Source organism: Triturus cristatus, chromosome 2_1 (genome assembly GCF_964204655.1).
Source record: "Triturus cristatus chromosome 2_1, aTriCri1.1, whole genome shotgun sequence".
NCBI lineage: Eukaryota > Metazoa > Chordata > Amphibia > Caudata > Salamandridae > Triturus > Triturus cristatus.
Genome location: NC_140581.1, coordinates 1,102,510,455 through 1,102,654,633, shown reverse-complemented (window position 1 = coordinate 1,102,654,633; position 144,179 = coordinate 1,102,510,455).

The window sequence follows — 144,179 nt, the reverse complement described above, 5'->3', positions numbered from 1 at the left end:
AGACACTTACATAGAACGATGGTCCCATTTCAGCGGTATATAACACCGCTCGGGGAATGTACCCAACCTCCATAGGTTCCTCCGCTGGTTTTCTGTGAGGACACATCCTGGCAATATGGCCCCATTCCCCGCATTCGAAACATTGGGGACCTTTTAGCGGCAAGGGCTCAGTTTTGCTAAAGCGGGTTTTTGGGACCTCCAGCAGGGGTTTTATCCCTTTTTTTTCTGGTTTGTATAGGGGAGCACCCCCTTTTCCCATCTTTTTCTCTACGTCCCATGGCATAAGTCTTGGTTGAGCACGAGAGAAATTTGCTGCTACTTCCACGGCTTGCTCCATGGACAGATTGGGTTGCTGCCTGAGCCACCTCTGTGTACCATACGGGAGGGCCTCTATGAATTGTTCCATATATATTTGATTCATTATTTCTTCCTTCGTACTGGAGGTAGGCCGAAGCCATTTGTCCGCCGCCATCTTGAGCCTAAAAAATAGAGTTTTAGGGTTTTCTCCGGGAGCCCCTTTCTCCTTTCGAAAGCGGACTCGATATGCTTCACGGTCGAGTCCTAGATGATCCAAGATTACTTCCTTCACCATGGCATACGGTGTAGTACCGGCGTTGTTGGCCACTTGATATGCGGCCTGTGCATCTCCGCTTAGGAGTGGAGCCAGAAAGAAGGGCCATTTTTCATCAGGCCAGCCACAGGCCCTGGCCACTCTTTCGAAATTAGAGAGGAATGCGTCCGGGTCCTCTCCGGGAATATACTTTTGCAAGGAGACCCCGGAGTGATGTGGATGTGCAGACCTCCCTTCAGGTGATGCGACAACAGGGGCGGCCTGCACAACTCTTTGTAAACCAGCTATCTGTGTGGTGACAGTCTCTTTAAACGCATCCCGATCTGCTTGAGCCAATGTTAGCTGTTGGTTTACAGCCCACTCTAACTTTTCCTGTCCGACTATCAGTTGTTGGACGACGGCCTCCATCATTGGCGTACTGATGGATGATGGAATTGATCCCACTTCTGACACCAGTTGTCGGGATGGGGCAGTGAGGAGTCGGAAACCAGGTCTGCAGATATACGGTTTTATTCCTTTGTATTTTGTTTTTTTCATACAAGGGTTTTTGAAGGTCTAGTTCAGGGAAAAGGGAATCCGTCTTCCTGTTTTTCCCAGAAGGACTTAGTTCTGTTCTTGACGCTGAAGGATCTTTGTTTCCCAGGTTGCGGATGGTGCTGCTCCCTTCTGTCGTCTGGGCCGGTGTGCTTCTCCGGGGTTTCGATAGATGAAAGAAAAGGAAATATAGGGAGGGGTCAGTTCTCACTATTGTCGTAATGAGGACGCTGCCCAAGGGACCGGGAGTGAAGGGATCACCAAATAATACAACAAACAAGTGCTTAAACGTGCACTGTAGGGCCGACTGTGACAGTATAGGGAGGGGGAGTGGGGATGGACAACAAGGTTGTGCAGACGGCGGTTCTCGAGGCAAAACTCCGTACCTACACCTGTGCCCGCTCCCGCCTTCCCAAAACCCTTGACATTCGCTCCCGTACCTGGAAAAGCCACGCACCCCTTGGTACGTGGCTCGGGGATTCGCCGGGACGTTGGCCTCCTGGCTCGCCTGCTCTGGCTCCCTCTTCCGAATCGGCTCCCGTATTCTTCGTCTCTGCCGCCTCCGCTTGTTCCTCTCCAACGATCACCACTTCCTCCTTCACTCTCTCGCCTGAGTTCCGTGTTCCGGCCATATATCCCGCCTCCTCTCCGAGTTCCGGGCGAGTGACCAATGAAAGGGCCATGACGTCGTGGGAGGGTTGGTTTTCCGCGAGACCCGTATTCCAGTTAAAGGGACCTTGCTGTTCCTCGGGCTGAGTCCCCGGTCCCCAGGCATCCAGGTCTTCACGCCAATCGTCCTGACAGGAAGGAAACAGAATGTTTGAAGGCGACCACCAGTCGTAAGTGTCCCTGGTCGGCGCCCCCCTGTCACATACAGTGACTAACACCTAAAAAGATATTTGAGCAGATAAATACTGACTGTTCTTCGGAGAGTACTCCATGCAAACCTCCACCGAGACGGTGGATATTACTTACGGTTGCGTCGGGTGCCGGTTCATTAAGCACCTACCCTCTGCCAGCGGCTGCCTGCACACAGTGTTTCTTGTGTCTCTGCGTTCCTTATTAGTAATCGTTTGGGCAGCGGTGTGAGGCGTCTTCTACTTCCTGTTTCGTGTACGTGCGGCGCTTAGTCATAGCCGTGACACAGCGCGCATGTTCAGGCAGTAGTGTCTCTATCGTGTGTGGGCGTGCTTCGGGGGTCTGTCACTCCCGTGCATGCGTGTAGAGTATAGTAGCCCTGGATGCAAAGTCAACAAATCCCATCTATGTTGGGAATTGTTTAGGTGAACCTGAGCGTGGTGTATAGAGTGTATAGAGTGCAAAAGCGATACCATGAAGCAGTTATCCCATGTATAAGTGCTGGTTCTATTGAGTTGTACAGTAGATACCTGAGGAAAGCAGTATGTTATTCGCTATACATGTCTTATGACCCAGGATATCAGGGGTGCTCCCAATAAGCCAGGTAGTCAGAGGTACACACATTGTGCGTGTGTTCCGTGAGTGTCATTAGATGGATCCTGACTAATGGTGTGCCCCTCGTGTGTTCTTGGGGAACATATGTTGGTGATGTCTAGGGTGAGTTAACTTCTGACTTGAGTAAAAGCAGGTGCTATTCATAATATGAGGTGTAATTACTTCATGTACAGGTGTAGGAAAGCTTGTTCTTGGTTTCAGGTTCTCAGTGCGTCCAGTGTTATAGCTCTACCTAGGGTATTTCATCATCGAGCCCTCCTACGGCAGGAACAACGCTGAGTGTTCCGATTACACACCCGAACAAGAGGGCTCAATGATGAAATACCCTAGGTATACCTATAACACTGGACGCACTGAGAACCTGAAACCAAGGACAAGCTATCCTACACCTGTACATGAAGTAATTACACCTCATATTATGAATAGCACCTGCTTTTACTTAAGTCAGAACTTAACTCACCCTAGACATCACCAACATCTGTTCCCCAAGAACACACGAGGGGCATACCATTAGTCAGGATCCATCTAATGACCCTCACGGAACACAAGCACAATGTGTGTACCTCGGCGTACCCGGGTTATTGGGAGCACCCCTGATATCCTGGGTCATGAGACATGTATAGCGAATAACATACTGCTTTCCTCAGGTATATACTGTACAACTCACTAGAACCGGCACTTATACATGGGATAACTGCTTCACAGTATCGCTTTTGCACTCTATACACTCTATACACCACGCTCAGGTTCACATAAAAAACTCCCAACATAGATGGGATTTGTTGACTTTGCATCCAGGGCTACTATACTCTACACACATGCGTAGGAGTGACAGACCCCCGGAGCATGCGCACAGACGATAGAGACACTACTGCCTGAACATGCGCGCTGTGTCACGGCTATGACTAACCGCCGCGCGTACATGAAACAGGAAGTAGAAGACGCCTCGCACTGCTGCCCAAATGATTACTAATAAGAAACGCGGAGACACAGGAAACACTGTTTGCAGGCAGCTGCTGGCAGAGGGTAGGTGCTTAATGAGCCGGCACCCGACCCAACCGTGAGTAATATCCACCGTCTCGGTGGAGGTTTGCACGGAGTACTCCCAGAAGAACAGTCAGTATTTATCTTTTTAGGTGTTAGTCACTGTAACACTGTCCTTTTGTGGACTCTCTCCTATTTTTAGCCAATAGGGTGCGGGCAGCCAGCGGACTAAAGCCTAGGGAGGACTCTCCCACACACGTGAGGGTAAGCAGGGCTGTGCCCTCCACTCCATCTAAGATGCACTGTCTTAAGTGTTCTTCCAACATGCCGGACCATTACCGATAGTGATAGTTATTTTTAAATTGAACAATCTTAGGTGGTTCTAGCACTGGTTATCTGTCGCACCCACGGAGTCCGCTCACATCCTCGATTCCTCCCGGGGTGTAACACGCACCAGACAGAACACCGGATTGTTCCCCTGGGTTCTCCTACGGCTGATGGACACAACCTTTTACAGCAATGATAGCCGGGGGTTGGGTAGGGGCCAGCAGATGCTAATCATACAACTGGAACACCGTTGATGGCATTGCGTCCTGTGGTATCTCTGAACGCCCTACCTGGTGTTTGACTGCATTTTGGTGTCGCAGCAATATGTATGAAGTTTAATCACTCAGTTCAAGTTTTCTCTGGTCACATTATGCTGTCCTGGACGCTACCTCATGTGATGCACTAAGGTTAAATGGACAGTTTTGCCATGTGACGTCAGACGCATAAGTTCTATTCTTCTTTTTTATTTTTCTCTCCTTTTTCTGTTTTGTCATCTCTGCTAGGTATCTTTGAGTCTTGGGTATATCTACATGGTCGAGATTCACACCACACATTAGGGAAATTAGCCCTGTGGTCACACCCAAGCCACCTTACACTTACGTGGGTTACCAATTTCACTCCGGAACCCCACTTTTATCGTGCACAACTATCACATCAGCTCGGTCCTGAAGGAAACGCCATTGATCTCTCAGACAAACCAGGCGAGAAAGATGTCGAGCTTTTATTAGTTACACGGGCACATTGAACCCTACAGTAACTCACCAACCTTTTGTTTTTTTAATCTACCAGGGGCACCATACTATTAAAAAGAATTTTCTTTGGATACCTCTAGGTATTTTTATTTACGCACTCCTGCACGCACTCCACTACCATCCATTTGGATCCACCCCACACACCCACACTCACCTAACGGCTTTTCTCCTTAAAGATCTCAGCGAAAGTGACCCTTTGGGGGACCGTCGGGCATTGCAGCGCTGGCCCGACGAGGAGCAAAAGCCCGATGATGAAGCATGACATCCTTCGGGGTGTGTGAGGGCAACTAAGAGGCAAGACTAGGCCCTCCGCTTCGGGACTGGATCCTTGATACCGGGAAAAACCTCTGCCTCTCTCTTTTTTATTCTTCTCTTACTTTCTATTCTACTCTTAATCTCTCTATCTCCATCCGTTGAGCAGGTGAGATTTTCCCCCCTCAATTCGGAACAATGTCCTTAATGATTTATACAGACACTCTATGCCTCAAGAGAACAAAGGATTTTGGTGTATAGAAGAGGGGCCTAGACCCCAGACTTTTAGATCACTTCTGGTAAATCAAGAGGAACCTTTGCCAAGGAGAAGAGCCAGATAAGCTGAGGAGGAATACTGCCCCTGTGCTGGTTGCTGTCTGGGTATTGCCTGCTGTGGCTGCTTGCTGCCAAGGAAAGGAGAAATTGACTTTTCAGTTTGCTCTGTCATCTTGAGGAAGATCTCCAAGGGTTTAAAACTGAGCTTGCCTTCTGTTCTAAAGTCTCAGGGACACAAAGACTTCACCACCAGCTCCCCCGAATTTCCTTACTGGGAATTCCAATCTGCAAAGAGGTGCCTGCTGTTGTTTAGGACCTCTAGAGACTGTTTGTCACTGGGAGCTGGAAAGTCAACGTAACATCGAAGAAGCGTGTCGCATCCACACCTGTTTCCGATGCAGCGCCAAAGAAACCGTCGCAGCGCCTGCCACACGATGCATCTGTTGCAACGATCTCCGAAGTCCAAGATCACCGCACCGATCCCCAAACAAGCCTGCTACGCGGCTGCCCAAAGCCATACATCTTACCTAAACGACGCATCGCATCGAGACTGTCGCATCGGTGGGGAACGCAGTAAGGAACCGACTCATCACCTCCCCTGCACTGCAGTAAGTAACCGATGCACCACCTCCTCGGAAAGCAAGGAACCGAGGCATCACCTTCCCTGCGTGTAAGGAACCGACGCATCACCTTCCCTCAAGCCATTTTGTTTGTTTTGCGTGACACATCCCAGGTACTTTGTGAGGAAAGTGTCGCATTTACAACTTGCATTGAACTGAACTATTTCTACCATTCGAAAAGCCTTATTTTTAATACTGTATTGTTGATTTTTTTGTTTGGTCTTGTTTTGGTTTAGATAAAGATTACTTATTTTTCTAAACCGGTGTGGTGTCCATTTTTTGTGTTTTCACTGAATTGCTGTATGTGTTGTTTTACCTTGTCCATGTCAATTCCCATTTCACTTGCTATTTCTGCTAGTCTGTCATGTAAATTCTTTGCTCTCCAGGTGACACTTTTGCACAAAAACAATAGTTCCTCATCTTAGTAATTTTTCAGCTTTTCTGTTTATTGTCCCTACTATCAATTCTTCTAACACCATCCGTAATTTTGCCACATCAATGGTATGGGATTCTTTCTCTTTACCCTGCAAGCCCTTCAGCCATTCGCTCAATTCGTCGGTAGTTATACCCACTTATTTTTCTACATTCCCTGGTTCCGTCAGTCTCTGTGGTTCTAATATTGATCCTCCTACCATTCTGCTTCTCTCTACAGTATCAGGACAATAAAATGGGTTATTTGACACATGTAATTCACCTTCACTCATAGTGTGTCTCCAGGAATTCTTCTTTGCTCTCATCACGGGCTGTTCTGCCTGTCTATTGTTCACATACGGGACTGTTAGACCGTGCTCACTGTCTTTCTGCTTCTCAAAAATAGGCATAACAGGACCTATGGTCACAGGGACTGTAACTGCTTCTAGATTTTTCGTCAATTCTCTTATTTTCTCTGTCAGTTCTAATGTGGTTTTTGCTAGTTCCCTGGAATTTTCACTCTCTACCCTATTTGCCTTTCCCCGTTCCCTAAGAGAATTCCTTCTCTTTACCTCCGGAGTCACATCTTCTGTCTTAATGATTCTCAGAGTCTCCCTTACTGGTGTACCTATGGTTGGCGTTTCTGATTCCTGCCTGTATGGAGGTGGACTTTTGTAAAACATGTCATCTAAGACATCATCTTCTGTGTCATTTGTTCCGTACCTTCTGGTTTCTACATTATTTTTCTTTTCTATGCATTTTCTTCCCTCACTTTCCCCTGCAGTTCTCACTGGAAACAATCCTTCAGTCATACTTGCGTCTCGCCACCTTCTCATTCGGTCACAATGAGTTTTGCGATCATTTGGCCGTCCGAACATATATCGGTATCTACTGCCATTTCTCTGTTTTTCTCGCTCATGCATCTCGTCTTCCCATTCTGTCAACGCCTCAAACTGCGTAGGCCTAGGTCGCGGATCTAAGCTCATCATCCTCTCCCGTAAGTTCCTTAATATTGCCAAATTACAGGAACCATTTTCTGGAAACGCTAAAACTCCGTCTTCCTTTGTATACTTTGCCCAATTGTCTAACCAGATGCAAGTATGGTACCCATATTTCGCAACTATGAAGGATGCAGGGGTTTTCGCTGGAGGAAGTAACTGTCCTTCCCTAGTCACAATCTCTTTGTCTTTCACAAACCAATTTCTTATTTTGCTAAACAAAGATTTTTTCTTTTTCGCGGGAGAATGATAATACATCTTCCTTTCTTTTGTGAACCCTTTAGTCTTTTCTGCAACTGTACGATCTTTAGTCCAATAGCAACGCGACTCTCACTCACGCACCAATCCTGGCGCGTCTACGTCACTGTCACAACCTCCAATCCCTGCGCGACTCACACTAACGCATCAATCCTGGAGCGTCTACGTCGCTGTCCCAATCTCCAATCCCTGCGCGACTCACACTAACGCACCAATCCTGGAGCGTCTACCTCTCTGACTAGCTGTCCAATCCCAGCGCGGTCTTCCTGACGTCATCAGTCGCTGCAACAGCTCCTGCTCCTGACTCCTGTCTCCAGTCTACCCCTCCTTTACAAAACTACTCGGTAGACTTTGTTTCAATCTTACAATACTTGTTAGTTACAACGTACAAACATCTCCATTGTCTGCTCCGCTAACCACAGAATAGCAAAAGACCTTTCCCATGAGAATCCTGTTTCTCCAAGAGCAGCGCTTACCTCTGCCCTGCTACAGAATTGTTACGTTCGTTGACAAAGTAGCACAACCCTCTACTTCACCCTTCTACCAAGCATCAATTAACTGTTTTCTCCAGAATTAAGACACATAGATGGAAACGCAATGCTCCTGAGAAATAAATCCAGAGTTCCGCAATTAATCCGAATGCTATTTCATTCACGCACTTTCACGCAAGAAATATAGTTCATTCACACAGAATCCTGCCTTTTCCGAGAACAGCGAACAGTCTGTCCTACTACAGAATTATAACATACGTTAACAAAGCAACGCTTACCTCTACTTTGTCCTTCTAACAAGCTCAGAGAACACCTGCTACCTTTTCATTGATAAGCGTTATCGGTATGCCAATTGGCTTCCTGGTACCTAAGACCAAAATTTCACAGGTAACCCTTCGCTTATCATTCACACCTTTCACACAGAGAATATCACTAATGGCAACACACAACGATGCTGCCGAATCGAACCCAGACAATGTGTCGTGCAACTTCAATTGTCACACATCTCTCCCATGTACCTACGGGCAACCACAATCCCGTCTTTCCCGAGAGCAGCACTTACCTCTGCTCTACTACGGTACTGTCACCAATTCCCGACTTCCTACCTCCCAGAAGCCTTACAGACAACATAAAACTCAATACGACTTCAACATATAGTGTTAGAACATTTATCAATACCAATCAATAATCGATAAGCTATATACATGTCAAAATCATCAAACCAAACAATAAAAACCATCCTCTGCTACCAGAAATACTGGTGCAGTTCGGATCACTAAATCTCCCCCTGCTTCCACGGACGGAATGATTTCTCAGTCACACACACATACACACATCACACGCTGGTGGGGCCAATAACACCAACATTCATTCTCTCAAACTATCCGTGCCTACAGAGGGATATCCAATCCCAAACCACAGCTGTTCGCTTGGATAGAGGAAACCACTTCTACTGAATTACCCTAACATTTCCTCCATCCGGAGGTCAATCGGATCATTTAGTTGTTATTTAGTTTAATGACGCTTTTAACTCTCAAATTAATCAATAAATATTTCAAGAAATAATCACCCGACACAGTAATTCAAATAATGATTTTCTTTATCTAATTTAAATGCTCGTTAAATCCTAATAATGCAATATTATCTTTTGTCATATTTACCTATTCTGGCTAATTGTCGTTTTCTAAGTCAGAACTGGTCCTCAGAAAATTCATCAGAGTTCTAAAGTCTCCGTCCTCTTCTGTCAGCGTAAGGATCTCTGATCATCGATTCTCCGTCAATAGCTTCGGCACAAAGTGGTCTCTAGCGAAGAGCAGCAGCCCTTCCCTCTCTAGTCTACTAATATTTATACTAAAATTTAGATATAACAGTAACATTTTCTCAATTCCCAGGCCAATGATTGGCTGAATTCAAATATATCTCAATACATTAGGAAACATTCTCAAATTTTCTCATGTGGATGAAATCTCAAAGTAGACGTATGGGAAAGACTAATCCCACGTCAAAATGTATCAGTTCGTTGGTAATAGGTGGAGTTCATAGTTCACTTTTTCCATTGGCAACAATTGCTTCACGTTCAGGGACATTGGCACCTCGCCCGGGGTAGTCTTCATGGGCATGGTCTGACAGGTCACACAAGGGACACGAACCAAGTCAGTGCAGGCGCCTTTCTCCATTGTTCAAATGATGAAGTCATGTACTTTAGTCAGGTTTCAGTCGGCGGACATCTTTTGGTAGGCCAGAATAGTCAACTTTAAGCAAAGAAACACAAAATCGTAATTAATACATAGAAATGATTAAAACAGTGTTATTCCCTTGCTAATACCCTTATGTGTATGCATTTATCTAGCCATATGCAACATCCAAAGCTGTTAATGCTGGTTTATTTAAGCGCAAATCACATTAACACTGCTCAAGCAACGTTTATCGTTTTAATATGCATACAAACTTAGTTCACCTATTATTTTAGCCATGCAAATGCATTCCCACGTGTATTCTCTTGGTTAATAAGGTTGATTTAGTACCTTCACATCATCTATTAATTATTAGAATTAATTATTAATCATTTTAATATAAACTTATACAAATGGATTGGGTATATAAAAGAAAACTTTTTACCCGCTCCATCATGTTCACAAATGCTTTGCACACTGCCTCTGAGATAAGCCTGTCTGCTGGTGTCAAGCTACCAAGGGGGTGAGCAGGGGCTATTTTAGGAGTGTATCCCTCTTACCCTGACTAGAAGCAAGGGTCCCTATTTGGACAAAGGCACCTACCACTGCCAACTAGACACCCCATTTCTAACACCCAGTAAAAGTAGGCCCCGGATTGCCGGCAGCGATAGAGGCCCAGTATCAGATCAGGCCTGCACAAAGTAACGCCCCGCTATCCATCGTGACAGCCAACGGAGCTGTGCTGCTAGGAAATATGCCTCAAATGATGGGGCTCCCAGGCCTCCTTAGTCCACCGGCAGCTGCAGAGTAGCTAATGTGACTCCCAACGACCACTTCCCCAGATAAGGGAGCAAAGCCTGGTGTCCAGCTCCTTAAAAAAAGGACGGGAGGGATGAAGAGGAGGTTCGCAAAGTAGTAAAGGAGGTGGGGTAAGAAGATTAACTTTGCCAAAGCTATTTTCCCTCTGGGAGTTAGAGAGAGGGTCCTCCAGAATCTGACCAATGATCGTATGCCCACCAGTGCTCTACGGTGGTTGCCCCAATAGAGATCACAGGAAGTGTGGTACAGTCGGACACCCAGATATCGAGGTGCCTGCTTGCGCCAATATGCACCTCCTTCAGGGGGAAGGTCGGGGCAAGGAGGATAGACAGAGGACTATGCCCAATTGGCCATCAGTCTGTTTTGTTAAGGTGGGTGAAGTCCGACAATGTGACCTCAAGAGGCTCGAGGTCAGCCGAGATGTCCCGCATGCAGGTCATCTGCATATAGGTATATACTGTGGGTCTCGCCCATCAGGGGGTTGCCCCAATTTCTTCTTCCCGCTGAGGCACACAGCCAGGGGCTCCATTGCCAAGACATAGAGCAGGAGGGACAGCGGACAACCCTGACGCATGCCCCAGGATACAGGAAAGAGGGCCGATACATAGCGGCCCAAGCAAACCCGAAATGTAGGATTCGAGTAAAATAACTTTGTGTAGGCCAAGAGGTTGTGTCCAACTCCAATGCGACGAAGTACTGCAAATAAATAGGGCCAGGACATGGTGTCAAACGCCTTCTCTAGGTCCAGAACCAGGTAAGCAGAGCAAGGAAAAAGACCCCTTGCCCAATCCTGGAAGTGGAAAAGGCAGCAAATTTTCTGGGAGGTGTTCCTGCCAGGGACAAACCCATTCTGGCTGGGGTACATGAGTGCTGGAAGTATTTTGGAATAGCGGTCTGCTAGCATCTTACCAAGAATTTTGTAATCCGCTATTAAGAGGGCAGTCAGCCTACAAGATGCCACCAGGGTTGGGTCTCTATCTGGTTTCAGAATTGAAACCAAGAGATATTCGCAAAGGGAGTGGGGGATGTTCCCCACCCTTTAATGCCGCCTTGTACACGTTTGCCATCCGGGGTGCCAGAAGAGTGGAAAAGGTATTGTAATATTCAAGAGGCAGGCCATCCATGTAAAGGGATTTATAGTGGGCTAAGTCCAGAATCCCCTGCTTTACATCAGCCGTTGTGGTTTCCGCATCCAAGGTGGTCTTCTCATGTGGAGGGATCCAGAGCAAGGTGAGGGCAGCGGGGAACTCATTTATGGATTCCAAGCAATCATTCAACTGAGCCTTGTACGCTTTGGCAGAATAGTCGTAGAAGTTATGCAGGATGTCAGTTTGGGAACGGACCGTAACTCCAGTGATGGGGCGAGCGTCGTAATCTTGATGGATAAGCAAGGCCAGAAGTCTTCCCAGTCTATCCCCTTCTTGGTGTACCCTGGCGTCATGCACCTTGAAGTTGTATCGCCGAAGGTCTGCTAACAGTGCTGAGTAAGCAGTTCTTGCCTTCGCCTACTGAGCCGCTGATGCCGGGTGGGCGTCCGCAGCCTTACTGAGGGCAGCAAGCTTGCGCTCGGCCACTTGTAGTCCTTTTTAAGTATTCTGCGGGTTCCCACTTTCTGTCCAATGCTTGCCCCTTAATGACAACTTTAAAAGTGTCCTTTTCCAGCATTCTGGTGAATGCCGTGTTGGAATTTTCAGAGAAATAGCTATGCAAGTTGGTTTCCTGTTCATGGCGAAGCACTGGATCCTCGAGACAATCGCGTGCCAACCACTAAGTGGGGACAGGGGGTGCAGGAGGCCGCCATTTAAGGGATGTGAGGTGCACATCGTGGTCAGATAGGACACGGTCTAGGTAATCTGCGCGTTGGACCAGAGGGATGATCGCAGGCGAGCATAAGAAGGGATCAAGACGAATGTTAAGGCTTTGTAGGATAGAGTTAAATGAGTATAGTTTAGTTGTAGGGTGTTGGGATCTCCAGCTATCCATAAGCGACCAATGGCTCACCCAGACACGTAAGTGATCTGCCTAAATGCAAGGTGGGAAGTGAGGAAGGGGAGGGTGAGATCTGTCTAAGGAAGGCTCAAGTACACAATTGTAGTCCCCACTGAATGACGTGAACTGGGCCAAGATGTCTGAGAGGGAGTCCCAGAATTTTCCCTGATCAGTGTTTGGTGCTCAAATACTACCTAGGAGTATAGGTTGACCATCTAGGAGTCCTTCGAGAAGTGCATACCGCCCTCCGTGTCCACTGCCCTGCGGGTTTCCTGAAAGGGGACACCAGGCCAAAGCCATATCATTGCCCTTGTGCAAATGCTGAGTGGAAAGAGGCACAAAAAGTACCTCACCATCGCTTGCGCAAAGGACCGAGCTCTCTAGTAGTAAGATGTGTCTCCTGTAAGAGGACTATCTGTGCCTGCTGGCGCTTGATGTAGGTGTAGACCGCGTATCACTTGCCGGCAGTGTGCATGTCTTGTACATTCAGAGGAGACAGGTGTCACCAGTAGGGGTCATGGCTAGACAAGAGTGGCGCAGTAAAGAAAGGGGTTGAAGGGGGAACGTACTGTGAAACTCTTCCTCGTCTGGGAAACAGCCACTCCCTGAGTTTGGTGGCACCGGCCCGCCACTGTGTTGGGGCTAGAGAGGAGGGGAGAGCTAGGATATGGGGTAATAACTGGGGAGGAACATGTTTCCAATACTGGGGACCTACCACAACTGACAGTACATCCAAACTGAACATGGTGCAAGCGCTCAAGTGTATCACACGGGCAAGCTCTGTGTGTGCCCAGAGCAAGTATTATGAGCAGCCCATGGGGGATCGGGAATTTTAGTGGGACAGGGAACAACAGGCTGCAACACTGTCAATGGCTCACTAATCCTGGGTCTACGACACAGGCAGAAGTGAAAGAGGGGCGAGGGTCAAAGCAGAGGACATTTAGATGAGAATGTTAGCCATTTGAGGCCTCACAATGGGTGGCGTCGCTGACGTGGTCCGAGAGGTGCTTCTCAGAGGTGAAAATGAGGGTGCCCCTCTCGTCGTGTGAGGGCACAGAAGTGGGTCCCAGATCCACAGCAGCCTGCAGGACCTTACTGCGTTCAGCAATAATTGACTCCAGATTAGGGGAGCTGGACATAGAGACTTGAGGCCGGGACCTCAAGTGGGATTGGGTCCCCTTCCTGAGGCGTCACCTGTTCCAGTGTCCTCGTGCTCGCAGGATACGACCAGCATCAGTGGACAGAGATTCCTTGGAGTGGTGATCAATTCAGTCCGACGCCTCAGCTGGGTCAGTGAAGAATGATTTGGTACCACCGTGAATGATCTTGAGGAGTGCCAGAAACAGTCGTAAGTACTGTATCCCCTGCTGGCAAAGATGGTGCTTCCCATCCAGGAAGGTCGAGCGCTGGTGCTATACGGCCCGAGTATAGTCGGGAAACAGCATTACGTGTTTGTCTTCGACCTGGAGAGGTCCGCTCTGTCTGGCAGTGCATAGCACAGTGTCTCTGTCTCTGAAGAGAAGAAATTTTGCCAGCAGTGGCCGAGGAGGAGAACCCGGAGGTGGGTGGCACACCTGAGACCCGATGCGCCATCTGAAGGGAGAAAAAAAACGTTAGGTATGAGGCCGGGGTAAAAGATGTGAACCAAGCTTCCAGGTGGGCGACAGGGTCTGACAACTTAGCCCCCTCCAGCAGTCCCAAGATCCGAATGTTGCTTCCCAGGGATTGGCCTTTTAAATCGTCTGCCCAGCCGTCAATCTGTGTTACGCGATTCTGGAGATTGTGCAGGGATGCCTGATGGTCTTTTGTGAGTGGCTGTAGAGCTGAGAGGGTTTTCTCTCTCTCTTTGACCCTGTCTGATATCATGCGGTGATCATCTCAGAGAAGGTTAAGGTCCGGAGCAGGGTCCCAAATTAGTTTTCCATGGTGACCCTGGAGTGTTCTATAGCAGCTAGTACGTTGTCCAATTTGTCAGACATGGTAAGGGTGACCAATGCTTCTTATTCCGCCTGTGGGACACTAGAGGCTAGGAAAGGCGCCACGCAGGAGCCTGCACCTGGGGGCCAGCGTTGGAGCAGAGCCTCCCCATAGGGTAGGAGGATGGTTCCTCAGTGCTAATTGATGACTTCCCACCAGAACCCTCTTAGCACAACAAGCAATATTATGTCCCCACCTCAGAGCGCACCAGGGCCTCAGTTCAGACGTGGGGTCTTGCCACAGACCAGACGAGGTGCTGCCCCATGGGAAGTTGGGACCAGAAGCGAGGTGGAGTCATCCTCCATAGATCCGATGGGTCTTGCAGGAAACAAGGCCAGGCAGGTGGGCTGGAGAGCAGCACTGGAGCATGGGGAGGGGGAAGGCCGGCCCCCTGGTGGGACACTCCCCCACACGCGCTTCGGTTATGGCGTCAATCAGGGGACTCAAGTATCGCCGAGGGCAGCCTTTCGAGGGGGTCAACAGAGCCCCCCCACTGTGGGAAGGATCAGGTGAAGAGGAGGCAGACAAGTGTCAGGAGGCTGTGTGGCCAGGCCCGCCCTGCAGAGATTTTTCACTCTGCACCTCAATTATGACACTGATCTGGAGTGTAGGGGGCGTGCCATGTGCCTCAATTGTAGTGCCAATGCAGGGCCCCACCTAAGTATACCTCCCTTGCTCTTTCCTGTTAGGTACAGTTCAGCAGCTCTCTGCCCCTCTGTGCCTCGCTTATGGCGCCGAGCTGGGGGCATGAGTTCAGACATTCCCAGATGCGGCACAGCGCCGTGGGTCCAACCGGGAGCAATGGCAGGTTCCCTACCGATGGTTGTTTAGGGGGCAGTCCCTCTGGATGTGGCTCAGTTCAGCAACTCCCTGCTCCCCTGCGCCTCAGTAATGGTGCTGAGCTGGGAGCGCGAGTTCAGGCTCACTTAGATGCGGCACAACGTTGCAGGCCCAACAGGTGGCGATCACAGGTTCTCCACCGGCGATTGTTTCAGGGGCTGCCCTTCTGGATTTTCCCTCGTTGTGCCTTGCTGTTTACCACAGATTTAGATGTCGGTGGTAGGGCCCAGTTCACCGCTGTGGCAACAGGATTCCCAGGCCGCACCGCCCACAGGCCTCTTAAGTAAGCTGAGTACCGCGATGGGTCGGGAGCAGCAGTACTTTCCCTCTGCCTGGAGCTCTGTTGTCAGTTCCTCACCGCACCCTGATCTGGGTGCCGAGACAATGGGGGCCCCCTGGTCGGACTCCATGCTGGTCCTCCATCGGTTGTAGGCACTAAGGAGGCCGATGGCCCGGCTATGCTCACGGACATGCCCTCCTCACACCAGATCCTGTCAGTAGACAGCACAATGCAAAAATGTTTCCAGAGCACCATGAAAAACTAGTACAAGGTCCGTCAATCCAACAGGTCCAATATTGTAAAATCCAGGACTTTGAGGTTGGTGTCGCTACTTTTTATCTTACGAACTGTGGGCTTGTCATGGACCCTGTGACAAGCTCATCGTACCAGTCCTTGTCTATGAAAGATTTATGCCTTGAACTCTGTTGGTCAAACCTTTTGGATTTTATCGAAATTGGTCCATGCTTCTAGACTTCTGTCCTTGGGGCTCCGAGGTGGAAGCTATAGACTGACTCTCTAATCACTGGATGCATTTCCAAAATAGACATACTCATTGAAGAGCATGCGAGCCAGGAAAATTGCATTGAAAATGGCAAAACACGTGTTGGCTGTTTTAAGTCTGGGTTTTACAGAGATTGAATACAAAAAGGAACATTAAAAGTGCTTTGGACATCTAAATTCGTCTGGCATTTTCATACTCTTGTTGACTTGACTTCCATCTGTATTGCTTTGAATACCATCTTTGGACCTGTTGGATTGACGGACCTTGTACTAGTTTCTCGTGGTATTCTGGAAACATTTTTGCATAGTTTGAATATCTGAAAATGTCTTTCTTATATTTTTGTACCACTATTTTGGTGAGATAGTGTTTCTTTGTATTTACTTTTTTTCCTGAATTAGTGAAGTGCTAGCAGTGAGCTTTGACCAATGTCACCTTTTCTTCTTTCTAGTAGACAGCAGTAGTCGGCTCCGAGGTTTAAGGAGCGCCGGATGCAGTGATGGTCCCTCGCCAACTCAGGCACGTCATCCATAGGGCCAAGGCCGGCCGGCTGTGGTCCTGCACTCTGCTGCCTCCCAGCTGCACTGTCTCTCGGGAGCCGGATGCCGCCATTGTTGGATGTGGTCCGGCATGGCCAGGTCTGTGTTCCCCTCAGCCGTACTGCCCCCAGTCTCTGGACCCCAGCAAAAGAAGGGGGATGTAGTCCAGCAAGTGTAACACAGGCTGTATTGCATCCGTGTTGCCCCACCGACTCGGATTAATGACGATTGTCAGGCCTGCTTTCCGAGCTCTAGACAGGCACCTCCACCATCTTGGCTGGCTCAGCCATACCCCCTTCAGTATTTGACCTTTAATGGGCAAGATATTCCACAGATTGGCAACCTACAGATACCAGCACTTGTATATGCCGACAATGCAGTACTGGTGGCTCGTACGCCAAAGACTCCATTGTACATACTCCAAGGTTTCTCAAGATTTAAGAAAGACTTGGATATGGATTTCAACTATCCCAAATCCCACAAGACGTGCAGACAGAGCCCTTTATATATGCCATTTCCTACATGTTATCCACAGTGGTAAGTACTCCCATACTTGGGAGTTATATTTGATTCATCAGGTTTGTGGCATTCCAATACATCTGCTGAAATGTATCCAATCAACTGGTGCGCTTTTCAACTTGTTCCCCATGATAGGTGATAAGCCACTGGCTGCTGTTATTTATAAAACACAATACGTTCCAGTAGCCCCGTAAGGTGCAGGAGTTGTTGGATATGCTAACATAGGTAGTGTACAGATTGAAGAAAATCGCTTCTGTAGGAGACTTTTAGCTCCATCTTCTAGTTGTCCCCACTTAGTTTGGCATGAGGAACTTGGACTTCCTTGTATTGAAGATCTAATCAAGCTTCCACCGCTATTGCTGTGGTTGTCGATATGGCGCAATCCCTGAGTAACCTTTAATCAACAGGTGATTAGGGACTGCCTTAGCTGTGATCGGAGATGAGCATTCCATTGTTTACCTATGTTAAAAATTAATTCTTTCAGTTGGGTAGGTCAGATCTTTTTATTAATCCTGAATATATCGTGAAATCCGACAAATCATGACTAAATTATGCCTTTATGAATGCCAGATGCCTCCAAAGAGACCTTAGGGAAATTACTAAGATAAGAAATAAAACTTTTACAGACTACCACAGGCAATGAACCCTACCTGCTGTATACCCGAAGCCAGTGGGAGAGGTCTCTATTGTTGAGGTTTAGAACCGGCTCCATTGTACCCTGATATGTTTGAGATCAGGATATTTGGGGAGGGACAGTCGCCCAGTTTGCCCCTGTGACCAAGCTTCGCAACAAACTTTAATGTACCTTACCTTTTTTTAGTACATTTTACATACATTATACTAGAATGTTTTTATTGCCAGTCGTAAATGCGTACAATTTTAGGCTATGTAGACTAACGCTTATTTTGTACTGACCTTAAAGAACCAAGAAATTTGTTTTGTGATTTAAAGCTTTTTAAAAAGTATTGTACGATGTCGTAAACCTATGCATTTCTAACCATTTTTTATTTTTATGTAATTGTGTAATTTGTGCTTTTATGATTAAGTTTCTTAATCAAATAAAGTATATTGACAGACTGACAAGAGACCGTACCATTCCATACAATGACAAGCCATCCCACACATGGCTCAAAAGACACTGCCGAAACCAATAGATCTGTGTCATAAGCTAGACCAATTGGCTTTGCCGGTGTAAAAAAAAAAACTGGATTTTGGCCTTGCTCGATGATACTTAGATTTTGCTATCTTTTATATAAGGACTCGCACAGATTTTAAACTGTCACAGCTCTGTAATAGAGCCAGTAATTTCTATTGAAAATATTCTTTAAGTCAACACTCTTAATCTACAAATTGTAATGTGACCCAGTTTTTTGATGCAGCTTTTCATTCCCATTGCATGTACTTTCTTTGCTTCTTTTTTTCTTTTAGATTTCTATATGGCTCGGATTTGGTTTTGGTTGATGCCACATCGCTTAACAGTATAGTTTTTTTTCTAAATAGTATAACATACAGAAGTTCCTTATTAGATGCAGTAGAGCTGCTGTGATCTTTTTCAGAACATACTGTGATATATTTAGAAACATAGGCTGTAGAATGGTATTGATTACAAGTAGTTTTTAGACGAAAGGCAGAGACGGCACTATCATGCTATGTAGAAAATGACTAATTGGAAATAAGGTTCAGAATGTGATGTAGTGAAGGACTATTAGAAGAATGTAAAGAGGTCTAGGGGTAGAAACAATAAGATGCTGAATGGTCAAGATTGGGGAGAAGTAGGGAGAAATAAATGACAGTTCAAAATGAAATTGTTGGGGGAGGATGTTAGTTTATAGGTAAAAAGCAGGAATAACCACCAAGAGGAATTATAGGAAGTAGATTAGAGCACAGGGGAGAACGCTACTCTCCTCTTACTCTTCTGGCGTCGAAGTGCAGATGTTGGAATTATGTTATTTCCAGATGCTGAAAAATCAGACTTCCAGGCTATTTTTAAAGGATGAGATTGTTAGCGGCAGTCTCATTTCCTGTAGAAGGCCATTCCATATCTTAGGTGTGTGGAAGGAGAAAGAGAACGATAAATGTACATCATTTGTAAAAAAAAAAAAAAAGAAAGCATAGAGTATCAAGTCATAGTGTTGCTCTACAATCAACATCTTTATGTCCAGATTGGCCAAACATTTTGTCAGGTAGCGTGGAATGTTCAATCTCATGGCTTTTTAGTTGATATTTGTGGTCTAGAAAGTACAATGCAATGTCATTTATGGCTTCTATCTGGATGGCTGGAAGCCATGTGAGAAGGACATTTCTGTAGTCAAGGATGGACATCATTTTTGAGACTGCCAATCTGGAAGAAATGCATAATGCTCGTAAGGATTCTGTTAATAGGACACACCTTTTTGTGACGTTCTTTACTTGTGAGTTCATATGCAAGTTCTTTTCATACGTGTTACCTGGAAATCGCACATTGGTGATGTTTCCAGAGCAGGTAACTTCAGAAAGAGACATTGATCTTGATAGGCTTTGTTGGAGCTATGGGTGATGAGTGAGAATTTCTTTTCTGGGAATTCAGTGTTGGTTTCCTGTGAGCTCATGCAGTGTTTCAGGTGTAGGGCTGACCTTGAAGAATCAATGTGTAAGTAGAGATGAACATCATCCATGCATGGATAATATGTGAAGCCCTTGGACTCCATAAGGGCACCAAAAGCCTTGAGATACCGGTTATCTGTACATTAGATAGCACCACCAGTAAAGAGAGCTTTTATATGGTCTCTAAACATGCTCCCTGACAGTACTTGTTTGAGGCAGTCATACCAAAACCTTAACTCAAAATATAGCATACCTCTGGCGAAGATTTCTCTCAGTGCCTGCTAACACGATTCTGCTTTTTTTGGTAACCATTGTACAGCAAAAAACACATAGGAAGTGGCATTCAGGGTATTCACACTTTTGTATTGTTGCTGATGGTACACCGATTTCCTCCCATTCTCTTAACAGGATATACTGTTAATTTATTATTATGAAGACTAATGTATCAGGTATAATTGTGCAGTTAATACTTAACATACTTTCTGGTGGGAAACTATTGAGTAGCTGAGGCTTCTGAGCTCATATTACAAATGTCCCTGTTTGTGCCACAGCTCACCTTTAAACAGGTGTGCTGGGTGCAAACAGTGAAAGTGTGTTGTGCCACAAACTGGGAAAGTGCGCCCTATCCTGATGAATGCACTGCCCCAGGGAAGCCCCGAAATTGCGCTGCCCTGGGGGCAGAGCGTTCAGTGAAATAAAAAGCAGCTGCTACAAAGCACTTCACTGGAGGGCTCCCCGCTGGGACCGTACTGACAGTGCTCCACCTTTTTGTGGCACACTTTCAGTGCACCTCCAAAGAGCATGTTTGCCTCAGCGTCTGTGTCTGGAATATGGCTCAGGCGCAGTGGTAAAGTGATTCCCTCATTTGTATGGGACCAGGCCCCAATGCAAATGAGGGTATGTCCGCTCACGATATTACTGGTGCTACATGTACGCCAGCCGTATCAGTATTACAGAAGGGGGTTCACAAGTGTCTGTGGCTCCTCATATAATATCAAAGTCCCCAGGGCACACAAAGAGGGTGCATATGCCCCACTGCGCCCTGTGGCACTTTCCATAATTGGGTACCTGGTAACCACTTAGCTAGCTAGCTAAATACAGTCCACAAGGACTATCCAAAGATCCAAAGCCACCAAAGATTTTTGTTCTTTCTGGGTTTAGATGTGTCTTGATACTGTGCAGCTTTTATCTGTACAGCTGTAGGACTACCTCAGCACATAACAGACTTTGTCGGGGTGTGCTTGATCGTTCTGATGGGAGATACATCTGTTTGTTTTTGGCGCAGTTGTGTATAGATTTGCATTGTCCATCTAGGGACTTCAGCATATGTCTTATGCATTACCAGATTGTGAGTACTGGCATCTTCTTCAGGCCTTGTGGAAAAGTGTGGTACACTTACAATAAATGTAAAAGATTGGATGATCTCTATAAACATCTAAAATGTGAACATTGTGTATAGGCCACAGCAAGTATATCAGGGACCGAAGCATTTGGATAGAGTTGGTGGTGTGGTTACTGGCATTCTTTTGTCCATCACTATTTGCATGAACTAAATGTAAACAATGTTTATCAAATATGAGATGTTGCTAAATTACCTTCAAATCCTACATAGTACTGGTCAATATCACACAATGTATATGCCTACCAATGCACCAATTACAATAATATTCGCCCTGACTATTTCTTCCCCGCCCTATAGTCCTACACAACCCAAAAAAGCAGCATACCTTTTGCATATAGTTTGTTTCTCATCCCTGTCATGCTGGCTAGACTCCATGGCTGGATTAAAGGCAGGGCCAACTGACTTTCATTTTTTTGCAGTTTATATAATTAAAATAATAACATCTAAATATAGGCATCTATTAACAAAATTGTAGTGTGCTATATTAATTGTAGTTATCATTACTCAAATATCTTGCTAAAATGTTTCTTCCCTCACATAACCCTTTCTTGAATATTTTCAACACTCTGCTGCTTTTTAATTGCGATTATGTTGCTAAGTACTCATTCAAGTTGCATCGCCTCACATTGCTATGCTCATTAAGTGTCAGTATTTACTTGTTTTTAAATAATGGTGTTGTAAAACTCTCATTCAACTGTATTTTCCCTCAAATTACCATGCATTGCCTATCAGGCCAAATTATTGGGTGTTCTTTTTGGTGAAATACTTTTCAAAGTTAAGTTTCACACACCGATCCAGCTTTGCTTTATGTAAATATGTCCTCTCAATCAATCATCCCTGTGAAATATGTTCCACTTCACTGCATGCTCTCAGTAAAAAAGAAGCTCCTTCTTACAGCAGCCCGCCCTCCATTTTCTGTTCAGAAGCTTCTCGGGAGGAGAAGAACGCATTTGAAGGAGGCAGCTTGACAAGCCTCTCTCCGGATTAGCTGCCCGTCAGGTGCTTCAACAATGTGAGGAGCGACCACTGGGAGAAGAGATGTTCTTGTATTTGTGTTCTAGCCTGGATGTTATCATTTCGATCTTTCACTGTGTTTCCAAAAATATTTATATCTTAACTCATTCACATGTGTTCGAAGTATAGAAGTTAGCATTATAGAGTTAGCTATCTTAAATTACATTTTAACTTTTATTAAACGGAAAACAACATCCGCCACATCATATGATTATACAATGGGGCATATTTACAAGCCACTTACGCAACCAGATCGTCACTTTTTTGACGCTCCGGTGGCGCTGTGCTGGCCCATATTTACAAGGCAACGCAAAGCCACCCTGCGTGGCTTTTCATGGCCTTGTAAATATGGTCCCCTTTCACGCTTCACTTGGCGTGAAAGGGGCATGCAAAGGGTGTTGCTGTGGATGTTCCACCGTAGCACAAGGATCTGTAAATCTGAGGCAGCGCCAAAAACTAACCTAATTGAAAAGCAGGCGTTAGAGTGGTGCAATGAGGAGAAATTATTTTATTCTCCTCGTTTTTTGCTCTTTCTATGTGTGCTGCAGTCTGCAGCACACATAGAAGGAGCAAATCGTCTTTAATGATTATTTTGCTTAATATTGATTATATCTTAGTTTACATTTAAAAAAACCTTAGAAATTCACAAAAAAGTTAAAGTAACATCATGGAAAAAACGGAATTTCACCAGTTATAATTACCTTAAGTAACTATGCCCTCTCTATCTATATAACTGGTGATGTGCAGGAAGGTGTCCCTTCCTGCACATAACACAAACATACCTGAAAAGCAGGCACCCTTGCAACATGGCGCAAGGGTGTCTCCGTTGGCGCTAGGCAGCTTTCTTAGTGCACGGGAAAACAGGGGTGCGCCGTATTCTTGTGAATATGACACATCCCTGCGTTCTTTAAATTAAGCAGTGCAGCACCGCTAAATTGCTTGCAGTGCCGCGCTGCCTCATTTCTTTATAAATGTGCGCATTTCTTTAATGTGTTCTGGCATGCCTATCATGTCAAGCATGAGAAGAAATGTGTTCTAATGGCAGTTTAAAAAGTGCTTACAAAAAAGCATATGGTCTAACATTATTCACATGTATTATTTTTTTCTCTTTATATTTCTATTCAGCCTCTTCCAAGGAGATTCATTGTCATTTTCATGACAGACAATCTACCTGGAAGGGACAGGGTAGAGAAAGAAAACAACATACAGCTCTCCTATTCACAGGCACGGGGCACCCATCAAATATTTTTAAGAAAGGTGGCCCCTGTGAGGGAGGGAAGCTGAGGCAGCTGGGCCATTGGGGCTCTCCCACGGCCCCTACCAAAATTAAACATGTGGGTGTCCTGGACATCCGGACACCCAGAAAAATAATTAGAAAAAGAAAAAGTGAATAATGAATGAGCAGTAGCCGCCGCTCATTTATTATTCACTGCTCCTTGAAGGAGAGCCCCATAATGCCCTGCAAGGACTAGGTATATATTGTATTCAGTTGATGATGTCACTAGAAGGGGCAGGGGTACCACTAAGCACTTTTCTAATATTGTGGGGGGCTGCAGGGAGTGCAGCAGCCCCCCAGAAACATTTTTAAAAAATGTAAGTCTCCTGGGTTATTAAATCCATGAGCCCCAGGAGAACGTACCATATTGTTCAAAAAGACTCCTAGCTGGATCTCTATGCTCTAAAGCTGGAGTGTAAGGCCCTCTTGTGGATGCTTGGAAAGAGATTTAAAAAAAATCTAATATTATTCAGAGTACGGCTTTTAAAATGTTTCAGTCCACAAAGTGCAATCTTAAAAAGTATGTCAGTCAGAGGTGTGTGGATTTTTTGTTTTTTATTAAAACTTTTTTATAACAATTCCTGTTATTAAACATTGCATAGTGTGAATTACTGAAAGATACATTTGATTAATACTATTTGTAATTTTTGGACTAAGATGCTAGTTCTGCTTTATATGCATTGACATACTCACCCCTTGATGAAGCCAATAATTCCACTTTCTATATTTTGGTCTTGTGACTCCTTGACTAAGTCAGTAAGTCTGCCTGACTGCAGCCGGGACCTGCGAGACCAACCGCATGTTGCAAATGCCTGAAGGTCATGTGCTGCGGGAGGTAGGGCGCTTGTGGGGGGTTGGCGCAAGGTCTGGCCACAGCCAAATAAATTTACTGAAAAAAACAATGGTTATAATGATGTTATAGTTAGGAATTGTGATTTTATCTTAGTGTAGAATGAAAAAACCTCAGAAAATCAAACAAAGTTAAAGTAAAATTAAAGTTAGGTGAAAATTTAATTGATCACGTAACGTTTTAAAATATTTATATAACACAGAATTTCACCAATTATAGTTACCTCAAGTAACTATAAGATGTGCCCTAAAGTTACTATAACTCGTGCCCTTGCCATTTACAGCTTATGACCTCACATATTGCAACACTCATGACATGTTCTGTGGCATGATTGATAACATCATTGCAATATCTGAAATGACATAATTGATTACAACACTGAGCGCGGCGGGAGGCAGCCAACCCCAGGCTGCGCAAGGCTTTTTCTCACATTCAGCTTTGGGTAGGCCACAGGCCACCAGGAGGCAGCCAACTCCATGCCACGCATGGCCTTTGGTCATGCGTGGCGTGGGGTTAGCCGCAGGGCCTGTGTTAAAGTCAGGTCCTGCTTCCAGCTCCCCACGGAGGGTTGGCTACAGGGCTTGGCCTGCCGCCAGGTCCTGTGGCCAAACACTCAGCAGGTTGTCAACCCTGCACTGTGCATGGCTTTTGGCGTGAGCAGCATAGGTTTGGCCTTCAGCACCCGGGGACCCCATCTGTGGGGCCAACACATTTATATTGAGGGGCTGGGGGCCCTTAATTAGCCCCAGGGACCCCATCCCCAGGGTCAAATACCATTAAACAGGGGAAGAGGTGTGACATCCCCTCTTCGAACCTTAATATTCCCAAGGGACCCCATCCCCCAGGGCCAAATACAATTAATAATTGGAGGAGGCCATGCTACCCCAAGCCTTCTTATACCCCAGGGACCCATCCCATGGGGCAAAAATCTAAGGGGATGGTGGAGTGCAAGTGGACTGAAGTGCTTCCTCAAGCCTTGATATGCCATGGGTACCCCATCCTCAGGAGCCATGTTTTGTTTAAAAGGGTAGGGGGATACACGGGCCCAACCCCGAGCCTCATCAGGCCCGGGGACCCCATCAGGGCTGTATTTATTTTAAAGGGGAGTGGGGAAGCATGGCTCCCTTTCTCCTTTCTCAATCCTCATTAGCTCCCAGGGACCTCATTCCTGAGGGCTGCATTTTGTTTCTAAAGGGGAGGGGCGGCGTGGTGACCCGGCCATCCCTGTCGAGCTTTAATAGTCCCTGGGGATCCCATTCCCCAGGGCCGTATATACATATATATATTATCTACTGGCGGTCGCCAGTAGATAGTTATAGTTACAACCTAGTTTCCATAGGAAATCTCAAAATTCTATTTTGAATAACTTTGGCGCCGGTTGACGAATCCTCGCGAAAGTTTCAAAACAAATGGGGCGCTCCGTTCAGCTCCTACCCTAAAAGTCTCGGGGTGATTCGTCAAGCGGGGGCCGAGAAAAAGGGGGGTCCCAAAACGCGTTTTCCCCATGCATTTTTCCATAGGACCTTTAGTCGAAGGTACAGCCCGAACGGCTGAACAGAATTACGTGAAATTTGGCAAAGAGGTAGTCCTCAGGTCAGGCATGTGCCTATTGCATATATGGTGTAAATCCGTTCAGTAGTTCCTGTGAAAATCAAAAGTAAAATCATATACATATCTGGGCGGAGCCTAACCACACATCTCATTGTGAGATCTGATTGGCTGTCAGCACTTCATTCAAGAAGTGTTGGCAGCCATCTTGGGACCAATATACATGATAACACCTCATTAAAAAGCATTGCAGTTAATAGAAGGTTTTAAGACTTTAGTTACATTATAAATCATTTGTTGGTGGTACCATACTCATTTTAGGAATTGTGGTATGTTCTAAGGTGATTTTACCATGTGAAAAAGCCTTCTGCTGGGATATCATGAATCATGTTTGAGAGAAAGCTATTTTCATATGCTTTTCCCACAGAGGTTTGGAAGGTGATCTATAAGCTAAACTGAGAGTATATTTTCTGTAAATTCACATTATCTTTCTCAGTCATGTGAGAATGAAGTCTGACATTCTCAGTAAAACATGTACATCCAACAAGGGCAGAGACTGTCAGTTGATTCCTTTGTGTTCTTCTGCAGCTTCCCAGAGTGTTCCAAAGAACAACTAGAGCGCTAACAGTCCTACTTATGACAAAGGTATGGCACACCTGAAGCCATCTTGATTGGAATAAAGTGGTAACATTTAAAACATTTAATTTAAAAAGGAACAAAATGAGAGGGTTCATTTTGCCATAGAATGTATGATTAGTGCTGCAGAAAGAAAAATTAGGGCACATTTTGAGTGACTTCTCAAATCCTCTTCTATTTCATTAAATAATTCTGACATGCACACTGAAACATGCACTTTCAATACCAGCAGCAGACTTCCCTGGTGAGCAGTAGCTTTACTTTCTTCCTCACTAATCATAATTTCTATGGCAAAATGAACCTCCTCATTGTGTTCCTTTTAAATTAAACTACTCACTCTCTACTACTCACTCGCTACTACTTTCTACTACTCACTCTCTACTACTCACTTTCTACTATTCTCTACTACTCTACTACTCTCTACTACTCACTCTCTACTACTCACTCTCTACTACTCTCTACTACTCTCTACCACTCACTCTCTACTACTCTACTACTCACTCTCTACTACTCTCTACTACTCTCTCTCTACTACTCTCTCTCTCTACTACTCCCTCTCTCCTACTCTCTCTACTTCTCACTCTCTACTACTCTCTACTACTCTCTACTACTCTCTACTACTCTCTACTACTCACTCTCAACTACTCACTCTACTACTCTCTCTACTACTCACTCTACTACTCACTCTACTACTCTCTACCACTCACACTCTACTACTCTCTCTCTCTACTACTCACTCTCTACTACTCACTCTACTACTCTCTACTACTCTCTACTACTCTCTCTGCTACTCACTTTCTACTACTCACTCTCTACTACTCACTCTCTACTACTCACTCTCCACTACTCTACTACTCTCTACTACTCTCTCTACTTCTCACTCTCTACTACTCACCCTCTACTACTCTCTCTCTACTACACACTCTCTACTACTTGCTCTCTACTACTCACTCTACTACTCACTCTACTACTCACTCTCTACTACTCTCTACTACTCACTCTCTACTTCTCCACTACTCTCTACTAATCACTCTCTACTACTCACTCTGTACTACTCTGTACTACTCTCTCTACTACTCTCTACTACTCACTCTCTCTACTACTCTCTCTCTACTACTCACTCTCTACTACTCACTCTCTACTACTCACTCTCTACTACTCTCTCTCTACTACTCTCTACTACTCACTCTCTACTACTCTCTACTACTCACTCTACTACTCATTCTCTACTACTCATTCTCTACTACTCTCTCTCTGCTACTCAGTCTCCACTACTCACTCTCTACTACTCTCTACTACTCACTCTCTAATACTCACTCTCTACTACTCCCTCTACTACTCACTCTCTACTACTCTCTACTACACCCTCTACTACTCACTCTCTACTACTCTCTACTACTCTCTACTTCTCACTCGCTACTACTCTCTACTACTCACTCTCTACTACTCATTACTACTCTCTCCTACTCACTCTCTGCTACTCTCTCTACTACTCTCTACTACTCTCTCTACTACTCTCTCTCTTCTCTCTACTCTCTATTACTCATCCTCTACTCTCTACCTCTCTACCTTTCTCTACCTCTCTCTCTACTACTCTCTACCTCTACGTCTCTACCTCTACCTCTCTACCTCTACGTCTCTACCTCTACATCTCTACCTCTCTACCTCTCTCTACATCTCTCTACACGCACACATATGCACATATATGCATTTATATATATATGTATGTGTATATATATATATATGTATTTACATACATATATAAACATATGTATAATCTGCATATCTATATAAATACAAATATAAATGCATGTATACATATACAGATATGCATGTTATTTACATGACATTTTGAAAAACACTAATAAAAGCAAAGCTAAAAAGCCACCTAATTACAAACAGAATTGTTTTAACTTAAACGAGGGCGAGACCTATTGCATTTTCAATGCTTGTTTACTTTGGTTCCATCAATAAGGCATTCAGATGTGACACATTTGCCATAAATTCTGAATGGTAGCACTCTAGTTCCTCATTAGATCGCTGTAGTAAAGCTACTGCTCACCAGGGAAGTCTGCTGCTGGTATTCAAAGTGCATGTTTCAGTCTGCATGTCAGAACTTTTTAATGAAATAGAAGAGGATTTGAGAAGTCAAAATGTGCCCTAAGTTTTCTTTCTGCAGCACTAGTCATAATTTCTATGGCAAAATGAACCCCCTCATTTTGTTCCTTTGCAAATTAAATGTTTTAAATGTTACCACTTTATTCCAATCAAGATGGCTGCAGGTGTGCCATACCTTTGTCATAAGTAAGACTGTTAGCGCTCTAGTTGTTCTTTAAAACACTCTGGGATTTCTGTCATTGGGCTATACTTGGGCTACATCTCGGTGATATTTGTGCTACATTTGGGCTCTTTTGTCTCTGGTGGCCATCTTGGGAGACTTGTTATGAAGTTTCCTAATTTCCTCATTTACTGCAGTCTCCTCAGTAGGCATCCTGTCAGTTTTTTTACTTTGATTCAATGAAGAAGGCATTCAGATGTGTCACACATTTGCCATAAATTCAGAATGTTAGCACTCTAATTGCTCATTAGATCACTGTAGAAAAGCTACTGCTCACCAGGGAAGTCTGCTGCTGGTATTGAAAGTGCATGTTTCAGTCTGCATGTCAGAATTCTTTAATGAAATAGAAGAGGATTTGAGAAGTCACTCAAAATGTGCCCTAATTTTTCTTTCTGCAGCACTAATCATACATTCTATGGCAAAATGAACCCCCTCATTGTGTTCCTTTTTAAATTAAATGTTTTAAATGTTACCACTTTATTCCAATCAAGATGGCTTCAGGTGTGCCATACCTTTGTCATAAGTAACACTGTTAGCGCTCTAGTTGTTCTTTGGAACACTCTGGGAAGCTGCAGTAGAACACAGAGGAATCAACTGACAGTCTCTGCCCCTGTTGGATGTACATGTTTTACTGAGAATGTCAGACTTCATTCTCACATGACTGAGAAAGATAATGTGAATTTACAGAAAATATGCTCTCAGTTTAGCTTATAGATCACCTTCCAAACCTCTGTGGGAAAAGCATGTGAAAATAGTTTTCTCTCAAACATGATTCATAATATCCCAGCAGAAGGCTTTTTCACATGGTAAAATCACCTTAGAACATACTACAATTCCTAAAATGAGTATGGTACCATCAACAAATGATTTATAATGTAACTAAAGTCTTAAAACCTTCTATTAACTGCAATGCTTTTTAATGAGGTGCTATCATGTATATTGGTCCCAAGATGGCTGCCAACACTTCTTGGATGAAGTGCTGACAGCCAATCAGATCTCACAATGAGATGTGTGGTTAGGCTCCGCCCAGATATGTATATGATTTTACTTTTGATTTTCTCAGGAACTACTGAACGGATTTATACCATATATGCAAAAGGCACATGCCTGACCTGAGGACTACCTCTTTGCCAAATTTCAATTAATTCTGTTTAGCCTTTCTGGCTGTAGCTGTGTCTAAAGATCCTATGCATGGGGAAAACGTGTTTTGGGACCCCCCTTTTTTCTCGGCCCCCGCTTGACGAATCACCCCGAGACTTTCAGGGTAGGAGCTGAACGGAGCGCCCCATTAGTTTTGAAAATTTCGCGAGGATTCGTCAACCGGCGCCAAAGTTATTCAAAATAGAATTTTGAGATTTCCTATGGAAACTAGGTTGTAACTATAACTATCTACTGGCGACCACCAGTAGATAATATACACATACATATATAAATGCATATGCATATATATGCATATATATATATGTGCATATGTGTGCATGTACAGACCGGTAGAGAGGTAGAGGTGTATAGGTAGAGGTCTAGAGGTAGAGAGGTAGAGGTAGAGAGGTAGAGAGTAGTAGAGAGAGAGGTAGAGAGGTAGAGAGTAGAGAGTGAGTAATAGAGAGTAGAGAGTGAGTAGTAGAGAGTAGTAGAGAGTAGTAGAGAAAGTATCAGAGAGTGAGTAGTAGAGAGTAGTAGAGTGAGTAGTAGAGAGTGAGTACTAGAGAGTGAGTATTAGAGAGTGAGTAGTAGAGAGTAGTAGAGAGTGAATAGTAGAGTGAGTAGTAGAAAGTAGTAGAGAGTAGTAGAGAGTGAGTAGTAGAGAGTAGTAGAGAGTGAGTAGTAGAGAGTAGTAGAGAGTGAGTAGCAGAGTGAGTAGTAGAGAGTAGTAGAGAGAGAGTAGTAGAGAGTGAGTAGTAGGGAGTAGTAGAGAGTGAGTAGTAGAGAGTGGTAGAGAGAGTAGTAGAGAGTGAGTAGTAGAGAGTAGTAGAGAGTGAGTAGTATAGAGTAGTAGAGAGTGAGTAGTAGAGAGTAGTAGAGAGTGAGTAGTAGAGCGTGAGTAGTAGAGAGAGTAGTAGAGAGAAGTAGAGTAGTAGAGCGTGAGTAGTAGAGAGTGAGTAGTAGAGAGTAGTGGAGTAGTAGAGAGTGAGTAGTAGAGAGTAGTAGAGAGTGAGTATTAGAGTGAGTACTAGAGAGTAGTAGAGAACGAGTAGCAGAGAGCAAGTAGTAGAGAGTGTGTAGTAGAGAGTGAGTAGTAGAGAGTGAGTAGTAGAGACAGTAGTAGAGAGTGAGAAGTAGAGAGAGTAGTAGAGTAGTAGAGAGTGAGTAGTAGAGTGAGTAGTAGAGAGTAGTTGAGAGTGAGTAGTAGAGAATCAGTAGTGGGGAGTGAGCAGTAGAGAGTAGTAGAGAGTGCGTAGTAGAGAGTGAGTAGTACAGAGTGAGTAGTAGAGAGTAGTACAGAGTGAGTAGTATAGAGTAGTAGAGAGTGAGTAGTAGAGAGTGAGTAGTAAAGAGAGAGTAGTAGAAAGTGAGTAGTAGAGTAGTAGAGAGTGAGTGGTAGAGAGTAGGAGAGAGTAGTAGAGTGAGTAGTAGAGAATAGTAGAGAGTGAGTAGTAGAGCGAGTAGTAGAGAGTAGTAGAGTAGTAGAGAGTGAGTAGTAGAGAGTGAGTAGCAGAGAGAGTAGTAGAGAGTAGTAGAGAGTGAGTAGTAGAGAGTGAGTAGTAGAGAGTAGTAGAGAGCGAGTAGTAGAGAGTGAGTAGTGGAGAGTGAGTAGTAGAGAGCGAGTAGTAGAGAGTGAGTAGTAGAGAGTGAATAGTAGAGAGTGAGTAGTAGAGAGAGAGTAGTAGAGAGTAGTAGAGTGAGTAGTAGAGAGTGAGTAGTAGAGAGTAGTAGAGAGAGAGTAGTAGAGAGTGAGTAGTAGAGAGAGAGTAGTAGAGTAGTAGAGAGTGAGTGCTAGAGAGCAGCAGAGAGTAGTAGAGTGAGTAGTAGAGAGTAGTAGAGAGTGAGTAGTAGAGAGTGAGAGTAGTAGAGAGTGTAGTAGAGAGTGAGTAGTAGAGAGTAGAAGTGAGTGAGTAGTAGAGAGTGGTAGAGAGTGAGTAGTAGAGTAGTAGAGAGTGAGTGGTAGAGAGTTGTAGAAAGTAGTAGAGTGAGTAGTAGAGAGTGAATAGTAGAGAGTAGTAGAGAGTGAGTAGTAGAGGGTAGTAGAGCGTGAGTAGTAGAGAGTGAGTAGTAGAGAGTAGTAGCGAGTGAGTAGTAGAGAGTGAGTAGTAGAGAGTAGTAGAGAGTGAGTAGTTGAGAGTGAGTAGTAGAGAGTGAGTAGTAGAGAGTAGTAGAGAGTCAGTAGTAGAGTAGTAGAGAGTCGTCAGTCAGTGTCAGTGTCAGTCAATGTCAGTCAATGTCAGTCAGTCAGTGTCAGTCAGTCTGTCAATGTCAGTCAATCAGTGTCAGTCAGTGTCAGTCAATCAGTGTCAGTCAATCAGTGTCAGTCAGTCAGTGTCAGTCAATCAGTGTCAGTCAGTGTCAATCAGTGTCAGTCAGTGTCAGTCAGTCAGTGTCAGTCAGTCAGTGTCAGTCAGTCAGTGTCAGCTAGAGCAGCTCTGCTGACCTGGTTCTCTGGCTCTAAAGCAACTCTGCTGACCTGGTTCTCTCTCTCTAAAGCAGCTCTGCTGACCTGGTTTCTCTGGCTCTACAGCAGGTCTGCTGACCTGGTTCTCTGGCTCTAGAGCAGCTCTGCTGACCTAGTTCTTATGCTACAGAGCAGCTCTGCTGATCTAGTTCTCTGGCTCTACAACAGCTCTGCAGACCTGGTTCTCTGGCTCTAAAGCAGCTTCGTTGGCCCAGTTCTATGGCTCTGAAGCAGTTCTGCTGACATGGTTCTCTGGCTCTATAGAAGCTCTGCTGACCTGGTTCTCTCCCTCAAAGCAGCTCTACTGACCTGGTTTCTCTGGCTCTGCAGCAGCTCTGCTGACCTGGTTCTCTGGCTCTAGAGAAGCTCTGTTGACCTGGTTCTTAGGCTCTAGAGCAGCTCTACTGACCTGATTCTCTGGCTCTAAAGCAGCTCTGCTGACCTAGTTCTATGACTCTAAAGCAGCTCTGCTGATTTGGTTCTCTGGCTCTAGAGTAGCTCTGCTGACCTGGTTCTCTGGCTCTAAAGCATCTCTGCTAACCTGGTTCTCTGGCTCTAAAGCAGCTCTGCTGGCCTGGTTCTCTGGCTCTAAAGCAGCTCTGCTGACCTGGTTCTCTCCCTCTAAAGCAGCTCTGCTGACCTGGTTTCTCTGGCTCTACAGCAGCACTGCTGACCTGGTTCTCTGACTCTAGAGCAGCTCTGCTGACCTAGTTCTTAGGCTCTAGAGCAGCTCTGCTGACCTGGTCCTCTGGCTCTACAGCATCTCTGCTGACCTGGTTTTCTGCACTCACGACGCACGCACCCGACTTCGCGAAAATATATTTAAAAATAATATAAGTTTCTTATAAGTACAAATATATTATTTTGATGAATATCTTACATAATCTCTTGCCTTAATATGTATATTAAAGACACATACATATCATTTTGGAACATAATTTTTTTTTGCGGGAGTCGCGCACCCAGCGCGCCCCAGCACGTATATGATGTCACGCGGGACCCGCAAGCGCGCAAACATCTTGTACCGTAATGCGCATGTGTTGCGAATGCGCTGGAGCAGGAGTCGCAGACTGGTCGCATACCAATCGCGCATATCACGTGATATTAAATGTATATGATGTAACTGAAAAACACGCAGCCGTCGCACACCATACGCGGATCCTTCATGACTTTTCTAAAATGGCGGCTAGAATGCGCACACCTACCGTGATGTGTACACTTTGAGTGCGCGACTGCGAAAAAAAATTGATTTTTTTTTAAAGAAAATGATATAAATGTATTAAAATTAAAAATGAAAACAAGAAAATTAATCAATATTTCAGTTTTAATTAAAAAATGTTTTTTTGTAATTTTCAGAAAAATATGTTATTTGATGAATAAAATATTTATAAATAAACAATTAAAAAACTGTAGAAGATCAGTACAAAAAAATAGATATAACTATCACACTTACAAGTTAGCATTTAAAAAACCTTTGAAATTCAGTGGAAAAAAACATAGGTTTCAGAGACGTTATAGTTAGAAATTAGCATTTAAAAAACCTTAGAAATTCACAGAAAAAAACATAGGTTTCAGGGGTGTTATAGTTAGCTGCCCATTTCACTCGTACAAAACCATAGAAATTCCTCCGTTATAGTTAGTTCTGCTAACTATAACTCATGCGCCCGCAATGTACTGCTGATGATGTCACATATTGCATCATTCATGACATGGTCAGTGACATCACTGATGACATCACTGATGACATCTCAAATGACATCACTGATGACATCATCAACTTGACAATCCGATATACCACATCATACACTATTATAACCTTTCATCACTCACTGTAAAATACAGAGTACCATATTTGAAACCATTGACACACCAATACCAGTTACTACATACCCACTCACTGATTCCTAAGTCTACACACACAACTACCCATTCAACAACAGAATCATCTATACATGCAGTCATTAATTAATAGAACACTATCAAATGCACTTATACACATATATAGACATTGACACATCAGCAGTCATCTTAGTCAGTTATGCAGTCATCCTACTCACTCATGAAAAAAATGTATCACACTTAAATTTACTCACTTACACAATTATCCAACGACACCTCATTTATTCAAACGCATAGTAACTCATCGTTAATATGTTAAAAAAGCACCATTACAAGTCAAGTCAAGAAAGCTTTATTCGACGATTGTCATAAAAGCATACAGATTCCATACATTTAAAAGACAATACATTTTAAAATATTTTGGAATAGTTTAAAACAATAAATAAATAGAGATATTTACAGAATAATTAAGCAATTCAAGGGAAGGGAAATTAATCAGGACACCATTTTGCTCCTAATCACCCATGCCCTTCCAAGAAACTTTGCAACAGATATGTAAACAAGTGAAATTTCAGCAGACCGTAAAATACGAACTGCCACCTTGGTATTTCTAGTACCCAAGGTCCGGCACATTGGTTTAAGCCAGGTCTGTCGAGGAATTACATAGGAAGGGCATTGGAACAGAAAGTGATTAACAGATTCGATAGGTGCAGTACAACCGGGACAATTAAGCACATTTTCTGTGGACCATCTAGATGTAAACTCTCTTACTGTGAGACTACCAACTCTGAACTGAAAATAAAGCTTCCTGTCCAAAGGATTGGTAATATCGTCCCAAAAAGGTGCCAAGGAAATAGTGTCCTTAAAGTCCAAGAAGATGCCAGATAGTGAAAGCGGTGCTGTAGATCTGAAAACTCGGGAAGCTACCATTTCCCAGTACAAAGCCTTCAGGACTTGTTTAGTGGGGAAGCAAGCATTTTGAGGATCCTCCCACAGGTTTTTTAGGCCCAGGTCCCGAAGCGACTCATAGATCCTGCGGAGCCACTTGACCTTTCGGCAGATGTCCAATTTGATAATGTCCATGAGGCCAAGAGCAAAAAGCCTAAGTTCGGGGGTGACCCATAAACGCCGCCAGTATAGAATAGGGCGGAATGAGGCAATTAATGCTATTGGTCTCATACCAAGGTCATAAAACAGGGGACAAAGGGGAGTACTCTGAGGTAGTTTAGTTAGATTTCGAAAGAAATTATTTTCAGTGGAAGATAGTTTATGTACATTTTCAAATCCCCACAGCTCAACTCCATAAAGTGCAGCTCCAACCACTTTGGCATCATACACCCGAAGTGCAGGATCAATAGGTTTAGTCAAAGATTTAGCATGTTCTTTGCTTAAAGCACCAGAGAGTTGGGAGTGCTTGAGAGATGCCAGGTTTACCTGCTTTTTCCAACCCAGATCATGCTGAATACAAATGCCCAGATAGGTAAAATCTTGGACCTGGTCCAGTAACAAATTATTCATAAATATCTTACATTTAGTAGATTTTGGCTGATTAAAAGACATAAATTTGGATTTTAAAACATTAATTTCGAGCCCACGGGCTAGACAGAACTCCTTGAACAAACCTAAGGACCTCTGTCGGCCGCTCGGGGTTTTAGAAATTATAAGGCAATCGTCGGCGAACATTAAAATAGGGATTTTCGCACCTGCCAGGGAGGGGGCATCCACATTCGCGTCTATTAATAGTTTTGCTACGTCATTGATATACAGAGAAAATAAGGTTGGCGCAAGGACGCAGCCCTGCCTGACCCCCTTTTGAATAGGGAACTGCCTGGTCACTTGTCCAACACCACCCCATCTAATCAGCGCAAAATTGTCTACATGGAGTCTAGCAATTAGAGAAACTAGAACAGCTGGCATCCCCAAGTTATCTAGGACAACCCATAGGGTTTTCCGAGGGACTAGATCAAAGGCTGCCCTAAGATCAATAAAGGCAGCATATAGGCTGCCTCCCCCCAAGTAAACCACCTTCCAATAGAGCATAGCAAAATGCAGCACCTGATCGATGGTGCTTATTCTTGCTCTAAAGCCAGCTTGTAGGTGGGAAAGGATTGCATTGTCTAGGGCCCAATCCAGCACTTTGTTCAAGATCAACCTGCCTAAGATCTTTTGTGTGGTATCAATCAGGCTGATTGGACGATAGTTTACAGGGAGAGACTTGTCCCCCTTCTTGAACACTGGGATAATTTCTGCTCCTTTCCAGGACGTGGGAACCGGGGCGCCTCTAGCAATCAAGTTGGCTAAAATTAAGATATAGTTACCCCATGACTCACTGTTACACAAGAAAATATCAACAGGAACTCCATCCATCCCAGGAGCCCTCCCAGGAACCAATGACTTGAGGGCAGTCACAACATCACCCAAAGTAAAGGCGTCTTCATTGTAGAAAATGCATTGATAATTTGAAGATGGGCACATGTTTTCGTCAATGGCATATAGAGATTCAAAATGCTTGACCCAATCGTCTTGTGAAACCCAGTTTTGTGGTTTATCAGGGTTGCCTCCAACCCCCCATTTAAAAACAGACCAGAATCGTCTCATGTCCTTATGGGCACCTGCTTCCCTAAGTTCCTGCCATCTTTGAAAGTCCCACGCTCTCTTGGCTTTAAAGATAGCTTGCTTATAAGCATATCTAGCAGGACGAACTAAGGAGATATCACCAGATTTCAGTGCGGTGCCCAGATTAACACGATCATCTCTACAATCAGTAGAATACCACCGTGGTGAGGAGTCGTAATTGGGTTTAGTTTTTTTACGGGGTCTTACAAAGATATCTTTAAGTTCTGTGAAGAAGGATTCGTGGATCGATGTTCCGAGTTTACAATGCGATGCCAAGGGGCACAGGTTAAGTACGGCCCCTATATCCTGAGTGGCAAGCACTAATCTGTTAAAAATATAAGTAAGACATTCTTGACTTTGAGCAACCTTTGCCCACTTTACATGACGCATATCATTAGAAATAGCTGCATCTTGATGGAGCTGAAGAGAAAAATTACTATGGGCAATGGGAGTCACCCAAAACGAGGAAGTTAGAGAGAGAGGGTTGTGATCACTCTCCAATCTGGCTATAACTTCCATGCCCTTCAGGGATTCCCATAGGTCTAAGGATAATAGGATATAATCTATCCTGCTGGTACGGGAGCCACTCTTAAAGGTGATTGATCCGGATTTATCTTGTTCAGTCCTGCCGTTAGTGGCACGAAGCCCCTTGCTCAAACAAAGGGCGTTGATCTGGATTGCCAGTTCAGACCAACGAGTGACAGGTTCAAGATCTAAACATGGGACACCCCATAAACCATCCTCAACCTCCGAGATACTCCAATCTATACCAGAAAGGGGTTCAAAGGTTACATTAAAATCACCACCTAGAATTACATGAGAGTGCTGGGAGTAAAGAAGCAACAGTTCATCCAAACGTGCTATGATATCAGACTTCTTGCCCCCAGTACTTCTAGCGTAGATATTATAAATATCCAGCAGTTTGCCATCTCTAAACTTAAGCTTAAGTAGCTGGATATCTGGGTGTGAAGTGGGGAGCTCCTTAACAACAATACCTAGGTCCTGTCTAATCCAGATGGTGAGACCACCTGAGGGACGCCCCTTTTTGCCCTTTACGGCCAAAACGTTAAAATTCAAAAATCCCGCTAAGAACTGAGCCTCAGGTAGCCAGGTCTCCTGGAATAAGCAAATGTCATAAGAATTGATAAATAGTACCCAGTTTGGATCATTCAACTTAGATTTCAATCCTGCGATATTCCAGGACAAGAGTGTACCAAACTCAGGGAGGGTTACACTGTCTTCTTGGATGATTTCCGGGATGCTATTCAGTGGAGTGATCCTTATCGGATCTACGGAGAGACATTGCTTATCCATACTACCCAAGGTATCCATGTTAGGGACTTTGTTGATCTCCGGGATGCTATTCAGTGAGGTAATCCTTGCAGGGTCTATGGAAGCGTATTGTTTATCCATACTAGCCGGAGTACCGATATTAGGGACTTTATTAGGCAAAAAAGAGGAAACAGAGGAAACCACTAGGCTATCCTCTTTACAAAGTCAATCATTTAGTTCTAGGCAGGACTCTCCCAAGGGCTGCGGCCAAACACCACCTGGGCAAGAAGGATGAATAGGGGAAGACTTGATTTGGATTGTGGAATAGTCGGGAGGACAACTTCTGAACTCCAGATTGATTAGGTTATCTGCTATGGTGGGATCATGAAAAATGACCTCTATATGGTCCATCCCTTTACTATGCTGAGAAATCCTGCTGGCTCCCGCTATGTCAGCTCTGATTACAGAGCAGCAACCCCTTACATGTCTGAACCAGTGTATAACCTTATTAATCAGAGATTCACTGGTTTCATAATCGGACCCAGAGGACAATCTAGGGACATTTATCATAAAGACCTTTCGTGGATGAAAAATACGACTGTATGACCCATGTGTTTGGGTTTGATGGTAAGGATTACCTCTAGGATTGATTCCAGTTCTCTCATTAATAAGGGAAGGTCTTCCAGCACGTGTCAAAACCTGACGCGTACCAGGAGAGGCTCTAGTAGGATGTCTAACGAGAGGTGGGGTGCAGGCAGCGGCATAGTCAACCCTTGATGGAGCTAGGAGACGAGACTGAATATTCAGGGGGTAAGAAACATGGGACGGAATCATAGCATTAACATTAGATGGCACAGGCGGCCTATCAGGCACCTCTGAAGGGGCCTTGGCCAAAGCCCCCTCCGAGCTGACAGAGTTTAGCTTAGAATGAGTATCAGTAACCATCTTAGATTCACCCAACTTCATGACAGTGGTTGATAATATATCAATCTTAGATTGCATAGTCTCAATCAAGGAGCACAAGTTTTTCACTAATACCAACAGAGATTTTATATCATGGTTGCAAGATTCAGTCCCTTTAAATCCCTCGAGCAGGTTAATGGTAGAGCTATCTTGGGATAGAAGAGGACCTATATTTGCATCCAAATGTGCAGGAGAAGGCAGAGCTGGACAACTAACATCAGTATCAACTTCGCTCAGAATTGAAAACCTGTTGCTACAAGCAATACCCGGAGAACAATTAAAATCGGAAAGGGATTTACCAGAGTGATCTTGACTCGCAGCCATTGATACTGTAGGGGTAGTAGGCACTGAGGCTTTGTCCCTTACCCCTTTTATTTGTTCCTCCCCACCCTTTTTCGAGAGGAACATATCCGGAACTGTGACAGCACCTTTGGTAGACACACTTCTCCCACCAATAGCCGGCAAGGGGGTGGCTTTAAGTAGTTCCCCGCATTCATCGACTATAACATCAATGCGGTCCATTACACAGTTACTGGCTGCATGTTGACGAGCTTTCTTTGGTTTAGTCTTCCTTATCTTGGATTTCACAGGCAGGGAACGTGAAGAGTCAGATTCTCCCTCAGGATTTTTCCTTTTACCCATAGCTGTAAGAGTTGATGACAAATATAAGGACCTTGATGAACCGGGCACACGTTGTCAAGGACCAGGCCGACCCGACCCTGGTCGACCCCGGACGGCCACAGACGGCCCGCCCTCTGCCCGGGCTCAGCCCGGCGCCGCCCGCGCGCGTCCCGCGTGCGTCCCGCGCGCGGGACCACGCGGAGGGAGCCTCGCTCTATGTGGCGCCTCCGGGCGCGATGTCCGGCGGATGTGGGCGTGGCGGGGAGGGATGCTGGGTCCTGTAGTTTTCTCCCAACTGCGGCCTCGGGTGGTGGGAGGCGGCGGAGAAAGCTTGCGACCAGGAGAATGTGCGGGCTGCTGTCGTGAGCCCAGGTAGGAGCAACGCTGTGTCCGTGGTGTATGTTGTCTCTGGAATGACCCCCCGCTCCACCGAGGGAGCCTCGCTCTATGTGGCGCCTCCGGGCGCGATTTCCGGCGGATGTGGGCGTGGCGGGGAGGGATGCTGGGTCCTGTAGTTTTCTCCCAACTGCGGCCTCGGGTGGTGGGAGGTGGCGGGGAAAGCTAGCGACCAGGAGAATGTGCGGGCTGCTGTCGTGAGCCCAGGTAGGAGCAACGCTGTGTCCGTGGTGTATGTTGTCTCTGGAATGACCCCCCGCTCCACCGAGGGAGCCTCGCTCTATGTGGCGCCTCCGGGCGCGATGTCCGGCGGATGTGGGCGTGGCGGGGAGGGATGCTGGGTCCTGTAGTTTTCTCCCAACTGCGGCCTCGGGTGGTGGGAGGCGGCGGGGAAAGCTTGCGACCAGGAGAATGTGCGGGCTGCTGTCGTGAGCCCAGGTAGGAGCAACACTGTGTCCGTGGTGTATGTTGTCTCTGGAATGACCATTACAATTATACACTCATTTATATATTTACTCTCACAATCACTGACTCTTACACAAACTTATTTATATACACCAATTCTCACATACAATGCCTTTTATTTTTTTACTTTGTTGAAGATGTACAACTAAACATATATTCGCTCACCAACACACAAATAAATACACTCAGTCACCAAAACAACTGTTTCCACATGCACTCTTAAACCCATACACCTAGTCAATCAACCATTCACACATCTATGCATAGAGTTACACACACCCCATCCAACCACACACAAACTCAGTGTCCCATACAAATACTCACCCAACTAATCAATAACTAATATACACACTCATGTAGTTAGTGACCAACTGAGGCAGCATGTTATACAACAACAGAGACAGTGCTGCACACATTCACATAGTTTCGTTACTAATCCATGTATTAAGTGAGACACTTTTAATTACTCACTTAAAAAGACAGTCAGACAGCTACTAAATCCTCCATCCAGACAGTTATATATCCACTCAATCTTCAATACAGATTGGTATATATATAATACATATTTAAATTTCAAACTAAACCACATTCAGTGGATGATGTCATCAGTGATGTCATTTGAGATGTCATCAGTGATGTCATCAGTGATGTCACTGACCATGTCATGAATGATGCAATATGTGACATCACCAGCAGTGCATTGCGGGCGCGTGAGTTATAGTTAGCAGAACTAACTATAACGGAGGAATTTCTATGGTTTTGTACGAGTGAAATGGGCAGCTAACTATAACACCCCTGAAACCTATGGTTTTTTCTGTGAATATATATATATATATATATTTTTTTTAAACGTTATTTCTATCATTTTGCAATAACAAAAACAAATTGTCAATGATACAGCATATAGGGACATACCTTTGATGTGATTGGCAATACTTGGTACAGGTAGTAGCAGCAGAGGTAGAAAGGCACAAATAGGGGTACATATTAATCCGTGAGTATAACACAGTGAGGTATAAGCATGGGACACACCAATAACACCCAGGCCGCTGGTTGCTGGGATCAATTCTCTCGCCCCCATCATGATCAGGGTGGTCTTCCACATACGACCCGCTTTCCCCACTTTATATCATATCGTGAGCAGAGGGCTCTCCCTCCGCCAACCCAGAAGTACACTTCTCGCGCCAGATCATCAGGTCCTCTTGTAGCTTCTCATCCCTATGGGTAAGTCTCATATGTGCTTCTTCAGCTAGAGACCACTCTCGTACATCCCTGAGCAGACCGGCACTTCTGAGCCCCTCTGTCCCATCCATGTTATGGCCACCCTACGCCTAGCTAGCACAAGCATTAATTGTAGCAGTTTATATGGGAGTTTCCTTTTCTTGGGCTTACTGACATTCGCAAGCAGGCAACTCAAGGGTTCCGGTCTTACCCGAAGACCCGTGGCTGAACTAATCCTGTCAACCACCCCGCCCAAAACTGCCAGACCACTGAGCACTCCCAGGCCAAGTGCAGAAAGCCCGCTTTCTCTATGGCGCATCTTGTGCATCTATCATCCCTGTCACATGAAATGCGTTTATTGATACCGGAGGTAGGTAGGTGCGAAGAAATTGAAGTGCGTCAGTTTAAATCTGACATTACAGGAGACAGTGTGTGTGAGGGTGCCTATGTATGACCACTGTTTCTCCTCCAACTGGACGCCTAAATCCCTCTCCCAGGCAGCCCTGGACTGGGGCCTTGGGGTGTGGAGTCCTGTTTCATAGCTTTATAGAGGAGAGAGATCAGTTTGCGGCCAGCACCACCCGTAAGGAGGATATCTAAAGTTTGTGTCGGATGTGGAATGTCCGGGAATTGTGGCCAGGTGACCTTTACCACCTCCTGAATACCTCTATGGTGTCGGAATTGGCCCTGCCCGAGGTCAAAGCTCTCCTCCGCCTGTTCATAAGTGATAAATGTCTCATTGGGAAAAAGGTTGGCATGGACTGCGCAGCCACCCTCCTTCCAGGGTTGAAACAACATATGCCTTCCCATGTCTGTAAAGGGTGCCAGTATCCAGATCTGCGGCTCCCTGTGAAATGGCGCTTTCCTTAAAACCTTCTCGACAAACCGCTGCCACATGTCAGCCGTATATCTCACCACATAGGGGAGAGCTGCTTCCGCTCCCCTGCCCTGCATCAGTGCCTCCTGAAGTGTCAGGGTATCCAGTCTGCCCCACAGAAGGCGTTTCTCCCAGTTGTCCACGTCAGTCAGCCAATGTGCCGCAGGTTGTAATTGAGCGGCATAATAATATAAATCAAAACGTGGAGCCTCCAAGCCACCCTCCTCATAGCTGCGTATGATAGTGTTTAGGGCTACCCTACGCGCTGTCCTGCCCAGAGCAGGGACGTGAGAATCATATTCAGCGTTTTGAAAACGCGTGTCGGTAATGGGCATAGTTAATTCTTGAGGACATATAATGTCCTGGGAAGCATCACCATCTTAGTGATGGCCAGCCAACCCATCAATGACAGTGGAAGGGTGTTCCAAAATGTCACCGACCTCTGTAGAGATGTGATTACCCGGTCTATGTTACTGGCCAGTGCCTGTGTGTCTGTCGGTGCAACCTGTATCCCCAGGTATCGGAAACCCTCCAGCTCCCAGCGCAGCCCCAGGTCCGGAATATCCTCCAGGGGCACTGAGGCTAATTCCGCCAATGGAAAGATCAGTGACTTGTTTCGATTGAGCCGCAATCCAGATGCCTCTCCAAATCTATCCAATTGATGCAAAAGTTCAGGTAGTGCGTCCCGGGGAGAAGCTAAATAAAGTAGGGCATCATCGGCATACAGGGAGATAATGTGGCTCGTGTTGCCCACTCTAATTCCCACTGATGCATTTCTGCCCTGACCCGGACCGCAAATGGTTCTATGGCCAGGGCGAACAGTAGAGGCGAAAGGGGGCACCCCTGGCGAGAGCCCCTACCCAGCTGCCATTCTTCTGAGCGTGCGCCCCTGAGCTTAACCCTTGCGCGAGGTTCAGTGTACAGTATGTAAATCCAGCAACAGAATTTGGGTCACAGCCCCACAACCCGTAGGACCTCCAAAAGATATCCCCAATCTACCGTATCAAATGCCTTGGTGAGGTCGATGGAAACCAGTACCATCTGGTCCTCCCGACCACGTACTTCATGCATTTCATGATTAAGCCGGCTCAGATTCATAGCCGTGTTTTGGCCTGGTATAAAACCACATTGGTCCTCGTGCACCAAATGCAGCATGTATGGCCCTAAACGTGAGGCCAAAAGCTTACACAGAGTTTTAGCATCTGTGTTAATCATTGTAATTGGTCGGGATGATGAGGGCTCATGCGCATCCCCTCACGGCTTCAGAATCATACATATCTTCCCCTGCTTCATGGTGGGCTGGAGATCACCTTGTTCAAAGGCCTCAAGATACACCTGTAATAAGAGACGGGGAAGCATGCCAGCAAATGCCTGATAAAACTCAGGAGGATACCCGTCACTCCACGGGGACTTAGCTCTTGGTAAGTGCTGCAGCGCGGAGTGCACCTCCCCCAGTGTTAGGGGCTCATCGAGCTCTTTCTGTGCCAATTTAGGGATAGACTGTAGGGTCAGTTCATGAAGGTAAGGGAGAAAAGCTGTCCCGCTGACTGCTGGGTCAGCGGCATATACTATCTGCAAGTGGGATTTCAGGACTCGCTGTAGTCCCACCTCTGAGTGGATCAGGACACCAGTGGGCTCCCGCAGAGCCACGATTGCGGCAGGGGCTTGTTCTCATTGGAGAATCCAGGTCAACAAACGACTCGATTTATCCCCTTCCCTATGGAGGCATTGTCTGTATTGTGTGAGGGTGTATTTGTTGAGCCTGCCCAAATGTCATAAATGTCTTCCCGGATGCCGCGCTTCCTAGCCCTATCCGCTGCGTCCGGAGCGTCTCGGGTCTGTGCCTCTAGGAGGTGTCGTTCCACTTCATGTAGCTCTTGTTGGAGCTGCTTGCGGACCCCACATGTTAGACTCAAGCAGCACCCTCTCACCACCGCTTTCAAGGCTTTCCATTTCCTGGCCCTTGTCAAGTCGGGCCCCTCCCAGTTAATTTTGATATAGTCAGTTATGGCAGATTCTATGTATTGCTTCCCTACCAGGTCCTGGAGTACCTCCGGCGGTAACCTCCAAGTCTGTGGGCGGCGAACCGGGGCCCCCCAATCAACCACGCAAGCAACAGGGGAGTGATCAGATAGGGAAACGCACCTGATGTGTCACCGTGAAGGACATGACAGCTTCTGGGTTTGCCACTAAAATCCTGTCTAGCCGACTGTGAGTGTTATGAGTGGGGGAGAAACAGGTATACGCTTTCTGGATTGGGTGTCTCTGACACCATACATCCTGGGCCCCTATATTCCTCATAACTTCTTGGAGCTTCACTGTCATCCTGGGTTTCGTGCCCTTGCGAGGTGGGAACCTGTCGAGGTCAGGATCTAGTACACAATTAAAAACCCCCACCCAGATCAATGGGACTTGTAGTTCTGACACCAGGACCTCCTGCAGGGCCTGAAAAAAGTCTGGATCATCTGTGTTCGAGGCATAAGTGTTCATTATGGCAATGTCTCTTCCATCTAACTTAGCTCTGAGGAGTAGGTATCTCCCATGGACGTCAGCTTCCACATACTGAAGGGCAAATGGGGACCCCGGGGCCACCCACACAAGGACTCCCCTGGCATAAGTAGGGAGTGAGGAGTGCAAAACCTGCCCCCGCCATTTCTTTGTCAGCTTCTGAGCCCCTTCTTCATTAAGGTGGGTTTCTTGGAGGCATGCTATCGAAACCTGATGTCTCCGGGGAAAGGACAGCACCCTATAACTCTTGGTACATGTACCCAGCCCTCTCACATTCCAGCTTAAAAATGTAAACCTCATTGATGGTATAGCAACCGGTCTCTGTGCGTTCCCCTTCCTGAATAGCACATATAACCTGTTCCCCACATGCTTCACAAACAATACATAAAAAAACCAAGAAACGACCCCCCAGGAACCCCCTCCCTCCCTCCCACGAGCAATATGCTGACAACTATACATACATACATGCAGAAATGCTCTTCCCATGCTGGTGCCTGGATGTGCACCGTTGCCCCATCAGCCCAACAGAGGCCGAAAACTACCCATAAAGAAAAAAGACGAATTCTAACTTCCTACCCAGCCAAGTCACCACATAGCGGACATCAATGCCCCGAACCGCCCGATTTTATGTTCCTGGTACAACAGAACCAGTTCGATCCGCAAACCCCACAGAATGCATATGGTATCTAAGCATTAATGTATTCCATCCCGGTCCTCCCTTCAAGACACTTCCCCAGAGGTACACACCTAGGAAGCGCAGCACCAGAGTCCCTGTGAGTCAATTGCTACCAGGCTACTAATCTAGAACCCCCATACCTCAAAAAAAGGAAAAGAAAATACATTGCTTTCATGGCAGGTCTGGAGTGGGTGTAGGAGGGTCCATAACAGTTTCCGGAACCGCATGATTGGTCAGTGGCAGAGTCTCTGGCACTAGTCCCACATCTGGAGTGTCCGTCACAGTTCGCGGAGGAGTGTCGCTGGAGTCCGAAGATTCCACTCGCAGGGCTCAGTCATCCCCCACCGTGATTTTCTGTCTTTCCGCTTGGGAATCGCTGGCGTACCGGTTCCTGCGTCTGCCCCTCCGATTCCGTGGACGCCCGACCCCCCCATGTGCTCCAGGAGCCCCTCTGTTGCCGCTCGGGGAGTGCCTCTCCCATGATTTCAAGCCACTCCCACACCTCTTCTGGAGAGTCGAAGAAGTGAGATTTTCCCTGAGATACCACCTTGAGTTTCGCGAGGTACAGTAACATGTACTGTAGGTGTAGGTCACAGAGCTTTTGCTTGACCCCGAGGAAAGATTTTTTCTGTTCCTGCACCTGGTGGGTATAGTCCAGGTCTATTGAGACTTTGGTGTTGCCATAGGTAAGATCTTGCGCCTCCCTTGCAGCTTTCAAAATGCAGTCCCTGTCCTGGTAGTTCAGGATTTTGGAGATGAGGTCCCTGGGAGGGGCCCCCAGCGGCGGCGGAGTGACCAAGACCCCACTGATATTGCTGCGACGGGCCCTTCCCTCTGCTTCCTCCGCTCGGCGCTCCAACCCTCCGGTGGTGTTAGTTAGCTGAGAGACCTGCTGCTTCAGAGATGCCACTTCTTCCTGAAGCTGTACGATGTCTCCTTCCGCCGCTGAGACCTTGTCCGCCTCTTTCTGCAGGTCCGCCCTCAGCAGATTTACATCAATGGAGACCGTTTCAATCTGCTTTTCCAAGGCGGTGCGGGACCCCTGTATCGCTTCCAGGAGCTCTGCTCGGGATGGTTCATTAGTGGCGTCGCCACCCCCCTCCAGGCCTGTTTGACGAGTGATCTGTTGCGTGGGGAGGCATTGTGTGGTATACTGCGTGATTGTGTTGTGGTTGGAGGCATGAGGCAGTCTGTCTTTACCCATGGTGCAGGGCTGGCAGAGGCCCTCAGGGGTCCCCAAAGTGCCGGCGCTGCACAACTTAATCCCAACCTGTAGAGTCCATCCGCAAGTGTCGAAAGAGCATGGCGGTCCTAGTCTCTGGCCAGAGGGCAGCTGTCCTCACTCAGTGTAGTTGGGGATCTCAGCCCAGTCATACCCCAAAACAGGAGCAGACGTAAGGGTCCCACAAAGTACCTGGGGCTGCTCACCTCGGTATGTCCGCTGCTCCAGCGACTGCAGGGCGGCAATCCGTCCACTCCGCCCGCCAGCAGCAGTACCCGCAGCTCACTCCGACGCAGCCCCCGCCTCAGAAGCAGTCCTCGGGCGTGCGGTGGATACAGTCACGGCGCTGCAGGAAAGCCTCACGTCCCAGGCGCACCTTCAGTTAGAAAGCTTGAGGTTCCCTACAGAAATTAGGCACCCCCGGGGCATCCAAGCAGGCAGAGGCAGGCAATACAAGCAGTCCGTCTCAACGGGCGTCCCAGTAGTCGGTCGCCACCGGCACAATTTCTCCAAGCCCAGGTCAAGCCCAGATCTTCAGCGTCTCACCAGCATTGCCCCAGCGAGGCTTCAGATGTACCACACAAGGGGCCCCCAATGCCCAGGGGACCACTCACCGCCGGCACCAGGTTCAGCAGGAGCTCCACAGGGAGAGATCTCCGGTCCCTCAACTGCGTTACACCTCATTTACGGGCGGGCCACGGCAGGGCGCGGCCTGCGGCAGGGTGTCATGCTTGATTATTGTGTTCCGCCCCCACAGGATAGTCCTCCACGACAGGGAGTGGGCCATGTCCGCCCGATGCTTCTAGGCGGCCGCTGCAAAAACAAAGCCCCTCTGGCACTCCGACACTGAGACGCCTCGCGGTGCGCCTTTCGGTCCGGGTCTCACCCAGGCGCTGGTGCGACGATGTAGGGACCCAACGCACTCCGGGAGGCCCCTTATGGCAATGGGTACCTCCTCCGGCTCAGTGAGGGTCCCCGGAGCAGTCAAGAGCGGGATCGCCGTCTCCGGGCGCCAGCGACAGGTACAGGCCGATCCCCAGCCTCTCGTATTCCTCACTCGTCAGGCAGTCACCAGGGCGTTCGGTCCCAGTGGTCGGTACCAGGCCGTGGATCGGGCCCACCCCCACACAGGGGGCTCCCACCGCCTGCAGGGCCCCAGCTGCAACCACAGAGCAGCCGTGGGCATCCGGATGAAAGATATTTCAGGATTTTAGTGGCAAGCCGGTCAGGAGCCGAAGGAGCTCACATCCTTTCGGCCATGCTGCTTGGCCACGCCCCCCATATTTACATATATTTAAAGGGGAGTGGGCCACCCTCCCCAAGCATATTATGGCCCGGGGGCCTCATTCCCGGGGGCCTGAATAATTGAAAGGTGGGAGCCACGAGCCCCCACGGCCCCAGCCGACTCCCCGCATGCTGCTTAAAAAGGAGAAGTCAGGTATAACTTACAAAGTTGCTAACATTACTGCAACTGCACACGTTGAAATATAATATTACATCCTAATGAAATTCTTTTTTAATGAAAAAATTATGAAATAAAATGCAAGAGATATGAAGTATCCATTCCTTGAAAGAGGAAAGAAAGCTAAATCCTTGTTCATCGCATTGAAAATAAGCAGACGGGGTCAAGACTTCAGACAGCACTGAGAAACTTAATCCAATGTTAAAAGTTTAGAATGTGAATGAAAAAGACAAGTTATGATAGTTTATTGCCAGGTCCTGCTGTTCACATATGGCATATTGCTGCATATAACAAGTAATTTAAGGGCATTTTTATCGTACCCTAATATTGCCATTTATGGGTTACAGAAAGGTCTGCCTTTCCTTCTAGCTTACTCAATATCTATCCCAGCCCTTTATGCGATCTAAGGCAAAAATGTAAAGTCGGAGTTCATTCTTATTCTGAAGACATTCATTTTTTTTTTTTATATACCCGGAGAGAACAGCAATACAGATTATGAAATACATTTCAATTAAATAAGCAATAAATATCAAATAAATAAATTACATATGGATATTTTTGCGAGCAAAAATAATTATACCGATTAAAAAACATTAGGGTAGATTTAAGATCTGTTAAAAGAGAAGACATTTGTTTACAAACTGAAGATGGTCAGCTCCTACAGAATTACTTGCTAAAACCATAAAAGGATATAATCCCGGGCATCTCCCCCTTCAGGAGTCCGAGGCAAACCAATCCCTGTTCACCCGATCCCTGATAGGCCACTTTGTCATTGGGTGCCAGATCTTACGGCCCCTATTCTTGGGGCGCCTACCCTTGCAGTTGTGTAGAGCCCTTTCAAGATTATATCTACCAAGTAGGCGGCCCAGCCAGGCTTGATTGGGTGCTCTGCATCATTCCACATTGTAGCTATAAGCAGCCGGCTATAGCTACCAAAATAAAGATGAAGTTGGTCTGAGTTGTATCAAGTAACTCTCTAGTATCATACCCAAAAGCATAAGTGGAGTAATGCAGACCTTTTTCCCTATCGCTCCCTGCAGAAAGTCCTTCATCCCTTCCTTTAGGGGTTGACATTTTTTTGCAATTAAAAAACATATGTATCAAGTCAGCTGGACCTTCTGCACAGCTGGGGCACTTATCATCCTTCATTTTACCCCAGTCAAACAACTTTGCTGGAGTAAAATAAAGATTAAAAACAGTTTTATAATGTTGGGCTTTCAAGTTGGCTGATAAAAAAATCTCACTGCCCAGTGCAATGGACCTATATAGATACGTATCACGATCCCCCACGTTCCTAGCCCAATTGGCTGAATTTTATCTAGGTTCGATTTTTAGTTGATTTAGAAATTTCATTATCTGTTTATACTTAAAATAAGATCCAGCAGTTACTCCATCACCATGCTGTAGATGTAGGAATTAACACATTTGTTTAGCCGAATATAGATCGCCTATCTTAATTATACCAGATTGTTCCCATTACCTACCTACTACATTGTAGAGCAGCGCTGGAAGCAATAGAGATCGCCACAAAGGTGTATACCTATTAGATCTCTGTATCTTCTTTATCCCAAACTTTCCAGGTCACTATTACGCACTTAAAACACTTTTTTTTATAATTGCTGGCCTCAACCTGGTAAAGAAAAACACCTTGTGCCACTCTTCCCATAGCAAGCTCATATATAGTGGGGATGGCAAACCCAAACTCCTTGTCCCCAATACTTATATTAGTATTTTTAGGTGTGAACAAAACAGCCATCTGTTGTAGAAAGGCTGAACAGCAATAAAATCCTAAATTGTCGCCCCCCCCCCCACCCTCCCCATTCCTGAGGTAGGATTAACAGTTTTAAAGGTTGTCGGATTTTCTCATATTGCTAAATAAAATGTATAAAGATGTAATCTAAGGGGCATATGTATCAAACCCTTTTCCCGTTCCCAAACAGGCCGATTCTCAGAATCAGCCCGTTTGCGAACGGGAAAGGCCCATATCATCGTATCATCCCAAAAGGACATCGCAAATTAGAGAATCGCAAAATGTGCGATTCTCTATTTTGCGATTGCATTTAAGGAATCGCAAATTCCGATTCCTTAAATGCAATGTATGAAGCCTAGAAAAATTGCTATTTGGCCGTAAGAAATCGCAAATTACCACCAACTTCAAGTTGGTGTTAATTTGCGATTTCATTGAAAAATGCACTTTTTGGCATTTTTCAAAGTGCCATGTGATGCACAGACATGCCCTTAGGGCGTGTATGTGCACCACATGTGCATACATACATATTTCAGGGGTGCAACAGGGTGTCCTTTTGACACCCTAGCACCCTTGAAATTGCATACTCATTTTGAGATTCTCAAATTGCGAATCACAAAATGAGAATGTCTTCCCATTCATTCTTATGGGCCTCCTAGCCCTTAGGAATGAATGGGAAGGTTTTCCTTAATTGCGATTAGCAATTTGCTAATCGCAATTAAGGAATGCCAAGGAATCGCTAAACATTTGCGAATATTTTATTACATCCTGTTTTGCAATTCTCAAATAGCGATTCCCTAAAGATCGCTATTTGAGAATTGCAAAAACGGAACTTGATACATATGCCCCCATGTTCTTAAAAAAAGGACCCTTCAATCTCCAAGGGAATAGAGCAAAATAAATAAAGTATCTTGGGCAGTATGACCATTTTAAGGATATTGCATCTGCCTGTCCATACGTCTTAGATCCCTGCTGATCTTATTTAGCAAGGGGCTGAAATTAATCGACCATATAGAATTGATCCTACTACTTATCCTAAACCCAAGATACATCGCTACATCCTTCCTACGGGGATCCAAAAAGGCAATGTTCGTGTTTCAGGCAATCTGTGTTTTCTCTTTATTCAGGAGATATCCTGACTTCCCCCATATTCTCCGGCCAAACTTTCTATTTCTTCCATCGCACCCTTTGGGTCCTAAGTCATTATGTCAATGTCATCTGCATGTACCAATACTTTTGTATCATAGCCATAGACACACATTGGCTTCATTATTTGATCTTGCAAAATATGCTTAATAAATGGGTTGATATATAAAGTAAGCAAAATTGGGGAACAAGGGCAACCCTGCCTTGTCCACCTAGCGACTTTGATACTACGTGATTCCTTAACCATTATTTGAAACCTGGCACATTAATTAAAATACATTGCACAAATGGCTGTAAGAAAAATAGACCAAACCCCTTTTGTGCCAAAATTCCCGCTATGACACTCGGGCAAAAGCTTTTTCTGCATCCAGGAGGATCATAGCCATCTTCTTTCTTGTTACTTCTTCTATATCAAACAAAGCTATGGCACGCCTGAGATGGTCGGTGGTGCCCCTGCCTAGTATAAATCCATGTTGCCATGGAGTAACTAAATGAGCTATGATTCTCCCTAAGCACATGCGATATTTTTAAGATAGAGTTTGGCATATGAGTTAATAAGGGATATCGGCCGATAGGACGCAGGATTGTCCAGGGATTTGTCTTTCTTTGGAAAGACAACTATATCTGTTCCTTGCCAGGATTCAGAGGGGGGGGGGGGGGCTTTTGCTGTAAACCTAAGAACAAATCCAAAAGTAGGGGGGATACCTCCACCTGAAGTACTTTATATACCTCAAGAGGAATTCTATCGGGGCTTGCCACTTTTCCTGAAGCCATTAAGTGTAGGGCATTTATAACTTCCTCAAGTGTGATGTTTGCCTCCATCTCCTGCCTTGTATCAACATCAACCCTTTCAGAGTTCCCCCTGGGTCTTTCGTCCTCCCCAGGAAAAGGAGGAGCTAAGGTTGTCCTGTTGATATAATTGCTTATAAAAAAAATCAAATATATTGAGGATATCCTTTTGCTCTGTGACATATCGCCCATCCTTCACTTTTAGTACAGCAATGTTATTCATGGCAAGCTTCTGTCTTGTGTGGAGCGCTTAAAGCTTTCCTGCGGACTCCCCATATTAATAATTTACATTTTTATACGCCTGAAATCCTTCAGCGATCCTTTTACTATAATGGCTACTGATTTCTGCTTTTACCATCACTAATTTCTTTTGCAGCTGTAATTCAGTCTCTTCTTGTCTATGACTTATTGCTAAGGTATGATCTCTTTCTAAAGGGCAATTCTTTCAGTCAGGTTATTGATATCATCCTTTTACTGCTTCCGGCTCCATCCCGAAAAGCTGATGACCTCCCTCCCTCAAACCAGCTTTGGAGCTATCCCAAACCACTCTACGAGAGGTGCTATACCGATTTGTATCAAATTAATCTACCACCCAGTGCCTAATATGTTGAACAAACAAATTATTAGAGAGCAGTTTTCTATCAAAAGTCCACTTGGGCTGGGCCTTAAGAATGCCTTTAGCTACAATTTTCAAAATTAAGGGTTTATGGTCAGACAGAAGTTTAGGTAATTTCTTAATTCCCACATTACTAAGCCTAGTAGAAGAAACCAGGAAGTAGTCTAGTCTAGCATACTTCTTATGTGGAAATGAGAAATAAGTATACCCAGGATCGGCAGGTTTCTTAGTCGCCCAAACATCGGTCAAATCGTACCTTGCTTTTAGTGCAGCCAAGGCCTTGTAAACTTGTGGTTTCCTGCCTTGATATTTATAGATTTGAGCCCCGTTCACCTCCAGGTTATTAAGGGATCTGGCCAGGATGCCAGTTCCACCTCAAGGTTGTTAAATACCTTTGGGTCATCCTGGTTCTACCCATAAATGGTGCAAACCATCAATCCCATGGGCAGCGCGACAACAGCCCACCTACCGCACTTATCATCCAAAGCACATTTTACTGGTCCCATGTTGTTTCTACTTTGAATAGCAACCCCCCTTATAGTGGAGGTTTTGGTGGAACAAGTCGCTAAAGTGCAGCCTTTAATTATCAAACTTTCCCTCTTGCTGGATGGAATATGTGTATCCTGCTGACATATTATGTCAGCGCCTTGGGATCTTAAAAACTCAGCCACCCTTAATCGTTTTGTCTTTTCATTTTAAACTCCCCACTTTGATTGAAAATATATGTATTTTACCCATTTAAAGAATAGAAACGTATTACCATTCTTTGTAACCTTTGTTGCTTGCCCAAACCTTCCAGGTTTAAACCTTTCAAATAGCCTACTTTGCTCTCTCGCCAGTTTTTCCACCCCTTTTTGTGCCCTACACCCTGCCACCCCATCCCTCCAAATTCAACCAACCTATCACCTCCCTACCCTTGCCCTTCTCTCTAAACTACCCCCCCGACCCCCCCACCCATCCAATTCTGATAAACAACCAGATCGATCGTCGGTCTGTGACAGATGAAAGCAAGCTCCCTGACCAGTGACCAACCAGTTACTAAACCACCCTTATTTAGATCCAAAAAAAGCAACAACAACGAAAAAGAAACCTCAAATGAATCTCAACTTAAAGGTGAAATTTAAAAATAAGAATATTCCGCCCCCCATACATCCCCTTGGTAGCGCTGGAATCCGCACCAACCCCCTATTCACTGATACCTCTGATAGCATTTAAATACCTGACGTCTCTAGAAATTCCTTTGCTTTGATCTCCGATGTAAAGAACCAATTCTGGTCCCCCAAATCACTTTTAGGCAGGCAGGATTTAGCAAATAAGCTTGAGCCTCCTTATCTTGAAATGGTTTGATCAGCTGTCGCAATCATCACCGCCTCTCAGCTGTATAATGGCAAAAGTCTGACCTGACGAAAAATGAGGAGTCTCCCCTATTCCGTTTAACTCCAGGTCTGGCATATTCAAAGATGAATTGCCGCAGAAGAAAATTACCAAAATAGACTAAAATTGCATGGGACTTCGTCTGATCTAGCTGGTTGTTTTGATTTAAATGGCACCCGATGAGCCCTGTGTTTCCAGAGACAAACTCCAGCCTTCCAAATCTGGAAAAGCTATAGTCAACATGTCCACCACAAATGTGCAGGCGTCAGACCCTTCCTTGCTCTCTGGGACACCTAAAATCAGTAGATTAATGCGCAGATTGTGATTTTTTTTGGTCCTCAAATTTCCACTGTATATTCACCAACTGTGCCTCTTGAGAAAACGTCTGCTCTTCGGTACCAGGCAAGTCACTCCTAAAAGCCAATGTTCTGGTCTCAAGATTAGTGAAACGTGCACCAATGGCACTCATGTCTTTGCCACTTTTCCGACTGTTCCTTGTAGTTGAAGCATAGCTGCTTGTGATCGGTGACTGTCCTGTCGGGTTTCCTCGCGATGCGAGAGTATGGATTGTGGAATAGTATCCAAGGTCGAAGGTATTGGGCAAGGTGAAGGGGAGTTATTGAATTATCAAGCAGCTGCTCTGTGGGGAAGAGTCCCATTTGAGATCTTTTTTGTGTGGATTGGATCGAACAGGATTCCTAGCAACTTCATCTTTTAGCTGTATTTTGAGCCTCCCCCTTCTCCAGCCCTGCAGGTTGACCTCCTGCTAGGCTTGCCAAGCCAGCACCTTCCCCTGCTGCATCAAACTCTATAATCTGCGGTTAGGTCTGAGCATGATATTTTACTGAACCTCCTACATTGCCCTCTTGTAAATATAGAAGTGAAGACTGCTACCATCTCGGTACCTTCTCTCTGTCAGCCTTCTCATTCTGCTCACTATGGCATAGTATTTCGACTTGATTACTGACACCCTTTGCTTACAATGGATTCTCCTCCTCTAAGTTCAATGCCTTCGGAATGGTTAGAATCTTCTCATGGTTGTGAGGGTTGGAAGGAGTAACTCTCCCCCAAGTGGAGGCTGGTAACATCACCAGTACTGATGAGCAGGGCAAGCGTTGCTGAGGCACAGTCCTGCCTTTCCCCTTCCTCTCTCCCGCAGTCTCCATCCGGGTAACCGAGACAGCAGGGGCAAGCTTTCGCCCGTTCTTCCGCATCTGTGCCGTCACCTTCATTGCATACTCTGGTCCGGGATGCAGGTCCACCGATGTCCCACATGTTCGGGGGGGGGCGGCAGCAGCTGCAGCGGCAACCTTTCCTGTTGGATTACCCCCGCCAGCAGCCTTCGGACCGAGTTCCAGAACAGGAAAAAGCAACAGCCTCCGCAGTCTCTGCAATCTCCGTGGTCCAGCACCTTGAGCAGCAGCCACCTCAGAGCACAGAGCAACTCGGCCCGGTGCAGGGCAATCCAATGGTGATTTGCACAAAACGGTAAGGTTTGTGCTACAAGTATCTGCGCTAAGGTGGCTTCCAATAGCATCTCTGGGGCTATACAGGAAGATTCTCATAACTTAATTTGTGTTGCTGACCTTTCCACATTTGGTCAGGGAGCCACAGCACGGCCGACTCAAGCAACAGCCATCTTGCCTATCCACTCCATTCAGAAGACATTCAGATCTACATTAGGTTCTCTCAAGATCCCAAACCGTATGTCGCTCTAATCCACCTGCAGCATGATATCCAAAACTGAATGATAATGACTATTTCCTAATAACAGACACCAAAGGCAGGACTACACTTCTGGGTCTTGAGTTGCCTGACATTGCTGGGTTAAAATTGGTTCCCACAGATAACATTTAAAACCTGGTATTCCTGTGTGATGCAGAGCCACCTGTTAATTCTCAATTTGCAGTACTCAAGAGATGCTTTTGTCAGCTTCAACACACTCAAAAGGTTGCAGAAATTCCTACTCCTGATGAACCGAGGCTTTGTGCTAGAAGTTGTAGTGAATACTCTGTTGGACTATTGCAATGCTCTCTACGCTTACCGCCACAAAAAACCTGTGGTCATACTTAAACTACTCAACCCGCAACAATCCCCACCCTTGTCAGGCTGCCAAAAAAAGAGATCGATCAGGGTGTGGGAGATGGATTTAGAGTCTGGCAGGTGCGGTGCATCTGAGAAAAGTGGCAAATGTCTCTTCTGCCTCGTTTAGAGTGCACCAATGTCTGTACCCTTTAGATGAGGCAGGCAGGACATCTGTCACTATTTGGCAGATGTGCTGCATCCAACAAACTCCAACTGAGGGCCCATATCTTGCTGGCACATATAATTCTGCAATGGCTCCCAACCCAGATGCACATAAAATGTAAGCTCCTATGCATTGTATTTAAATGACCACATAAACTGGCTCATGAATACTTCTCAAATTATATGGACGGTGCCAAATCAACCTACCAGTTGTAAATATACTCTAAGCTCTTCGATTGTGGTAGGCAGGGATTGTTCATTCTTTTCTGCTCAGGAATTTTTGCTATGGAACACATTACTGCTAGACATTTAACTCCCTACTAAATTTATAAGCTTCCAGGGAAAGCTGAGGTATTTCTCACTTGAATAGGCAGACATTTAGAATAGTATCAAGAAAACCTTACAGGTTTGGGGAACACTATGTTAAATGCTGTCAGTCAGTCAGTCACTCACTCACTCACTCACTCATATGCTGCGACCGACAGAGACGTGGGAGCACTTATTAGTGAAGTGATACTATGTGTAGGTGTGAGAGTGAAAGGGTCAGGATCTAATGTGGTGAGTTAAAAAATACCTGGCTGCTTGGAAACTAAATTTTAATACTCCCTGTAGCTGGTATTAATAAAGATTGGGGGAAAATTTTTATTAGCTCCAGGGAGTATTAAAATTTAGTTTCCAAGCAGCCAGGTATTGTTTCACTCAATACATTAGATCCTGACCCTTCCACTCTCACACCTACACATAGTGTTACTTCACTAATAAGTGCTTCCACGTCTCCGTTGGTCGCAGAACGCCCCGTCTCGCAGCGGGGCGGGATGAACCCAATGATGAAGCATGCCACCAAGGAACCTTTTGGTGGGTTATGGTTATTTTAGAACAACATTGTTTTCCTATAAATCCTTAGGAAAACAGACTCCACTGAGTGTAGAACAACCTTTGGAAGGTTAGTATTTTCTATATATTGAGGGTGGACTTTTTATGTTGTTTTAATAGAATGTTTAAATGCATTACATGACAAGCAGGGCGGATGAGTGGAAAGGGTGAGGAATGTGGATTGGTAGGAGTACTAAGTGAGAGAAACAGAATATTCTGTAAAATAACATTTTTTAGGACTTTCAAAACGGAGATGAGAGAGTGTGCATGCAACACCTCACTATACCTAACTGAAAGCACCTGTACATAACTATTCATCAGAAAATACATTTATTAGGGGGGTTGTACCAACCCAAGCACACCCCCTGAAGCTACTCCCATGGGTGTTGGCTGCCGAGACGTGTTAAAAATTCAGCACTTCCATAGAGAGCATTCTTACAAATGTTGAACCTTCAACAGACTTATTTTGATTGGAGCTGAGAGTGTGACCTCCATTTATTAATTGTTCATGCAATGCAGCACAGCTATAAATTTACAATGTTTAGCCTACTGCTGGTGTCTTTTGTTCTGCCACTCAAACAATACAGACTTGCTGGATGCACAACCTCGCCCATGGTGCAGAGATGAATGTACACAGTCTTGCACAGCATACCCTTCCATCACAATTTCCTATGCATAAACAAACTCAAAAAGGCATTGGACGTGTTCTGTGCACATCAGTCAGTCAGTCAAAGGCTTTATTTCAATAAAAACATATCATAAAAGCGTAACAGTTAAAAATGGAATAAGTTAATTTCATTTAAAAAAGAAGAAACCTATTTTTACAATAAAGTGCAAGAACAGATCATAAATAATTATTTAAGAATGAATTAAACAATTTCCTTAAGCCTTTTACTTCTGATACGCCATGCCCAAGATAAGAATTTTGCAAGGGCACAAACGTATAATGGGCGAGCATCTGACATTAAAATACGGAGTGCCACAATATAGTGTCTAGTTCCCAAGGAGCGGCACAGTTGCTTAAGCCATCTTTTCCTTGGGAGGGCGTACTCATGGCATTCGAATAAAAAGTGAGCCACAGACTCACGTCTGGATGTGCAAAAAGGGCAAAGATCGGAGGTCTGAGGGAGGGAATTCCATCGTGATGTAAAGCTATAAAGTAGGAGGGTCCCAGTCCTAAACTTAAAATACAAAGCTCTATCAAAGGGGCTCTCGATGATGTCGAGATATAATTCCCGGATTGGGTGATCCTTAAAATTCAGGAAGTCCTCAGTAAGTCTCCCCAATGATGTGTTCGAGATCCGTTGGGTCGCAATCCAGTTCCAATATAAGAGCTTAAGCGTGGCTTTCGGAGGGGAAGATTTATTTTCCCATGAAGCATTTAGCCCCAGATTATGCAAAAGGGCCTTCATGTCACGCCACCATTTTATCCTATGCCATCCTGGGAGTGACATGATTTCCGAGAGACCTTTGGCATATTTGGCTAGTTCCGGGACCCGCCACAAGCGGGCCCATAGCAATAAAGGACGAAGTTTCGCCAGATCACCGATGGGGCGACAACCAAGATCGAGCATTAATGGGATCGTGGGGGTGCCTTGGGGAAGTGACATAATGACCCTGAAAAACTTCCTCTCTGCTCGTGATAAGTCACCAGTATCACAAAAGCCCCAGAGCTCGGCACCATAAAGGGCAGAACTGACTGCTCTTGCTGCATAAATGTCAATAACGGGGGCTATCGGTCTTATAGCACAGGAGCGCTGCTCCTTCACGAGAGCCCCTGTAACTCTTTTATGAGATAACAGCATCTTGCATAAATGGGGGCCCCACTGCATATTATGGGATAAACGAATCCCTAAATAGTCAAACACATCCACCCTCCCCAAAAGTTCATCATTCAATTTTGGGGGGCGTATGGGTTTTTTAGGGGGATTTAACACAAGATACTTTGTTTTATCTCTATTAATTACCAAACCCCGCTCTATACAGAAGAGCTGGAAATTATTTAAGAGTTTTTGGAGGCCCATTGGGGTTTTGGAGAGCAAGAGTGTATCATCCGCGAAGAGGAGGGTCGGGATACGTTCCCCCGCCAGGGATGGTTCATCTGAAGGGTCTTTCAATAGATGCTCAACCACACCGTTGATATATAGCGAGAAGAGGGTGGGAGCTAGAACACATCCCTGGCGTACCCCTCTCTCTACCGGAATTCTGTTAGTTTTCTCACCATTCCTCCCCCACCTCACCTGGGCAAAAGTGTTTACATGCAGCCTTACCAATAACAGGAGCAAGTAGTTGGGCACCCCCATGGCAGCAAGGACTTTCCAAAGAGCCTCCCTAGGTACTAGGTCAAAGGCAGTCTTCAAGTCGATAAAGGCAAGGTAAAGACTGCCTTTGCCCAAGACCACCACCTTCCAATACACAAGCAACAATCTAAACGCTTGCTCGATTGTGCCGGTGCCTGCTCTGAAGCCAGCCTGGTAGTCGGAGAGGATGCCGTTTTCGTCGATCCATTGTAGTAATCTGACCAACAACACCTTCCCGACCACCTTTTGTGTTATATCTAGCAGGCTTATGGGTCTGTAATTTGATGGGTCGTCCCTGGCCCCCTTTTTGAAGATGGGGACGACCTCCGCCCCTTTCCAGGATGCCGGAATTGGCACTCCCCCACTGATGGCATTAAGCAGGCAGTTAATAAATTTACCCCATTTCGGGATGTCCGCTCGCAACAGGTCCCCGGGTAAGCCGTCTGGGCCAGCTGCTTTTTGGGGCCTGATGGTAGTAATTGCATACTCCACTTCTTTGATCGAGAAGATGGAGTCAGCCACCCTGTTGTTTACTGGCAAAGCTATACATAATGTTCCAGTTGCTAGAGCATCACTCCTTGTTAGCAAATCCGGGGTTGCTGATGCCCCCTCCCTTGTGTGTTTTTCATTAGAAATGTCCATGGAGAGAGCATTAGAAGTAGCACCTGATTGATTTGCATAAAGTTTAGAGAAGTGATTGACCCAAACTTGGCTGGTGATATTGCATGTAATAAAATCAGTATCGGGTCTATTTTTGGCTCTAATCCTGTCCCAAAAACGCCTTGCGTCTTTCCCCAAGCTTGCCTCTTTTAAAGAGCGCCAACATTCGATTTCCCACTCTTTTTTAGCACTTGCCAGGGTTTTCTTATAATTTAGCCTAGCTCCCTGAATATCTCCTTGTGTTTTGCTTTTGACGGCCTTAATCAAGAGCGATTTGGCGTGCCTACAAGCAGGTGTGTACCAATCGTGCTTTCCCTTTGGGAGCCCCATTACTGCATTTTTTCCCACTTGATTCATTTTTAGGAATACATTCCCAATAGACTTAATGGTCTCCTCAAAAATAGGGGTAACACGGCCGGGATTTAGCTCACCCTTGTCTGACCTATCCAATTCCAATTCTAACTGTGCATCTATGAGAACAGTATTAATTATATTTAGTTTAGCTTCATCCTTCGCAACCATGTTCCATTTTAGTCGTTTCCCACACGAAGATACAGAAATTTTGTGGGCTGGGTTAAGGGATTTTGCGGTCTTTTCGTAAGGCCATGGGTTCCAGAGGGACAATGAAAGCGAATTATGATCGCTTTCAACTGTAGGCAGGACTACCATGTCCTGAACAAAGCTCCAAAGAATGAAATCTAGCATGATGTAATCGATCCTAGAGGTGTGGTTGACTCTATTGAACGTGGCCGCACCCAAAGGATCAGAACGCGTGCGACCATTAACTGCTCTTAGCCCAAATTCCAGCGTTAGGGCATTGAGCTGAATAGCGGTTTTAGTCCATTTTTTGATCGGAGGGATGGTTAAAGATGGGATACCCCATCTAACATCATCCTCACTTGGGTCATGGATGTCGTCCTGTATAAGGGGCTCATAGGTGCAGTTGAGATCACCCGCAACCAATACTTGGGATCTAGTTAAATTTTCATTCAGTGCCATTTCAAGGATAGATACTGTCGGGGATAGAGAGCCATATTTGGTACCTCTGGCGTATACATTATATAAGTCAAGGATGGGTCCTCTTTGTGAGCCTCTCAGAGAGATTTTTAGAATATCTGGGGAATTAATTAGCTTTGACTCAATCTGTAGATTTAAGGCAATGCTTACCCAGGTGAGTAGGCCTCCCGACGGACGACCTGACCCATTTCTTGGAGGTACTGCAGGAACGAAATGGGTAATATAGCCTACCCGATACACGGGTTCCATGCTCCAAGTCTCTTGGAAAAGGCAAATCGTATGCGCCTCTACTAGGGTATTCCACTCAGGCAGTTGAAGTTTCCTGTGGATGCCAGCTACATTCCAGCTTAAGATCTTGATAGTGTCGCCCTGTTTAATGGGAGTGTTTTTATTTGGAATACTGTGGCATTCAGGTTGCGGCTGAAAGACATCATGGCTCACAGGCTCGATGCAGGGCACAAATGGTGCCTTCCCAGACCCTAGTACAAGGGTGGAGCGTAGGCAGTGGGAGGGGGTCTGCAAATCTTTTTGAGGAGTAGGGTCAAGGGAGGAAGTAGGCTGAATAGGGGGTAAGCAGTTTATGGGTAGGAAGCAGTCTACGAGTTGGACTGGGTTGGGGCTAGTGCATTCATTGTCCTCAGGGACAAATCCAGAACCCAATAATGGTCAATCTACTTCTTCCAAACAGCTGAATCTGTTGGCAAGTGGTATGCCACTCCAGCCTTCAGAAAGAGCTGTATCTCTACCCTCATAGACTAGCCAAGCCTCCCTCTCCCTTCTATTGTTCCAAGATCTTACTTTGGACGTGCCCCTGTCGGGAGTGTCGTCACAACAATTTATAGGAGGATAAAAGGAAGAGAGTCTCCTCACCTTTATTCCGTCAATTTTGGGCCATGTATTACGACGGCAGATATAATCAGCCGTTCGAGAATTATCAAAATTGACAATAATGCAATCTCCCTGAATCTTTTTCTTCTCACTCCCTATCCAGGGAACCCTACGCACCATAAGGATCCTGCTACTACAAGAGTGAGGGAGTGGTCTATTAACATTTAGCCAATGCTGTACCTTGTTTTTTAAGGACCGCGTTGGTTCTTCTTTGAGAGGCCTTAACTCAGGAACACCAGTCATGATCACGACGTATGGGTCACTTTCTGGAGGTAAGTGTATAGGATGACCAACCTCACCCCTGAATTTGTCTTTTTGTTCTACTGACCCCATGGATTTAGGTAAATGGTTGTGGTGAACTGGCCCCGGTGTTTTTACTGCAGTGTTTTGATGTACTAACCCCAGGCATTTAGGTAACGTGTTTTCTAAGATTGCACCAGAGGTAGGGGGTTTGGTGGGTTCACCAGCTATCCTAGAGGCAGCTAACAAAGATTTTGCTGGCAACGATTTTGGTGGCAGATTTAAATCAATCGGGGGAGCACTCACCACTACTTGCTCCATCCTCACGGTCGAGGGAGTAGCCCGCAACTCCTGGTGGTTGGCCAATCCATCGCTCTTAAGTGCATTCAAAGATAGATTCATGGAAAGTAGGTGCTTTTCGATATTAGACAGAGAAAGTGCAATAGGATGCACATATTCTCTGAAGAGTTCACCTAGTACATTTAAAAGTTGGTTGTCAGCCTCACAAACTTTGCAACCCTTGCCCAAACTACTTGGATCGCTAGGGGCCAGTGGAATCATACGAGGGTCTGCTGTATCTATGGCTGTTTTATCTGGGGCACTCTGGACAGGATTACTTTTGGTTTTCCTTGACATCTGAGTAGTCAGAGTTTTATTCGGGGCTTTGGAGTTACATTTTATCGGAACCCTAGGCTTCTTCCGTTTGGGGATGGCACCCTCCCTTGCCCCCCTTGGGAGATTTGGACTGGGCCCCTCCTGCCTTGGGCTTAAAAACAGGTTAGGCGTCCTCTCAAGATCTTTGCTAGAGTGCATATCTGAGAGGGCTAAGGAAGCTGACAGATCAACCGTATTAGGTACACCGTGAGTTTCAACCTGGACTTCAATGAGAGGCCTAATGGTGTTTGAGCTTGTAGGTGTCTTAGCTAAAGCCATAGGGCCTAACGAGGAGCGTCTTGCTAGTGCTAAATCTTGTGAAACTCTTCGCTCCAAGAGTGATATACCTTGATTAATGGCTTCATTTGCCCTAGTTATAAATTGGTCAATCGGGCCAGATGTATGTGCTACCCCCTGAGCGTTTTTACTCCTAGAACCCCTCGTCATCCTTTCAGACATGTACTGATATGTGGGGCCTTCACACAATTTAAGTTAAACAGTTGGCAATTTGCCAGAGGAATATCGGACTGTAAATAACTAGGTGGAATAACCAACTACAATGCCACATCAAGATTTAAATGTCAATGGGGTGGCCCAGTCCAGTCTTACCCGGTCTTTAACGGGCTTAAACGGGCCCGCCCTTGGCCCGGGCTTCGCCCGGGCGCGGCCCGCGCGCGGTTCCCGCGAGGCGGTCGCCTATCAGGTCTTTTATGCGCCTCCAGGCGCGAGATTGATGGAGGCGGCTTCCTCTTCCGCCGCACAGGATGCTGGGGAATGAAGTCCCCCTCCTAACGGCGGCCGCTTTGGAATGGCGGCGGCAGGAGGGAGACAAGCAGCGAACACGGACCCCCAGAGGAGAATGCCACGGGAAGATGCAGGTAGGTTTTCAATTCAGTAGTCGCCCCTGCATATATTGCATGTGTGCACATCAGCACACATGCAATATATGCTTTGTTTAGAAAATGAACACATTTTCTCTTGCACTCGCCTACTTTCATATGGGTGTTAGTTTTTTGCCCAAAGCTCAGTCTGTGCATCTTAGTAGACTGAAGTCAAAACATATGGTTGCTTTTGCACCGACTTGCCCAGTAAGCCATATGATGCCCAGGAGTGCAAAGTGATGCAAAGCATGTTTTGTGTTGTAAAAAGTTTTGTGCTTGATAGTAAATAGCGTGACTTTGAGTCCTATTATCGCCGCCACGAAGCCTTACTAAATCTGCACTCTAGTCTTGCATTATCACATCCAGAGCTCACTTTTTGGGAGGCAAAAGTCAGGTTGAGAATTGGTCTGCGCAACATATGCATCTAAAAACAACAGATGTTAGTGACAGCTGCTATTTGTGGTCTCCTGGTTGACAAGGCACCAGTAAGGACACTGTTTAATATCTGTATATCAGATGTGGGGCAGGAAACTATCATTTCCAGACATGCTGAAGACATTTTGGCCAAGGGTGAGGACTTAGAAATCTGAATTTTGATTAATATAATTCTTGGGCTTGAGTTATACGTTGGCAGGTGGTCTGGCAGCAGTCAGTGCGATGGAGGATTTGACTGGATTTAAATAGGTAGTGATAACTGATAATACAATTCCTAAGGTGCTTGCCAGTTTACTCTGGGTTTCCAACTACGTGGAGGAGGATCATCACGGTATCTATCATATGTCTACAAACAGAATACAAACCTGAACTTTCTGATATGTCTTTGAATGTCTTCAAGTAACTCTGAAAAACAAGTGACACAGGGTACTCTCTACGTCTTGGGGCTGAAGTCAAACAGTAGCAACACCATCAATTAAGTTCTTCCTGTTAGGTGTGATTGAAACCCTACTTGTCGTATATTTGTTAAGCACTATATCAGCAAACAGAGTGCCATATTTGTTTGTAAAAATAGGCATTCTAACTAAAAACAGTTCTTTTGTATAATTCCAGATTTATTATAATTTGTTCAATTGTGTAAAAATGTGAATAGCTTATTGTTTATAGCATGGTACTAGGATATCATTTACTAAATGGCAAAAAAATTGAGCCATTAGAGTTAATAATAGAAAATCTACTCGCAGTGGGACAATATGTTTTAAATGATGTTTAGGACACAATATTTCTGACAGATTATCTTTTTGTCAAAGATATTCGGCAGTAGCGGCTGCTTGACCCGGGTGGTGGGTTGAGGGCGGGGCTGAAAAAAGTTTTTAAAAAACACTTACCTGTGACGGCCGGCTGGCCGCCGCCTCTCCTCCCTCTTCTTCTTCCTGACTCGAGTCCCGCATCAGAATGAAGGAAGCAGGAGGAAGAACCAGGCTCCCAGCCTCCCGATATCTAATCACAATGCTGCAATGTGATTGGTCTCAGCACCGTGAATCGCCACTCAGCCAGGGAATAGGGGCCTGGGCATGTTCTCCAAGCAGGCTGTAATGCAGCCTGCACAGAGAAGATGCGAAGTGTGCTCGGGCCGGCCAAACAGTCATGTGCACTTAGGAGTGGGCAAACCACTCCTCCTCTGCTCCTCTGTTGTCAGAGCAGCCCCGCCCCAAAATGCAAAGTTGCAGCAGAAGGAAACATGAAATGATAATAACTTGAGTGTTTATCATTTTTATGTTTCCTTTACTTCACTGCTAAAAAGCAGAGGGGCGACACCACACATCCAACCTTGTTCATATAGTGCTTTTCTCATTGCACTATAAATTACAAATGTTGCTATTACCCAATTTAACAGAACAATTTACCAAACTAAGAAGGAAGGCTGGCTGAAATGGTATTGTGAGAGTTATAACACATAACCTGTGGATCTGTCACCTGTTGGTTTCTCACCCCATATGGGAGAGTTCTGTGCTGGGACAAAAGCAGATAAGTAAACAGAGGTTCGCAAGCACTGACTTCTCTGCGGTAACTGACACAGCAAGGTTGAGTGTGGTCTGAGGTCTTGCTAAGAGTAGGGGTGATGGTCAGTATCTCCAAGGGAGTTTATATAGGGCTCCCCACTTTGCTGATGGATAAATGGGGGGGGCGAGTGTGCAGGGGCTCACCTCTCTGGGTAAATAGGATGGAAGAAGGACTTAGGGTAGCCGTCCATAAAAGCTAGTGGCAATACTGCCAACGCAATGCACTGTGAACATCACTTTTTATAATACATGGGATTCTGCAATCCTGTATAAAATCCTGCCTCCAATTTCTTTGTAATTGAATCCCTGTGAAGCACCCAGTCGGCCTAATAGAAGAAAATGAGGTCCGAACTCAACAGTAATAGCTTGTAACTGTAATGGCTTATTACAGTTGAGTTCTGATGTCACAATGAATGCTAGAGACAGCAGCCCAGGAGAAAGGCAGGTCACAGAGTTTAATTGCAGAAGCTGTTTCTAGAACGAAAACGAAACATTGTTTTTCTTCTTCTGCTATTTTTTCTAGCTGCACGATGACAACCAGAAAGGAGATATTTGTGGCAACGGTTTATGTTTTGCACTCCTTAGGTAAATACAGAAACATTAGAAACTGGCTAGTATTAAACTGATTCTATCATCTTTTTGAAACAGATATTTCACAGCTTTTTTGATGTGTTTAATTTTAACAGATTCTATTTTATTGTTCATATTTTTAAACCTGCTCTCTCCTTCATATGAAAGTGCTACGCACCAAGGATATAAGTGATTTGTTGGAAAGGTGATTTTGTGATCATCTATTATAATCAATAAAGTACCCTCTGCCGTACATGATAAGGATATTGAAAGTCACCTCAGAGTTCCATAACCTTATAAAGGTACTCGGCCTTTGGCCTGATTCCTCTATATGGCTATGGAACTCCTTGGTGATTTGCAGTACCCTTATAATGAACCGCAGGGGGTACTTTATCCCATGTATCCTGTAGCCGAAACGCAGTAATCATTTATACCCTGTTCCTAAAGGATGAAAGGTTAAACACAATATAACAGGGCATAATGCCTGCCTCTCAAAGCAAAAAATGAATAGGCTGAGAAAAACTAGCGGACTAACTGTTAGCTGCTAAGGCCAAGGATAACCGCTCCTTCTGGCACATTTTTTCGCACGGAAGGTTAGATAGTATTAGTACCCCTTGGTACCACATCCAGCTCTTCCCCATGATACATCTACTGATGTTGATCTGGCTTTCAGTAATGAAGATTCATGCACAGCCATGAACTAATTGAAATCAGCAAAAGCTCCCAGCCCAGGTCATTTTTCTGGTGACCTGTTTAAGTCAGAGCCCCATATCTGGGCACCGTATACTAAGTTCATATCAAATGCAGTAGCTACGGGGTGAGAAATTCCTGATTCTTGGAGGGGCGTGGAGATAATTGCAATGTACAAGAAAGGTGATACTTCTAGCCCAATGAATTACAGGCTCATTAGCTTAATCGGCAATTTGCTAAAAATAAATTCAAGACAAGTATTGGATAAATTGCAGGTCTGGATGGATGCAAACTGTATTCTTTCACCTCTTCAGGCAGGCTTCTGTGCCATAACAAGTACTTGTGATCAAGTTTTTTGGTTCACATTATTCAAATGGAAACGTGTTTTTAAACAACCAGAAAATGTATATTGCTTTAGTAGGCTAAAATTCAGCTTTTGATCTTGTGCCTCGAGAAAGCTTATGGAATGTACTGTTAAGCACGGGAGCCCCTATTAAGGGGGTAACTCGCATAGCCAGGATGCACAAAGCCAATTACGCTCAGGTCAGATGGGGGAAATTTGGAGAGCTAACTGAAAGACTACCCATACAGCATGGAGTACACCAGGGGTGCGTTTTGGCACCAACATTATTTAGCCTGTATATAAATGGGGTGGTAAATGATCTAGCTGATTGCAGGAATGATTTGCCATGTCTCAATTGAAGGAAAATACCAATTCTGTTGTTTGCTGATGATTCCTTATTGATATCTGAGGCCCCTGCCCGCCTCCAAATACTACTAGATACATTCTTGCACTTTGTGCATGTAGGGGACTGGAACCTTAACACAGCAGACACACTTTATGGAGTTTGGAAAGGGTAGATCTATACACTCTATAATTAAAGGTGATGGAAAGCCCCTTGAGCAGGTTCACAGTTTTGAATACTTGGGTGTTAAGAAGTCGGATAAGTTAAGTTGGGAGCCACAACTCAGCAAAAGTCACCTGCTTGTAGTAAAGAGATCAAATGCTGTCCTCCATTTTTTTAAGCAGACGAAGCTGCGTGCATTAAGCTCCTGGAGGTTTATCATGCTAAAGCCCAAGGTGCTGCGCTCTTTGAAGCTGAGATATAGGGATGCGCTGACATTAATAAATTGGTAGTAGGGGAGAATCATTTTTTAAGGTCTCTTGTTCCGTTCCCAGTTGCAGTTGGTACAGGTAAGAGTAGTGGGGTGGGTGTTGGGGGAGTCGACAGACAACGAAGAGAGAAAATAAAAAATAAAAAGAAAACCATTGACCTTGAGCTCGCTGCATCGCTGACTCTGCAATGGGGCAAGAGTAAGGTAAGTGGTTTTCTTTTTTTTCCCTAGTCATCTGTTGACTCCTCCCTCACCCTGCCCCACTGCCCCACCACTCTTACCTGCACCGGCCTCAACTGACTAGTACCCAAATTTCACCCCGTTTTATGATGTATGCATTCAAATAATTGATGATGTTTCTGCACTGAAGCCAGTGATGTACTGGTTACGACTGGGGCCCTTTCCTGAGCTATTAGATAATCGAGAGGCTCTGAACGAGCTGTTGAGGATGAATAGTGCAAAAAGATTCCCTGGTGGAAGCATGTGGCAACTTGGTTTAAGTTACTTGACCAGTCCAATCTATGGGATCACCCCTAGGGAAAAAGTAAGGCAGTGATACCTACTGTAAAAACTAAATAATGGGAATATGTGATTGACCAATATACCTTGAGTACAAAGGCAGTATGTTTGACAAGTCAATATCCAAGTTTTAAGTCCAATCCCAAATTTGAACTACTTTTAGATATGGTTCCTACGCCATTAGCAAAGAGTTTATCTATGAGATTTTGTTTGGACTGCTTGCCACTAAGGACCTTTGGTGATTGGGTTAGAGAGCAAGCTTCAGATAAGTGTCCAGCATGTGGTCTAGTGCCAGAAACAGAAGAACATGTCCTCTTTTTCTGTGCTGTGTATTATCATTGTCTCAAGTGCTACATACACGTTATTTGATTGCACATAGAATCCTAAAAACAGATATCTCTGGCCCAATTGTCTTTGCAGTAAGTCGTTTTTGCTGAATGTTGGAGATTATGTCTTGAAAGTACAGCAATATGTATGCCTTTGTAACTTGAATAATAGACTATGACTTGGTCTTATTTTTTACATATCTGTCGGTATTCTTTTTATGATAATCAATATGAACTCATATGCAATCCTATTCTTGTATTTTAAATACTGGTTCTTTTAATGTATGACGTTATTTGATATTTCTACTTATCCAGTGATTGCAGTTTTGAGTAGTTTTAATCTCGTATGTTTTTATTAGATGTGTGTCTTTTACCTGTGTTCATTTTTGCTAGAATCTATTTATTTAAACCAAATTATATGTCCAAAGCTGTTGTGTACTAATGTCAAATGTAATAATCTAATATGAGAATTCTGAATGCTTTGATGGTTCTATTGAATTGATTTGAATGCCTCCCTCTCTATTCTGGAGCGCAATGAGGGGAGTTGTAGAGTTTTAGGCCCAGCACTGACAAGGGTCAGATAGCAAAGACTTCACATTGGATGCTGGCAGTAGTGAGACAGGCCTGGGTCCAATCAAGTAAGAGGTGGAACCGCTTAAAGCCAGAGATTAAGGATTGGCAGGAAAGCAACCAGAGGTTGAAAAGGAAATTCTGGTAAAAGGTGCATTGGTGTTGTAGTGCAGTAATTAGACAGATAACAACTCAGCAAATAATGTGGTCTAAAAGAACAAGATCAGCATTGTCAGGAGTCTACTTCGTGTTTAAAGGGTTGATGACCTCTATCCTTTGGGTGAGATGACCAATGAGTGAATTCTAGGCCCTTCATGAATAATGGAAGGAAACTGGATTAAATTTACAGGGGAAGCATGCCCAGTGGCATACATGGGAAGAAAAAGTCTGGGCTTCCAGGGATAAATCGGTTCCATGGTATCGGACCACAGTGTAAGGGAGGTCGGTCTAAGGGAAATCAGTCCTCCCTAGCGATCATTCAGGGTTCTGGTTTAATAGAAAGATGCATGCCTCGCACTAACAACTATCACACTTTACCTCAATATACCAGAACATAGAGAAAGCCCATGGCTAAATAGCTTGACATAACTTTCTGACCTGCGGCTATTGTCAGCAGTGACTGCCAAACCCCAGGCAAGGTGAGCATCCTTCCCCCTCTCTGACTAGAGTGTGTTGCATCTTTCCCATTCTGTAAGGGGGCATCTGACATCACGAGGCATTCAGGGCTGCCTATACGACTTACTTACATTGTCTTTTTTTCACTCCGGTCAAGAGGCTACGTGAGTTCATATCGACCCCCATTAAAACTAACACCAGGATTAACGTGATCTTTACACCCAGGGTACCCTTTAAGATGTTCCCAATATTCTTCCAGAATGCCATTACATCGGGGCAAATGACGAAGACATGTTCCTTATTGTCTCTCAAGAGGCCACACCTTCTTCATCTAGGAGCCGGCTTCTGAACAAACTGTGCGATCTTTTGGAGGGTCCAGTATAGTCTATTTATGGTAAAAAAAATGATTTAGCCTCAGATTAGCTGGTTTGGCCACTGAATACAACAATTCAAAGGAAGTTTGCCATACTAACTGCAACTCAGTCCCATGTATGATGCCTTTCCATATTAAGTTGGCACCGTCATTTTTCTATCCTCTGCATACAGGAACTTCCACAACCAATGGCAACCTCTTTACATTTAGGCCACACATCCTGGCATGTTGACTCAAATTCCCAGCCCCCCCCCATTCTCCTGAACCGCACTTGTGAGCCAGGAAGACGGCTGAATATATTTAAACCTTGATATGGAGCCCCCAGGCTTGGTCCTTAAAGCTTCCCAGGGTAGGACCCCCTGTACTGCCATCAGCTCCCCCCAGGTGACCATCCCTGCCCTTCTTAATGGAGGACTCAACCCGTCCCTCAAGCATTCTGGGCTACCCAGGGAATCCCAGATAAGAGCGAAGTCTGATTAATAGCCGATGCCCATAATCTTCCTGACTTGACACCAAACACTTAGCTTGGCCTTTAAAACCTTCAATTGTGCTTTAAAAAAAACATTTGGGGCGTCAAACTTATATAGGAAACCTGAGGCCCCTAAAGCATTGGTCATTCTGCCAGTAATAACCCCCAGGTTGTGCTATCTAGCTTACCCAGATACATTCTGCAGTTCTTGAACTGAAAAGCCATACAATGCAAGTTCAAATCCAGCAGGGCAAGACCACCCTTCTCTAACCTGCCCATATAAAGGTAATTATTTTCCCTGGATCTTATCAATTACCGATCTTGGGAATGTAAGAGGGATACATGAAGAGATATGTCAATTTAGTAATAATCGACATCTTCATCAAATTCACTCGCCCATATGTTGTGAGCGGAAGATTCTTCCATCTAGCGAGTAAGAAATCCACCTCCTTTGCCACCCTACTCAGATTATGCAATGGAATTACAATCAGGGGATTGACAATGACAACACCCAAATATTTCATCACTGCCCTAACTTTCCCCACCCAGCCTTCCACATTCCAGCACATTACCTCCGACTTCGAATTATTCACTACATCCTGATAGAGCCTCAAACTCAGCCGCCAAACACTCCACCCTGGGAATAGTCTGATTAGGATTTGAAGTAAATATAACCAGGTCATCTGCATACAGCGCGATCTTATTAGAAAAGTGTGTAGAGCTAAACGGGATTACCTGACCATCCCTTATAAGTAGCTTTGTGAATGGCTCAATATGGATGTTGAACAAAAGGGAAGACAAGGGGCAGCCCTGCACAGTGCCTTCATGAATGCCAAAGCTCCTAGTCAATATCCTATTAAACAAGATTGTAGTCAACGCATTCTCATAGAACCTCAGAATCATGGAAATAAAACAGGGACTAAAACCCAGGACTGCCAAGACCTCCCACAAAGATGCCCAACATACTTGGTTGAAAACCTTGGGGGCATCATCATAACCATAGCCAAGGGAATTGCATAGGCAGTGGCTAAATCAATGGATAGAATCAGCTGCTGAGTGAGCTCCTGTATTTGTCACATTGGTACAAAACCCTTCTGATCTGAATGGATTAGCTGTGGAGCTAGCTTCACCAAACTTACCATCAAAATGCTGGTGAAAACCTTATAATCTATGTTGAAAAAGGATATTGGGTGGTACAAATTGGCCTTCCTGGAATCCTTGGCCAGCTTGAATATTAAAGCTACTGCAGCTTCCTTCCATGATTCAGGAATCTGCTCCTCACCATGGTATATTGTGTTAAACAGTATCTCCCACTCTGGGACTACCTCCTCTATTAGAAGCTTATACATTTCTGATGGAATAGCATCCCAACTGGCCACCTTTCTGTTCTTAATATGCGTCAGGTGCTCCCTAATTTCCTTCTGAATGATTTGTGACTCTAAGTACTCTTTACCCTCCACCGTCAGCTCTGGAAACTCTATGCCCCCAACCATCCTCTAAGCCTATCTAAAATCCAGAAAACATTATTCAGCATAGAGTGTAGAAAATAAGGACAGCAGATGTCCCTGCATTTCCTCAACTTTATTCAAAACATCCCCCTGGGAACTCACAACCAGCTCCTTAATGGTATTCCTACATCTCTCAGCCCTTGCCTTCCATGCCAACAGTGCACTCACTTTCTCCCCATACCCAAATTACCTCATACACCCTGTATACCACAGTTCCCTACACGTAGCCTTCACCTTGATTTTATAATTTAGCTCATCCTCATCCAGCTGTTTTTGGACCATTCCCCTATCAGACCACCTATTTTGCCTCTGCAATCTCGACTCCAGGGCCCCCACCTTTTGCTCCAGCCCACACAGATCTCCCCTTTCTGCCTTATGCTTGAACTGTGACTGACTGCACAACACCCCATGATTGGAAGCTTTCTAGGTGTCTCATATTACCCCAGGAGAAGCTGAGCTGGCATTATCACTAAAAAAAACACACTAGCTCTTTTCAGAGTGGGAACCACCTCTCCATCCAAAAAATGGATCATTTCAAAGTCCACCTAAAGTTTTGTTTATCCCCCCATACATTGAATGAACATATGAACAGCCGAATAATCTGATACATGGCCAGGAGAATGGCTTACCTCATTTATTTTAGCTGCCAAAGCTCTATCAACAAAAAATTAATCCAGCATAGAAAAATGACCATACTTTTTACTATAGAATGTATATCCTCTCATTGGACCCTTTCCATGCCACCATACATCCAGGAGCCCATGTTTCAGTAGCATATTTGTAAGGGCCTGTCTCATCCTGTGAGTTTTGCACAATCTCTCTGGGTAGATCTATCTAAAATGAGGTCCAATAGAGTGTTAAAATCTCCCCCTATCCAATGGTGTAGTTACTTCAACTAAATCCCACTCCAAATTTGCAATATAATAAGGATCATCCAAATTCAGACTATAAAATCCAACACGCAAACTCGAAGCCAACACACCGCATGACTACCAGGACCCTCCTATCTGAACAATCTATTTTTGAAGATATAAGCTTCACCCCGGCACCCCTCTTTACCAAGATAGCCACAGCAATGTTCTGCCTGATCTGAAGCCACATAACTCTCTACCTGTCTAACTTTGGAAAAGAAAACTCTCCTCTTACTAACAATCAAATGAGTCTCTTGAAAATAATAATGTGGACTTGACTTTCTTCTAAATAGAGCATCACCAACCTCTGTCTACCTCGAGTTCTAAGACCATTCACATCCCAAGTTATAAATGCTAGCTCCTTACTGCCACCCCTTATCTCCGACTACATTTGGGCAGCTCTGCCAGTGCATATCACCGGCCTATTGACATATTAACAACTGCTTTCTATACGCGAGGACTTCCTCCCCTCTGCTCCCCACCTGTGCCCTGTACCACACCCACTCTCCCCCCTGCTGCCCAGCCTGGGGGAGCCCTCTCACTACTACAAGGCATACTGATGCCCAATGAGCTTAGCTTGAGAGACACTACAACGATAAAAAATAGAAAGTAATATACCTAACCACTATGCGACCCCCACCCCGTGGCCTGACCCCGCAACCTGGTGATCAAAAAACTTCTAAAGACTCATGATGCTGTCCCCTTTTTGATGGTCTCAATCAATGCATCTACATCCTCCACAGCTCGATAATTAAACATCTGGTTATTACACATGAGACGAAGCATTGATGGGAACTTTAATTGCACTTTTGCCCTAATTTAAGCAGTTCCTCTATTCTCCTGCCAAGCTCTCACAGCCGCTGATCCGTAGCCCTAAACACATATGATCTGATGGAAAAGGTGAACCCTCTGACTGTATAAGGGCTATTCCTCAAAGCTGCGCTCAATACTACCTCCTTCACTGCATATGAAAGAAAATTTACCAAGATCTTCCTTGGTTTCTGTCTGTGAGTGTTCCTTTTCACGGGATCCCCATGCACTCATTGTATCCACAGCAATAGATATATAGCTGGTCTTTCTTTTAAGACAGCGTCCTGCAGTAAATTAATTATATAGGACTTCACATCAGCTCTCTCCTCAGCCTCCAGAACATTAAGGAGTATAAGATTATTCCTCCAGGACTGATTGTTCAGCCACTTTATTAGGTTTCTGGGCTAAAGTAGAATAGGAGGCCTGAATGCTCCCCTGATTAGCCTCCAATACCTCAAATCTGCTTTTCATCTCCTCTTGGAGGCACAGAAGAAATGCTGGCAGCGAATCCCCAGATGATACGCTGACTTTCCACCTGTCCTCCTTCTCCTTTGCCTTCTGGTCGTGCACTTCCACCAATCCTGGCTCTTCTACTACCATAAGCACCTTAAATCTATTACTAGTAGGATACTGAGATACAGCCCCCAGGCTTATATCTGGCATTTTTCCTACTTAAACAGGTCTGGGTATACCAGAAGAAACACCTGCACCAATATCGACAACAACAACTGAGTTCCCATTCCCAGAGCCCTGCCGGTTCCCATCTACTACAGGGCACCCCTCCATGTTCTGTAATGCTGGTGAGGCCAAAACGTTCAAAAAGTATTTAGCGAAGGAGTTATCTTGATCTGGGGAGCCTGGGCCTTTCTACTTCTTCCACCTGAGCTCTAACCGGTTGGTTTTATAGATTTCCCAATTTTTGGAGTAATGGTCTCAATATTTGCTGCCTTTCCAGTGTGACATTGCTTCCCCTTTACCATGGCTTTTAAGACTGCAGAAGCAGATTCCGACCCAGAACTTACCCGGGGCGCCACTATAGTCCTATTACTCAGTGTATATCTTGAGGGCTTAACACCATACTTACCAGTCTTCCCATGTAACTGACCGGTCCTATTCATGTGCTTGGAGCACTGCATCTGCAGGTCTTCTCGTGCAGCCTCCTGGTCCTTCCACCTACTCACCCGCTGGTACTGGGAGCTGCACCATTCTCCTGTATGTGCTCCCAAACACTCTGCTGCAGCTGACGAGGAAAATTCCCAGGCAGCAAGCCGACTTGTGCTGACTCTACCAAAGCGGCCCGAGCCTGTATTCAAGCCGCTCTGCCGTGCTGCAACTCACAGGCGGCTAACTCCCAGCGCAAACCTCCCGTGCTAGCCGCTGCCTGGGGAGAGCATGCAGCCGTCTCAAATAGCCCTGACATCAGAACCATCAGGGACAAACAATTCCACAGAGGGCACAGCTAGTCATCCCACCAAGCACCTGCTCACTTCCATAACACAAAGAGCATGAGGAGGGGGTCCAAGGGAGATAATTTTAAAGACCTGCGAGAAGAGGCTCCCCTTTCACTATAATCATAACACAAAAACTACTCAGTCTGTGCTAGAATGAAACCAGTTTAGAAGGAAAGAAAGTGTGAATCAGTGTCTCACAACAAAGCCCCAAAGGGGAACAATCCCTTTCAGGATGAATGCCCTATCCCACCATAGGTGGCATGCTTCATCATATGGGCTTCGCCTCCCAGTGGGAAAACCTAGTCCCACTGAGGGCTACAACTCCCTCACTGTGAGGTAGGAGCTCTGGGATTTTTTTGTGAGATTATCCTATACTGTTTACTTCCAACATCGATGAGTTCATTGTGGTGATACCTACCCTTTATCTAAGTCTCCCCCAGACAATGGAACAATGGATTCAGATAGTCAGACAACCTTTGTCGTAATCGATGGAGCTACCTTGACAGATGACTGGATCCTCTCCTCAGCAGATGCCAACAGGAGTACAGCCAGAGTTCATGCATTCACTCTCTAGTACATGGAGAGGCTCCCCTGACCTACCTATGGAGAAAAGGAGAGACAGAACTAAATGAAGCACTCCAGTTGGCTTGTAAAACTGAGAGATCCCTGAGTCCAGGTGAAGACCTCGACAGCTGTAGGAGAAATACCAGCAGAGGTGCCGAGCAGGGCAAGTGGAGGCTGTACACTAAAATGTATGAACTCTCTTGGAGACACTTGTGGGGCCCAGTACAGCTCTAAGATGAATGATCCACTGATTAAAGATCATTGGTGAATAAAGCAACAACAATTCCCCAGTTTCTCTCATGTCGTCCAAAACTCACAAATCATATGAAGAATAAGAAGATTCCTATCCCTCTATGACTCAAAACTACTTGGTTATTGTCTAAGAATTTGTCTTCTTCCTCAAATCGATGCAGTTCAGCATTCCACATTATGTCAATTAGTTTGGCAACAAACAGTGATTATGATAACTGCCTAAAATCCAAAGGATCTTTACTGTCCCGCAAAGGTCTTTTTAATAAAGGATAGATCTCTTTGTGTTCTAGTGGTGCAGAAATCATACTACCGTTGAAAGTGGAACTTGCATTATGCCATAGCCTCTCAATTAATTGCTTGACTGACTGTCATAAGGGATGTGGTCTTTTGTCTGTTTTTTTTCTCCCCCCTTAAAAATCACATTAGACTCCTCTGTCAGTGGTAAAAACTGATAACTTGCTACTTTGCCTGGTTTCACTGACATTGAGTCCAGAGTGTTTGCATTAAGGTAATACGCCTATTATTTTTATCTTGTCGTAGACTGCCATGTTTTCACAGAGTTCTTTTGAGGGGTATGTTGTATGCCAGAATCCTGATAATAAATATTTCATTGAACATAAATATAGCTTCCTAAATATAATTTACAAAAAAAGTTTTCTATGGATGTGTAGATTTTCTATTAAATTTTTTTTGTGAAAGTTATTTAGTATACAATATTTATGCCAGATGATATTTTGACTACGACATCCTGGTTCAAGATTAAGGCTGCAACTGGGAGGTACGGCAAGGGGATATTGCAAAATTATTTATCACACAAGGATCTTATTGGTCACATTAGAAGCCTTAAGAGTAAGATCCAAAAATGTGCTTTAAAAAAATTGTACTTAGTAGGCAAGATTTATTTTCCTGATTTATTATGACTTGACATTCTCAATTCAACCCCGTATGTCCGTCTCCCCACCCATGACAAAGGGCACACACTGGACCAGGTTTTTTCATCGAACCGGTTTGAATTAGATGCCCCCCTTGCTCTAACCGGGTCGGACCACAATTTGATAGGCTTTGAAATATGTAGGGAACCAGACAAGCCTCAATTACAGGGTAAAACTCTCGCTAGCAGCAGTTTTAGGCCCTTCCATTTGATGTCGCCAGAGGCAATACAGTGCGCTCTAAGCTGCCTCCCTATCCACCTCAGTGGCAATCTCAAGCGGGATGTGTATTACCTAGAGCATTGGTTACAACTCCGGGTCCTTGAACTTGCCCCCTCCACCACGAAGGCAGCTAAATCTACGCAAGTTTCTGCCCCTTGGTTTACGGAAGCACTAAAAAAAGTAGAAGTGCGTGTAAACACCTTGAAAGAGTGTGGTGGAGGAATTATAGACCCACTGACAAATCCATTTATAATCATGCGTTGAAAGACCATTACAAGAAAGTCTGCGAGGGAAAGAAACGTTTCTTTTCTACAAAAATTGATCAGGCGGCCAATAAAAGTAGAGAACTTTTTAATATTGTAAAGAGTTTCTCCTCTCCTTCGACTATTAGTCGCCCATTTGTTCCCATGAGCGACTGGACCAGGCGTATGGCCTGTTTTTTCCATGATAAAATTCAAAACATCCAGGACTCTTTCGAAGCTCAGATGCCAGAGCAAGAAGCAGCTATTGGTCCACCCCCTGACGTATGCTGCAACACCGATTTCTCCCTCATGCAGTTCCCTGTGATTACCCTGGAGAAACCCCTGGCACTCATGAAAACTCTTAAGTCTGGCTCAACATCAGATCCATGTCCAGCAAAAGTGTTGTCTTTTATTGCAGAAGTGATCAACCCTGTAGTCAACCTGATTCTGAACACTGCACAGTGGGAGGGGCACATGCCGCAAACTTGGAAACATGCCCAAATTCTACCGCTCCTAAAGAAACCTGCGGCCGACCCTGACGTCGCCAGTACCTACAGGCTGATATCCCTCCTGCCTTTTTTCTCCAAGGTCTTGGAGAAATATGTTAATGAAGTCACCACGAAGTACGTGGAGGCCAATCATCTCCTGCACCCGAGCCATTTAGGTTTCAGAGCCAATTTCAGCACGGAAATGGCCCTGTTAGAAGTTGCTGAAACAATAAAAGCCACGTTGGATACAGGTGGCAATGCGGTTTTGTTGCACCTCTCCGCTGCCTTCGATACCGTGCCCCACAATAGATTACTGCAAAGTCTCAAGGAGGGCGGGATCAGAGGCACGGTATTGAGAGGGTTTACGTCCTTCTTAAATAACCTCTTACAAGTAATCTGGTCACCACCTTTTGCCGCAGAAATTCCTCCCTTGAATGTTGGGGTTCCACAGGGCGCAATTTTGAGCCCAACATTGTTCAACTTGTATATGGCCCCTCTCACCCATCTTGCCAAGAAATACGGTGCCAAAATAGTGTCGTATGCGGACGACACTCAACTGTTGTTCACGTGCGAGAAGGGTGCTGAATTCAGTGGCAACATGATTAACACCTGCCTCTCCGAGGTTTTTTCCTGGCTCAGACTAAATCAATTGAAGTGTAACTCTGAAAAGTCAGAGATTACTTTCTTTGGTTCTCACCCATTTGAAGCATGGCATACCTGGTGGCCGCAGGACATGTTTCCCCCCTCGTCTTCAGTTACCATCGTGAAAAATCTGGAGGTCAAACTGGATGCTGCCCTTTCCATGAAGGCGCAAGTCCAATCGGTGACAGGGGCCTGTTTTGGGGTGATGAGAATGTTGAGGAACTTTCTCACTTTGCTTCCAGTCTCCCACAGTAGTCCAGGCCCTGGTGATGTCGAGACTGGACTAACTCCCAGTATTTGGGCCTACCGGAGTACTTACTTGGCCGATTGCAGGTGATCCAGAATGTGGTGGCCAGGGCCATCTTTCTGACAGGACCTCGGATGCACACGACTCATCTTCTGTCTTCCCTACATTGGCTTCCGGTTCGGAAAATAATCCATTTTAAAGCTCTAGTCTTGGTTTTCAAAGCTTTTCATGAGATTGGAGCCCCCTACCTTAGGGAAAGATTTCAACCTTATATACCGCAGCATACCTTGAGGTCCTCTGCTCAGCTTTTGATCTCGTCTCCGAAGGTCCTGCTCTCCCGGGTAGGGGGAAGATCCTTTCAAGCAGTCGCCTCTCGCCTATGGAATGCCCTACCTCTCTCTCTTAGACAGATACCCGACCTCCTTACTTTTAGGAGTAACCCGAAAACATGGCTTTTCTAGCATTAGATTCTGCCGGATTCTGCTGTGGGGGGTTGTTCTGTATGCAGTTATGTCGTCTTTTTTCCTAGTGCCGGGACACTCCTGGGAATAGCCGCGCGCTTTATAAATACCAGATAACAACATAACATGTGGAGGGGGCAGCCATGTTGTAGGGTGGTATCGTAGGCATGATACCAGTGGCATGCTAGGTTTCTTAGTTGCTTCCGCATTTTAGATGAGTCTTTGGCGAACCTTTTTCAGGTGACTTTTTATCCCTCACTATAGTGAGTGAATTATCATGCGAGACCACGTAAACATAGTATCCATTAACTGACTGAACCGTCTAGAGGTGCAGCTATATATATTGTAAATAGGCTTCAATTCACTCTCCCAGGCACCTACCTTGAGACTCCTATATCATTCAATTTGCTTTTTTAGGAAAACACAGAAAAATGATAAACAGAGATCACAGGAAATAGATCAGCCATCACAGGTGTCTCATTTTTTTTATGTGCACGAAGACACTAGTGGTCCTTGGTGGACTTGTTACAAACATTATGTAATCAATTGGATGTGATTAATAAAGCTTATGACACAGTACTCACATTTAATGGTTGCATACAATTGAATAATGATGTGCACACCAGTGGCGTGGTCCTTAGCATGCTCCTGGGCTGGGGAGGATGCTGCATCTGGCCAGAAGATAGGGGATACATACATTCAAATACCAGGCTGCTCTACTTGAGAGTTTACTGTGGCCCAGCAAACTGCTCGTGTGTGCTACGTGCACCTCAAGAAGCAGCCCAAGGGTGACATATGTAGAGTCAAATAGCTGTTCCAGCTCTTACGAGGCTCTCAAAGGGGCACCGTTGGAAGGCCCACCAGAAACGTAATAGCAAGGCTGAAAGAAAAGATACTGTGCCAGAGAGTAACACAAAGCCATCATCAATACGAAGCATAAGTGCTAAAGGAAAGGTCGACCGTGTACCATGCATACAGTTCAGAGTGGTGACAAATCCGGTACAGGAGGAGGAATCAGTAATCACTATCAAAAAAGAAGATGGTACCCTACAACCTTTGATTCGAGCGTGGTGACCCAAATGCAAGCACAGGGGTTCTGTTTGCCAAAGGTATGGATTGCTTGGTGCAACGAACGCTGTCTGAACAGCACACATTAAACCAAACAGATGCCAAAAGAAGTGCCAAATACAGGACAGCCACTTTCCTGAAACCACCAGCACCATTCAATACCACCAAAAAGCAGAATATTGGTGCTAGATGGACTTCCTAGATCGAAATGTTAGATGACTTGGTAGATGCTCTAGAAGAAGTTGATGATAAATAGATAATCAAATACTTAAAGAACCTAACATGTGATGGAGTAAAAGAAGTGATAAAGAAAGCACCACAAGCTGATGACGTATCATACCGTCAAATCAAGAAGATGTTGGAGGCCAAGTTCAATCCAATGCCGAATGTCGATTAGGAAAGGTACATATTCAACCAAGCGAGAGAGCAACCAGGTGAAACGATGGTTGAGTTGATTGAGAGACTTGACACGCTCACTAAGCACTGCAAATTCAATGAGTTCAATGATGAAGAAACCATGGGGCAGATTTATGAGCCCCTTGCACCACTTTTGCGTCACTTTTAATATGGGAAAAGTGACGCAAAAGTGGCGCAAGGGGCTCATAAATCTGCCCCCATGTATCTGAGAATCATTGATGGTTGCTTGTCTGATTCGTTCAGAAGATGCATGCTACGAGAAACACTCAGTTTGGAGAAAGTGCTCATGACTGTGAGAACAGATGAACGTGCAGATCGACAAGTTGCTGATATGAATGCAAGAGTACCTCAGTGTGAATGAGCATTGAGAGTGAAGAGTACGTAAAAATACAAGAGAGAGACCCATATCATGATGTATCTGAAGGAAAAGTAGTTGTGTTTCCGCTGTGGATTCTCCTTCCCACATGAAAGCAAATGTCCCGCCATCGGACAGAAATTCAGAGCCTGAGGGAAGGAAAACCATTTCATATCGTTCTGTGAAGCAAAAGAGAAACTGAGTGCATCACGATGAGAAAAGAAAATGGACACCAGAAAGCTCCAGAAATGCTCTAGCCACTCTCACAAGGCCACACAGCAACATCAACTGAGGCAAGTGGAAACAAAACAAAGTCAATTGTCACAGTCATCATCCAAAGATTCTTCAATGTCATCAGTGATTGGCAATGATGGAGATGGATGTGTGATGTTGATGTCGGTCACCGAATTATGTGCACCTGTTGGATTGAGCGCTTGCAGAGAGGAACACAGATCAAAAAATAATCGCCATGTGAAGCAACCAAGTTCATTTGGACATTGCCCTAAGATCACGCTCAAAGAGAATGGGTGTCCTATAACATTTATTATAGACAGTGGTGTGTCGGTAAACATCATGCCTGCAGAAAAATACAATGAACTGTTCCCGACACCACGTCTTATAACATTGAAAACAAAGGTGTTCATATGGTCAGCTTTTACTCCACTGCGGAGTCAAGGATCATTATCACGACCGTGCAACATAAGAAAACGACAGTATAAGCAAAAATTCATGTCCTACAAGGTACTCCGTCGACTGCATGTTTACTCAGTTTCAGCACTGCTGCTGAAATGGGACTGATCTCTATTAACTACAACCTAAATGCACACTCTGAAATAGTGAGTCAATTCCCCTAATTGTTTCATGGACTTGGTAAACTTAAGAGGATGAAGGTGCAGCAACACATTGATGAAAACATTTTCCCTGTTGCCCAGTCACACAGTCGCATTGCTTTTCACTTCCAGGAAGCCTTTGAGAAGGAACTGGAAGCACTGTTAAGGAATGACCATCATGAAATGCTCAACTGTTTGTACGCCATGGGTCTCACTCATTGTGTTGGTGCAGAAAAAGGGACCGTGGAGGTTCAGCGAGCATCTGTGATAATATGGGCCAGGTTAACAAAGCAATCGAGAGAGAGAGAGAAACATCCAGGTCAACATATTGCGGACATGATCGCACAACTGGACGGAGCCAATTTCTTTTCCAGTCTTGATTTGAACAAAGGCTACCATCAGCTTCAGCTAGAAGAAAACTGTAGGTGCATTACTACTTTTTCTACCCATGTTGGTTGATTTAGATATAAAAGGCTCAGTTTTGGTGTGTCGTCAGCTGCGCAAATCTTTAAGGATGTTATTTGCTGAGTGATTCATCCTGTCGCAGATGCTTTTAACTACAGTGACAATATCCTGGTGTTTGGGGATACATGAAAGGAGTATGACAAAGCACTCACACAGGTGTGCCCTCTGCTGGCTGATGCAGGTCTTACTCTGTATGCGGAGAAGAGTGAGTTCCACAAAAACAGACTAAAATTCTTTGGCCATGTCTTTTTTGAGAAAGGAATGACTCCTGACCCTGAAAAAGTATGAGCTTTGTCATCCACTTGCCCCAAAGATGATGTGTTCATGCTGCATTCCTTTTTTGGCATGGCCAGTTACTGTTCAAGATACATTCATGACTTTGTCACCGTGAGCACCCTGATGAGAGACTTAACAAGGTGGAATGTTCCACGAATGTGGTCTTCTGAGTGTGACCAAAGCTTCAAGAAAATTAAACATGCAATTGAAAATGCGACTGAAATGGCCTATTTTGATCCTAAACTACACACTTGGAGGCAGATTTACTTACCTCCTTGAGCCGCCATTGCATCACTTATTTTGAAGCAACAGCGTTACGAACAATGCAGCCAATTTACAACATGACGTATCTAACGTCACGTTGTAAAGCCCTGCGCCACATTATACCTGCGCCAGGTATAATGTATGCAGGGTGGGCGTTCCCACGTAAAAAGCCATGTAGAACAGACGCAGTGAAATTTACAACATTTCACTGCGTCCCTTTATGCCTTCACTGCGTTAAAATCCCTATGCCTGCTCAGACCAGGCATAAGGAATGACGCAGAGCTTTTTGTATGGGACTCACCTATCTGTTGTAGCACATTGCTGGAGTTTCGTCACTTTCATGAGCAACTCCAGAAATGCATCATTTTTGTGCCAACAGATGTGTCCGTTTTTCTAACGCATCTGTTCTGTTAATCCTTGTGCCATGGAGCACTGTATTGTAAATACAGCGCAACCATGGTGGCGCAAAGACATTTGGCACTGGCGCAAGGAAACTGATGCATCTTTGCAGATGCGTCAGTTGCTTGCAAATCTGCCCCTGAGATTGCAGTAGGTGCAAGCCAGGTGGGGTTGGGCACGATCCTTGCCCAACACAATGGACAGCCAGAAGCACAGAGACACATTGTGACCTATTCTAGCAGGAGTCCATTGCAGACTAAACGTGCTTACTCTCTACCCGATAAGAAGAGCTTAGCAGAAGTATGGGCCTGTGAACACTTCCATGTGTTTCCATATGAAAAGCATTTCACTCTTATCACGGACCACCAGGCGTTGCTTACTATTTTTGGGAATCCGAAGGACAAGATGGACCCTCACATTGAGAGGTGGGAGTTGTGACTGCAGGAGCATGGCTACACCATTGTGCATAAGCCGAGGATGATCAAATCCCCGCAGACTACTTTTCATGAGTGCCGTTACAATGTTACAGCACAACATCTAATGCAGAGGAAGAGTATGTTAAATTCGAAGTAAAGTCTAGCACAACTACAGCTTTATCTATTGAACAAATCACAGCTGTCACCAATGCTGATCGATACATGTTTACGTTCAAAGACATCATTGCAACGCAGTCAAGGAGAAAGCATACTCAACCTCTCACAGATAATGTTGAATGTCAAAAGTTTACGAATGTTCAGGAAGAACTTTCTATCATGCAAGATGACATTGTACTGAGAGGGCCGAGAATAGGCATACCTTAGAGACTGAGGTAACAAGTAATTGAACTTGCACACGAAGGACACCATCGTATTACTGCCACCAAGAGACCCCCAGAGATCGAGTGTGATTTCTCTGTCTTGATGAATGAGTTGAAAGAGTACTGAAACCATGTCATTTGTGTAACAGTGCTTCACCAAGGAGGCCCAGCATCAGTTAAATGTGTCTGACCTTCCTAAACAGACCTCGGAGAGACTTGCCTTTGACTTCTTTGGGACTCTAAGTAATGGACATCATCTCACGGTAGTTACAGATGAGGACTCACATTTTCCCCAAGTGGAAGATTTATCGTCAACCACACTTGACAAAGTCACTGAGAAGCTGGATGATATTTTCACAGCATGGGACGTGCATTCTGTTTTTAAATCTGACGATAGCCCACCCTTCAATAGCAGATAGTTTAACAACCTTCTTGGTAGTTTGAACATTAAGCATCAGAAAAGCACGCCTCTTTGACCCCAGGCAAATGGCATGGTCAAACGATTTATGGGTACCTTAAAGAGAGTTATTCAGCATGCTGGGCTACAAGAGACTGATCTCAAGTTAACGCTTTGCCCATCCCTCTGTGCTTACAGATCCACTTCCCATTCTACAACCGGAGAAAGTCTTGCCACCTTGTTGATTGGGTGAGCCCTTGGCGCAGAGATTCCACAATGGACCACTGGCTGCACAATCAACCCGTATGAGGTTCATGTCACTGACACTTCTAACAAGAGTAAGATGAAGGCTTATCCAATAAGCGCTGATGCACTCAGGATATGGTTTTTGAAAATGGAGACCAGATCCTTATCATGTAAAAACAGACCTGTAAAACTGATTATCCATTTGACGCTGGGCCACTGAATGTTGTGGCCAGTAAAGGACACATGATGACCGCTCAGCAACCTGGAAAGACCATAACTAGAGACGTGTCGCACTATATCTGCCTTGATGTTCATCAGCTTCAGACCTCACGAGTGAGGCCATTCCACCTGACAATAATAAAAAAAGGGGAGTGACCCCACTAACCAAGAGATAGGGTACCACTGGTAAGTATAAAGGAAAAGATTATCTTGGCCCTATATATTTAAAAATAATTATTCACGCATAACCAATCAAACATGCTCATATTCTTATGAACAAATAGACTGATGGTGGGGATACATTTGATTCCTGTTGGAAATAACCCCCTTCTGATGAATTTATGTGATTCACATATAAGTTTGTTTCTCTCATGTTGATTTTTACATTTTTCTTTTAGTATATATTTATTGTTAATTCTTATTAACTTTGTAAGTCAAACAAATAATTTTTAATATTATTTTTAATAAATCTGATTTGCAGTATATGTTGCAGTTTTTATCTTTGTGTACTATGTGGTTGTATCTTTGGGTTTAAATCGTTGTCTTTATTAGGACTTTTTTTGTGTGGTTTGTTCATAAGAATATGAGCATGTTTGATTGGGTATGCGTGAATAATTATTTTTAAATATATAGGACCAAGAGAATCTTTTCCTTTATACATTCCACCTGACAGCCCAGATCAAGCATCTGGTTCGTCATCTCAGATGCCAGACGAGGGTGCCCCTACTCTACCTTATGCAACTCCATCTGGAAGACGGGTGCGAGCACCTCGACGACTCATTGGGGAGATCTAATGTATGTATGTTGTCTGTACTTTTTATTTAACAAAGGGGGAGATGTTTTGTCGTGTGCTTACATGCATGAGGACTCTAGTGCACCTCTGCAGACTCACTGCAAGCATTACATAATCGATTGGGTGTATCTGGATGTGGTTAATAAAGTTCATGACACAGTACTTTCAGTTAGCGGTTGCATGCAGTTGAATAAAGATGTGCAAACCAGAGCTCCCTGTGTGGAGTGAATGCTCCCGGGCTGGGGAGGATGCTGCAGCAGGTACCTAGTTTCTCCAGCCAGGCCCTTAACAACTTTCTCCAGACACTGACCCGCAGTGACAGTGTGATTCCAGTGGGGGAATTAGCAGCTCGAAACACCAGCTCTCCTCTTGGAGTCCAGACATGTTAGTAGACAAGTTTGCTTCTAAAAGTGAGTCACTGGGCGAAAGAGTGAATGTGAACATTTATACAGCGACACACCAGAGTGAACCATCTTCATGTAGTTAATCCCCAAGCAGGTCTTTAAATGGACCGGTACTGAGTACACGCACTTTTTTATTTTGAGAGGGAGAGTACCTGCACTTCTCAAGAGAATCGTAATACTTTTAATTGGAGAGTACTGGCACCTCTCAGAAACAAGTAGTAACTCTGATGCAGGGTATCTGCACTTCTATATTTCCATTTCAAGCACTTTCCCCAAGGATGAGAACCGACAAAGAGGTACCCATATGTCCAGTAAATTGGTGCCCTTAAGTCCTCCAGATCTTGGTCTGTTTCGCAGATATGCTTTGCCTGTTGTTCATTTCTCGCCTTATTATGAATTTTAGCCCCCAGAATATAGAGGCTTACTCATCCACTGAAGGCACCTGCGGGATACTAGTGATCAGGATGAAGTCTAGTTTGAGCTGGCGTACTCAAGTTTGAAGAGTGTTTTTTTTGCCCATACTTATAATATTTTATGTCTGTTTATTTTCTTTCTCTATACCTTTCAAAATCTACCTCCTGAGTCAGTGCTTAATGTGTGCCAGTGGTTTGCGGTGCTCTGTACCGGCACTTAATTGTCAGCACCGGCTCTAGTGACGATCTCCACATAGTGGCGCTGTCTTTTTCATTTTGAGAGTAGCACCAACAACCATATTTATTAAGTCATTATACATTGAAAATGGATAACACCAGCCTCTCATGCCATTATTATAGCTGAGTGTAGCCTGAATTAGTCTGAACTGTCACACTTGTTGGAGTGCTTGGTTAGGTGTTATGTTGGTGCTGCCATTGGCAGTGTTGGCTGGGTATGGATGGTGCAGACTGTGTTGAAGGACCCTGTCACTTCATTCTTTTTTTTTTTTGTACAAATTAAGCACTGTTTGAAGTGTTCCCAGACTGTTGGCACGCATGCCTGTGAAAGCAAGAAGAACAACATGAAAAATGCACTTTCAGCGACTATATTGAGAAACCGTGCAGTTCATCATACTGGATGTTAATCCGTCAAAGTAACTGAGATAAATACATGTGTGAACCAGGATCAGGGGTGGGGCTATCGATAGAACAGCTGGTGCAGTGCCACCGGGGCCAAAGGAAAAGAGGGGGACAGACCTAAACCTGAGGATACAGGCATTTTCCTTGTGCGCATTGGAGCTTGCGGCACCTTTTTTCTACGTCACTGATCGGGAAGTTATGTAATATCAAATTACAAAATTATTAGCTAATTGTTCATTGCTGTGAGTGACCAGCACGAACACATAGGTTTTTAACGGGTTTCACATGAGCCCATATTTTTCAGACATTCCACTGAAGGACCGAGCGAAAAACCTGCTTTGCTAGTCCACCTTGGATTTGATGACTAATGCTCCGTTGCCATGGCAACCATGACATATGAAAGGGAAAAAAATCCTTTTAACACCTACCTGGGTCTCTCGGGCTTTACTGTCAGCGCACCGCATGCTTATTGTGCCAACCAAGGACTGCTGGGTGGAGGAGCTGGATGCAAACTCACACCGCATGATGCGTTAACGTGCGGATTTGAAGGGGAGAGGAAAACTACTCCACCATCAATGGCATGTTTGTGCAGCTGGAGATAAAACAGTAACAGCAGCAGGCAGAAGGACACACATTTCGTATCATTTCCTTCTTCCAGACATTCCTGTCTGCTAGCAGCTTTCAATATTCAACAGGCATAGGCAAAGCCAATTATGTCGGCTATTGAGGCTTTGTCAAAAAAAAATTAGGCATGTTGAACGTTTTTTTAAAATGTGCTGTGATGTGACCAGTGCTGGCCGTGTCATAGCGCATTTTTGTATTGCTTGCAGGAGGCAAAACGGAGGGGGGAGGCAAAATGCAGGGCAGAGGGTGTGGAGGTAAAATAGCCTTATGACATGACCATTGTTTGGCAGGTGTGTGGCCATCATTTACAAAAGAGGGAGGAAGGAGTCAGGGCAACACACAAACAACAGAAGCAACATGGACAGCGGAGGGAGGGAGAGATGGTTGGGGTAAGCCAACACGGAAAACAAATGGAGTGAGGGTGGGTGTGGTGTTGTGTTGTGGGCCCTAGGCCCACATGCTGCGCAAGGACTGACTCAGACACGGTGGCTCTGGTTATTCAACTGGCCACGAGCACGTGCACTCGCGTCCTTTTATTAGCCGGGTCACGTCCCTCTTGACACCGGTAGTGAATGGGAGTGGCTACTAAACCAGTGCCTGTCGAGACACTAGAACATGTCTCGCAGGACACAACATTCCTCCAAAATTTTAATAAAACAAAAGCTCTATAGTTCAACCTGTAGGGATAAAAAGTAATGAAATATACTCCACAGGTCCATCAGTTTCTCGGGTCCGGCATCAGGAAGACGGTCGACAAGGGCTGGTGAGTTCGACTGTGGCAGGACACTCTCAGCAGGTATTCATCATTTAACCTGATTGGTTCAGGATACGAACGCTTGCTTGAAGATGTCATCTGCGCATTAAGGAACGTGCCAGTGTAAGCAGGTCCTTTAGACCCCAGTAACTTCTGTCCGCTTGACATGGATGATGGTATGTGGTGTGTAACAATAGTTCATTGACTGGGTGCGCCAAGATCAGGGTGGGAGTCCATGGTGAGAGTTCACTGGATTATTCCTGGATCGCCTGAAGTCTCAATTAGGCTGTCTTGCTGTGTCCGGTAACCTGTCAGTGGGGCAATGTCTCTTCCAGCTCTCCCGCCTGAGGAGGCCCTTTGTCGGGCTTGCCACGGGACTGCTGGTAGGCTGTGATGGGGCTGCGTGTGTGCCGGCTGAGGGCAGCTGCAAACCGCCGATGAGCCAGTAGCCAGTCTCTCGCACAAACCTCAAGGGTGTATGGGTCTTGGTCAGGACATGCTCTCTGTCGCAGTTCAGGTTAGCAGGTAGCCTCTGAGTTTTCTTGTTGGCTAGTTTGGCAATATTGTAGGACTCCACTCCCTGTGTGTTCAAGATGATGTCGATAGACGCACTTGATGAGGACTGGAGTGGTAGCATTGCCAGTCGTGTGGTGAATCGGGACAACAGCGGGTGACGACTTGCCTTGATGGATGCAGGCATCTGTTCTGGAGTCGATCACCTGAGGCAGAGGTTGGCCATGTACATCCACGTTCTCTGGGGAGGCACTTGCATTCGTGTACCTGGACTTCTTTGGCTGTTGGGACTTTGATGACGGAGGAGTGATGCATCTGCTAAGAAACGTTAGGCATGAGACTCGGTTCGCATAGGCTGTGCGGCTTACCCTCGGACTCCTGCTGTGCGGTTGCCAGTTCCTTCTCGGGATATCCCCCTCTTCCCCTGCTGTCGCTGTGTCAGGACTCCGTCCTGTTGCAGCTCAGGTTTTCTTCATCATCCGGCCCTGCCACTCACGACTTCCTCTTCTGACCTCAGCTGGTTGTCCGATTCTTGGTGTAGACCCTCCGGTCACACTTCCACATATCTTGATGAGTGCGGTGTCACACACATGGCACTGATGACATATCTGCCATTGGGCCTGGACGACAGGTGGCGATGATTAACTAGGAGAGGAGGTTTCTGGGTGGATGCCGTAGCCACATGATTGCCTCTTCTGGATCTTCTCTTGCACCTCTGGCATTTGCAGGAGCAGGGATGCCACTCGACTCCGACTGCCAACACTCGGGTTGGACGGTCCCACTGTAAAGCGATGGGAGCAACGTGGTTTGCGCGTGCTGTGGCTTACGTGTGGTTCTCCCTTGGTGCTGTCGCCAGGGCCGTCGGTCCGCCTTGGTGGCTGTCTGGTGTCTTTGGAGGTGTTCTTGGCTTGTGGTGCTACGAGTTCTCTTGCTTCTCCTCCCGTTGTCTTTGACACACCTCCGTTTGTCCAGCTCTTCGGGGTGACACGATCTTCACTCTTCTTCTGCTTCTCTTCCGGGTGCAGTGACATGCACCGTGTTCTAACAAAGACCTATTAACTTCAATGGTCCCCGGACCATACAGGCGAAACTTCAGTTGCTTTTCTCGGCTGCATAGTGAGCAGCCATTCATCTTGGGTGCTCCTTCTTCAGGCATCTTCTCAATGCTCCTACTCCGGGTGTTCCCTATCCAGGGAATAGCTTCCACGGGCAGTGACGATGTGTCCAAAAACTCTTACTCCGGGTGTTCCATCTCCAGGGAATGGCTTCCCCAGGCAGTGTTGAGCTGTTCACTCGTAGCGTGTGACTCTTCTCTTGTCAGCCTTGGGTCACTGACGACTCCTGCTTGCGGCAGTGGGAGGGAGGACACTGTGCTGTGTTTGGCCCCTTCTGGGCTCCATTGCTGTTGCTGCTGTGGAGATGTGTCGGATCTCCCTGCTGTTTCCAGCAGTGCTTCTTTCCTTGGGAGAGGTCTCTTGTCCTCCTGGGTATTCGTGCTTATGGGCGCATGTGTCACGCACTGCGGACTGCGCACACTGTGTCTTTCCTGGGGCGCCCTCTTCTGGCACCTGGCGTGCCTGCATTCCCTCCTTGCGGTGATGCTCGTTCACCGCCAGGGGCGTGTGGCGCTCATCTCACGTGTGGTGGCAGTGGGTCGCCGCTGGTGGGTCGCCGCTGGTGGCGCGCTCTCTGTACCAGTCGTTCTTGTGCTTTCGGGGGGGATTGCTAGTTTTTTTACCGAATCCATTGTCTTCGCTGGGCCTTACTTGAACACTTGACGCTTGTCTGGGCTGGTGTCGCTTTTGTCTTGATCAGGCAGTCTTTCTTCTAGTGGCGGTGTGCACTCTTGGTAACTGTTGTTGCTGGCTGATTAGCAGGGCCTTGCTGTGCTCCAGGAGACACTGGGTTGCCTGCCTGCAGTGAGGTCACAGGACCGAGCATACTCTTTGGTGAACAGGGCAACGTTGTACACAGCAGTGTTCAAAATGTGGCCATTTATTTGCAGGCTTGTGCTGTAGTCTGCTACCGCTGGTCTATAGGTGGCCCTGCATGATGATGTTGGCCACTGCGGGCAGTCGGTGTGCTTAACTCTTCTGTGACATGCTGCATGGCTTGAGTCCATGTAAATTGCAGCTTTTCTAATTACATTATGTTCACCCAGTCACGCTGCCCAATCATCCAATCACGGTGCGGTGCTACGGGCAACCACCAGGTGGTGCTGCAGTCATCACTTCTGTCAGGCTGTTACAGTGGCTTAGGCAGGCATGTGAAGGAAGGTGCTTGAGATTTCAGGTGTTGGGCATGTACAATGCTGACAAAACCCCAGTGTCTAGCCATGGCTATTTGCAGCAAGGCCCCCTCGCAAAACTTTGCATGGTAAGTGGTGCTGCTACGTTACCTTAAAGAACCACAGTGGTCTGTTTTCTATGCTGAGTGTGTGGACTGTTCCCTTTACACTGGTGCAATAATTACCTGTGGCCACTGGATGGCACTGCTGTTCACTGGGCTCTTGTGTTTCGGCCGCAGCAGGCTTTCTGTGTACTCCAGATGTGGCTGGGCATCGTATTGAGGCAGCAGTCGCCCGGACCGGATGCGGTGTTGCCGAGTGGGCGTTAGGTGGGCCACGGAAGACTCTTTTAATGCTCCTCTGATGAGGGGCTAGGCTGGAAAGGTCAGTGCAGGGCTTCCCTCAGTGCTGGTGCGGCATGCAGCATGCCCTGGCTTTGTGGTGCAGGGTGATTTCATTGGGTGAGGCCAATCTTCTGGGGGCGAGGCTTCTTTCCATGGGGAGGCCCCAGCAACAGCCAGCCGACTGTATCGAAGGCCACTTGCCCGGCTGCCGTATCTTCTCCTTGCACAGCGCGGTTCACAGCAGGCAAATGAGGTGGAGGACCTAGGAGTTGTGAGGCCTACTGGTGGCAGTCGCTCCACGGTTGGGCTGGTTTTCGGTCCTCCAGGTTATGGGAAGCATGCCTTGTTAATCCAGAGTCTCTCTCGATCGGGCCGCAGCATTAACGTCACTCGGGAGCTGCTCCTTGGGCTGTGCCATGCGTTGCAGCAAACCCCCACTAGGTGGTGCTGTGGCTGTCTGCTCTGCTGTTGCTTGTCGGCTATTTTAGGGCTTCCAGGTGGGCAGACTAGCAGTCCGTGACGCCGGCAGTACAGCACCTTGAGGTCCTTCTCCCCCTCAGGCAAGAAGATGCGATGCAGGGCAGCCTCGCGCACTCCACTTGTAATGTCGGTCAGCTCGCTTGCAGGCAAAGGGAGGGCTCGTCTGCCGAGTCCACGGCCTGGTTGAGGGGTGGCCAGCGGCATATGTCATTCTATCAGCCCTCTGGTTGTGTGCACGACTTGCTGGCGCACTACCTCCACCTCTCACCTTTCGCTTAGGCACGGTTTTCACGCAGCTCCGTGATTTCCACTACACGCCGGATGAAAAGTTTGTCAATGGCCAGGCTGTGCTTGTGGTTTTCTCCCACCTTGCGGGGCTATGAGGTGTCACTTTCTTGCACTTCTCCTTTACGGCAGGCAGATGGGGAAGGTGTGGGAAGCAGACGGTCTGTCCCTGCTTCTCCTCCAGTGAAGAAAAGTTCATTAATTGCGCCTGCACTAGTGACGTCTTTCGTGGGCAGGCGGTGGTGTCAGTGCTCTGTGGAGTGGAAGTCTCACCCAGGGTAGTTGGCAGTGAAGCGGTACCAAGCCGTACCGTGCGGGGATACCTAGTCGTGAGATACAGTCATCCCCCACGAGTCAAAGATGAGTGGCAGACAGCAAACACACGGGGTAGACCCTCTTGTCGCCAATGTGGTGTTGTGGGCCCTAGGCCCACATGCTGCGCAAGGACTGACTCAGACACTGTGGCTCTGGTTATTCAACTGGCCACGAGCAAGTGCACTCGGGCCCTTTTATTAGCCGGGTCACGTCCCTCGTGACACCGGTAGTAAATGGGTGTGGGGTGTGTGTGTGCCCACTCCCATAGGGGAGTGGCTACTAAACCAGTGCCTGTCGAGACACTAGAACGTGTCTCGCAGGACACAACAGGTGGGAACACGCCAATATGGAAAACTAACCGAGTGCGTTTGGGGACAAGTTAATACAGACAATGGAAGGAGGAAGGGCGGGTGATGCAAAAGATTTTGACAGGGGAAGAACATGAGGAGGGAGAAGCGCATGAATGTGGCAGGTGAAAATAGACACACTTTGACAGAGCGCTTAAATCCAAACAAAAAGTAGTGCCTAAAAAATTGAGTATTGGAAGGACATAAGTAATGCGTTCATGCTCCAGGTGAGGGACAAACACAAAGAGGAAGTAAGCCTACAGCAGCTGACCAATAAAAGCAAGCAAATGAGAGTGATTATGAAGCCAACCAATGGGAAGCAACTGTTGGTCTCTAAGCCCACCGAAAGCAAAAGGTCTCGAAAAAGCATATTCTGTGTAGGGGAGACATAAAAACTTAGGATTTCAAATGTCTAAAGTCGGCACTAAGTCATATGATTATGACACCAGTGCCAACAATCATTTTAACAGGTATCAGAATGAGTTTGCTGATAAAATCTGAGTTTTCCCTCTGATAAATTTGAGGCATGTTAAACCCCCCTTTCCCCTTGCATCCTACAATTGCTTAAATTACTGTTTTTGATATTAAGAGTGACTGCTTGACACTGCCTCTGGGAAAAAAACATCATGGAGCAAGTAAGTGTAGTGGGGCTTCCAAAGCAACTATGAAGTGACCCATATGCTGGTGGGAGCGAATGGGAAGGCAGCCTGATTATACACAACCTTGAACGGGTCTTAGTCTGTGCATAGGGCAGGAGAAAGCATAAAGCTGCTGCTACTAGGCATATGCCCACATGAGCTACATATGCTCCAGGGTGCACATATTTCTTTATTTGCTAGCAATGACCTAACTGCAAGGGCAGCTAAGCTATATGGCCTAAAACCATCACAAGCAAGTATTGGCCAAGGCAACTGTCCGGGTTCGGGTGCAAGCCTTCTGACGTTGTCAATGCTTGCTGTGCCATGGTTTTTGTAAAACATTATTGTTGGGGGAGCTGCTGGGCCCTCGTCAATCTTAAAAAACAACCTTGGTTGAAAGCAAACTTTTTTTTGTCTCAGAAAAACCACATTGTCATTGTAGTCCCTGGTACTTTGTAGATGTGCTCCTTGAAAAAGAGCAGAATGCTGTCACTCATAGTGAAGTTAACCAATGGATAAAAAAAAGGGGTGACCCATTTCCCATTTTGTATGCTGTAGTGGGCGGAAGAAAAATGTGAATGATACAACAAGAGACGTATGAGTGAGAAAGGCTGGCAAGAAAGCCCATATAACTAAGTATACTATATATATAAGTTTACCAAAATCAAAAGGTCTTGGCTAACACAAGACCTAAAAATAGGCTTATAGCATGGAAGATATAAACTGGCCCATAACCATTCTAGGTGAAATCTAGAGAAGTGAGTTTTCAAATCATTTCTAACTGCCAGGAGTTTAAGATGAAGGGGTCAATGGGAGTTTGATGGCTGTAGATAAAGTGCCCAATTTTGTGGAAGTCTCCTCTGTCCTATATTTAATACAAAATTTTGTATACATTCTAAATAGAGTGGGTGGGACTGTTTCCCCGTGTCCTTTTAAAGAGCCATGGATATAACAAAATGAATCGACTTACCAAAGATAAGCATGTACCGCTTCTTAAACTTCCCAACAGATCTCAAATTTACAAATAGTTGAACTGAATTCAGCCATGCATGACAAAAATATGTGTATGGTTTCACAGATATCCTGGGAATAATGTTCCATCTCCTCCGGAGAAGGATAAAGGAAATTTGAAGAGGAAAGAGGGGGGGGTCTAAGGGAACAGTTTAACGACCAACGACAGTTCAAATCCCCTATATCAATCAATTAGAAACATATAATGAACTGGTGGTCACGAAGAGAAAATTAAAGTGAGGGAACAAGAACTGAAAAAGAGAGAGAGATAACCAACAGTGAGTAGACTGAACCTGAATCTACCAACAGATGTGAATGTATAGAAAACAGGAACAAAGACCAGTCTTTTGGATTTCCATCAACTGCCAAGGGAGGCCAGTGTCATCACTTGGTCATCCTTAGGTCTTGTTACTACTCCTCTAAGCCTAGAGGCAAGCGTAGTAGCCAAGGTGGGAAAAAGGCAAACAAGAACAAGTCAGACAGAGAGATCGACCAAGGTCAGTCACGAGTATCTCAAATGATGGAAAACATTGAAAAAGGAAATTGCAGTGCAAGTGAAGGTTAAAAAAGGAGTTGGGAGGGAGAAAAGATTTTTAATGTGTGTCTCTCTGCCAATCCAGTTAAAAAGCGTGTAGCGGCAACCTTGAACAAATAAGTTGCATGTACAAAAGGGTCAACTAGTTTCAGCCAAAAGGGAATAGTTCCCGGCTTTCTTCAGGACCAGATTATGATAGCTACTGCAAAAACAGTGAAAAGTAAAAAGTGTGACATGTTGTCTCACAATACAACCTGATAAAGTTGGTTCTCTGTACAAGTAGGGTGTAATTCACTCCTGTTGGAAAAAAACATATATCACTAACTGTGTATGCTAAATTCAGTTCAAATATTCCTCACTAAAACATTCATTCTTTCTCCTTATATAGGTACCATAAAGTGTATCCTATAGGTGAAGTGTATAGAACTCACCTTACTTGTGTGAGTATCAGACCTCACCTCACCCGGTAACGAACTCAGGTAAAGGAGACCCCGCCCTGAAAATATTAATCAAACATAGCGTATCAGTCAACAAATACGTAGATCAACAAGGTATATAGGCATTGCTAATAACTTGTATTGTTAAAAAGCGGTATTTGCCAGAGTCCCAGTCAAAAGTTAAGATACAAGGTGGCCCACATTGCTTTAAGAAAAGCAAACACTGATCGGAGTGTGGACATCAACATAGAAAGAGCAAAGTAATTAAAGTGTGCTCATTTAGTGTTTTTACCATGATGGCGTTCGCTCGCCTGGGATATACCTCACTGAGCAGGGTTGTTACTGGGGTAATGTGCAAAGAGGACGGTATATATCTAATTCATTGCCCCAAATGGGAGTGCGCTTTCCCACATCAACAGCTATGTGTGTGCTGAAAAACATTGTTGGTAACCGCTCGGGACATGGTATTGTACCCTTGCCGAGTGTTAGGCAACAAGATGCCAGACTAAAACCACACTTCCCTCGCCGTTAATCTCTCAAAGATTACTGAAGGAGGTGCCGAGGAGATGTCCGGTACGAGTGTGATGCGCACAATGTTAACAATATGTTAAAGACACGTGAAGAGCAAATTAGAATATAGAGCCAGCTTATTGCCCTTGGATAGAATAATGGATTTAAGCCAAACGGCTACTATGGAAAAGTGCGGTATCTATCAGGCTGATTTTGAGTGGTGCGCTTACGCAAAGTTAAACGATTCCAGAAAGCATATGCTCGAAACGTGTACTGTTCAAAAGTCAGGCTGTGTTGCGCGAGCATTTTAGCAGAGACACGTTAAGTGCGCTTTCACAAAGTTAAACGATTCAAGCAAACAAATGCTCGAAACGCGTAATGTTCAAAAGTCAAGCTGTATTGCGTGAGCATAATAACAGAGACACGTTAAATAACCTAGGAGTCAACCATAGGGCACGCTTACCTCTCCGTCGGTGCCTCGGTCCCTCCTGAGTTGGTGGGAGGTACCGAGGAGACTAACGGCTGGGTTTTTATGCATCAATTCGTGATGGTGAAGGGCGTGTTACGTGTCTCGTACGTGCCAAATGATGACGGGATAGAACTACGAGATGACGTCACTGAAGTAGGAAGTTGTAGTCCCATCAAAAGTCTAGTGATAAGAGTGTCCAAACAAAAGTGGAGTATAGACAGACCAAACTAAATGTATAGTCATGATTACCATATGTATCTCTCTGTGTGTTTGTATGGGAATCAACTCCTAGGTGAATGTATTGGACATGTTCACTCATTATGCGGCGTTCGAAGGAGTGAGATTTTATCAGTATAGTCACTAGTGCTTCTACGTAGGCAAGTAAGTGGCACATGATAAAAGGGGAAAACTCTCTTATAGGAGGGTCCAGGGAATGGAGTCATTCAAACCTTTAATGTCGCTTTGTAACCTGAAGACCCAGCGCTGTTCTTTGATGAAAAGAAATCTAGCTTTGTCGCTAGTGTGTGAGGGTATGAAGGGTTTCTCCAGGACAGTCCAGGAGAAATCATCTGCCTGGTGATTAAGCTCCACAAAATGCTTTGTGAGTCTTGTGTTCGTTTTTTTGCATCTGAAGGTGCTCTTGTGCTCGAGCATCCTTATTTTGACCTTTCGAGTTGTCATGCCCACGTAGTACAGATGGCATGGGCATTGTAGCAGGTAGATTAGATAATCACTATTGCAATTCGAAAAGGTCTTCTGGATCCAAGGTTTGTTCATGCCTAAATCCAAAGTTTTGGATTGTTTGGTTTGTGGGCAAATTGAACAATTGCCACATGGAAAGTGTCCCTGGACTGATGGAAGGTCCCATAAGGTGCCTACTTTCCTGGGTTCTAATTCCTTGATGCGTGTATGTACTAGTTTGTCCCTCAAGTTGGGTCCGCGTTTAAAGGCAAATAAGGGCAAAGGGATCTTGGAATTACAAGTGTTCAGAAAACGCCAGTTCTTGCTGATGCACTTCTGGATGCCATTAGTGAGAGTGCTGAAAGTATTGACAAAGGTGAGACGACCTGATTGTGGTTTTTCGACTCTCTTTTCTAGTAGTGCTTCCCTGTGATTGTTAAGGGCACGTTTGCGTGCAGTTTTAACAAGTTTTTTTGGATAGAGCCTGGCCATAAGTTGATTAGATAGGACATTGGCATGATGTTTGTAAAGATCCGTTGTGGAGCAGTTGCGTCTTAAGCGCAAGAATTGGCTATACGGCAGATTATCTCGTAATGCCTTGGGGTGTTGACTGTCATACCTAAGTAAAGAATTGCGGGCCATGGGTTTACGGTATAGTTCGCTGCCCAACCCACTATCAGTTACAAAGATTGACAAATCCAGAAAGGCTAATCTTGACTTGTGTGCCTCCAAAGTGAATTTCAAATACGTATTCCGAGTATTGAGCCATACTTGGAATCGTTGAACAGATTCTAGGTCTCCACGCCATACCACTAGGATGTCGTCAATATACCTCTTCCAGAGTCTAATAGACTCATGGAAGGGATTCTCTTCTGTTAGGACATGATTCTGTTCGAACTTGTGGACGTAGAGATTCGCTAGGGACGGTGCAAAAACGCTTCCCTTGCTGGTACCTGAGATTTGTAAAAAGATTTTATCTTCGAATCTAAAAAAGTTTTCTTTCATGGCCATGCGTGCCAGGGCCATGATGAAGTTCACAGGAGTGATGGAATTGAGTTCTGTTTCCCTTAAAATAGAAGCGATGGTGTCCAATGTTTCGTCCTGTGGGATGGAAGTGTACAGTGATTCAACATCAAATGAAACCAGAAGGTCCAAAACTGGGTCGAAATCTGTGGTAAATAATTTAATTACCGGTACTTAATTTGATGCGGAAAATTTATAATAATAGCTCAGTAAAATAAGAGGCAGAATCCGTGGTATTAGAGGTTCGGAACGGGCTTTATTCCAAAATCAATTCGAATTGTGGACTCCATATTCCATCACCACGAAGGTTCAGGAAGCGAAGGACAATACTTTATTGACAAGTAATCATTTTTATAGAAGAGGCATTATAGTGAAACAGATGCAGGAGGCGTAACAGTTGATAACAGAGATAAAAACATACATGCGTAACTAAAATGGGTGTAACTAGGCGTAACTAAAGAACGTCATTAGGTATGATGTCACAAATGGGTGGTTCCATGAAAGAATTTCGCAATGTCAGCAGAAATACTTGGCAGAGATGCGCGCGCAGCAGCATGACGTGTGATTGACGTGCAACTAGGGGGTGAAGGGGACTTGACATTTAGCTCTACATGTGGAGACAGAAGTCTGGGGGGTCAAGTCAACCTAATCCCAAATCATATCTAACATCCTATGTTTAAAGAACTATGTTATCCAAAAGAGAGGTCTCTTAGGATAGAATCTTATTCTATACTGACTATACTGACTGTTAGTGCGTGTACAAGCGTCTAAGTGTCTACATGAGATGCAAGGGGTAGGAATATTCCATAGTAACAGGGCTATGAATTACTTGCATAAAGACAGAGAAGCCGGGCCTTTTGCTCGGTGGCTGGAAGAATGTTTACTTAAACTACTAGACAGGAATGCATTGGAGCGGAGCAGATAATTTCGAAGGTGAAATACAGTTCTTGGCAAGCAGACAGGCCGAGTCAGGCACCGTTAGCCGCGCAGGGAGTAGGACAAAGTTCATGGATACAGATGCGAGCTCAGACTGGAGTTTTCAGAGGCAGAAGGCAGGAAAAGGCTTAATGGCAGAATCAGGGCCTACTCGCCTGGACTGTAAAATGGGATAAATGAACCATATAAAGCCGGTGGCCTTTCATACTTAGGAATAGAATATCCGGCCCATTCATGGCGGATCTGAAAGAGGACATGTTGACGGTGGACGCACATGTGTTTGCGTCTTCATAACTGGAACTGGAGGAAACATACATGTACTTCTGATTTATACATGAAACCGTTGGGGTCCAAGATAGGGGACATAACTGATCATAAAAATCCATATTTCCACATTCCCTCCTTGTCCCCTACTTGCCCTTAAGAGATATCAATCTTCATCAATCCGTTGATCTGTTCATATAGCATCATTTGTTCTTCTTTTTTCTTCTGGGATGAATGAAATCTTGGTGGTGGAATACACGATGTGGCACACAGACCACAAATCGCTGGTCCACATTGTAGGCATAAGCAGCAACTGAATAGTATGAGAAAGCCAATACCTAGGAAGGATAGGACCCTCCATCCCCAGGCTGACAATACACTCCAAAACCAACCGGACCAAGTCCAGGTGCCTGGATTCTGGTGTATCTGGCTTACAATCTTATGAAGGCGAGTTATGGCTTTATATACAGACGGCGAATTTTCTGGTATGAAAATGCAACAACTTGATCCGATGACCCTACAAGCTCCGCCCCTATCGGCCAGGATGACGTCAAGGACAAGACGATTTTGAAGCACAACAATCCGCATAGCAGACTGCTCTTCTGTTAAATTGCCTAAGGCGGAAATAGTTTCGTTCACTACTGCTTCAAGGGTTCTGGTTAATCTACGTATCAGCTTACTATTAGTAACTGTACCTATATAAGGAAAGAAACCTTTATTGAAATCTGTGTATTTTTCCCATGCTGTTTCAGTGTAATCGACGATTGGGAGATCTCTCCGCTGTCTATTGTGTACTAAATGAGTATTTCTATGATAATCAGGAGGAGCTAGGAAAACAGGTGGCAAAAGGAATCCGATGTAACAGGTACCATCCCAATCTAGAGGCAAACGTGTATATGCAGTCTGACCACATACGAAGTAGGAATGGCGAGAAGCTCTAAATGTAGACTTGCCTTGATCACTGAATTCTATTACAGTGGTGCACTTACTATGGCCCATATGTATGGAACCATTCTTTCTTACACACAATTCACCTTTAACTGGAAATACTGACATAGCGGGAAAAATTGGTGCAGCTTCGGATTCAACATTCAGGATCATGAGATTAAGCGTGAAATTCCCTAATCCATATACTTCATTTTCTAGATCAGTTCCTGTTCTTTTGGGAAGTCCCTCCTTGTTAGGGTAGCAGACTTTGAGTAAAACTAGGTTCAGGTTTCCCCATACCCAATTGTCTTGATAAGTTACTAAGTTTGAATCTAAGGAATTAATTAAACTAAACCATGCTCCACAGGAGCCATTGTGTGTGAACGGATATGGAAAGAGAGGCAGAATTCCCTTATAGTTCTGATAGGGAGGGAGTCGGCCACATATCCAACAATTTGTAGCATTGCTAGCCTGATGGGAATGATGTAACATATTAATAAAAGTGTTATTGCGCAGCGCAAATCTATAGGACAACTCATGCGGGGGTAATTCACTAAAAGAATGTTCAGCAGTAACATTGTAAACATGTTTAGAAATAGGATAATATATGTGCAACAATATACTTGCAGCGATTATTAAAAGACTTAAGCAAAACAAAATTAATAACGTCACTGTGCAATGACTACGCAGTGATTTACAGTACGCATGTTGTTTCAACTGCATCTTTCGGTTTCTTTCTCTATTCAGGTCTAGGGAATACATGTCAGAGACAAATTCGACCGATTCACCTTGGAGAGGACTTAAACAATCAAATTGTCTGACTTATTAGACCGTAGTTTTAGTTTGTATAGTTCCTTATCACTCTGTTCAACCAAAGGAAGCTTTGAGTCAATCGGTGAAGACACGCGAGGTGTATCGTTTACATCAGACGGTAGTCCATGAAATTTCTTGATATGACTTGAATGTATCCAACCTTTGCGACCTTCGATCTTCACGGCTGTCCTCGTGGTGAGCAGTACAAGTTGAGGCGATTTCCACCTAGGATCCAGCTGAGTCTTCCGGTCAAAATTTCGCACTAACACCAGGTCCCCGGGAACTACGTCATGGGGTTTCACCTCGGTGTTGTCGGGAAAGGCTGCAGCTACCTGTGAACGACAAGATTGTAGTGCAGACATCAAGGAAGCCAAGTAATCTGTCAGCATATTACAGTCAACATCAGTTATTTTGCGTGGTATAGGCGTCCCCCACATATTTGGTGGTCTGCCAAAGATCACCTCATAAGGGGATAGCCCTGTTCGAGAGTGCGCTACCATTCTCATGTAAAAGAGTGCAACTGGTAAGGCTACTACCCAGTCGACACCTTTCTCTCTACATATTTTGGACAATCTAATTTTCAGAGTTTGATTATGTCGTTCCACGAGACCTGCTGCCTCGGGGTGTCGGACACAGTGAAATTTCCACTGATAGCCTAACAAAAGTGAAACGTGTTTCATTAGTTCGGATGAGAACGGCTGGCCGTTATCTGAGTAGACAACACGTGGTAAACCGTACCGTGGGAAGAATTCTCGAACCAACTGTTTGGCAGTACTCGGGGCAGTGTAATCTGAAACCGGGTATGCTTCTGTCCAACGGGAAAGAGCACAGACAACTACAAGAACATATTTGAATCCTCGACATCGTTCCATCTGGATATAATCCATCTGGAGGACTTCAAAAGGGTGATCAGGAGGCTGAAATCCACCCTGTTCTACGGGAATGCTTTTACCTGGGTTAAACTGACAACAGATCATACAGGTACGAACTTTTTGTTTAGCTGCTGCTCGTAAATGTTTGTTGAACCAAATGTGTTGAATGCTGTCTAGCATAGCTTTTTCTCCTAGGTGCGCTGGACTATGTATTGTATTAATGATGACTTGGACCATTGAGTCGGGAAGGAACCATACAGATTTTTCCTTCGTCATCCATCCTTGATCCGTTTGGATCCCTCCTAATTCAGTCCATTTCTTTATTTCATCTGGTGTAGCATGTGTCTGTATGTCAATTACGTCAAGAGCGGGATCCTTAACCGTCATGCAATGTGTTGGTGTCGGAACTATTGTCTTTGTCATGTCAGATGTGTGAGTTTGAGCAGTCTGCTTAGCTGTTCTGTCAGCTAGATCATTGCCTTGGGAAATGATATCAGTAACTTTCGTATGAGCTTTACATTTCATAATTGAGATTGCAGTGGGTAGATGTATTGCATCTAATAAGGCATGAATGAGGGGTCCGTGCTGAATGTGGGCACCGTGAGAAGTTAAATAACCTCTCTCTCACCACAGCACGCCGAAGTCATGTACAACTCCGAATGCATAACGTGAATCAGTGTATATGTTGACTTTTTTATTTGTGGCTTGAATACAGGCTTGTGTCAGAGCGATGAGCTCTGCTGCTTGAGCGGACAAGGTATTTATGCAATTTGTTTCAATGACTTCAGTGTCTGTTGTGACTGCATACGCGGCCACTAGCTCTCCTGTACTTGTTCTCATACATGAACCATCTACATACAACGTCAGGTCTGGATCTGACAATGGGACGTCTGTCAAGTCTTGTCTAGGTTTCGTCGTGATAGTGATAACTTCAATACAATCATGTGCTAGTGGGTCTGTTCCGTTTACTGGCAAAAGTGTGGCAGGATTCAATGTACTACAACGTCTGATTTCTATGTGTGGCTGAAACAATGTTAATTCGTAACCGGTGAGTCTTGCTATAGTCAAGTGTTGTGTTTGTGTGCGGTTCAAGAGAACCTCTACTGCATGTGGTACTTGTACTGTCAATTGGTGTCCTAACACTATGGCATCGCTTTGTCGGATTGCTAAAGCTGTTGCTGCCACTGATTTCAGGCACGCAGGCAGAGCCTGAGCTACGGGATCTAATGTACTAGAAAAATAAGCACATGGTTTGTGTGATCCTGCTTGTTCCTGTGTGAGTACTGACAAGGCAGTACCTTCGCGTTCTGTAACAAAGAGTGTAAACTGTTTATTGTAACATGGTGTTGCTAAAACAGGTGCTTGACATAAAGCTTTCTTTAGGCTTTCAAAAGCTTGTGTATGTTCCTGAGTCCAAGGGAGAACAGTCGATGTGGCTGCCCCCTGCGTTGTCAACTGAATGAGTGGTTTTGCTAGAAATGCATACTGAGGGATCCACTGCCTACAGTATGAAGTGAGGCCTATGAAAGCCCGTACCTCCTTTTGTGTCTTGGGTATTGGCATGTTAGCAATTAACTGGATGCGATCTGGTGTAAGCTGCCTTCCCTCCTTGGACAGCGAGTGCCCAAGGTAAACAACTCGCTGGACACAGAATTGCAGCTTAGAAGGGGACACCTTGTGCCCCTTTTCGGCCAAAAATTGTAAAACCGTCAGTGAGGCTTTTTCACATTCAGGTTCGCTTCTAGCGGTGATCAGCAGATCATCGACATATTGAAGCAGGGCAGTGTTGACTGGCATGTGGATACTGTCAAGTTCTCGTTTCAGTGCTTGGCTATAGATGCTGGGGCTTTCTGTGAATCCTTGAGGTGCGCGTGTGAATTTAAAGCTTCGCCCATTCAAACTAAATCCGAACAAGTATTGGCTTTCCGGATCTATTGGGACGCTGAAAAAGGCATTCTTGAGATCAATTACAGTAAAGAATGTTGCTTCGGAATCAATGGCTGTCAGTAATGAAGAAATGTCTGGGACTACGGGGTATTGTGGTACAATACATTTATTTAATTCGCGCAGATCAATAACCAATCGATATACTGGCGGGGCTTTTGGATCAGTTCGTTTAAGAATCGGAATTATCGGGGAATTACATACATTGGAGTCGGTTTCCACAACCACTCCTTGGGTAATAAGCTCGTCAATGATTTGCAGTAAAGCCACTACAGCATCTGGGGGTAACTTGTATTGTCGCATTCGTGGTAGTACCACTCCTGTCTTTAGTGTGACTCGATATGGTGTAATGTTCATGCAACCAACATCTGTAGGGCCTTGTGCCCATAAATGTGTAGGTAAAGTCTGCAGTCGGTGATCCATGTCTCGGGACATATAGTGCCCTTTGAAATCACGTAGAAACAATCTTACTCCTTCCGGAGAACAACATATTATAGCTCCTAGAGCTTTCAATGTTTTTATACCTAACAGGTTTTCTGGACATGATTTAGTAAGCAATAAATCTGTAGTTCGTGTCAAGGGACCAATCGTAAGTGGAAGAGGCTGTGATACTTCGTTAATGATAGGTTTTCCTGAAAAACCAAGGGAAATATTCTGTGAGCCTGAGAGGGGTGCCCCTGGAACTTCACTACGTTTTATGGTTGTTCGGCTTGCCCCTGTATCAAGTAAAAATTTTCTATCTTGGCCTAATAGTTCACTGTGTACATAAGGTCCTTCTTGATCTACAGGGACCTCAATAAGGGGTAAGCCAACTTCCCTCTCTAGGCTGTTTCATGAGTATCGTTGATAATCAGGATAGTCATACTGTGCGGTCTGGTACATCTTATGTGTCGTTGTTTGTGTGGCAGCAATAGGCTGCGGTGGTGGAGCTGGCATAGACTGTTGCGGAGCTGGCATGGACTGTGCATGCTGCGGGGCTCCTTGTTGGTTCTGATCCTGTCTAAGTGGCCGTGATCTTTCTTTTGTATTACCTATGGCGATATTATGTTTTAAAACTGGACAATCGTGTACATAATGACCTGGCTGTTTACAATAGTTGCATGTCCCTTTTACAGAACCCACTGAAACACTGGACTGTGTCATACCCTTTTTATGACCGTCAGCTGGAACTGTCTGGGAAACTAGCATTTTCATTTTCGTGTCTTTCATGCGTCTGTGTTCATGTTCTTGTTCCTCTCTAATTCTATTGTGATGGTACTGTAGCATTTGTAACATTTGTGACGGAGTGTTACCTTGCCAGGTACTCTCGAATTTCAATACTCTATTCTTAACTTGGGGCAAGGAATTTTCAACTAATTTTGTCACAAACAGATGTGGATATGATTCGCTACTTGCTTTTATTCCACTATTTATACCAAAACATTTTTCGAATCGGGCATAGAAATCACTAGTGTCCTCATCTTGCTTTTGTTTACAGGCTGAGATTGCACCCCAGTCTTCCTTTTTCGTAGTTAATAAACGTGGCAGTACCTGTACTAGTAAACCTGGTAGTGTTTTGGTCTTTTCCCCAAGCCCTGAACCTGGACCTCGAGCTGTTTCTTCGTTTTCTAATGTTGTCCAATCTATCTTTTGGTCTCCCACCTCCCAATCCTTTTCCTTGAGTTTTTCGTAAATGCCCGCAGGCATTAATACCTTCAATATTTTCATAATGTCGGGATAGGTATACTCTCCCATGAGCAACATGTCTTTAATTTCACGGTGGAAACCCGCTGGGTCTTTGTCATGACTGGGTACCACTTTCTTCATTTCTAATAGTTCTATTTTAGATATGGGTGTGTATACAAACACACGTTTAAACTGATTGTCATCACCTTTTATCGGGTGCACTTCGCGTAAGGGATTCTGTCTATCCATGTAATACGTCGTTCTTTCCTTGATGGGCAGTGAGACATGTTCGGGGCATACAAAAAGAATGTACTGCTTTCTGGATTCTAGTATTTCTCTAATTAATTCAGTACCTGAATCTCTCCATTTATTCGTGAGTAATTCAGTCAATATATCAGGTAAGGGACCAGGATCAGAGTGTTGGCTTTTATATAATATAAGGAGTTGTTGAATCATATAGATACCAGCTAAACGCTGTTCATCTGGGGTGAGGTTCAAAAACGTGTGCGCTAGTGTGTCATCACTATATTTTCCGGGACTATCAACCCAGTGAACGGCTGACCTGGCTAATTCTTGTTCGTCCATAGAATCGAGTATATGATAACCCCTTCGTTCTCGGAGTAATTTGTCAGCGGCTTGGAACGAATGTTCGGGGGACCTTATATTTATTATAGGTGTTTGGAAATTTCTGTTATTATCTGGACGTATCGGACGTATCGGATCAGTAAAGCATCTAGTATTATTACAAGATCTCCCTCTACCTACATAGGCCATGGTTTCTAACTGTCCTGTGGGCAGTTCTAATTCTTCCTCCTCCTCCTCGTTTTGTTCAGGCTGGTCTACCGCTAATCTTTCTTCGTGTATTCGTTCTACTTCTTTGCGGATCTTTCGACACATAGCTACTATACTTAATAGTTTATTATGTCTCCCCTCTGATATATTCCGACTCCATGTGGTAAGAATTCGCATTTCTTCCGGATTTACCCCTGGTCGGTCTTGATTTCTGATCACACAATTTATGAGGAAACGTAACAGTTCCCCCTGTATTTCCACTTTCTGGTACTCCATGGCTCTATTAATACTTTCAGAATCTCGTCCTGACTGGACAAAGTGATATATATTTTCTAAATGTGTAGTCATTCCTGGTAGCCTCCCTAAATATATTGCAGCTCGTTGGATACTTAATGATGCCAGCAGCATTTCGTCCTCTTTGCCGGGCACAGGGTTGTATCTACAATCTACTAGAAGTTCCTTAAGCATGTCGGGAGTTACTAGTTTGGGCGTACGTTGGTGGGCTAATTCTTGAAAGGAAAGTTTATTTACTCTGGGTGGCGTGGAAAAAATGTTTGCTGTACCCCCTGTAGCACCGCCTGGGGTGCTGGATGTGAAAGGATTCGTTGAACGTGATATAGCAACCATAGGTGTGGGTACAGCTGTAGAAACAGATGTGCTTGCCGGAACTTGCGTCGGAGTTTGTTGCTGCGGAGGTACAGACGGAGGAGGGTCTTGGCGTTGAACCCCCTCGGCAGGCGGTCTATGTGGCGCAGTATTAGCATACTCGGGAGCTGCGTCGTCTAAATAAGAGGAAAGGAAAACATCTTCTGCGGTTCTGGGATGCCCTTTGGGATGTGCTTTTATCGGAAACAATGTCGGTGGCAAGTCTTTTGGTATCTCCGGAGTAGCCTTAGGTAACCCTTCGGCCAGAAGAGGATACATACCATTCATAAGGGCATTTCTTTGTCTGTCTACTTGTTCTGATTTCGCTCGGGTACCTTCTTCAATTAATAGATTTTCTCGGACTTTATTTGAATTCTCCTTACTTTTCTCTTCCTGTCTGAGTGCTTTTTCTGTACGTCTATATGATTCTTTACGCCATAATTCAATGGCATCTTTCTGTGACTGTCTAGCTTTCTTTTTCCATAATTCTTCCTCTACTTTCATGATGCAATCTGCATCCCAGGTCCCAGCTGCGGGCCACCTCTGACTTTCGGGTAATTCCTTGGTGTAGTCTACCCATAAATCAAGAAATAATATGGCGTCTAGGCCATGTTTATGATACATGAAGTACCCTGGAGTGTCCCTAGGAGGAATGGGAACAGCTTCTTCGAGTACCCCTTTTCTAGTTTTGATCTGTCTTAATTTCGAGAAGAACGGCATATTGAGAACTGATCTGATACCTAATTTTGAACACGTTTAATACAACAAAACACAATAATGAACAGTCATTCACACCACAATATGCAGAACGTATTTAAAACATTTGACATTTAACATTTAATGAACAACAATGATGGCTATTTAGGGAACTAGTCACTAAGCATAATACTCGGCACTAACTAGGTAATTCTGAATTATATACTAGACATACTTGATATACTGCTAAACAGTACAGATACACTGCTGAAACAGTGCAGACCGGATTTGTGTACCCAAACCCGTCTTGACCGGCACAACCTATGTGCACGTCAGAACGCCTCCCCGGCAATGGTACTCACCGGGTAGCTCGGAACGGAAGGCCTCGGAACTGAACTGAACTGGACTTGAACCGGACTGGACTCGACTCGAAACTTCGGAACCTTGGGAACTGGTGGGCCTCTGTATACCTCGGATCTTGCTCTCTCAGCTAGGCTCTGGTCGGGATACTTCGCACTTCTCACCGCCTCGTCTGGGTGTTGATCGCAGCCTCAGTTACCCCCGCTCGGCAGGAGGGAGATACAGGAAATCCTGTGGGTACGCGTTGTTGTCCGTCCAGCTGTGACAGGAGACCGGGCCTGCAACGCACCTCCGGCGCGTGAGATGAGAAAGTGTCCCTATTCGGGCGCCATATATGTGGTAAATAATTTAATTACCGGTACTTAATTTGATGCAGAAAATTTATAATAATAGCTCAGTAAAATAAGAGGCAGAATCCGTGGTATTAGAGGTTCGGAACGGGCTTTATTCCAAAATCAATTCGAATTGTGGACTCCATATTCCATCACCACGAAGGTTCAGGAAGTGAAGGACAATACTTTATTGACAAGTAATCATTTTTATAGAAGAGGCATTATAGTGAAACAGATGCAGGAGGCGTAACAGTTGATAACAGAGATAAAAACATACATGCGTAACTAAAATGGGTGTAACTAGGCGTAACTAAAGAACGTCATTAGGTATGATGTCACAAATGGGTGGTTCCATGAAAGAATTTCGCAATGTCAGCAGAAATACTTGGCAGAGATGCGCGCGCAGCAGCATGACGTGTGATTGACGTGCAACTAGGGGGTGAAGGGGACTTGACATTTAGCTCTACATGTGGAGACAGAAGTCTGGGGGGTCAAGTCAACCTAATCCCAAATCATATCTAACATCCAATGTTTAAAGAACTATGTTATCCAAAAGAGAGGTCTCTTAGGATAGAATCTTATTCTATACTGACTATACTGACTGTTAGTGCGTGTACAAGCGTCTAAGTGTCTACATGAGATGCAAGGGGTAGGAATATTCCATAGTAACAGGGCTATGAATTACTTGCATAAAGACAGAGAAGCCGGGCCTTTTGCTCGGTGGCTGGAAGAATGTTTACTTAAACTACTAGACAGGAATGCATTGGATGGGGAGCGGAGCAGATAATTTCGAAGGTGAAATACAGTTCTTGGCAAGCAGACAGGCCGAGTCAGGCACCGTTAGCCGCGCAGGGAGTAGGACAAAGTTCATGCATACAGATGCGAGCTCAGACTGGAGTTTTCAGAGGCAGAAGGCAGGAAAAGGCTTAATGGCAGAATCAGGGCCTACTCGCCTGGACTGTAAAATGGGATAAATGAACCATATAAAGCCGGTGGCCTTTCATACTTAGGAATAGAATATCCGGCCCATTCATGGCGGATCTGAAAGAGGACATGTTGACGGTGGACGCACATGTGTTTGCGTCTACATAACTGGAACTGGAGGAAACATACATGTACTTGTGATTTATACATGAAACCGTTGGGGTCCAAGATAGGGGACATAACTGATCATAAAAATCCATATTTCCACAAATCAACTGTGGGGAGGAGGCGCAATACGTCTTTCGTGTCCTGAAGGTAGGTAGGCATCTGGCTTACCAATGGTCTGAGGAAAAAGTCCACAAACATAGAGAGAGGCTCCAGTAAGGACCCGATCCCTGAGATAATCGGTCTGCCAGGAGGTGGTCTTTGTGTTTTGTGTATTTTGGGCAGTGTATAGAAGTATGGCATGACAGGGTGGGGGGTTTGTAGGAAGGCCTTTTCGTGAGACGTTATCCAACCTTCGTGCAGTGTTTCCTCAACCATTACAGTGATGATTTTATCAATCCTCTCTGTCGGGTCATCTTTCAATGGTTGGTAAAACCTCCTGTCATCTAGTTGTTTAAGACATTCTGCGCGATATGCCTGAGTGTCTTGTATCACGATAGCTCCACTTTTATCAGCAGGTTTAATAGTGACACCTCGGTCCTCTGTCAAATTTCGGAGGGCGGTTTGTTCAACCTTAGAGAGATTACTGTAGTGTCTCTTGTGCTTGTGGCATAAAGTGCTGATATCGTCTTGAACAGCTCTCTCGAAAGCAAGAACTTGGGGCGGAACAGTATGTGTGGGAGGATTGAAAGTAGAACGTTTCTTTAAACCCGTATTGGGGTTATCCATTTCAGGCTCACCATCCTCTTTATCTTTGAAGAAGTGATGAAAGAATTTCGCAAGTTCGCATTGAACTTGAAAATTATCACCTCCTGATGTCACGACATAGCCAAGTCCTTTGTTCAAGACTGCTTCTTCGGCTTCAGTCAGAAACGTATTGCTCAGATTCACGATCAGGTCTCCTAGAGGTTCTGTTCGGATGGCTGTACATTCTGTCTGGACCTGCTCCGGGTATTGATTTGCGGGGCAGCCAGGTGCGATGGTTCGTTCCAGTGGACTTGGGCTTGTCGGTTCCTCCGCCTGCCCCTGGTTCTGCCTTGGCCTACCCCTAAAAAAGACTGGCTGTTAAAGTCTTGTGGGTACATCGGGCAGGGTGCATTCGGTGGTAAAAACTGCTGTGGAGGGAAGCTCCATGGAGTAGGAGGCCACCATTGTTGAAACTGTGGCATTGCATAACCACGCCAGGGTCGTCTCATGCCTCTGCCTCTGTATTGTTGTTTATTAGTTGTGGGAGTATCAGAGTCGCTCAGGTTCTCTTCAGAGCTACTGCCAGAGTTGGTTGAACCATACCTCTTGCCTCTTCTATTAAATTCCACTGGTGTGTAACCCTCACTTGTGTAAGGATATATAACTTCCAGTTTGAATTTCGCCAAATCCTTCTTGAATTTGTCAATTTTTGAAAGAAGGATGGCGTCCTTAAAGTCTTTATTCGATTTGTTTGTCTCATCTTGCTGTTTTTTGAAAAGGGTACTAGTGATCGTTGTTTTTATTTGTGCCTCTAAAACTTGTATTTCAACCAAGATGGCATCGGCTGCCCGCTTGGCCGTGCTGATGATGAGAATTAGCCTATCGCGCGTGCAGCGCCAGGCTATCAGTGACCAATCTTTGAGAAACTTTGTATCTTGAAGAAATAATCGGGGAACATTTGTCACAATCAGACCTGGAGGAGCACAATTGCTATGTAAGTACTCCGCCATAATTGCACCGTGGATGACTGTGCGTGAGTGGGATTTTTTAAGGATCAATACTTTATCCCAACCTTCCACATTGGGGGGTGCAGAGTTAGTAATGCTCCCTAGGATACTAGGTGTAGTGTCTAAAATGGACTGGTAGAAGGAGTCATCATACGTAAGCCCACTGAATTCTGCCATCTCGTAGGTAAGATATTGAATGGAATGCACACAATAGGACTCTATCTCTTATGGATATAGATATGTATCCAGAGTGAACGAAGACTAGAAACAAATGGCAAGACCGCTTGAAAAAGTCATCACCTAAAGGTTGATGATCGTGAATTAAAAAGACCCGCAGCTGTCAGCTGCTCAAGAACATGAAGAGGAAAGAGGGGGGGGGGGTCTAAGGGAACAGTTTAACGACCAACGACAGTTCAAATCCCCTATATCAATCAATTAGAAACATATAATGAACTGGTGGTCACGAAGAGAAAATTAAAGTGAGGGAACAAGAACTGAAAAAGAGAGAGAGATAACCAACAGTGAGTAGACTGAACCTGAATCTACCAACAGATGTGAATGTATAGAAAACAGGAACAAAGACCAGTCATTTGGATTTCCATCAACTGCCAAGGGAGGCCAGTGTCATCACTTGGTCATCCTTAGGTCTTGTTACTACTCCTCTAAGCCTAGAGGCAAGCGTAGTAGCCAAGGTGGGAAAAAGGCAAACAAGAACAGGTCAGACAGAGAGATCGACCAAGGTTGGTCACGAGTATCTCAAATGATGGAAAACATTGAAAAAGGAAATTGCAGTGCAAGTGAAGGTTAAAAAAGGAGTTGGGAGGGAGAAAAGATTTTTAATGTGTGTCACTCTGCCAATCCAGTTAAAAAGCGTGTAGCGGCAACCTTGAACAAATAAGTTGCATGTACAAAAGGGTCAACTAGTTTCAGCCAAAAGGGAATAGTTCCCGGCTTTCTTCAGGACCAGATTATGATAGCTACTGCAAAAACAGTGAAAAGTAAAAAGTGTGACATGTTGTCTCACAATACAACCTGATAATGTTGGTTCTCTGTACAAGTAGGGTGTATTTCACTCCTGTTGGAAAAAAACATATATCACTAACTGTGTATGCTAAATTCAGTTCAAATATTCCTCACTAAAACATTCATTCTTCCAGCATGGAAATGGTCCTCTCAAAGAGCTCTAGCATGGAAACTGTTTAGATATTAAAACACTGTTCTTATTAACTGTTGCAGAGGCACAGGGCAGATCATTTGGTTTTGTCTGAGGTATATAATTCCCAATATTGCAGTAATAGTGCACTCTGTAGCTACGATTTGTTCAAATAATTGCGTTGGACTCAAAATGAGCCCCAATGTGTCCAATCAGAAGTGACAGAGCGACAAAACTTTGGGAAACAGCTTCTAAAAACCACCAGAAACTGACAAAAAAGTGCTATATCAATGCAATTACAATTTCAAACAGCAGCAACAGATCACCTTTCATGCACAAAAGCTATTGTGTGCTGAAAGTTGACTCACACACTGCACACATACCTCCTTGCGCAATACCCTGGTTAATGCATGCAAGAGGGAATGGCAGGGATGGGCCAGCACAAAAGCCTTTGGTTTTTAAACAAAGCCCGATCTCCTAATGTAGTATAACCAGTGCTTTAAATGGGCCGGTACTCGCTGGTACTGAGTACCGGCACTTCTTAGATTTATCACTCTGAGAACCGGCACTTCTCTACTGCAGTGGAGAGTACCGGTACTCATGAAACGCTGGTGCTGGCGGCCTTTCTTTGATAGCCTAGGCACTTCTGTAGACCTGAGCCGAGCCCAGCTGAACAATTCAGCGTGGGCTCATTTGCATACCGTCCGGGTGTTCACCATCATGCTGGGTTGCAAACACAGACATTGAGGCAGCCCGGTGACAGCGTAATTAAGAAAGCCGTGGAAGGTAACCAGGTTCAAATGGCTTTAACCCCACCTGTTTCTTTTGTTAAGTGTCTGCTTATGTTTGTCTGCTTGCCTGTGATTGTTTTTGTGTGAGAGAAAAACGAGCGAAAGGGGGAAAGAATGGAGACACTCTTAGAAGTTATATTATAGGAAATGTGTGGAATGCTTTGTGTGTGCATGTCTGCTTGTTTCTTTCTGTGTCACTCGAGAATATATAGAATTGTGCCAAGCAACAGCAATTAACAATATTGATGTTGCACATATTACAAAACAAGGAAATGTTAAAATATCCTTGGCATTTGTTTTGTGTAATGAGTATACAAACCTGCTTTGTTTATTAAAAGACATTTCTCATGTGTTTTGGTATGTGCTGCAAGTAGTATCGAAGTAAATAAGTATAGGCATGTCTTGCCCTAAGCCCCGCCCAAAGCCTCGCCCACTCGCCACATTTAAATGAGTACCTGCACTATTTTGCCCCCATTTAAAGCACTGATGTATAACCCAGTCTTGTCAAACTCCTAAAGCCAAGTAAAAGTAGACACAAGCAGGGGCGATTTCTCCATTACGGCGCTGGGGCTCCACCCCCTTCCTAATTAGCATCACAAAGTAAAAATGTACAATCTGTTAATATACAGATTAAACATTTAGTTTTAAAATGATTAATGTCAGTGCTTGGACACTCGCTTCCAGAGCGGGTCAGGCAGCCAGGCACTGTATAATAGCACATACAAAGTGTGCACGTTTGGCGCTCTACGAATGACACCATGACCCAGAGCTTACCTTTTCACAGCCCTTAGTGCAATGTAACCCTCCTCCCCGGTTCTATACATTCTCCAGGCCTTCTCTGGTTGCGTGCCCCAGCTCTCGTTGTTCTGGGATGGGATATATGCTGTAGTGCAGCAGGGGCGGCCTTAGGCATGTGCAAGCTGTGCACCTGCACAGGGCCGCCAAACCCCAGGGGCCGCCACGAGCAATCGGAATCCGACTCTTTCTTCCTGTCGTTCATTTGTTCCCCTGTGAAATGGATGCAAAAAAGAAAAACACTTTTGCTGGAAATGCTGTTTTGACATTTTTCTATTCCAAAGTGCAGCCACGGAAATAAAAGGTTCAAAATATGAAAAATCAATAAATAAAGCAAGACGGAATGTTCTTAAATTGCCCAGATCGGTTTTATTCAAACCCCAAAAACATTAGCGTCACTTTACTCAGTTTGCCAGTGAAGCGCTGTTTTCTCCGGTGGGGAAGTGCGCCAAACCTGGAGGTACTGCGATACCTGGTTGATGGGTGGATTGGAAAACAAAATGTGTACGGCGGCTTTGTGTTCACGAATGTGGTCTTTTTAAACCACACTGCTTATGTTTTGTAAACATATAAGCAGTGGACATTGAAATGGGTCCTTTCTGGGCCCTGTAGTTTTCAGGCAGAAGCACTCACTGATTTCTGAATAGTGAGTGTAAAAGTGTTAAGTTCACCATGTTGTTCCTGCTTACATTTCACAAGCTTTATTTAATCTTTCATTCCCAATGAGTGTTTGCTTTTTCCAGGATGTTGTTACTTTTTCCTTTAGGGAGCATATTGCTGTTGCCAGTGCTTAATATGAATTGAGTCGCATCCAGTTGTTTATAGCAGGTCTAATTGGATTGTAGTTGAAGGCAATGTGAATTTCTCTCAGTGGGGCAGTATGGTGTTCAGTGAGGGAGCGGATGTAGCACTGGGGGCAGAGCTGCCGAATTTAGAACTGAGGAACCAGGTTCAGCCTTCATGAGCAGTCCCCCAGACCACTCTCCTTAGGGAGCACATTCCCACGCTAGACCTTAGAAGACCCTGCAAATCCGGAAAAGCCCTGGTGTCTTAACACCAGCAGGTGGACCCTAGCAGTGGCATGAGGGTTCACCTTGAAGGCTTGCCCACCACAATCCATACTGAAGTACACCTCCAGTCTTGCTGGCAGGCCTAAGAAGTAGCAGACCCTAGAGCAACAGTGAGGTCACAGGACCCCTGAGAAGAGCTGGCACTAGGGTGATGCGATCAGTGTGACCGCAACGGGTGCTGGCTTTGAGTGGGGGCATTGTATATTATGGTTTTAAAAGCACTTGCTGCCTCCTTCCTAGCCTACAGCAATTTTCGGCAATAATAAAAATGTCACGTGGAAGTTTTGACTCATGGAAAGATAGCGCAGAGGGTTAATGTGCCTGCTGCTAAGAACATGTACCATGCCCATCACAAAGTGCACATATTGTAAATAGGTTAGTGGGTTACTGCTCTTGACAGTAAGATCCTTTTGCTACTTGCAGTTTATAAGTTAAAATCCTAACAAAGAACAGTGAGCTATTAGCTTTCATCTTAGAGCTGCATACAAACTGCAAGGTATAAACTAGAGCTTTATGTTTTTTTTTCCCTAAGCCTTTGATTATCCTAATGTTGCAAAAAGTGTTCATTTGGATAGAAATCAATAATGATTATTAAAGGGAACCTCCAATCATGGTATTAAGCTTTAAATTCTGAGTTTGTGTTTCTCCAGATCAATCACTATTAAACTATACTGCCTACTAATATGGTTGTCATGTGACTCCTACACCTTGTAGTCCTTTGTCTGATGTAACATTTCCCATACAGTGATTTACACACGTAAAATTGATTGTCTCTGTGTATATTGCTGACAACAGAAAATCCATGGCTCAGAAACAAATGGCTTGTTCTTCCACTTTTAAGCATATTTGGGACATTCTGTGATTAGAAACATATCCCACTTTGTGAATTTATTTTAATGTCAATAACTCATATTAATCGTTAAATAATCATGTGTATCCATTGGTTGAATTACATAACATAATAAGCTGTAAATGGTCAGTGAAATGCCAAACAAATACTAAAGATTGGGATGTTTTGCCAATCCTGGCCACACCTCTAACTCCGCCCACTGATCCAATCCTCACGTTATTCCCGCCCTCTGATTCTCCGCCCACAGTTCCCCTACTTTTTTTTCCCCACTTCGACCACTGGATACAATACATATTCGTGGCGGCCCCTGGCAGGGATATGGCGGCCTCCGGCTTCCACTAACTTGCAAATACCCTGACCGTCACCCCCCCCTTCCCACACCTGTGTTCCTCGTTCCTGATTCGCGCCTGCCCCGCAACGGTCGTGCGGTGCTCTCGCGGACGCCGTCATCTTGCTCTGTCTGTCTGTCTGGTCTTCTATTGTCCGTCCGCGGTTCGGGACGAAGCCTTTTACTACTGAGCTGGTGGCGTCCGCGAGATCTGAGAGCCTCCTCTTCCGGCCGAGCCCTGTCACAAGCTCTTATCAGCCTGAGGGACGCATACCGGACCACGTCCGTCTGTCTGTCCACTCGGGACAGCGGTGACTGGATGCAGGTGAGACATTTGCCTTCCAGGCGGATGAAGCGGGCAACAGGCTTGTGTGTCTCTGAATGCAGGGTTCCTTTACTCCCTGTATTTTTCTGGATGTGTCAGTGCTGTCTGTCATTTTTTCTTTCTTTTTGGGTCAGAAACGCTGCCTATTAGTGTTTCTGTCTCTGTGGGGATAGAGTGATCTGCGCAGACTCAACCTCCTCAAACTGCTTCCCGCGTGCGTTGTGGCGTGTGTCATCAGTCTGCATTCTTTCTGGTGGTCGGACTCAGAACGTTACGACTCGTGCGGTGCCATCTAGCTGTCACACATTGCCAAACTGTGGTAGGAAGGTGAGTCTCAGTGAGTCTTACAATTTTTTAAATACAAAGAAAAAAAACATTTTAGGTGAAAAAGGGAAGAAAGGTTTTTGGTAAACAGTAGGTAAACATGAGTAGTGCGTCACGTGCTGATGTTGCGGAAATTAGTTTCTTTTGCAGTTTTCCTGGTGTGCCTGGGTGAAAACGAACCCTTATTTACTACATCGCTGCCCGCGTATCCAGAGGACACAGGTCCTGTCATGACCATGCAGCCGTCTGTGCCAGTCCCTCACGTCGTGTGTCACAATGCCCTCCTCCTCCTAAATGTTATCGTTCTGAGACGAATTCGGAAGGGTAGGAGCAGCCGCAGGTACTGGTCATCTAACGCCTTTTCTGGACGTTTTATTAAAACACCTTCCTGAGCTCCGCCCCACCCGGAACCCCTCTTCCGGGGCCCCCTACCTATGCTCCCTGCACAGGGCCACCATGAGCCTAGAGCCGCCCCTGAGTGCAGACAGTTATCCAGACATAAGTGCACCTGAATCGACAAGGCATCCCCCTCAACATTGTAGATCCTGGTTTATTTTCAAGCTTACAGAAATTGAAAGACGCCCTGCCAAGCACATAAAAGGTACCATGTTTTGCCTTCAATCAATCCCAGGAGACCACTGAATGATACAATTGGATTAACAGTGGAAATTACTTTTCTGTTATCTTTTATTTTTTCCAGCGAATACGACACATGTATTGTGAAGAGAAGGAAATGTTGTTTCTGGCTCAATAAGACAATACCCTATCACTTCAATAATATGATGTAGTTGGATTATTTGGTTTGATGTCTGGTCTCCTTTCGGTTTCTTGCCCTCCTTCTCACTAATATGTCTCCCCTTGGCTTCCCTGTCTCCCTCCCAAGCTTTTCTTATCCTAGTGTCTCCCTTCCCAATTTTCTCCCTTTTCCACACCTTTCCTTCCTTCTGACACTTCTTGCGATCACCAGAGTGTCGTCTCTTTTCTCCCTCCCAGCATTCCTTAGTCCAAAGCACTTCTGTAACTTTCTACCTACATTTGCCGAGCCTTCCCCTCTTATTACTATGGCATTTTGCCCTCTCTCCTTTATCTATGTACCATTTTCTTTACTGTTTATTCTCTGTCCAATTTCTCACGTCTCATCCTTTCTTCCCTACTGCAGGTGTCTATTCCCTGTCCCAAAATTTCCACCCTTCATTTTAGGCTACTTTTCTCCTCTCTTTCACTTTTGGCCCTCTTACCTGTCATAACCATGTCAATTATCAATATGTTATATTCTGCTTTCAGATCTATATGTCACTCGTGCTCTTTGGCCACGTCTATATATCGTTTATGCTTCACTCTTCCATGCTCAATTCCGTGTTATCCTTATATTGTCTGGACTCTCCTCGCATAGGTTCTCCTTCTCTTATGAATGTCTCACTGTGTACTTTTTTCCTGTCTATTATCTGTCCTTTTTCTCTATCACTCTCAAGCCTCTCATGTATGGCTACCGCATTGTACTCTCTCTTCTCTACCGTATCTCACTGCCAAGTAACCGCACCACTGGGAGATTCAAACTTGCTTAGCAAAAGCAGAAATTGGGTTGTTTCACAGGGACAATCTACTGGGAAATGCACTGTTTGCCCATTATAAAAAAAAAAAAAAAGTTTCCCAGGTAGATTACCAAGGGTGGGGTGATGTGGACAGTCTTGTTTGTTACGGTCACTTTCTACTGAAACATGGAGTATGGATTTTTGTCCCACCACTTTAAGAGCTCACCAGCCCCCACTGGGCACAAGCAAGAAGGTAAGCAGTACCTCACCTAACACCAACCAGAAACTCATATGCTCTACCCTGAAGAACACACTGTATATATCTGACTCTACACCAAGGAATGTGTGCTGGAGGTTGTATCTCGAGTGCAAATCCCAGGCTAAACACGGCTGGCTCCCCTTTGCATAACAGTGAAGGGCTTTGCATCTTGCAGAGCTGTCAGAATCAGCATGAGTAACACCTATAAGTCATCAGCCGACCACTCTTACTAACTCTGGTGCTGGTCTATATTCTGCCCTTTGCCCTATGCAGTGTGTAGGAAACTGACTCTCGGTATAGTGTATTAAAATGAAGTTCACTATGTAGAAAGTCCAGGGAATCCCCAATGGCTGTACAGAGGTTATAAGTAGATAATACTAACTCACTTTTTTTGTGGTAGTGTGGGTGAGCAGTTAGGCTTATCAGAGGGTAGTGCTAAACATGTGTTGTACTCACAGAAATGCACTGTACAGAGGGACTAACAGGTAAGTCCGGTGGGTCTCCTTAGAGGGAGGAGGTTGCAAGGTCCTGGGTACCACGGGAGCAGGACTGGTTGGGCGGTGCTGGGGCCGAATGGGAGAGCAAACAGGTCAGCCATGCGTTTTGAGGTCCTCACGGTCATGAGCCAGCAACTTGGAAAGGTGATCTCGGGACAGCTGGGTCACTCAGGAAGTGGGTCCTGGGTGTCTTGACATCCCTTGACAGGTGCTTGCTTCTGGTGCTTTGTGAGACCGGAGGGGGCCTCTTCTTTTTGGTGTTTGCCATTGGGGGTTCGGTACCCCTGGTATTAGTGCACTGCAGCTCTGGTAGGTCCTGGTGTCTTCAATCTTGGTGGGGAGACACATCTGTCCTGCTGGAGCTGTTGTACCTTCACTTACTTTGCTACTGTGTCAAGGTCGCCGGGGAGTGCAAGTCGTCAAACCGTACTTCACAGGATTGGTGCCTGCGGTGTGCAGGGGAGTAATACCTTCACTCCAAGGAAGGTTCTTGGCAATTTCTGAAAAGCTGGAGGTGCTTTGGAGTGCTTAGAGTCCTCTCAAGTTTCAGGACGACACAGCAGCAGCAACTGTCAAGTCCTGGGAGCAGCAGGCAGGGTATGGTGCCTTTTTCTTCTCCACAATGCTTTAGTTCTCGTGCAGTGGGTCTTCTTTGTCCTGGTCTTCTCTTGTCCACCAAATCTGATGTTTAGGTCCTGGGGTACGGCCTAAATACTGAATTTAGGAATGTTACAAGGTGATACAGGTGGTAGCCAATTGGCTACCAACCTTTGGGGTGTCTATGCCCTCTAGTGATCACTTCCTTTGGCAAGAGGCACTACCCTAGCCGTGATAGGAGGTTTCCCACCATCCAAGGATGGTGAAATTTCAGAAGAGGGGTTCACATGACCTGCCCTGCCCAAGGGGTGGTGTAGGCCAAGTGCGGACCCTCCTCCTAATCCAACTAATTTTCATGCCTTTCGTCCCACCAAAAGGGGACAGGAAAGGGATCTTGCCTTTCCCCCACTATCTGAAGGTTTCTGGGTCTGCATCACCTTTGAAGCTTCCTGCCCACGAAGCCCATCCTTTCTTGGAGGAAGTGTGAAGCATCTCCGCCCAGAGCAGGCTTTTTCTCTATCCTCTGAGAGCGCTGGCTCTCACCCCATGAGGCCAAGGAACATGTCTGGTAGTGCCAGGATGGCGAAAAACAAGTCAGGAACCACACCGGTGCTTGGCAGGTTTTCAGGGGACCCTCTAAAAGGGTCTCTTGTGTGAATTTATTAATACATTCACCACTAGCATCAGCGAAGATGTCTTAAGAGAAGATGTTTGGTACCAAATCTTAGAAATGAGCAAAACCATCATCGAGCTAGGAAACTCGCGTTGGCAAATATCCAACCCATGCACTCTTAATGGCTTCCCTTTGCACTTACAACATCTCAGAATAAGCTGGACATTGTAGGGGCATATCTGCTCATGCTGATATGCCCTCACATAGGATATAGTGCGCCCTGCCTTAGGGCTTAAGGCCTGCAGTAGGGCTGACTTACCTATACCTTTTGCAGTATATAGGTTGCAAGACACTCAGGGCTGTGTGCCATGTTGACTCATCAGATTCTCTGCACCAAGGCACGGAGCCAGCAATGACAGACAGCATAGCCTTGGTGAGGGGTTCCTGTGGTGGCACAACCAGTTATGTAGCCCCAGAGGACCTTCTTCAGTACTCATGCCCTAGGTACCAGGGGTACCATTTACTAGGGACTTACAGGGGCAACTGAGGTTGTGCCAATTGTGGTATCAATTCAGGGACAGAACACTGGTAATGGGAACCTGGTTAGCTGGGACCCAGTACTCTACAGTCAAAGTTGCATCAAAAGTCAGGCAAGAAGTGGGGTGTTACTGCAACAAAAACTTAGTTATGTGCACAGTGCTGCAATTTTTCATGCCGCGCTCCACTGCATGAAGGACGGTGAATCTGTACATACGAGTCTATGAGCCCACACAGACGTGGCATGGGTGGAACTCGGTAGGGGTCTATAGATCCATGAAGAGGGATTTTCTCAAGAGTACCATAGAGAACACAACGTTCAGGTTAAATTTTGACTTCATACACCATATTTATAAAGTTACCTATTTTATCAATCTTGTTGATGCCAATTTGTCATGCAAAGAACTAACAAAAATACGCAACATTCACTTGCCCAAGTATTAACTTTCTGGGGCATCCTTTCACCCATATGAAATTACATATTTCTATGATTCTCTTGTTTCCATTTTGATTTCTTTACCATTTCCCCAAAAAAGAAGCACAACCCATGATCGCAAAATGCTAAAATGTGATACTTTTTGCCACTAATTATTTGCCATCATATATCCATCTTGAATCCATCTTAGTGCCACTCAACAATCTGTAAAGCATCATCACTGTAATGTGAGAGTAAAAATATGACATTCAGCTGCACAACAGAATTTGTATTTATCAGTGAATTTAGTAGCTGTAGTAGGGCGTATGGCTGTTAGATAAAACGCTTGATGCTTGCTGCTGGCATCTTTTGTGATCTGCAGTACACAATTCAAATTCTGCCAACTCAGCCTTCAACTCTTCCGAGGCGGACACATTGTGAACCAATACATTGAGTAATAGTAAAACTGTAGCTGTGCAGTATTGAGTGTTGTATTGGAAAAGTAAATATGTCTAGTATTGGCTGCCAACCTTTTGGTTTTGTCAATGCTTGTTTTGCTTTCGCTTGGTTTTTGTAAAACTTTATTGCTGACGAAGATGCTAGGCTCTTGCCAATATACAAAAAACATTGTCTCAAACCAAAAGTATTTTTGGGCTTAAAAACACACACATTACAGTGTGCTTCTTGGCACTGAAGGGAACTACTTTGAGAGCAAATACATTCCTTGTGAAAGAGCAAAAAAGAATTACTCACAGTGCAGTTAGCCAATGGATGAAGGTTGCTGGCAGAAATCTCCTCAAATAATATATATTTTAATGTAACATAACATAATATAATATAATATAATATGATATAATATAATATAATCAAAAGGTCTTGGCTAACGTCAGACCTAAAAAAGCGTGCTATTTTCATGCTCTGCTGCTTTCGTGACTTTGCACTACTGAAAATTGTTGGTCTCATGTTCCGAAAAAGTATTTCAAGTTTACTTTAACTTCTTTTTTTGAGATTGCAAAATATTTTTTAGGTATTGAGATTTTTTTCTTTTCATGCTTTGAAAACCACAATTATATGAAAACAATGGGAGTCTGAATCAGCAAAACAAGGTAACCTACACCAAAGGTTTTTAACACATATAATGAAGCAGTCTCACTACCATGTAGTCACACAATCATATTTAGAGAAAATAAGTGTTAAAATAGAATGGTATAAAGCAGTCACAGGGCAGAAATTCTCACCCTGATGATATGGTCTAGCACCTGTGACTCACTGGAGCAGAGTTGTTTAAAAAGTGCACTGGGCAGAAAGACACTTTCACACATATCTAAGCAGCGCACTCTTTGATTAGTCGATAGTAATGCATTCATCCTGGCATTTTATTTAATGGAACATGTAATTTTCCAGCCTGTAAATAGCCAGCATTGTGAGAACATTTTTATTGCAGCAGAAGCATCTAAAACTGGAAGTGCTCTACATACAATAGTGTTGTATGTAGGGGTGTGCTTCGAAAATTAGATCACAGAAAACAGGATATGATGGGGAAAGCAACTTATAATTGTAACAGCACAATCATTTTCCAATAATCGGCATGTGTCTCGTCTGGCCGGGACCTAGTTCTTCCACCTCATTTCTAGTTGCTAAAACTGCTGCCATCCGACAGCTGAACCTCAGCTTTCTCTGCTGTAGTAAACCCTCTTATGACAGGAACCGCTCGGAGTCAGATCATCTGAGGGCGAAGTGGCTTATTTACAAGTCCCTTGCATTGCCGGTGTGTCACTTTTAACATGGGAAAATGTGATGTACCGGTGACCACCCTACTTACGCCCTCATTATATTTGCCTCGATTTTACATGCAATATTTGGTGCTTCTTATAAATAACCATTCCCTGGGGTATATCATTTATCGGTGGCAATAAATAGCACCTCTTCTGAGTCTTTTGGGCGTAACATGCAGATTTACACATGTCACTGTAAATGTTCTGTTTATCTTGTTAAATTCCAGCTGGTTTGACCTGGTGAAATGTAATGAGGAGGAGGTATTTAAAGCACCCATCTAATTACCGGAAGCGGTAAATACCATACAACTCGGAATTCTGATTTCTGCACAAACAGGGGTTTGCACAAGGGTAAGAAAACACCCAAAAACTTATAATCAGGGTCCATATGAACAAACGTGTAGAAAATGTGTTACCCTGTTTCCTTGAACTTCTGGTGGGCCTTTCAAACTACAAATACTGTGTTATGGTCATGCAGTAGCTATCTGACAAGAGTGAAATAAGCTGGAAGAGGTTCCTTTTTAATTTTAAGAAGGCCAACATCTTTTTGACTTTGGTTTGATTTACTAATGGTTTGCTTTAGCTTAAGGCAGTCACAAGTCATTAATGGAGGAAAGTTGGCTCTTACTTATGAACTATTTAACCCCGGGTTTAAACTGTCTTAATACTTAGTTAGCCAACAACGACAGTGTAAACAAACCTTGAGGCAGGAAGGACCAGCTTAAACCATGATAAAACCACCAAGGACCCAGGCAAACTTTCCTTGTTTAAGGCTGTCTTAAGCCAGACTAAAATATCAGTAAATCAGGCCTTAAATGTTTTGACCGTGTCTTAGCACATCTTTACTTCCTAAGCCTGCCTCAAAGTGGTGGGGGTGGAGACTGGAAATATGAAAGGAGGAAGCGGGAGAAAGGAAAGATGGAAACAAAGAGAGTGAGCCTTGTAACTTTCCTAAAAAAGATTGTATCTCACTGGACAGAGTATTAATGCACTGAGAGTACTTGATGTTAGGTGTCTGGTTGACTGGTCACAAGGGGAGAAGAAACAAAAGAAGCAGTGAGTAAGAAGGAGAGAAAGGGAAAATGCAGAATAGTCATGCATGGTGGAAACGCAAGGATGGAACAGGGTGAGGAGAGTGATGAACATCACTGGACAGTGTGGGGTTTCAGGATCTGAAAGGGTGTTTGAAACACTTGCTATACTGTTAGAGATCTACTGGGACCAGAAGGAGAGATCAGGCACCTTCTCTAAAGTGTTTGTAGAGAGGAGCCTAGCGCGTAACCAAGATGGCCACGTAGGCTCAAGGCTCCTGAGGGCCTCCGCAACCTCCCACGTCTATCCTGAATTAATCCTGGTTTTGTCGACGGGCTTTTGTTGCTGAACTCGAGCTGAGGTGCCATCCGTTCTCCAAATTCAAATCGGGCTCGGGGAACCGGAATGGTTGCGATCTGAAGTTTACGGCCTGCTCCTGCCTTGGTCCGGAACTCGAGTTGGTGAGGTGCCCGGGTACGAAGTAGGGGTGGGCGGAATTTGCGGAATTAACCTTCGCAAATTATCGCGAGAATGTTTAAAATTATCGCAAACAAGCAGAAATATCGCGAAGATGCGGAAGTTTTTTTCCGGCATGTTCGCGAGATTTTCTGCATGGTTGCGGGTCGCCAACTTACCCATGTGGTTGCTTGCGGGCGCGGCCATCTTGTTTTGAGTTGTTCTCGCGGTGCATGATCGCGAGAAGAAAGACGTGATCGCGCGACGCATGACGTCACTGCGGGCGCGAACTGTCGCGAGACAGCGCAAATGGCTAAAAACAATACAACATCTCATGGAGAACGCGACCGGATCAAGAAAACTTGTCGGCGAACGCAGGGATTCAGGTAAGGCGATCGCGCGCGCGCGAGAATGTATTATTTTACAGCGCGAGCAAGAAACAAATTATCGCCAAGCTGCGGAAACCGGAATTTTTGACATTTTCGCGCTCTCCGCGGAACGCAAAAATGTCAAATTATCGCAATTTCCGCGAACGGAACGAAATTTTTGCCCAGGCCTAGTACGAAGTGAACAACAGCGGCATGCAGGGCCTGGCCTGTCACGTACCCCGCACTTTCACTTTCGTTTTCGCACCTGTTTGCTGACATCGGCTGAGGGACCTTGATGTTCCAGAGGAGCGTGGATGGTGGAGTGTTTGGCCTGGATCTCGGACTATACACAGGCTACAGTCCATGACGGCTGTGGTCCCTTGAATTAACTATCTGGTCCCTACTCCTGTGCTGGCAGGTGCCGATCTCAGTGGTCACCAGACGATGGCGGCGAGGCTGGACGGAGACAAGCAGAAACCCAAGAATACCCGGCGGGGAGTTTACACCCAGGCTAATAACATGGACCGCTATGCGCAGACAAAGGGATCCCCTGGTGGGTCGCATAAATCGCCGGAAAGGTCCAAGGATGTCTCGGGCCTATCTGCTGACTTGACTTTGATAGACGTCATGGGCGCCATTGAGGAGATGAAGGCTGCAGTGGGTCAGCAGTTTGATACCCTGGCTCGTAAATTGGATGCGGTCCTGATCGATGTAAATCTGGTCAGGGCGGATCTGTCTAAAACGAATGAGCGAGTCAATGCTTTGAACCACACAGCGTCGAATCTAACTGTGGACGTGGCCGCCCTGCAAACGGAGGTTCGTAGGTTACGGCTGGCCAGTGACCTAACTGACCGTCGACTTGAGGATTCCAAAAGCAGGGCCAGGCGGAACAATGTTCGCATAATTGGGGTACCGGAACGATCGGAGAACCCTGCTGCTGACCTTTTTGTGGAGGATCTGGTGGTCAACCATCTCGCACCCAAGGGGCTGAGCAAATTCTTTGCGGTGGAACGGGCTCACAGAATTCCGGGTGGTGCGCCGAAAGTGGGTGCTCCCCCGCGGCCTATAATTGCCCGACTTTTTAACTTTCGGGACAGAGATGCTATCCTTCAGGCGTCGAGGGTGAATGGGCCGCTGAAGTTTGACAACTCCAACGTCAGCTTCTATCCGGACTTTACGCAAGCGGTCCAAAAACAACGACTGGGATTCTTGGGCATCAAACGGCGCTTGAGGGACATGCAATGCTATTTCCGGCCAGGTTGAGGGTTGAATTCGAGGATCGCTCGCATTTCTTCGACCGGCCGGAGGCGGTTGGAGACTGGTTGGATACCCTACCCCGGAGTCGAGGTCGGGATGGTCAGACAGCGGAGAGTGGCGAGGGTTCGGCGGAACAGGACTAGAACTTTGGTTCCCGGTGATGGACTAGGCTGGTGACGTTTTGTACCTTAGCTCTATGAGACTCAAGTTTGGTGTAATATGCCCTTCAAATGCTCGGGGGTTGTGGAGAGCATATTGGGGCCCTTTCCTCCTTCAGGGGTTCTTTTTGTGGTTCAGTATATGTTAGGGCGACAGGCACACTGCAAGTTGGGGGGGCTGTTCGGGCTCAAGCAGGGGTGCAGGGAGGGGGGAGTTGTGGTTTGGATATTTTGGGGGAGGGGGGGTGCTGGGGACTGTTTGTTTGTTTCACAAGGCAATGTGAGGTTAGCTGCTGATTTGTCCTGGTTGTGTTCTCCGGGATGTGGGCATCATGCACGGGAGCGGGGTGGGGGGTAAGGGATTGAGAATACTTTCGTGGAATGTGAACGGACTGGGGGATAGGATCAAGCGCAAGGTGGTGTTGAAGTTTTTGAAACGGATCTCGCCCGACATTGTTTTCCTGCAGGAGACACATCTGATTGGGAACTCCTTCCATGCCCTGAATAGGCGGGGCTATCGCCTTGCTGTTCACTCTGGTTTCACTTCTGGCTCTAGGGGAGTGGGTATCTTGGTCAGGGCCTCTCTCCCATTGGAGGTGGACGAGGTGCTCCACGATGATAGAGGGCGATATGCAGCATTGGTGGGGAGATGGGAGGGTAGAACTGTTTCGCTTGTTGCTGTTTATGTGCCACCGGGATTGCAGACGGCTACATTTGCTGATTTGGGGCGTTTGGTCCTGGGACTCCCTGGGGGGGTTCTGGTGTTAGGGGGTGATTTTAACGCTGTTGTATCCGGTATAGAGGACCGTCACCCCCCCAGGGATCTCCCTAGAGCCCAGGCCTGGCTGGGTGGCTTTCTAGATACTTTAGGACTTATAGATTGCTGGGGATTGATGCACCCGGGACAGGCACAGTACACCTTCCACTCGGGGGCCCACGGGAGTCTCTCGAGACTTGATTATCTACTTATGCCGGCGTTCCAGGCTGGAATGATCGGGGAGGTGCGTCATTTGGCCCGAGGTATTTCTGACCATTCCCCTCTATTGTTGCAGATGGAGGTTGTTCCTGGGGCAGAGGGAAGAGTAGCGCCAATTAACCCCTGGTATTTACGTAACCCTAATATTCGTGCGGAACTGGTTAAGTCCATTGATCATTACTTCGACGATAATGTAGGGTCAGTGTCGTCTGCTGTCTCCCTATGGGAAGGTTATAAAACGGTGATCCGGGGGCATGCCTTGTCTCTTATTTCCCATGCTAGGAGGTGCGGGAGGGAAGAGGTGGTCCGCCTGAAAACTGACATAGCTGAGATGGAGGGGGATTTGGAGCGGGGTGTTACGGATGAGAAAGTGCACGTTCTCAGCCTTAAACAGTCAGATTATAGAGCGCTGGTCACGGATGCTGCTAAAAGGATTAGAGAGCAACAAGGACGACTGTATGATGTGGGAGATAAGGCCGTAAAGTTGATTGCTTGGTTGGACAAGAAGGAGAGAGCGAGTAGAGTGGTGCCGGTTGTGGAGAGAGTGGATGGCGTGTGTGTGACTGACCGGGTAGAAATTGTTAACTGCTTCGCGGATTACTTCCGTGGGGTATACTCTCCGGTCTCTGGGCGTTCGGAGGAGGACTCTTGTCTGTTACTTAGTGATATTGCATTGCCGTCCCTCTCGGAGGCTGATAGCATGTTGATGGAGGCGAAGTTGTCGCCGGATGAGATTGCTTTGGCCATTCGCTCGATTGCTTCTGGTAAGGCCATGGGTCCCAATGGTCTCCCCATTGAACTATATAAGTTGCGTCCAGATAAGATAGCACCGTATCTCCGTGACATGTTCCTCGCTGCACGGGCGGCGGGCTCCCTCCCCCTTGACCAACGTCTTGCCACCATAGTTGTGATACATAAAGAGGGGAAGCCGCGAGACCGCTGTGCCTCCTACAGGCCTATCTCGTTGTTGAACGCGGAACCCAAAATCCTGGCTAAGGTATTGGCCAATCGTCTGGTTCGGGTCGTGGGCGACTTGATTCATCAGGACCAGTCCGGTTTTATACCTTATCGTAATACCGCCCTGAACCTGAGGTGGTTGCATGGCGTGCTTGCTAGAGCGGAGTTTATGCGTGAGCCGGCCATCTTGGTGTCTTTGGACGCTACCATGGCGTTCGATACTTTAGAGTGGCCGTATATTTGGGCTGCATTAGCGAAATTCGGGTTTGGCCCTGAATTCATTGGGTGGGTAAAATTACTATACGCTGACCCATTGGCGCAGGTGGTGGTGAATGATAGGGTGTCGGCTCCCCTCGCGCTGGGGAGAGGTACGCGACAGGGCTGTCCGTTGTCGCCCCTCCTCTTTGCACTTTCTTTAGAACCTCTCGCTGCCTGGTTGCGTTGGGAGCCGTCATTGCGGGGCATTAGATGGACGCCGGAATTTGAGGACCGTGTCTCCCTTTATGCGGATGACATCCTTTTGTATCTCACCTCTCCTCGAAAGTCCCTAATTGTATTGGTGGACGTATTGAATTCCTTCGGTCGTAATTCTGGCCTGGTTATCAACTGGGCCAAGTCATGTGTTTACGTCCTCTCGGGCGAGGCCCCCCTCTTGCCGCGGGGGTGCCCTATTCAGATTGCTACATTGGGGTTCAAATATTTGGGAATCTTCATATCCCTGGACCCCGCGGTCCGCTATGAACGAAACCTTCTCCCTCCACTCCAGCGATTGAAGGCAGACGTCGCGCGGTGGCGACGGCTTCCGCTCTCACCGCTCGGACGGGCGGCACTGTTTAAAATGATGTCGCTGCCTCGCTTCTTGTACGCTTTACAAAATACGCTAGATGTCGTGCCGGCCCGTTACTTCCGTGAGGTGGTGGGTCTTCAGCGCCAACTGTTTTGGGATGGGCGACCGAGGATCGCTCTCGCCAAGTTGACACTCCATTGGTATGATGGGGGTGTTGCCCTCCCCGATATTAAAAGATACTATTGGCAGGGGCGGCTGGTGACATTTGAAAGTGGTGGGGCGTAAAATGTGTGGTGGAGCACAAAATCCCCTACGTCTGAAACCCTCTAGTCCAGGTCAGCCGGTGTCCATCCAAAAACACCGTACTTTTTAATTTCAGCCATTCCGTGCCTCACCCCAGTCTCCAAATTCTTACTCTAATATGTGCCCCGCAGTTATTGCTTAGTATTTTCACCACACTGTTATTAACATGTTCTTCAGGTACATCTTGTAATCTACCGTGTGCCACAAAAGAATAGAAACATTAACTGACAAACAGCAAAAATATTAGTGTGATGTCATGTTTCATGCCTGGAACAACAGAACCACGCGCATTTATGCAGATTATTAGAACCATAGTAGTACAACAGCTGTAACTATGCAAAGTGTAATAAAAGTTGCGTTAATTAGAACTGCTCTAATGACGTTCTTCACCGCACACTGAAATATTTTGCCGTGCTCCTAATACATTCCACATTCCAGTTGCAACACTGAATGTCATTTTCAATGCACACCTTAAAAGCACATGCAGCATGCGAGGCGATTTTCACATGTATGGATGGATAGAAACTTGTAATTTGTAGAAAAATACTGGAGGGCCATCACATTTCCATTAGTCAGCCATATTTATTTCAGCATTAATAAACACACCAGAAAAATGTAATAAATATGAGTTACACAGCAATAAACAAACTATGATAGATTAAACAAACACTTTTTTCCTAAATGTAAGATTAGCAGGTTAGGAGATAATCAAGACGGCCCACGCACCCAATCCTGCACTTGCTGGGTGTTGCCTCAAGGAGGAAAAACAAGTAAGGGGGCAAGATGGCGTAAAGTTCAGACCACGAACCAGCCACGCATCCATAAGTGCTCAATGAAACCGTATTCCTTAACGTTGTAGGGGACTCACTAGGGTGGGGGACCTTTGGGTACAGACAGGCAACAAACACGATGTGTAGGTGAATGGCGAGACCTGCAGCCTATATAGTGCCTCATGCCGCACTTAATTCAGGCACCGACAGCAGGTTAACACTGCACCGGTACCCTAATGGCCAGCAATAAACTGCGATCAATTTTCTCAAAATGTATCTGACTACTAGATCAGGGACAGGGTCCCCAAAGATACCGTAACTCTTATCTGTAGCACTACAGAACTGCGCTATCTTCAGGAAGAAACACACCCGAACATAAAATACTAAGCCTACATGTAGTGAACACACGGACTTACGCACGTCTAATAATATCGATCCCGGCTACGAGGTGCATATGCAAACATATATACGGGGGTTTACACATACAAGAGAGACATTGTTCACTAAGCAAACTCAAGGCAAGTTGAAACCATGGCTTGGGGAATAAACTCCTCGTCGTCGCAGTGTTAGCCGCTCAGGCAGTTGGTGTACATTAAATTTGAAGGAAAATGGGTCAAAATGACTTTTTGCGATCGGTCCGTGATTATCTTTCAACCCGCAGACACCATGGTGTGACTGTCACCCGATAGGAAGTCAGAGGAAACATCACGAACGGCGAAGTGGCTATTAACAAGTTGAGAGAACAGGAGTCCACCGAACGGCAGTTCGGTTTCGAACGTCATTAAACGCCGGAGACGCGAACATCCCTGCGGAAAGGTCGGCGTCCTTCGCGCCTCTTGACAGTACATGACCCTGGTGTTTTCCCAAGCTCGTGCCTCCACTCGCGATAAGCTTTGGTGACGCTCCAGCAACAATATGGCCGCCAGCGACCTGTCAATCAAAGCGCTGAGTCAGACTTGGCGGATGGAGGTGTGCTTACACAGGTGTTCGCAGGTCCTTAACACTCCCACAACTGGCACCCTTCCCACGGAGAATAAAAACGAAAACCAGTGCCCCATCCACAGAGGTAGGAGTCGAGAAGTCGGAACTATGCTTACTTGTGTTTGGAGCACATTTCAGACTTTTATGAGTTTCATAAATAACCCCCGTATGTCTAGCCAGGTCACAACTGCTGTTTTAGAGGCATAACGTTTAAGAATGTCATCTGGAATCAGTCGCGGCTCGCAGGGGGGGGGGGGAAGTCGCGCGTGGTGGGGGAAGTCGCGCGAGGGGTGTTAAAATAAAAAAAATTGAAATTCTACCTGAGGTCCTCAGCACGTCCGCGCCGCCTCGGGTCCGTCCGTTGGCGCCTACAGCCCACCTTACCTGACCTCCTCTGCCCTCTTCAAACTGGAGCTGACGTCGTCACGTCAGCGCTGCAGTGGCAACCCCTCAGCCTGTCAGCCAATCCTGGCGCTGCTGCAGCGCCAGGATTGGCTGAGGGCACAGCCTACTCCTCGCCCGCCGCCTGCCCATTAGGAGACCGAGGGGCTCCTAATGGGCATGCGCAAATCCGTGAAAACACAAGTGCGCATGACTGGGCACGGGCTAAAAACTAGCTCACCATGCCCACTCATGCGCACTTGTGCTGTGCTGCCGCAATGCATGTCAGTCAACATGACGCCGGACCGCCCACGGTCCGACGTCATGATGACTCACTGACATGCATTGTCAGTTGAGTTCTCCGTCCCCACCCTCGGCATCTCTGAAAGTAAACTAAGCGCGGGTGGTGCGTGGGCGGGGGGGCTACGCCCCCACGCCCCAATGGACGCACCGCGCCTGACTATTGGGCATCTCAGTTGGCGGCGGTGAACCACGGGATATACGGTCCTGCTTTGAATCCGGCCTTCGAGATGGATAAGTTATTACTTCCGGGCGGGGATTACAATAGGGCACTGTATTCGGCGACTCCGGATGCACGGTTGACGGGACCAACGCAAGTTGCGGTACGCGTGTGGCATGCGGCGAAGGCTGCGATGGGGTGGAGGGATCGCTTGACTCGAGCGACGCTGTTGTATGCCTCCCAGCGCTTGGGTTGTCTGTGGAAAACGAAAGGCTTCGAGAAATGGGATATGATTGGTATCAGTAAGGTGGGTGACCTCTGGGCGAAAGGGTCCTTTAAAACGTTTGAAATGCTCAAAACTGAATACAAATTAAATGATAGGGAGTACTTCCGATATGCACAGGTCTACCATGCGCTGGGTTCGGTTTTTCCGGATGTTGCTGCTATCCCAGAATATTCCCCGTTGGAAGATAGAGTGTTAGATGGCTATGTGCCCGACAGCACTATTTCTCTGATCTATAAAAAACTTATTAATGATCGTACGGACTTGCTGACCCATCTGCGGGAGGCGTGGACGGCCGACGGATTGAAACTGGAGGATGAGGATTCGGTATCGGTGGTGGCCTCCCCGAAAGAGGTGGCGATCCCGGCCCGCCTTAGATTTGTGCAGCTGAAGATACTCCATAGAGTGTATGTCACAGGGCCTGGCTTGATACGTATGGGTTATTCGAGGGATGGAATGTGTAAGCGTGGCTGTGGCTTGTTGGGTACCTTTCTTCATATCCTATGGGAATGTTCGGAGGTCGTGCGATTTTGGAACGGAGTACATACTGTAATGGAGGAGGTCACGCATGTTGCTTTGTTACCAGAGGCCAGGAGGTGTTTGCTGAATGTCTGGGAACCAAATGACTATAATGCGGCGCAGACGCAGTGGGTGACTTTGGGGTACATGGTGGCTAAGCGCAATATCGCACAGTTGTGGGGTTCCCCGAGGCCGCCTACGGTTTCGGTATGGAAGGAGAATATGGATTGGTGTATGTTCAGGGAGAACACGGTGTATGTGGCGAGAGGCAAGCCTGGGAGGTGGACTAAGGTGTGGGGTCCATGGAATTCCTATCGTGGAAATATCTGCGCTCCGCCTCTGCCGCAAGAGGTCGACGTCGCTTTGTCCCCCTAGCCGCGCATTCTACGTAATTGTGTACGCTTTGTCCTCTTCTCCGCTGCCCCCCACTGCCACCTCCTGTCAAGAGTTATTCCAGATAATGTGGATTTTCCCCCGTCCTGGGGAGCGCACGCTGCTATTTCGGACTCTCATTGCCTTGTTTGCGTGTTATTGTTTTTTTTTTTCCTTCTATTAAAAAATATGAAACCGTCCTTTTTGATCGCCCTTGGACTGTGGCCGCGGCCTGTTATATGTGCTTACGAACTACCGGGAGCTTTTGCTTCTGGCTCATTTGAATGTATGGCGCTGCCTTGCTGGCTCCCGAGCTTTCTAGCGGCCGGCCCTTGTGGTTGTAGGCCCTTGTTTGTATCCTTTTTTAATGTGTAATAAAGGTTTCTTATAAATAAAAAAAAAATAAAAACAAATAAAGTGTTTGTAGACAGAAAGTTTTTGTTGCTTCTCGGTAATAGATTTCCCTGTAGTGTGAAAGCTTCTTATGTATTCTTTTAAGGGGTTCTAGTAACTTGAACTGTTCCTTGGGGGAATGTTGGTTTGTGAGCTTAGGCAGACCGCTCTGGATGCCAAGCAAGGAAGCTTTTGTGGGTCTTTTGATTGGATTACACTCTTCACTTCAAGATCATTTTTTCAGCATGCATGTATTTTTTCATATTTTGCTTCTGTTACTTGCAACATCTTTTTGGCAATGAGTGATTCTGTACACTCTGATGCCCTGCTCATTTATGGATTTCACGGATATTGGTGTTCCAGCGGATTACTTTAAATTGAATTTTTTTGCTGTTCCAAATTATATTTGGATGTATGGTTTACTTCCCTGGATTTGACATCAAGGAGCTCTCCTAAAGGTACTGTTACTCTGTAACTGAGAGTTTGGTATCTTCATCGGCAGTTGGCTGGCGTTGGTGTTTAAGCGGCATCTTTCAAGTATTGGAGTATGCCCCTGCCTCTTTCAAAGCCAGAGCAACCTTCTTCTTGTGCTGCGTCTTCTTTCCTGGAGTGTTGCCACGTAGCTGTTCTTCGTGTTGCGGAACATCCTGTATGTCATTGTTTGAAAAGGCTTCACAATGTGCTCTATTTCCTTTCGAAAGCACATTCAACGCATACTCCGACTGCCATATTGGCTGTATATTTTTACACTATGCCATTGTATTTGGAACTGGGAGTCGGTTTATGTGTTTTTTAAGGTCCACGCTTCAGTCACCAGCTTATTATGATCAATGCTTCACGCTTCTATCTCCAGCTCATTGTAGTGCAGGTATTCCTCAGGATTGATACGTTGTCTTCATGACATGGATTCAGTGATAGGTACACTTCGTATCTTCTGCCTGTTTCATCCTTTTCTTCATTTTGGTGCTTCAGTGACAGGCACACTTTATCATTTGTGTCTGTTTTTTCTGTGACCACACTAGCCCCAGGCTATGCTGGGGAAGGGAACTAGAGGCAGATAGGGCGTCAGGAGCAGGCTAGCCTCCAACATGAACTGTGATACACAAATGAGGCCGCTCCCGATTGTAAGACCTAAAAGGTGCTCAGGGTTGTTTTGTGTATGTGAGTGTAGGCATCTCACAAAAGGTTTAGGACTGGCCTCACACACCACCTGGTGTCATGCTTCATCATCGGCCGTCTTCACCATTCACCTGACGACAGGGATGCACTTCTAAACTAAGTAGGGCCCCAAAGTGAGTGAGTGAGATTTAAAAACCATTACAGTTGCCTCACTAAATTTTTATGGAATAGGTAGCTGTATGGTGTTAAAAACAAGTGAACGGTGACATGGGGAAAGTTATTAACCCCTCGCCGTACAGAATTGGGTCGACATGTTTCTGCCTATTGTCATACAGTGGTACATGGCATTCATCAGGACCTACTTTTATCAAGGGCTCTGAGGTGAGAAAACCACTATGTGGGGTGATCTATGTCACTATCCACTTCCTGGGGGTCCTTAGTAACCCTGTAAACTAGGAACCACACCACACAGTTTAGCTACTTATTCCATTAAGATTTAGTGAGGCAACTGTAATATTTTTTAAATCTCAATCACTCACTTTGGGCCCCCACTTAGTTTAGAAGTGCATCCCTGTCATCGGGTGACTGCCCACTCTCTATCAAACCAAGTTTTTAGAGGGTGGGGAGGGCCGATGATGAAGCATGACACCAGGTGGTGTGGGAGGCCAGTCTTAAATTTTTTGTGAGATGCCTACACTCATAGATATAAAACAACCCTGAGCACCTTTTAGGTCATACAATTGGGAGCGGCCTCATTTGTGTGTATTTGTTTTTTCTGTAACTGCTTCTTACTGAGAGAAAAAAATATATATATATATATATTTTGTCTTTATTTCAGCTACTTCATTGGTACACTTACAGACACACTTTCTGCTGGGGGCCTGTTTTATTTGTTTCATTTTATCGGAACCTACATATATATTTATATATTCCAATCTTCTCTTTTCAAGGGTGTGTGTTTGTTCATTTTACACTTTATTTTATTTATTGACGGCGTCTTCAAGCAACGTTGTTCAACCACCACCATTTTTGCAGAATCCTATAAAACCCTCAATGCCTTGGAGGAAATGGCTTAGGGTTTTTGAAAACCTATTTGGTAGCATCAGACGCTTCTAAGTATACGGCTAGTCGTCATGCTGCTCTATTGTTTAATCATTTGGGTGACACTAGTCAACAAGTTTTTGATAACGTGCCTGTTGTGTCTCCAACTCTCTCTGATGAGGTACCTTGGGATGTGTACATAGAAGCTATTGCTAGACTATCCAAATAGTACACATACAAACCCTCTGTTATGCTTGAGAGGCAAAAGGAAGCAGATGGTTGATGAGTCTATAGAGGATTACTTAGCAGTACTTAGAATTCTAGCCTCTAATTGTGAATATGGTCTAAGTCTTGATGTTTCTTTATGTGATCAGTTGGTTTTTAATTGTTGTAACAAAAAGATCCAAGAACGGATTTTGACTTGCAAAAACCCGTCCTTTGATGAAGTCATGGGTATTACCTGCAATATTGAGTGTTCTGTTATTTCTGCAAAGAAACTTACAGGAGATCTCAGAATTAAGTTGGGGGAATCACATGTTGCACCACATGTTGCCTGTATAGCAAGTACTGATGACTTGGAAGTTAGTGCAGTTCTTTACAAGACTGTATAAAAGTTTTAACAAAAAAGAGGCTGTATGTTATAGATGTGGTTCGAAATCTTATATTGAGAACAGTGCTTCATGTCTTGCACAAGGTAAACGATGTGCTAACTGCAAGAAAGTGGGTAATTTTTATTCTGTTTGTAAATCACACAAAACAAGAACCAAGGTAAACCAGGTAGAATTTTATGAAGATCAACTATGTGAGTCTTTGAATAATGTTTTACTTAATGCGGATGCTAATATTGTTGGCATTTAAAAGATAGGTGTAGAGGACCAATTTGTGAGTTTGCTATTGGTATGGTTGATTTAAGTGTAATGGCTGACTCAGGTTCACCCATTGCCATTAAGCTGAAAAAACCTTTGAAAAATTGTGGTCTAAGAAACTTTTGATCCCTGCCGATTTCAATCCTAAGGATTTTGGGGATTATGATATTGTATTGAAGGGGTATTTTAACAGTACTGTCACCTTCAAAGTCAGAAACATTTTTACAAAGTTTTATGTTGCTGAGAATGCGTGTGATAGTTTGAGGTTTCCAATACCAAGCTAAATTAGGCACCATTCTCAAGCCTGGGAGCAGTGACCCTATTGCTTTAGATGAGATGCCTGAGCTAGCTATAACTGTTATGAATGACAATAACCTTTCCAGTATATTTGGACAATGTTCTCAAGTGTTAAGTGATAGGATTGGTTTTACAAAAGGTTTTGAACACACAATTAAATTAAAACCTGATGCATGTCCTGTAGTGCAAAAAGTCAGACCTGTGCCCTTATCGGTACATAAAGAACTGAAGGTTTTATTGGAAAAAATGAGCAGTCAAAGTATTATTTTGCCCGTTGACTCATCTGATTGGGTTTCTGCTGCTGTTATTGCTCATAAAAAAAATGGTAAGGTCCGTTTATGTGCAGACTTGAGAGTGTTGAACCACAATATCTTAGTACTGCCATCCCCTTACTTAAATTCTTGATATGTTTGCAAAATTGGGTTCAGGTAAAGTTTTTTCTACTGTTGATCTCAGATCTGCCTATCACCAGATTCCTTTAAGTAAGAATTCTCAACACCTGACCACATGCATTACTCCCTTTGGTGCTTCTATGTACAAACAACTTCCGTTTGGGCTTGCTTCTACTGCGAGCATTTTCCAAAAGTTATTGGATCATATTTACGAAGAGTTGAATGGTATACAGCCATTTCAGGATGATATTCCTATCCATCCTGAGGATGTTTCTCACCATTTGGAGTTCTTGAGCATAGTCATAAATCGTGAAAGTGCAAATTCATGGAAAGCAGCATCGATTACCTGGACCATAATTTGTCATAATTTGTCATCGGGCGGCATTAAACCGAAAGATAGTCTTTTAAAAGACATTAGTGTAGCACCTGTTCTGGAGGACACCCTCTGTTCATTTGTAGGTCTCAGCGAATACTACGCAAGGTTTGTGCAACGGCATGCTTTGAAGGTGCAACCTTTGTGAAGTTTATGAAAGAAAAATGTCAAATATATATGGTCGGAGGAAACTCAATTGGCTTTTGATAACATCAAAAGTGTAAATATTGATTCATCTGCTATTAAGTGTCACGCATGGTGCGAAGTGTGTCATCACAGTTGATGCCGGCTCAAAAGGTTTAGGTGCTGTCTTAGCCAATTCATCAATCAAGAAGAAAGAACAATGATGTTTGCTTCCAGGATGCTTAGGTCTGCAGAAGCAGAAGTGAAATATAGGCCCATTGAGCGGGAGGCCCTTGTATGTTCTTGAGCAGCTGAAAAGTTCAAAATGTATATATGGGGATCTAAGTTTGATATGGCCACTGACCAAAAAACCTTGCTTTATATGCTAGGCAGCAGTTGTTCCAATAAAGCTTCTTCCCATTTGATCAGATTACTCGCGCAACTCCAGGAATTTAACTTTGAGGTATTGTATATTGCTGGTGGTAAAAACATCAGTGTGGACTGTTTATCTCGCCTACTTATTAAAGATGAGTAAGTGACTTTTAAATACGAAGATGAGGATGAATGTGTCATGGCGATTTCTGATGCTACATCTAAGTTTCTTATTTCAGAAACAGAGTGGAATAGGTGTTGTGATAAGGATGATGTGTTGAAGGCAATTACAAAATATGTGGTGAATGGATGGTCTCGTGATAGGAGCTTGAGTGTGAGATTAAAAGCGTTCGCTCAAGTCTCTTCTGAACTTTCCCATGTTATTGACATTGGGGTTAGACAACATGTTTTTGTTCCTCCAGCAAGATTGAGGGAGAAAATTGTCTGTCTGGCACTCGTGGGGCATTTATGTATGTCTGCTGAATATGTGACGTTACAACGCATGCCGTTACATCGCATGCCGTTGCAACGCAAACCTTTTCTCAGACTTTCTGTCGGGGGGCACTGAAAGTTGGAATAGAATCATTTTCTATTCCAACTCCAGTGTGTGCAACAGAAGGGAAGGTGTTGGAGTTAAATCCAACAACTTGTACCCACTGCTGCACACCTTTTGCATTGCAACGACATGTGATGCAATGGCATGCGTTGTATTAGTTGCATTGTGAAGGTTGTTTCCTATGTCAGCCATGGTAAGAAAAATTAAGCAATGTTATTGGTGGCCTAGGATAGATGGGCAGGTGAGGAAGTATGTGGAGAATTGTCATAAGTGTCTGTGTTCAGATAAATTGGAAATTTTCCACTTCGTCTGTTTGCTCAGTTAAGTGGCCGAAAGGTGCTCGGGAAAAGATTAGAGTTGATTTTGCTGGTCCATACAAAGTGTTCGGTAACAATAATAAATAGATAATTGTGGCAATTGATTATTCTTCATGTGTGTCAACACCTGATTCTGTTAATGCAATAAGGTTTTTTTAAAGGATTTTTCATTTGGAAGATTCTGTTAAGGAGTTGGTCTCTGACAATGGAGCTCATTTCATTTCTAATGAGATGTCTAATTTTCTTGATTCACGGGATATCAAGCATGGTTGAGTTCCCTTGGTCCAATGGTTTAGTTGAAAGGGCAAACCCCATGCTTAAACGAGTGTAGACTGCAGTCGCTAATAAGTTAAATGTGGCTGAGTTTTGTGCCCTGGAGGCACAATGCTATTACAGAAGGGGCTGCTTGTGCATCTCCTGCTGTAATGCTCATGGAGCTGGCGCTATCATGAGAGGGCACACTCATTTGCATGGGAGCATGGCCCCATGCAAATGAGGGAAGCACTTTGCCTCTGGGCCCGCGCCGTGTTACTGTTGTGGGTGCAGAGGCAAACATGCCTTTAGGATGTGCACTCCTGAAGGTAATAATCTGGGGGGGTGGGGGAGAAGAGGGTCCCATTGACCCCCCAGATATCCACCTGTGGGTGGGTGCCGTCACCCACTGCACCCGCCTGCAAGAGGATCTCTCTCTCTCCCCTCTTGAAAGAGCAGGCGGCACACCGCCAGCACTGTGAGACACGGAGTGGCTTTGAAGCAGTCAGTCTGTATTTCACTTGAATGTGCTGCCCCCAGGGCAGCGCATTCTGCATAATATGGTCCACTTTTCACGTTTGCAACCGGGTTCACCTATTGAAAGGTGCGCCGTGGTGCAAGCAGGGAAAGTGCACCTATCTATAATATGGCCACTGATGAGGAACTGAGGTTTCATCAGGAACTGCCCTCTCACTGAGGTATGTAAGCCCATAATCCACTCTACCTATGATCCCTTTCTTATAAGCAAGTGGGTAATGCAGAAAGCAAGCTAGTTCTCATGAATCCCTTTTTGCCTTCTTTGTGTGGTAGGTATCTGTCTTCATCCAGTGCCTTTTTCCACACCCCAGTCTCTCTCCTTGTCTCAAGAAGTAGCCCACATGCCCAGCTCTTCCCTCTTGGTCCTTGATGCTTCAGCATAAGATTTTCTACCACCAAGGCTTGTGATGTGGGAAGTGACACGAATCACCACATCCCTACATCAGCCACACACCACTAGCAAAGTCTGCAATAGAAATCAGTGCTTCATTTGTAAAAAGACATGAGTGCAGGGGTATAAAGCTGGTGAGGTGTGATCTAATGGCAAGTGTGCCTCATTTTGATTCCACCTCGTGCCTCTTTCTTCCACACCCTTCCTCCTTGTCTCACTCCTGCTGGTTCTTTTTCATCCTTGCGTTTTTGCACATATCGCTTTTATCCTACATTTCTTCGTCACCCTTACCCCCTTTTTTCATTCTCACTCTGTTACTTTGGGGGAAAGTCTGATGATGACAAAGAACTCCTAGGCCCATACTACAGAAAGTGTCCCAGTGGGATGCAGTAGACATGTGCACCTGTTTTGAACACCCCAGGGGTACTTTGGTATGACAGATGGGGTCACAGACACTTGCACACCCCTTTTGTAAAAGGGATCCCACTGGTGCATGTATAACGCTGACCCTTTTGGGCATTCCCTCATTTGCATTGCGGGCTCTGCACCATGCATCTGAAGAAAATACATTGCCTCTGCGTCCCTGGTGAAATAAAGATGCAAGCGGAGAGGCAAAGAGACCATCATGAGGCGCACTGACTCCCCACTGAGGGCCTCATGTAGGTAGCATACCAGTTACCACTTCTAAAATACCGAACGATACCGAATCGGTATTTTAGAAGTGGTAACTGGTATGTAGGTAATGAGTCGGTATTTTTTACCGAATCGTTACTAGTCGGTAATTACCGAATCGGTATTTACCGATTCGGTAATGAGGCATACCTTCCCATTGATGGGAAGGTATGCCTCATTACCGAATCGGTAAATACCGATTCGGTAATGGGGGGAACACATACAAGGGTGGCAGGGTGTCACATTGACACCCTGTTGCACCCCTGATTCGGCCATGTGTGCACATGTGGCACACATACATGCCCTAAGGGCATGTATGTATGCCACATTGCACACTGCTACACGCGTAAAAATGCATTTACACATACATTCATTATTTACCACCAACTATAAGTTGGTGGTAAATACCGACTCTTAAACACACACACACACTCCCCCTACATCTCGATTTTGCTTTCGGAATTTACCGAATCGGTAAAATTACCGATTCGGAAAAGTTACCGATTCGGTAACATTACCGATTCGGTATTATTACCGAATCGGTAATTTTACCGATTCGGTAAATTCCGAAAGCAAAGTTTGTCCCCCTACATACCAATGGCCAAAATACCGGTCGGTAACGGTATAATTACCGAAAATCGGCCGTTACCGACCGGTATTTGGCTTCCTACATGAGGCCCTGAGTGTGCAGCCTGAAGTGAGGGCAATGACCCCATGGATCCCCAGAGACACCCTTGTAGGTAGGTGCAGTTGCTGGAGCGGGTAATGCAAAATTTTGTATACCCTCCCCAATTTGCATGGCTATACTAATTAGATTAATTAATTAAATATAACTGTATTAATTGTTTGAAGTGAAAAGCATTAATCAACCTTATTAATAACTGAAATACACGTGGGATTTGCATTTGCACGGCCTAATTAATACGTTAACTAAAATATGCACGCATACTAATATTAGAAGAAATTAGAATATTGCATGTTATATGTTGCTTTGTGTCGCATAAATAGTAAGTACAACCGCTTTGAATGTTGCTATTATGCTAGATAATTACATACACATAAGGGAATTAGTGAGGGGTTAACATTTTATTAGCCATTTCTATGTATTAATTACGATTTGTGTTTGTTTTGCTAAAGTTGACCATTTGGGCCTGCCACAAGATGGCCGCCTCCTGCACATGACGAGACTAACGACGCTCCACGAGGTTTTGGGTGAAGTGCGCCTGCGCTAACGTCAGCAACAATGGCCTCGTCTTGACCTTAGCCAGACTGTACCCACCAAGGACATCCCGGAAAGCCTGCCAGATTCCTGAGAACAATGAACTGTCTTTAAAAACCGGAACCAGCAAGTGTGATGACATAAGGGACAATATTTCATGAGAACTTTATAGGACGACCCCTGATCAAAACAGTCTAAAACTCATTCTTGTTACATTTTGACATTGAAATCACTATAAATTATGGTAGAATAGTGAGGTTGCGTTGGCACTCTTTCGTTTTCCTGACGTTATGCTGACGGAGAGGACGGTGACGCTGCAGGACAGCTGTTTCCCTGAATCTTTGACGGACTGAATTAATGCCCAATTTTCTGATGAACTGAACTTTCTAAATCTGATGAGCATAGATTGGCAGGATGACTGGATTTGACTTAGAGGACGACAATTAGCCAGACTAGGTAATTATGATGATTGGCGGTCTGAGTACCAAATGATTTAAGCTGCACTAATTAGATAAAGATTGATATTGACTCATTACCAAATGAGTTGGGTTGTTTATTTATAAAGAATGTATATAGAGAATTAGAAATTACCTTACCAGCAACTAACAGATTCATCGCCAACATATGGAAGGAATACCAAAGGTGGAATTTAGGACAAATGAGTTAAAAATGGTTATGTAGATTTATTTGTTCTTTAGGTTAAAGGTATTTCCTTTCATGTCAGCGTTTGGAACAATCATCTCCCAAGAAAGACAGACCGATGATGAGTGAATGTTGGTGTTATGGGCCCCACCAGTGAATGTATTGATTGTGTGTGTTTGTGAGATCTTTGGTCTGTGACGGAGGGAGGGATTTTGTATTCCACGCTGCAGCAGTTTTTTCTGGTAGCAGAATGATGGTTTGTTGTTGTTTTGGTTTGGTTATTATTGCTTGTATATTGCTTATTGCTTATTGATTAGTATTGATTTATGTACTAACACTATATGTTGAGTCGCGTTGAGTTCTATGTTGTTTGCACGGCTTCTGGGATGTAGGAAGTCGGAAGTTTGTAACGGTTCCGTAGTAGAGCAGAGGTAAGCGCTGCTCTTGGGAAAGACGGAATTGTTGTTGCCCTGTACGTACACAGGGGAAACGTGTAACGATTGAAGTTGCACGACGCATTGTCTGGGTTCGATTCGGTAGCATAGTCGTGTGTTG